At 50.8% G+C, this 137,587-nt stretch overlaps 3 protein-coding genes across 4 annotated transcripts in view; 2 read left to right on the top strand and 1 right to left on the bottom strand.

Moving 5' to 3' along the window:
* LOC119957120 (UV excision repair protein RAD23 homolog A-like) overlaps positions 1 to 2,482 on the top strand; it is a 22,925-nt gene extending 20,443 nt beyond the window's left edge. For both annotated transcript variants that reach the window (XM_038784837.1, XM_038784836.1), the window contains exon 9: positions 1,513 to 2,482. In XM_038784837.1, coding sequence (XP_038640765.1) covers positions 1,513 to 1,626 — 114 coding nt within the window. In that variant the 3' untranslated portion in view covers positions 1,627 to 2,482. The remainder of the gene's footprint in view (positions 1 to 1,512) is intronic.
* Positions 2,483 to 24,190: 21,708 nt separating this feature from the next.
* On the top strand, positions 24,191 to 113,478 carry zgc:158403 (tetratricopeptide repeat protein 39A). Its single transcript, XM_038784703.1, has 18 exons — positions 24,191 to 24,430; positions 57,167 to 57,271; positions 69,405 to 69,536; positions 72,842 to 72,918; positions 76,621 to 76,688; positions 81,426 to 81,490; positions 88,726 to 88,825; positions 89,938 to 90,003; positions 92,830 to 92,938; positions 94,043 to 94,110; positions 97,828 to 97,887; positions 100,061 to 100,222; positions 103,511 to 103,602; positions 104,754 to 104,874; positions 106,575 to 106,686; positions 109,583 to 109,697; positions 109,786 to 109,902; positions 113,010 to 113,478. The coding sequence occupies exons 1-18, from the start codon at positions 24,399 to 24,401 to the stop codon at positions 113,122 to 113,124; spliced, it is 1,716 nt and encodes a 571-aa protein (XP_038640631.1). The 5' UTR covers positions 24,191 to 24,398; the 3' UTR covers positions 113,125 to 113,478.
* A 2,224-nt stretch (positions 113,479 to 115,702) lies between these two features.
* On the bottom strand, positions 115,703 to 121,116 carry gadd45gip1 (growth arrest and DNA-damage-inducible, gamma interacting protein 1). The gene is made up of 2 exons (XM_038784704.1): positions 120,737 to 121,116; positions 115,703 to 116,283 (listed from the first exon to the last, which is right to left on the bottom strand). Exons 1-2 carry the CDS (start codon positions 121,099 to 121,101, stop codon positions 115,986 to 115,988), a joined length of 663 nt encoding a protein of 220 aa, XP_038640632.1. The 5' UTR covers positions 121,102 to 121,116; the 3' UTR covers positions 115,703 to 115,985.
* Between the last annotated feature and the right edge of the window lie 16,471 nt (positions 121,117 to 137,587).

Raw genomic sequence — 137,587 nt, forward strand, 5'->3', positions numbered from 1 at the left:
ATTTTTATCTCTTTATAATTATTAAAAATGATTGGGGGGAAGGGGAAAGATGATTGAAAGGAAACACAAACTAATATTTAAATCCAGCTTTGGGAAAATAAGGTCTTTGTTATACTTCAGCATCTAACAAGCCCTTAATTTCAAATTAAATCCCTAACTCATTAGTGTCTACTCTAAGCTTGCCTGTATGACCTGTTTTGGGGTTGCTATTCCAAGCTTTGCTGCATTTGCAATTTGCTATTTCCTTTCATTTGTATCTCGCCCTCGTTTGCGAATCCCACAATGGCTCGCACCCTTCCTAGCTCTGTAACCACCTGCAACCCTTCGATGTACCTGTGTCCCTCCAGTTCTGGTCGCCTAAGCATCCCTGGGTTCTCTCTGCCCTCTTTCTTTCTGTCTCTCTCTTTCTTTCTGTCTCTCGCTCTTTCTGTCTGGCTCGCTCTCTCTGCCTCTCTGGCTCGCTCTCTCTGCCTCTCTGGCTCGCCCTCCCTGCCTGTCTGGCTCGCTCTCCCTGCCTGTCTGGCTCGCTCTCTCTGCCTGTCTGGCTCGCTCTCTCTGCCTGTCTGGCTCGCTCTCTCTGCCTGTCTGGCTCGCTCTCTCTGCCTGTCTGGCTCGCTCTCTCTGCCTGTCTGGCTCGCTCTCTCTGCCTGTCTGGCTCGCGCTCTCTGCCTGTCTGGCTCGCGCTCTCTGCCTGTCTGGCTCGCGCTCTCTGCCTGTCTGGCTCGCGCTCTCTGCCTGTCTGGCTCGCGCTCTCTGCCTGTCTGGCTCGCTCTCTCTGCCTGTCTGGCTCGCTCTCTCTGTCTGTCTGACTCGCTCTCTCTGTCTGTCTGGCTCGCTCTCTCTGTCTGGCTCGCTCTCTCTGTCTGTCTGGCTCGCTCTCTCTGTCTGTCTGGCTCGCTCTCTCTGTCTGGCTCGCTCTCTCTGTCTGTCTCTCTCGCTCTCTCTGTCTGTCTGGCTCGCTCTCTCTGCCTGTCTGGCTCGCTCTCTCTGCCTGTCTGGCTCGCTCTCTCTGCCTGTCTGGCTCGCTCTCTCTGCCTGTCTGGCTCGCTCTCTCTGCCTGTCTGGCTCGCTCTCTCTGCCTCGCTCTCTCTGCCTCGCTCTCTCTGCCTCGCTCTCTCTGCCTCGCTCTCTCCGCCTCGCTCTCTCCGCCTCGCTCTCTCCGCCTCGCTCTCTCCGCCTCGCCCGCTCTGCGCCTCGCCCGCTCTGCGCCTCGCCCGCTCTGCGCCTCGCCCGCTCTGCGCCTCGCCCGCTCTGCGCCTCGCCCGCTCTGCGCCTCGCCCGCTCTGCGCCTCGCCCGCTCTGCGCCTCGCCCGCTCTGCGCCTCGCCCGCTCTCTCTGCCTGTCTCTCGCTCGCGCTCTCTTCAGTACCTGTCCTAATTTTCCCCTGTGTGCCTCAGTTTAAAACAAGTATCTGATGCAGTGTTGCGACTATGGTGTAACTATGTTAAAGTCTCCATATGAACGGGCATTCAGGTACTCGCTTGTCATTTGCCTTTTCCCTTTCATGCACAGCTAAAAGCCCTGGGTTTCCCGGAAGGCCTGGTCATTCAGGCCTATTTTGCTTGTGAGAAGAACGAGAATCTGGCTGCAAACTTCCTGCTGCAGCAGAACTTTGACGATGAATGAAGAACGGGGAAGGAACTGGCGACAGACCTTGGATGTCCAAAACAATCTGCTCTCCAGCACCTGAACGAACTTCAGCCGAAAAGCGCTGTCCTTCAGCTCTGTATTGGAATAACCATTAGAGACTGCACATTACGGTTCAGGGTGGGGTGGGAGGGGTGGGGCGGGGGAGCTACGAACACGACTCGTTTTAACCTGGGAGGCTACAATTGAAAGGGGGGGGGGGGGAGAGTGAGGGTTCTTCAATATTAAAGCAAGAGAACATTGCAAATATAACTTGTTTACTGGGTTTAAAGATTTGTTTTCACCGTATATAATTCGAGGTTGAACCCCCCCCACCCCCAAAAATGGGGCGCCTGGGGGGGGGGGTGAGGAGATAATGTATTCGACGGCCCGGATAGTAAAGGTGTTTCCCATTAGGTTCCCCATTAGTTTGTGAATCTGGAGCAGCACTGCACTAACAGCCTGCTTTAACAGCAGATGCTTCTCGACAGATGTGTGCAGGACCTATGGGCATTTGACTGCACCTTGTTACTAGTTTATCTTCCACGTCATTGTTTCCATGTTCACCCTTTCTTTGTGCGTCTGTGTTTAGTGGAATATCTTGCACCTGGAGCATCACGTGACACCAAGTCATTGCAACTGCGCCGTGAAGTGATTCATTTCTTGCGCAGCCACTGTGGGTCTGCGGGCCTGTGGGGTAATGTTATTTTTTTTCCCCTGTTCTCCCACTTAAGAAGAAAAGATCACGACAATGGGATAGAGCTTTTGTTTTCTTCACGGCGTCGTTATAGCTTTGTCACAATGACGAAACCTGCCGTCAAGAGTTTCCGTGTAATTAAAAGTTATTTTTAATTAATTTGAGGTTGACGTGTGTCGGTTTGTTGCCCAGATTGTGGTACGACTGTCGGGCGGTCAGGCTGCAGAGACCCAAGTTCGCTCCCTATCCTGAGAAGAGTTGGGTGATCTCCAGTGGGGTGGTTGTTAGGATGGTGCAGCTAGCCTCGGTCCCTGCCAGGCTAAGACATGGCACTCCCTTACGTCTCCGGTTACTTACAGGTGTTATTTAAACACAACACTCCTGGGCAGCCCCGGTGGCCCAGTGGTTAGCACTGCTGCCTCACGCCGCCGTAGCCCAGGCTCGATCCCGGCTCTGGGTCACTGTCCGTGTGGAGTTTGCACATTCTCCCCGTGTTTGTGTGGGTTTCGCCCCCACAACCCAAAGATGAACAGCTGGATTGGCCACGCTAAATTGCCCCTTAATTGGAAAAAATTTAAACAGAGCATTCTGAAAATGCACAGCAGCTCTGGCAGTATCTGAGAAGAGGGAACCCACGTTACCGTCTCGGGTCAGATAATGAAAAGATCTCTGACCGGAAAAGTTAACTCTACTTCTCTCCCCACACATGCTGAATATCTTCCAAATCCGCAGTGATCTTCCTCTTGTATACAGATGTCCGCTGTGCCAGACAACGGTAGTGCTGTTGCCTCTGAGTTAGAAGGTTACGGATTCAAGTCGTAGAATCCCTACAGTGCAGAAGCAGGCCATTTGGCCCATTGGGTCTGCACAGACCCCCCAAAAGAGCACCCCACAACCATGCATCCCCCCCCCCCTGCCGCCGCCCTATCCCCGCGATCCCATGTAACCTGTACATCTTTGTGGGAGGAAACCAGAGCACCCGGAGGAAACGCACGCAGACACTGGGAGAATGCGCAGACTCCGCACAGGCAGTGATCCAAGGCTGGAATCGAACCCGGGTCCCTGGAGCTGTGAGGCCGCCGTGTTCACCACTGTGCCGCTCTTGCCCCGGAAACGTAAGTACAAAATCCAAGTTGACATTCCAGATATTAAAACCAAGGCACTGTCTGCCCTCTCGGAAGATCCCACGGCACGGCTTCAAGCAGTGCACGGGAATTCCCCCATTATCTGGTCATTGTCACATTGTGGGATTATGGTGTGCATGAATTTGTTGCCACGTTGCAATAGTTTTTTTGTATAAATTTAGAGTACTAAATTCATTTTTTTTTCCAATTAAGGGGCAATTTAGCTTGTTCAATCCACCTACCTTGAACATCTTTGGGTTGTGGGGGCGAAACCCACGCAAACACGGGGCGAATGTGCAAACTCCACACTGACAGTGACCCAGAGCCGGGATTGAACCTGGGACCTCTGCACCGTGAGGCAGCAACGCTACCACTGTGCCACCGTGCTGCCCTGCCGCATTACAATAGTGCCTACACTTCAGAAGCCCAGCGCTATTAAATGTTCTAAGCCACCTTACTCAGATGCAAGTCTTTAAATTTCAAGCACGGTGGTGTAGTGGTCAGCACTGCTGCCTCACGGCGCTGAGGTCCCAGGTTCGATCCCGGCTCTGTGTCACTGTCCGTGTGGAGTTTGCACATTCTCCCCGTGTTTGCATGGATTTTGCCCCCACACAACCCAAAGATGTGCAGTGTAGGTGGATTGGCCACGCTAAATTGTCCCTTAATTGGAAAAAATGAATTCAGTACTCTAAATGTATAAAAGAAAATAGGGAAAAGTTAAATAAATAAATTTCTTTTTGCTCCATATACTTGAGAAAGATCGGCTGAATGAATACCTCGTGTATTTGATTCCAAGACTGTTTGAATCCATATTCACTGAGCACCTCTAGTGTATTCGGGATTCTTTTCCTAGTCTGCAAAACCACGAGCAAAGGGAACGAGCGGCTAGCCAAGCAAATAAAGTACTTAAACGAATTCTCTAGTTCTTTAGTAATACAGAACTGGAGTACTGCTTAAAGAAAAATACATTTTTAGAAGAAACTTTGAGTGGCACTCATCAGCAAAGTTGTGGTTTGGCCGCAATGGCAGTGTGGCGTACGGTTCTGCTCCACACATTACAGGAAGGATGTGATTGCACTGGGGAGGATGCAGTGGAGATTCACCGGGATGCTGCCTGGGCTTGGGGGTCTGAACCCCTGAGGAGAGGTTAGATAGGCTTGGGGATGTTTAGCTTGGAGCAGCAAAGGTTAGGAGGGGACCTGATGGAGGTGTATAAGATTATGAGGGGCATACAGAGGGTGAATAGGAAGGTGCTTCTCCATGAGTGGAGAGGTCAGTGACCGGGCGGGGGGTGGGGTATAAGGTAAGAGGTGAGTTGAGGAGAAACCTTTTGACCCAGAGGGTGGTGGGCATCTGGAACCCACCACCTGAGGATGGTTGATTCAGAAGCTCTACTAACATTTAAGAAGTATTTTAATATTTACATAAGTTGTCATAACCTCCAGGACTATGGGTCAAGCATTGGAAAATGGGATTAGTGTAGTCAGATCTTTGCTAAACCGGTCTGGATCCAATGGGCTGAATGGCCTCCTTCTGTGCTGTAAACGGCCGTATTGGCTGAGGTTATTCATGAAGACCCTCCTCAGCTTTATCCCTCATCTGAGGTGCGGTGTCCCTCGGGTTAAATCACCACCAGTCAGTTCTCCCCCTCACAGAAGAAAGCATCCTGTGGTCATCTGGGAGTATGGTGATCTTACATTTGCATTTAAACGTGTATCCGATTTAAAGTGAACAACAATTTATGCAATATGGGGAGAGAGTGCTCTCTTCTCGTCTAGTGTAAATTCCCTTTACAACTGGTGTTCTTGCAGTGAGTGCAGAATGAAAAGCTTTTACAAAAAAATCTAATCCATCAATCGCCAAAAATGGGATTTTAGGACAGCACGGTGGCGCAGTGGTTAGCACTGCTGCCTCACGGCGCAGAGGTCCCAGGTTCAATCCTGGCTCTGGGTCACTGTCCGTGTGGAGTTCGCACATTCTCCCCGTGTCTGCGTGGGTTTCGCCCCCACAACCCAAAGATGTGCAGGTTAGGTGGGTTGGCCACACTAAATTGCCCCTTAATTGGAAAAAATTTATTGGGCACTCTAAATTTAAAAAAAAAAGAGATTTTAAACAGAAGAATAAGCAAAGTGCACATTTCAAAATAACATGGTTAAATTCGCAATTATGAACCACAATAAATGATGAACAAATATAAAATATACTCACTATGAGGAGAGATTGAGGAGACTGGGACTGTATTCTCCGGCGTTTATTCATAGAATTTACAGTGCAGAAGGAGGCCATTCGGGCCATTGAGTCTGCACCGGATCTTGGAAACGGCACCTTACCCAAGCCTACAGTCCCACCTTGTCCCCGTAACCCAGTAACCCCACCCAACACTAAGGGCAATTTTGGACACTAAGGGCAATTTAGCATGGCCAATCCACCTAACCTGCACATCTTTGGACTGGGAGAAAACCGGAGGAAACCCATGCACACACGGGGAGGATGTGCAGACTCCGCACAGACAGTGACCCAGACGGGAATCGAACCTGGGACCCTGGAGCTGTGAAGCAATTGTGCTATCCACAATGCTACCGTGCTGCTGTTTAGAAGGATGAGAGGTGATCCCATTGATCTTGCCGATCAACCCTGACCAGCCCTATCACCCAGAGGAGCAAGGGCAGCAGATGCATGGGAACACCATCTTCCCCTGCCAAGTCTCTCACCATCCCGAATCGGAACTATATCGCCGTTCCTTCGTCGTCACTGGGCCAAAATTCTTAAACTCTGTACCTAACAGCACGGCGGGTGTACCTACAGGCCTCGGATTGCAGCGGTTTTCAAGAAGGATATGACAGCATTACAACAGCATTTAGGCAACGATACTGAGGACAGCACGGCGGAGCAGTAGTTAGCACTGCAGCCTCACGAAGCTGAGGACCCGGGTTCGATCCCGGCCCCGGGTCACTGCCCGAGTGGAATTTGCATATTCTCCCCGTGTCCGTGTGGGTCTCAACCCCCACAACCCAAAGATGTGCGAGTTAGGTGGATTGGCCACATTAAATTGCCCTTTAATTAGAAAAAAAAAATTGGGTACTCTAAATTAATTTTTCAAAAATGATATCCATACTGTGACAGAGTTTCCAAACATTAAAAAACAGGAACAAATCGCTTAAGAGGAAAAATAGTAACTGGGCAAAGTTAAAGCTCTTTACGTAAATACATGTGGCATTTAGCACAAAACAAATGAATTAACGGCACAAATTGGCATTAATGGGTCTGATCTAATAGCTATTAGAGATGTGGTTAGGAGGAGATCAAAATTGAGAGATAAATTTTCCGGTATGCGTGACTTTTCATAAGGAAGGAAAAGGTGGGGTAGCGTTGTTAATATGAGATGGAATTCATGCAAGAGCAAGAAATCATCTTGGAACAGACAGTGTAGAATCCATATGGGTGGAGGTGAGGAATAACAAGGAGAAGAAGACACTGGTGGAAGTAGTCTCCAGGCCCCCAAACAGCAGCTATGATGTAGGACTGAGGATAAATCAGGCGATAATATCGGCATGTACAAAAGGCTGTACTTTAATCATGGGTGACTTTAATCTTCATGTAGACTGGGGCAAGTCAGATTGGCAGAGGTAACCACGAGGAAGAATTCATAGTGTATTTGGGACAGTTTCCTGGAACAAAACGCAAACGGGGAAACAGTGATCCGGTATAAATCTATAGATAGCGTATGTACAGGATTGAGGTGGGTTAACATTAGACCCCCAGTAATTGGTTATCACGGCTGTACTGTGTTCTCCTTTTGGTGCCTGTGCCCTGCTTCCCCTGTGTTCTGAGTGGTGTCTTTCACCCCCACCTGCTCTGGTCTTCATCTTCTCCTCCTCCCCCCCGCCCCAACCCCGTAAAGAGCTCTAACTGTTCGATACCCCAAAGGCCGTCACTTGTGGGCACAGCTCCATCCACCCTGACCCCCACAACCTTGGACATGGCCTAGAACAAGGCAGTCCAGTGCCTGACATGCCTGCCACATGACCAGAACATGTGGGCATGGTTGGCTGGGCCTCCCTGGCACCCCTCACATTTGTCCCCCACCTCTGGGATGAACCCGCTCATGCGTGCTCTGGTCAAAGTGCGCCCTGTGCATTACCTTCAGCTGCGTTAGGCTCAGCCCTGCGCACGAGGAGGTGGAGTTCGCCCTGTGCAGTGCTTCGATCCGGAGCCCTCCCCCTATCTCCGTGCCCCATTTCCTCCTCCCACTTTTCCCTTTGCCGCCCTTTCGAGTTTAATACTACCGCAGCTCACTCTGCATCCACTGCCCGAATCTTCGAAAACCCCCTCACACACTCAGAAATCTCCGACAGCGAGCGAGAGGTGCCTCAGGACACGGCGGAGTCTCCTCTAGTTTAAGGGATGCTCAACACGCCATGGGAACGAGGATCGCCAACCATCTTGGATTGACCTGGTGTCTGCACGAATTGAAGATCCATCTCCAGGTTGCTAACCGCTGTGTGCAACCCTAGCAGAAGATCATCGGGACATTAAAATAAGTTTCTTTTTGTCATTTTCTTTGAACATTTATTCTTAACAGATTTTAAAATGGGGGGGGGGGGGGGGGGTGGAGAAAGAAGGGAGTTTGGCTTAGGTTAAGCATCATTCAATAAGTTTTTTTGCTTTCCAATTGCTGCAGGAAGGCCCAGATATTTGGCATCCAAAAAAGTTTGGATCGGACTTTGCTGTAATTTTGTCTCGTTTTCCCCCATCACGCTGACTCCCCATCCAGACTCTTGCAGAAAGAATAGTCCCTTGTCTGAGGAATTTACTGCAGCATCGCTTGGGGCCGTAAGCTCCATGCATTGTGAGGGGTGGTCCGGGGAAAGAGAGAGTACAACTTGTCTCGTGCATCATTTCTTGCTGAAGGGGTGCTCGGCCTCGGATGTCGGGTGGTGCTTGATCCCCCTCTTGTGGCCACTCTCAGAATGCAACCTCCATCATTCCTGTATCTGACTTAGTGGGCTGGGGGAAATCAGCAGCTTAAAAACAGGGGCAGGCTTGCATCCATGACCATCGGATGTCTCTCGCTTTTTTTTTTCTTTATTCTTTCATTCGGCCCATCATGTCTGCACCAGCCCTTGGAAAGAGCAGCCTACTTAAGTCCACAACTCCACCCCATCCCCATAATCCCTCCCAACTTTTTGGACACTCCAGAGGGGGGGGGAATTTTAGCATAGCCAACCCACCTAACCTGCAGTTCTTTGGACTCCACCCAAGGCCGGAATTGGAACCCGGGTCCCTGGAGCTGTGAGGCAGCAGTGCTAGCCACTGTGCCGCCATCGGCAATGCAGCACTCCCTCGGAACCACGCTCGGAAGTGTCAGCGCAGATAATCAGTGCTCAAGTCCTGGAGATGGGACTTGAACCAGAGACTGAGAGGAGGGGGTACTGAGTCAGTTGATTTGAGGGCTGGGGAGATCAGCAAATATTTGGTTGCGGCGAGGGGCAGGGAGAGGGGAGCGGGCAGAGGAGATGCCGGTTGGTGGTGCTACGGAGTGAAAGTATCAGGAAAGAAAAGGTTCATCCAGCAGCCATCCTAGCGGCCCTTTTTTTTTTGCCGAAGGGGGGGGTTATAAACCCGGAGCCTAGTCCGGTCTTAGCGCCACGGGTCCCGACCTAGTACGGTCAGGGCTGGAGACTGCCCAAGCTTAAGAAATACGTTCGCTGCCTCTGTTTGAGAGAAGTAAATGAGTTATTGAGCACTACCAACCTTACCTAGCAGCTGAAGTTAAAACTGGAACAGAATAAAACCTCGACCGGTTTAATTTTCAAATTAATCTTAAATCAGGCGACGAGGTCTTGGTTCAAAGCCTTGCGTGCTGTCCATAATGAAGAAGACCCTACCAGAAATCCACGCAATCAATTATTTGATAAATGGTTATTACCTGCCCATTGATTGAAAAAGGGCTGAAGCAATTGAGCAAATGAAATTCAAATCACTTATTGTCACAAGTAGGCTTCAATGAAGTTACTGTGACAAGCCCCTAGTCGCCACATTCCGGCGCCTGTCCGGGGAGGCTGGTACGGGAATTGAACCATGCTGCTGGCCTGCCTTGGTCTGGTTTCAAAGCCAGCAATTTAGCCCAGTGAGCTAAACCAGCCCCTGTGCCAGGGAGTGAGGCGCTACCACACAAGAGTGCGGTCAATTAATAAAGGCACATTTTTCCCCTCGCTGGTTTTAAAAAAAATAAATTCAAGCTTTACTGTGTCTCTGCCCACGCTGCTTCTCGCTGTCTGTTGCTGGGTTTTCTCAGGTCCTCTGCAAGCCCTTTCCAGCTGCCAACGCCTTTGTCTATGAGTCATGGGATAAATGTGGTCAAATGTCACTTCAGGAATTGAGAACACCATTTGAACTGGCACCGTGGTGTGTGACTGAGGGACTGTTCATGCCACCAGCTTTAATGCCTCAATCAATCCCATTTTGCAGGATGAAAAACACATTAACTGGTCTTAGTCTCGTTACTATTCGTGGCTCCTCGAGGGCACATTAGCTGCTGCACTTGTCGTGAAGCAAGCAATGCGACAGCACCGAATGACACTGACGTGGCACAGATAACGCAGTTTTAAAAGTCTCTAAACGTTTGGCAAAAGTGGTGACGGTAAACAGGTTTTTGACACAGCCACAGGAGACAGATGACCAAAGGTTTGATTGATGCATATCTTAAAAGTCGAGGAGAAGGCACAGCTTTCCTGGCCAATATTTGAAGTGAAAAGCTCGCCAAAGTCCCATGGCAGCAGACGCTGTTTCTCCCCCTTTGAGAGCTGACTGGTGGCGGCTTAACCTGAGGGTCACCACTCGGGCGAGCAGCAAGGGTGAGATGACGGGAGGGGCCTTCATGAATGACCTCAGCCAGTACGGGAATTGAACCTGTGCTGTTGGCGCCGCTCCGCATCACGAACCAGCCGTCTGGCCAATATTTATCCCTCAATCAACAGATTGCCCGGGCGTTATCACATTGCTGCTTGTGGGAGCTTGCTGTGCGCAAATTGGCTGTCGCGTTTCCTGCACTATAACAGTGACTGCCGTTCAGAGCGGTCCTGAAGTTGTAAAAGGCGCTACATGAATGCAGGCTTTACTTCCTTTAAGATTTACGAGACAAATGCGCAGAACGCTTATAATTACCTGATTCCTCATAATATCACGGGCCAATATCGACAGTTGTGGGTCATTGTGGCTATAGGACCATGAGACGTAGACACAGAAGGAAGCCATTCGGCCCATTGAGTCTGCTCCACCATTCAACGAGATCATGACTGCTCTGATATAATCCTCAACTTCACTTTCCTGCCTTATTCCCATAATCTTAATTCCCTTAATGATTAAAAATCCCAGTCTTGAACATATATTTTTTTAAATTTAGAGTACCCACTTCATTTTTTCCAATTAAGGGGCAATTTAGCGGGGCCAATCCACCCATCTTTTGGGTTGTGGGGGCGAAACCCACGCAGACACGGGGAGAATATGCAAACTCCACACAGACAGTGACCCACAGCCGGGATCGAACCTGGGACCTCGGTGCCGTGAGGCTGCAGGGCTAACCCACTGTGCCACCGTGCTGCCCCAGCCTTGAACATACTTAAAGACCCGGCCTCTACAGCTCTCTGCGGCACAGAGTTCCACAGATTCACTCCCCTCTGAGAGAAGAAATTCCTCCTCATCTCTGTCTGAAATGGGCGACCCCCTTACTCTGAGATTCTGCCCTCTGGTCCTAGACTCTCCCACAAGGGGAAACAACCTCTCAGCATCGACCTAGTCAAACCCCCCTGACAATCCGATATGTCTTAATATGGTCGCCTCCCATTCTTCTAAACTCCCAATAAGTACAGGCCCAACCTACTCAACCTCTCCTCATAATGACTGAAGGACACTATAGCTGCATTTTGCAACCGTACCAATAATGAGAAGCGAATACTGGATTTCTTGGTGTCTAAATCCTGTCTGACACATAATTTACAGGCGAGAAAGATTCCGGGTTCAAACTTTGCTCTGTAGCTGAACCTATTTGGGACATTACAACTGACCTAAGTGTCCTGCACAAGGATGGGGCAGAGTCAGTGGTCATTTAATGATGTCAGGTGTAAGTTCAATTATTTAACATTGTGTCCCACCCCATCGAACCTTCCTCTATCTGGTGTCCTCATTATCGAAGGCTCATGAATCATGGCTATCACATCATTACAGGGCAAGGCAAGGGGGCAGGCCCCAAGAGCTATCTCGGCTGGTTATAGGGTTTGAACCCCCCCACCCCCCCAACGGTTGGTCATAATCTGCACCGCACTCTTGCCATCTCAGTTAACCGCGTTTCCCATCAACCCCGACAGTCTGCCAAAATTCATTGCCTCGTGCCACAAGAAGTTCAACGACCTTACCATAGTGGACAAGGTAACAAACCGGATACTTTTTAATCCCTGCCCTCTCTGGGCATCAGTGCCTTCTCGGCCTTTTGGCGAAGATTGAGCGTCTGATCGAGCCCAGGATGAGGTGCAATGCCTCTCATTGTCAGCCTGGGTCTTGTATCTCTCTCTTGCAGAGACCGTGAATTGCCTTCAGTTTGAATTCGAATTGGTTTTAGGAGCAAGCGATCAGTTAGCTTTCCCTTCCCACTCTGCGCATTGGCTTCTTAACTTTAAAGATGGGATAAAAAAAAGAAGCTCGGAATGGTTCACTGGGTAATCGTTTCGCCTCCCGACAGATCGGAAGGTGGCCGATGGGAATGAGAGGAATGAAGCGTGGGCAATGTGGGGTTACAGCAGCTTAACGCTGGCTCAGAAGGAAGCACTCCTCTTTGTAGCTGGAGAAACAGAAGCTCCTATATGGGTGTGGCATGGTCAATAACCAAAGCACACCCTGTCGTACCGAGTTACGATTGATCCCTCTGTTTGCCTTTGCTCAGCCACTGTTGGTCACTGTGCAAACACGGGAAGCACCTGAGCATTTTGAGAGAAGGTGCAAACATGGAAGTGTAAGACTTTTACCATTGGATAGGAGGAAGACCACAGTGTGAATCTTGATTAGCACTGCAGCCAGGGTAAAGGAGCCAGATTATTTTATTATTTTCCCTCTTTTTTAAAAAAATGGGCAGCACAGTGGTTAGCACTGTTGCTTCACAGCACCAGGGTCCCAGGTTCGACTCCCAACTTGGGCCACTGTCTGTGCGGAGTCTGCACATTCTCCCCGTGCCTGCGTGGGTTTCCTCCGGGTGCTCCGGTTTCCTCCCACAAGTCCCGAAAGACGTGCTTGTCAGGTGAATTGGCCATTCTGAATTCTCCCTCTGTGTACCCGAACAGGCGCCGGAATGTGGCGACTAGGGGCTTTTCACACTAACATCATGGCAGTGTTAAAGTAAGCCTACTTGTGACACTAATAAAGATTATTATTATTATAAATTGAGAGTACCCGATTATTATTTTCCCAATTGAGGGGCAATTTAGCATGGCCAATCCACCTAACCTGCACATCTTTTGGGTTGTGGGGGGTGAGACCCACGCAGACACGGGGAGAATGTGCAAACTCCACACGGGCAGTGACCCGGGGCAGGGATCGAATCGGGTCCTCGGCGCTGTGAGGCAGCAGTGCTAACCACTGCGCCGCCGTGCCGCCCCTGGGAGCCAGATTCTACATAGAATTTACAGCACAAAGGCACATCAATTGGCCAAACTAGTTCAGGCCGGTATTTGTGCTCGGTACAATTTTCCTCCCATCCACTTGATCTCACCTTTAGCAATTAGCCTCTTACCTCTCCTGTGTTCATCTAGCTTCCCCACTCGTCGCTTCAACGCCTCCTTGTGGGGGCGAGTTTCGCATTCTCATCACCCTCTGAGTAAAGAATGGTCTCCTCCCGGGTCTCCCCATTGGATTTGTTCATCACCACGGTAGCATGGTGGTTAGCACAATTGCTTCACAGCTCCAGGGTCCCAGGTTCAATTCCCAGCTTGGGTCACTGTCTGTGCGGAGGCTGCACGTTCTCCCCGTGTCTGCGTGGGTTTCCTCCGGGCGCTCCGGTTTCCTCCCACAGTCCAAAGATGTGCAGGTTAGGTGGATTGGCCATGCTAAATTTCCCTTCGGTCCAAAATTGCCCTTAATGTTGGGTGGGGTTACTGGGTTATGGGGATAGGGTGGCAGTGTGGGCTTGGGTAGGGTGCTCTTTCAAAAGAGCCGGTGCAGACTCGATGTGCTGAATGGCCTCCTTCTGCACTGTAAATTCTATGAAAAATCTTACATATCGACGGTCCCACGATTGGGTCTGGAGCCTGCGGGAATTGAAGATCGATCCCCAGGACACTGCGACCCTGGAGAAAAACCATCAGGACATGATAAAAATATATTTCTTATCAACAACATTCCCTTTAAACAATTTACTTTACCGGATATACAAATCTTGAAAATGTGGGCGGAGGGCTGTTTGGTTGGCAGTCGAGCGTCAAGCAATTGGGTAATGAGTCTTCTTACTTTCCAATTGGTGATGGACATGTTGGCGGACTACTGGCTGGAGGGTTGGGGGAGTCGTCTGATGAAACCTCCAGGAATACATTTAAGCACAGTTGGCAACATTGATGGCTGCCACTTTCTGGTTGCAGCTACATCCAAACAGTTGAAAGTCTTCAGGTCACCCCTTTTTAGATGTGGCCGACCAGCTCATGAGATAGCATGAGTGTAGCTACGGAGACCAGGAGATACATGCCATTGAACAAAAATCACTGCAGGAGACCACCATGCCCATCATAGCTGTGCCAACATTTTGAAAGAGCCGTCCAATTAATCCCATGCGTCTGCGCTTCTCCATAAGCCCATACCCCTCTCTGCTGACAGGAGAACAGCCGAGGCTTCTCTTGTCCCTCCAACAAACTGAGATATTCCATAAAATCTCCTCTGTACCCTTAACAAGACCTTGATGTTGTTACTACATTTTGGTGTTAAGAATTCAACCAGCTGCGATTTATCAATGATTTATGAAGATTTAGCATTGCTTCTGTACTCATGCTCCCTCCGTCAGTAGGCTTTTAAAAAAGACTTATCAACTTGTCCTGCCATCATCAAATGTTTCATAGAATTTACAGTACAGAAGGAGGCCATTCGGCCCATCGAGTCTGCACCGGCTCCTGGAAAGAGCACCCTACCCAAGGTCAACACCTCCACCGTATCCCCATAACCCAGTAACCCCACCCAACACTAAGGGCAATTTTGGACAATAAGGGCAATTTATCATGTCCAATCCACCTAACCTGCACATCTTTGGACTGTGGGAGGAAACCGGAGCACCCGGAGGAAACCCACGCACACACGGGGAGGATGTGCAGACTCCACACAGACAGTGACCCAAGCCGGAATCGAACCTGGGACCCTGGAGCTGTGAAGCGATTGTGCTATCCACAATGCTACCGTGCTGCCCGTTTCCTGTCTGTAAACCCCAGGTCTCTCCTTGAAATGCACCTCTTTTAACAAATATCTGAAAAATGCCCCTTTGAAGAATGTCTGAATTTAAACAAGATGGAACCAAGTGACAGAGGAATGCAGAGCTCTCCATAGAACCATAGAATTGCTCCAATGCAGCAGGAGGCCATTCAGCCCATTGAGGCTGCACAGACCCTCTGAAAGAGCACTCTACTTAGACCCACTCCCCTGCCCTATCCTGGTAACGCCACTTAACCTTTGGTCACTGAGGGACAATTTAGCATGGCCAATCCACCTAACCTGCACATCTTTGGGCTGTGGGAGGAAACCCGCACAGACACGAGGAGGAAACGCAAACTCCACAAGACAGTGACCCGAGGCCGGAATCGAACCAGGGTCCCTGGAGCTGTGAGGCAGCAAGGCCTCCCAATGATTCCCTCTCTCTCCTTCTCTCATTCTGAAAATCAAACTTTTCTTTTCTCTGCCATTACCTCCTCATGTGGCTTGGTGTTTGTGAAATGCCTTAAATGTTGCACAATGTTTGAGGTGCTATATAAATGTACCAGACCTCAGAAGCGGGGCCTTAGCCAGTATGGGGATTGAACCCACACAGTTGGCATCTTTGCATCAGAAACCAGCTGCCCAGCCAACTGAGCCCAACGAGGTTATTCATGAATCAACCTTCCATCTAGCCTGAGATGTGGTGATCCTCAGGTCAAATCACCACCAGTCAGCTCTCCCTCTCAAAGGGGAAAGCAGCCTATGGTCATCTGGGACTACTTTTTACTCTATGAAGTAACAGCTGCTTCTTTCGACATAGCTGTCTGAGGCAGCAGGTGTAAGGGACAGGTAAGTGAAAAAGCAGTGATTTTTCATTGCTTCTGCCTGGACTGCTCTTTAGCTTTCAGGCAGGGGTGATAGATGGGGGAGGGATCTCTGATATGGGGGCCTCTGATGGGGAGTTTCTGATATGGGAGTCTGGTGGGGGGGTTCTAGGGGGTCTCTGATATGAGGGGGTCTCTGATGGGGGTGTCTTTGATGGGGGTTTGATGAGGGGTCTGACGGGGGTCTCTGATAGGGGTTTGATGAGGGGTCTGATGGGGGTCTCTGATGGGGGGTCTAATGAGGGTCTGATGGGAGTCTTTTATGGGGTCTCATGGGAGTCTCTGATGGGGGGGTTCTGATGAGGGTAAAATGGGGTGTGTGATGGGGATTGATGGGGGCATCTGGTGGGGGGGGCTCTAATGGGGGTGTCTGATGGGGGGTGCAGAGGTGCGGTGGGCAGGATTTGTTTTATTTGGTGGGAGGGGTGCCCTCCGATTGACTTTGGGGCACCTAACTCAAATACCTACCCGCCGTGAGGTCCACCGCATCAGGGCCAAGCTGGTTGACACTGGCACCAAACCATGCCCGCGTGAGAGAGCTGGAGGACGCTGGAGGTGTGGAGAATCCATTTGCATCCTCCCGCCAGTGGGAGGCACAAACTTTGATGCTGCTGCTAGCGGAGGGTGGGGGGGGGGGGGGGGGGGGGGGGGGGTGGATCAGAGCATTGCAACAGGATCGTCGCCGATTATGTCTTTTGGGGGAAGAATCGGGAATAAGGTGTTGAGATCGGGGGTCAGGAATGGTCATGAGTCGGCAGCACGGCCGCGCAGTGGTTAGCACTGCCGCCTCACGGCGCCGAGGTCCCAGGTTCGATCCCGGCTCTGGGTCACTGTCTGTGTGGAGTTTGCACATTCTCCCCGTGTCGGCGTGGGTTTCACCCCCACAACCCAAAAGATGTGCAGGGTAGGTGGATTGGCCACGCTAAATTGCCCCTTAATTTGAAAAGGTGAATTAGCTACTCTAAAATTTAAAAGAAAAGGAATGATCATGACGAATGGCAGAGCAGGCTAGAAGGGCCGAATGGCCTCCTCCTGCTCCTAGTTTCTATACGGTGTCCCTATCTGAGACACTTCAACGGCACTTGGCCTCATGACGAGAGTTATTTGGATAATGATTTTCCACTTTACTCCGTGGATGGAGCTGATCACCCAACCATTGGCGAACTTGCTCATTTTCATTCTCTTCAGCGCAATAGCTCGGTCGAGGCTGGTTTTCCCCTCCACTGGGTTACCCCTCAGGGCGGGGTGGGCTGAAAATAATCCCGGCTATTCTTTGAAATGTTACTGAAAGGTGACAAGTTGCCCTAAAGTCATATACCCATTTTTATTCATGCCGCACATTGTTCTGACGATGTTGGCCCACAACGGCCTGGGAGGCCTCCAGTTCTGCCTCCTGTCTGGGGCTGGCACCGGGGGGGCGGTTGGTCTCCGGCACAGGAAGGTCACCCCCACCCCCCCACTCTGAATGCTATCCCAGCTGGAAATCGTGTGGGCCTGGCGGTCCAGGAGGCGCCGAGCTCAGCTGTGATGGCCCGGGCGGTCGAATAGCCTGCCAACATTTGCCCACCGGGAAGGCCAACTTGGGGGGCGAGGGTGGTTTGAGCTCATGAATTGGAGGCACTAGCGGGCTCGGCACGAACTACTGGGGAGATAAATTGGAATCGGAGAACGAAATGATAAAAAAAAATAGGCCGTGCCTACTGATGGAGTAAGTTTCCGATTGAACTGACATAACCTGGTTCTGAAGGTACAGTCAGTTCAAGACAAACAAGCTCCTGTGTAGTCCCTGGAGCGTTTCATCACTGCGTTCATCAGTGAAGCAGTGATGTTTCCCGAGAGCCATTAAGGTAGATTTGTCGGTTACTCATTATGCAGTTTATTCAGTCAGCTGTCAGCCCTGTGCTCACTAACCTTTTCCAGCAAAGCCTCAATTGTAAAATTCTCACTCTTGTGTTCGAATCTCTGCACGGCCCCTGTGATCTCTCCCAGCTCAATTGCCTCCAGCCCAGCATTGGTTCGATGGGCCGAAGGGCCTTTTCTGGGCTGTATGGCTCTAGCGCTGGCAGTCTTGTCTCCAGTGCCCCCCCCCCCCACCCCATTCCCTTCAGGTACCATGCCCTCCGAGTGCGATGGCACCTTCCCTCGGCCTACGATTATGCTTGGCAAGGGTTGCATGGGTTCGCCGTTGCCTTCGGCAGACTGGCTGACCCGGAAATCTCTCCTGCTCTTGCCGCCCGCCTGCCATCGGGCACGTTGGAAGGAACGGCGGGCTGGAAACCAACCTGTTTCAGCTGCGTTGTGAACGCACCTTCCTTGGCCGTCGTGTCCTGGGGTGGGACTCCAATCCGGAGCTCCTGGCTTCGAGACAGGGGACGCTAAGCCACTGCGCCACAAGGCCCCTCCCTGGGCCCTAACATCTGGATTCCCTAAACTTCTCCACCTCTCCCTCCCTTCCTGAAAGAGACTCTAGTTTAGAATGTATCTCCTTATCAGAATTTGTAAGTCAACGCCACTGTGAAGCGCGTCGGGACATTCGATTGCATTTACGGTGCCAAATAAATGCGAGTTGTTGTTAGTTTAAAATCCACTGTTTGGGGCTACACATTGGCGACTCCCCGTCAATTTTGGATCGGCTGTTCAAATACTTTTTAATTTGTATAAAATCGAAAGAATTTTATACATTTCAATTAGGCCGCGACTCGTTCTCCTCAACTCCAGGGAATAGGAAAGTGGCAGAGAATGGGAGCGACACGGTGACTCAGAGGTTAGCACCGCTGCCTCACAGCACCAGGGACCCGGGTTCAACTCCAGCCGCGGGTGACTGTGCGGAGTCTGCACGTCCTCCCCCGTGCCTGCATGGGTTTCCTCCGGGTGCTTCGGTTTCCTCCCACAGTCCAAAGATATGCAGGTTAGGTGGATTGGCCAGGCTAAATTGCCCCTTAGTGTCCAAAAGTTTAGGTGGGGTTGCGGTGATAGGGTGGAGGCGTGGGCTTAAGCGGGGTGCTCTTTCCAAAGGCCGGTGTAGACTCGATGGGCCGAATGGCCTCCTTCTGCTCTGTAAGTTCTATGCGATTTGATTCAATCCCACCTCTTAGGTCAATCGTCTTGTGCCAGGAACCACACTGGCCATCATTGATGTCTACCCCCCCCCCCCCCCCCCCACCCAATCGCTGGTGTTGAATGATGGGATAGGCTCGTGAGGCCGAATGGCCTCTTTGTGGCCTTGTGTTCCTTCCATGAATTACATCCAGAATTCCTCTTAGGAATGAGGGAACCCGTTGTAAAAGCCGGTCTGCAGAGCCACGGGGGTGGGGGGGGGGGGGGGGGGGGGGGGTGGAGAATGGGTTCCACAACGCAGGCTGAGTGGGCTACTGCCCCAGGGTATTCGGAACCGAGTCCCTCTTTGCGAAATAAAGCCTAGTTGGTTTACGATATTTCTTCACGAGGCTGCTCTCTCTCTCTCTCACTCATGGGATCCGGTTTTTCTGGTCTGGTAACTTTATCTCCATTCCGACAGAGGAATTGCATCAGTCAGTGCTGTCATATTGCCCGCCTGACTAACAAGATTTAGACACAGGTCATCCTGACATTGACGCAATGCAAAAATGCTCCACATTGTGCAGTCCGTCAGTTTAAAAACTTTAATTTAAAAAAAAATTTGTCTGCCCAATTCTGGTTGCTAGGCTACTGTTTCGCAACCGGGTGCAATTCGAATGGTAGAAAGTTTACAGCCTGGAAAGAGGCCCAGAATCGAGCGGCCCAGCCAAATCCCCCTTTCCAGCATTGTGTCCCTTGCCTGCAGGTTACCCCACTCTGAGGCGCCCACCTGCACTTTTTGAACGATTCGGAGCTTTCTACCTCGGCTACCCCCTCCGGGCTGTGAGTTTCAGACCCCCCCTCTCCCCCACCACACAATCTTGTGGGTGAAGAATGTTTTCCTCACCCCCCCCCCCTCTAATTATATTAATAATCTTTAATAGTGTCACAAGTAGGCTTACATTAACACTGCAATGAAGTTACTGTGAAAATCCCCTAGTGGCCACATTCCGGCGCCTGTTCGGGTACACGGAGGGGGAATTCAGAATGTCCAATTCGCCTAACAACGTCTTTCGGGACTTGTGGGAGGAAAGCGGAGCACCCGGAGGAAACCCAACGCAGACACGGGGAGAACGTGCAGACTCCGCACAGACAGTGACTCAGCAGGGAATCGAACCCGGGACCCTGGAGCTGTGAAGAAACAGTGCCGATCACTGTGCTACCGTAATCCCCCTTGTAATCGCTTTAAATCTACGACCCCCAGCCACTGACCGCTTTGCCGGTAAGCAGGCCCTTCCCACCCACCCGATCCGGGCTGCCCACACTGTTCCGAAAATCAGCCTGGACCCCCACCCTGTTCCAAGGGGGTAATGCCTACCCATCCGCCCATCCAATCTTTCCTCAAAGCAGCAATTGCCCGGCCCTGACAACATCCTTATAAATCTCCTCTGTAAATCTCCTCCGACCCCCACCACCCCCACCGACCCCCCCCCCCCCCCCCCACCCCCCCACGCGATGACATCCTTTCTCTAATGAGGTGATCAGGACCGCGCACAGTCCTCACGTTATGGCCTAACTAATGATTGATCCAGTACCAGAAGCACCTTCCCTGCGCTTACAATTCTGCACCTGGGCTAACCGGGTAAGGACTCCATGCGCCTTCCTAACCACCCCCCCCCCCCCCCCTCCTACCACCGTGGCGGACCTGTGGGCCATGTGTGTGAGCTTGACAGCCGGCTACTGAACTGCAGGGGGCATCACGGGAAACCTTGATTCTCACCTGGCACCTGCGATTCTACTGGGGTGAGGAGGGGGTTGGGGGGAGCGGCGGGGAGGGGGAGGGGGGGAGTGGCCGGGGGGGGGGGGGGGGGGGGGGGGGGGGGGGGGAGTGGCGGGGGGGGGGGGGGAGTGACAGTCATCTTCCCATTCCTAACACTTAAAATAAATTTTAAATTTAGAGTACCCAATTAATGTTTTCCAATTAAGGAGTAATTTAGCGTGGCCATTCCACCTAGCCTGCACATCTTTGGGTTGTGGGGGCGAAACCCACGCAGACACGGGGAGAATTTCCCATTCCGAACTCAGGACCACCAAGACCCAATCTTAGTCCCACTGCCGCGACCTGGGGCCGGCGAACTCAGCACCCAACTTGGGATCTTCCTGCTCTTTTATGGTTCGCCAGTAACTTGCGTTTTGCGCCGCCTCTAATGCAGTAACATGACCCGAGACTGGACAGGGTGGCAAATCGCAGAGAAACCAACACTGCTCCAAACAATGAGGCATTAGGGTAGGCCATCTGTTTTTAGAGGCCCTGCCTTCCCGTACCAGCCTCCCCGGACAGGCGCCGGAATGTGGCGACTAGGGGCTTTTCACAGTAACTTCATTGAAGCCTACTCGTGACAATAAGCGATTTTCATTTCATTTCATTTCAGGGAGGTGAGAGAAGGAGAGAGAGAAAGAGAGAGGCAGTGAGTGTTCTGAGGTCTCTTTAATGGGTGTGGTTACGAGTTCAACGTACCAAATTCACATATATTAAACAACTTCCCTCACATGAGTCTACATGGGAAATGCAGGCACGCCTCTTAAAGGTGTACCTTAAACAGAGAGGGAATTACAGAGCACAGCCTCCAGATGGTGATCGCCAGTGTGGGAGATGCTCGAGGAACCAGAATTGGAGGGGTGCACAGATGCTATGGAGCAGGGAGGGGTGCGGGTGGGGTTTTGTAGATCTGGGGAGGTCGCGGAGATAGGGAGGGACAACGGCCACATCGGTTTGAACGTGAGGCTGAAACTCCCCGAGATATGGCGGGAAAGCAAGTGGTTTATTTCTTTATGTTGCCAAGCAGCTTTTGTTGTTGTTGTTGCAGGTTTCCACCCCCCCCCCCCCCCACAACCGCTCTCCTGACATTTCCTGGGTGCGATGGGTCAGGGGGAACTTTGCCCTCGGCCCTGTTGCCCACTTCACAATCTGTGAGCCCGGTCGGCGACAACAACTTGCATTCACATAGCGCCTCTTGCATTCACATAGCGCCTCTCAGGCAGCGAAACCACCCCGGGGTGCGACGGGGGGGAGCGTTGTCAGACACGGCTCGACGAGGGGACGTGAAAGTTAGGGGTGTAATTCTGCGGCCGTTGGGAATCTCTGTTCCCATCGGCAGTGCGCCCCCCGCCCACGGGTTTCCCGGCGGCGTTGGGGGGGGGGGGGGCGGAGGGCTTCAATAGGACAAGCGGAGGGAAGACAGAATCTCTCCACCAGCGAACGCCGCGCCGGCGAGAAACATGCGGCTGGGGGGGGGGGGGGGGGGGGCGGATAACCCGGCCCGAGATATTAGAACAATGTCCAAAAGATTGAGCAAAGTTCAGGAGCATTGTAAGGAAGGGGAGAGAGGTAGAGAGTCAGTCGGATTTGTGGTGGGAATTTCGGAGAATCGCGGTGAATCTTTACGGTGCAGGAGAACCCAAACATTTTACAAATTGAGGGCAAAATAAAATTCCTCGTTCGTTTTCCTCCACCAAGTGTGATAATTTCCCTTCAAGCCCCAGACTGACTGGCAGCGAGTAGCCACATTGTTACTGGCCCAGTAATCCAGAGGCCCAGGCTAACGCTCCGGGGTCAAGGGTTCAAACCCCACCACGGCAGCTGGTGGGATTTTAACTCCATTAATAAAAGTCTGGCATTTTAAAGTTATTCTCAGTAATGGTGACCATGACAACTCTCCTCAATTGTCTTACAAGCCCACCTGGCCCTTTACGGAAGGAAATCTGCCGTCCTTACCCTGTCTGGCCTACATGTGACTCCCGACCCACAGCGATGTGATTGATTCTCAACTGTCCCTCTGAAATGGCCCAGCCAGGCACTCAGTTCAAGGGCAATTAGGGATGGACCACAAGTCATCGAGCTTTAAAAATACAGAAACTGACCCATCGGCACATCTTGTCAGTGCTGGCCATCAAGCACCTGTAGCACAGTGGTTAGCACTGTTGCTTCGCAGCGGCAGGGTCCCAGGTTCGATTCCCAGCTTGGGTCACTGTCTGTGCGGAGTCTGCACATTCTTTCATAGAATTTACAGTGCAGAAGGAGGCTATTCGGCCCATCGTGTCTGCACCGGCTCTTGGAAAGAGCACCCTACCCAAGGTCAACACCTCCACCCTATCCCCATAACCCAGTAACCCCACCCAACACTAAGGGCAATTTTGGACACTAAGGGCAATTTAGCACATCCAATCCCCTAACCTGCACATCTTTGGACTGTGGGAGGAAACCGGAGCACCCGGAGGAAACCCACACACACACCGGGAGGATGTGCAGACTCCGCACAGACAATGACCCAAGCCGGAATCGAACCTGGGACCCTGGAGCTGTGAAGCAATTGTGCTATCCACAATGCTACCGTGCTGCCCATCCTGTGTCTGCGTGCGTTTCCGCCGGTTTCCTCCCACAAGTCCCGAAAGACGTGCTTGTTAGGTGAATTGGACATTCTGAATTCTCCCTCAGTGTACCCGAACAGGCGTCGGAATGTGGCGACTAGGGGTTTTTTACAGTAACTTCATTGCAGTGTTAATGTAAGCCTTCTTGTGACAATAAAGATTATTGTTGTTGTTCTGATCCCACAAATTCTGGCCTTAGCATCCCTAGTGCAGAAGGAGGCCATTCGGCCCATCGACTCTGCACCGGCCCTCCGAAAGAGCACCGTACCTAGGCCTGTAAACCCCCCCCCCCCCCCCCAATCTGGCACATCCCTGGACACCAAGGGGCAATTTATCACGGCCAATCCACCTAACCTGCGCATCTTAGGGACTGGGAGGAAACCGGAGCACCCGGAGGAAACCCACGCAGACACGGGGAGAAGGTGCAGACTCCACACACAGACAGTCAGCTGAGGCCAGAATCGAACCCGGATCCTGGGTGCTGTGAAGTAGCTGTGCAAACCACTGTACCACCGTGCGGGGGTGGGGTGGGGGGGGGAGCAATAAAATTAGGGAACTTACTGGCCTGAACTGGAGTTCCATTCTAAGGGGTAAATAAACCAGTTCAGACCAGCACAAATCAGTTCCCAATCTTTAATAGCTTTTCCTTCTCATTCAATGAAAGAATAAAAATGAGAGAGTGGGGGGGGTAGAAACTGGAGCATTATTAGATGCCCAGGAGTCATTTCAATGGGACAGAATACTGGGCCAACCTGTCTCAATGGGGATTTTAGTTTTAAATCAGGGTGGTGGGATGAGAGGGGGCAGATGTGGGTCCAGATGTGTTTCTGGCGTACAGGTGTGGTAGCCAAAGCGCAGCGACGGCCGCTAGTCGGTGCCCCCTCCCTGTCGGCAGGCAGCCCGGGCAGGGGAGGGAGCTGCAATCACTCCTCCTCCTCCTCCTGGTGCTGCTGCTGGGTTGATGGTAATCCCAGTGCTGGCGAGCCGGTGGGAGGGGAGCTGACAGCACGGAAAGTGTCCCAGAGCGGTGGGGGAGTCTCTCCCTGTAGCCCTTTCCCCGTCTAAGGTGTGGGGAAGGAGCTGGAGGAGGCGGAGGGGGGGGGGGGGGGAATTGACACGGATCAGTATCAGGACCTGGATACATTCTGGATCTGAACAGCTGTAGCAATGGCAAACTCCAGCGATTCACCGCCCAGAAGGCAAGTATATTGATGGGTGGGGTGGGGGAGGAGGGGGATACTAAGTTGCAATACTTGAGCAAGTTGCAATTGCCATTGTCAGAACTGGCTTGTTTACAAATGCCTGTTCAGACTCCAAAGCAGTTTTCAGATCATGTTAAATCTCTCTCGGGAGATGTGAACGTGGCAGTGTTAATCAGCTGGTGTCACCCACCAGCACCAGGCCTTGTACTAACCCTGACTAAACCGGCTGCCAATAAGTAAACATTGTCCTCTCCTGCCCTGATGCCCGGGTTAAAGGTTTCGAGGTACATGGCCACTTTGTGTGTGTGTGTGTGTCTGCACTGTGACACACAAGTGTATAAAGCCCTGAGGCTCGTATTAGCAAACGGCTATTTGGGAGTAACATGGACCTCCCCCCCCACCCCCCCCCCCCCCCCCCCTTCTCCCACATTCCCTGGGAGGGTAATTTCACCTGTCCCTGTTTTAAAAGAACGATAGGAAGTGACATTGGCAATTTGCATTTATAAAGCACCTCCAACATCCAAAGGCACTTCGCAAGGTAAGCCAGGGGAGATTGGGGGAGGCTGTGTTGCAAATCTCTCAGGGAGCCTGCATTGCTGTCAGACATGTGTGCTGTAGTTCGGAGCTATAATAATAATAATCTTTATTAGTGTCACAAGTAGGCTTACATTAACACTGCAATTAAGTTACTGTGAAAATCCCCTAGTCGCCACATTCCGGCGCCTCTCCGGGTACACGGAGGGAGAATTCAGAATGTCCAATTCACCCAACAAACACGTCTTTCGGGACTTGTGGGAGGAAACCGGAGCACCTGGAGGAAACCCACGCAGACACGGGGAGAACGTGCAGACTCCGCACAGACAGTGACCCGAGCCGGGAATTGAACCTGGGTCCTTGGCCCTGTGGAGCAAAAGTGCTAACCACTGTGCTACCGTGCCGCCCATGGATAGTGATGGGAGAGTCCCCAACGTTCTTCCCATCGGCTGCCTCTCACCGCCTGCCATTCGTGTGCGTTGGAAGGATTTGCAGTTCCTCGTCCTGTGTTTGGCCGGGTTACGAACGCACCTTCCTCGGCCTTCAAGCCCTGGCATGGGGTCTGAACCCGGAACTTTAGGCTCAGAGGCTGGGTCGCGAACCCACTGCGCTGCAAGACCTCCCTCTAGACCCTGGCACGGGCCACCCAAAGAAGACCCTTAAAAAAAAAGCAGCAAGCGGTCCGAGCGATTTAGGGAGAGAGTTCCAGAGAATTCCCAGGCAACTAAAAGCTGGTGGAGCAAGGAAAATCCCAAGGTTAGAGAAAACAGTGTGCGGCTAGCGTATTGTGCTATCTGAAGAATACATCCTGATTACATTCAGTCATTTCATCCACAACACAACTGGGCGTTCTCGAGATTTTGAGAGAGTATAAAACCTCTCCCAGCATCATTTATAGGAAAGACACTCTAGCTTTTATGCAGCATTCTGTCATAATTCTCTTGAAACATCTCGAGCACTAAACACAGCTAATTACTTCGAAGTGTATTGATTGTTACGTGGGAAGATGACAAGGAGGGTTTATTTTCAAGCAAAATCTCCATGGTAAGGCAGGCGTTTATTACTCATCCATTGAGTCGCCCTTGAGAATGTGAGGGCGGGAATTCATCTTGACCTGTTGCGGCCCGTGTGGTGTTAGCGGGCAGGGGAGTATCAGGGCAGGGGAGTATCAGGGCAAGGGGAGTATCAGGGCAAGTGAGTGTCAGGGCGGTCTTCCCGTGCGCCTGCTGCGCTCGCTCTTCCGGCTGGCCGAAGTCGAGGCTTTGGAAGGTGCTGTCGAAGGAGCCTTGGCGAGTCGCTGCGGTGCATCCCGTAGACGGTACACGCGGCTGTCACTGTGCGTCGGCGGTGGAGGGAGTGGACGTTCTAGGTGGTGGGTGGGGTGCTGCTTTCGATTCGGAATGCACTGAATGTCCTCAGTGACGGAACGAGTGCAGGGTATTCAGTCACGCGCCTGACGTACGTCATTGTAGGTGTTAGGGCAGCTTTGGAGACTCAGGGGAGCAATTGAACAATGGGGATAGCATTAAGGACAGCACAGTGGTTAGCACAGTTGGTTCACAACGCCAGGGTCCCAGGTTCAATTCCCGGCTTGGGTCACTGTCTGTGCGGAGTCTGCACGTTCTCCCCGTGTCTGTGTGGGTTTCCTCCGGGTGCTCCGGTTTCCTCCCACAGTCCAAAGATGTGCAGGTTAGGTGGATTGGCCACGTTAAATTGCCCTTAGTGTCCAAAAAAAGGTTAGGTGGTGTTACTGGGTCACGGGTATAAGGTGGAGACGTGGGTTTAAGTAGGGTGCTTTTTCCAAGGGTGCAGACCCGATGGGCCGAATGGCCTCCTTCCGCACTGTAAATTCTATGACTATAAAGGGAGCTGATTAGACTTTTTGGCACAGTGTTAGTCCAGACTTTCTTTTTTAAATATAAATTTTAGAGTACCCAATTTATAGATTTTTTAATAGAATTTACAGTGCAGAAGGAGGCCATTCGGCCCATCGAGTCTGCACCGGCTCTTGGAAAGAGCACCCGACCCAAGGTTAACACCTCCACTCTATCCCCATAACTCAGTAACCCCACCCAACACTAAGAGCAATTTTGGACACTAAGGGCAATTTATCACGGCCAATCCACCTAACCTGCACATCTTTGGACTGTGGGAGGAAACCGGAGCACCCGGAGGAAACCCATGCACACACACGAAAAAATTTTTTTTTTCCCCAGTTAAGGGGCAATTTAGCGTGGCCAATCCACCTACCTTGCGCACCTTTGGGTTGTGAGGGTGAGACCCACGCAGACATGGGGAGAATGTGCAAACTCCACACGGGCAGTGACCCGGGGCTGGGATCGAACCCGGGTCCTGGGCCGCCGTGAGGCAGCAGTGCTAACCACTGGGCCACCCTGCCGCCCTCTTGCTAATACAGGCTCAGCAGGTAGCCCAGGCGCCTTTGAGCTTGTGCCGTCAACTTTGGAGAGAACAAGCACAAAGCTCTGGTCTGACGTGCCGGCAACAGTACTGACGGAATGCTGTCGGCGTTGCCATCTCTCAGGTTAAAGGCACTCAGGTGAACGTAATAGCTCCCAGCTGGGCATTTTAAAGAAGATTCACCTCAGAGCTGTAATGAATGTTTGTTCTTCAGGGCAACACCCAAAAAGAGCAGAAGAGCTGCGCACTATCTGATTGCTGTTTATGAAAGTTCGTTGTGCACACAGTGGCTGCCACGTTTGCTCTGCCACAGCAGTGACAACACTTCAAAAGTATTTCCTTAGTTGCAAGGGATGTGTGGGGCACTACATCAATGAAATTTGGACTATCATCCTGCTGGGGATTGCCTTCTGGCGCAAGTCTTGCTTGTCTCTTATGAGCCTGTATGTTTTGCGCATTGGAGCGCACATTGCATTGCCTTTACACAATTGTAATGTAGAAAGTGCCTAAAATTGATGTTAATAAAAAACAAAGACTGGACCAGTTCCCTGCAAAGAAAGGTACCCAGAAGCAAGGAAATGAATCACCAGGGTATCTGTGTTTCGGTAACCTTTGTTCAAGAGGAGTTAGACTCCCTGATTGTCTAATTGGGGCTGTGCGATTGTCTGTATCAACTTGAGGTGGCAGAGGGGCAGAGGGAGGCCTTAATGCAAGGCATCCCTCCATATCCATAGGTTAGGTGGATTGGCCGTGATAAATTGCCCTTAGTGTCCAAAATTGCCCTTAGTGTTGGGTGGGGTTACTGGGTTATGGGGATAGGGTGGATGGAGGTGTTGACCTTGGGTAGGGTGCTCTTTCTAAGAGCCGATGCAGACTTGATGGGCCGAATGGCCTCCTTCTGCACTGTAAATTCTATGATGATATCCATGTTGAATTGTGGGCCAGGTTCAAAGGGTCAAATGGGCCTCTCCTGTGCCTATTCCCCATGATTCTACAGCAGCAGACGGGAGTGAATCATTTTGTTCTACCTGCAGTACACTGGACAGGGCCAGAAGCTGACACTCAGACATACAACAACAACTTGCATTGAAATAGCACCTTGAACAGCAGCGTCCCAAGGTGCTGCGCAGGAGACAAATTGTGAACAAAATTGAACCGGGGGGGGGGGGGGGGGGGGGGGGGGATAGATATAGCAAAGGACCTGGGAGAACGTTATGACTGCGTTCTTTTAACGAGGCTACCAAATCCTGAAATCTGAATTGCTGGTTGAATTGCTAAATCCAAGCTCCTTCTCCCTCTGTTCGATTTAATGTTGAACCTCCCACGGTACGTTTTGAAGAATGCAAGGCACCCCTCCAGGTCCTTGGTCAACATTCCTCCCTCCAGCATCACCCATTCCAGTCAGACTCACTGGCCTGACGTCTGCTTACAGGATGTCACCGATTCTCTCACTTGCCGTTAGGCAGGTGGAGGAAGAGTTAGAGGGCCTGGCGGAAGGGGTTTAACGAGGATGGAGTTTATTTGTTTATCTGTTCTAGGGACGTGAGCGTCGCGGGCTGTGCCAACATTTATTGCCCATCCCTTGAGGGGGTAGTTAAGAGTCAACCACATTGCTGTGGGTCTGGAGTCACATGTAGGCCAGACCGGGTAAGGATGGCAGATTTCCTGCCCTAAAGGACATTAGTGAGCCAGATGGGTTTTTATGACAATCGACAATGGTTTCATGGTCATCGTTAGACTTTTAATTCCAGATATTTTATTGAGTTTAAATTCCACCACCTGCCGCGTTGGGGTTCGAACCCGTTCCCCAGAGCTTTATCCTGGCTCTCTCTGGATTGCAACGACAGTGCCGCTGGCTCTGCCTCCCCACCTGCTCCATGTGTGTTAGGGTTACCAACTGTGCTGAAATGTATTCCTGGAGGTTTCATCACATGACCCCCCCCCCCTTCCCCCTCCCCCCACAGCGCTCCAGCCAGTAGGCAGCCATCCTCGTGACGCACGCATGACCTTGGAAAGCAAATGAGAGTCATTAACCCAATTGGATGATGCTTCACTCTCAGCCAACAAACCCATTTCCAATGTTTTGATATCTGGCAGAGAAATGCTCAAACAACACGGCAAAAAAGCAACCTTTCTGAACGTCCCGATGGTTTGTCTCCAGGGTCGCACACGCAGCGGTGTCCTGGAGATTGATTGATCCTCAATTCCTGGAGACGCCAGGCCTAATCTTGACGGCAGTGGGGCGGGATTGACTTTCCCCCTTCTGCCTTTCTGTCAGCGGGGGCCCACTTGGCGGCGCACACCCGCGTCTCAAATTTACTGTCCTGACCGCGACGATTCCCGTGGCGGGCGGGCCCGCTAAGTGCCGCCTTGAGACGCGGGGTTCCATATTAGGGGAGTTCCATTCCTGTTTGCTCGCCCACAAAGCAACTCAGACACTGCCAGTGCAGTACTGAGGGGGTGCCACACCGTTGGAGGTGCCGTCTTTTGGGTGAGACGCTATCTGCCTGCCTGGATGTAAGAGACCCCATAACACTATTTGAAGAAGAGCAAGGGAGCTTTCCCCTGGCATCCGGGCAGCTATTTATCCCTCAATCAATATCGCACATTATCTGCTGTGAGTGGGATTTGCTGCGCAGAAATCAGTTGCTGCAGTCCCTACGTTTAAAAAAAATAAATTTAGCATAAATAAATAAAGCATTTTTTCCAATTAAGGGGCAATTTAGCGTGGCCCCGCACATCTTTGGGTTGTGGGGGCGAAACCCAGGCAGACACGGGGAGAATGTGCAAACTCCACACGGACAGCGACCCAGAGCCGGGATCGAACCTGGGACCTCGGCGCTGTGAGGCTGCAGTGCTAACCCACTGCCCCACCGTGCCCCCTGCGTTCTCTGCATTACACAATCAGAGATGCCATCCCGTGAGGGAGGACGTGCATTTAGGCCCTCCGTGACCACCTGGACATCCCAGAGACCTTAACAACCGATGAAGCACTTTTTGACATGTAGTCACCATCGTGAAGTCGGACAGCCCATTAGAGCACAGAAAGCTCCCACAAACAGCCGTGTGATAACGTGGCTGAGGGATAATTATTGGCTGGGACCGGGGCGGATATTGAACCCACGCCCTTCTGACTCAGAGGTGAGGAGTCACAGCTGACAGATTAAGTTCCATTCCAGCAATGTTAAGAGGAGTAGAGAGTTCTCTTGGCATTTTGAGCAATGTTCACTCCATAAAGAGATACATTAACTGTGACTTATGGAGCAAAAGTCTTGGTATATAATATTATGTATTATATTATACATATATAAATATATATATATATATATATATATATATATAAATATATATTTATGGTTTAGCACAGGGGGGTAAACAGCTGGCTTGTAATACAGAACAAGGCCAGCAGCGCAGGTTCTGGCTTTAAGGAGTCCTCCAGCTGCTGGGGTTCCCGGGTATCTGCTGGAAGGTGGTGTCTAAGGAACATCTTGTGGATCAGGCTTGTCCAACCTTCTTGCTTGGGGGGGGGGGGGGGGGGGAGTGAGGACTCATTTGCATCATTTTCCCACTCAAAGGGCCAATAAGCAAATTTCAGAAAGATAAGGTTTGGCACAACAATAAACTGAATTTTTTAAAAGTAGCGATTTTAAGGAAGGTAACAATTGCTGAGGAAATGTAAAGCAATGTCAGGCCATTAAATTGTTGAGTTAAGAGGGAGTGAGCAATAAAAATGATCAGAATGTTGAGGAGTCAGTGTGTGTTGTGTTGGTGCGAGTGTGTGTGTGTTGGTGTGAGTGTGTGTGTGTTGGTGTGAGTGTGTGTGTTGGTGTGAGTGTGCATGTGGTGGTGTGAGTGCGCATGTGTGTGTATATGTGTTGGTGTGAGTGTGCATGTGTGTGTTGGTCTGTGGGTGTGAGTACGCATGTGTGTGTATATGTGTGAGTGTGCATGTGTGTGCGTTGGTCTGTGGGTGTGAGTACGCATGTGTGTGTATATGTGTGAGTGTGCATGTGTGTGCGTTGGTCTGTGGGTGTGAGTACGCATGTGTGTGTTGTGTGGTTGTGTGTATGTGTTGGTTTGAGTGTGTGTGGGTGTGTGTATGTGTTGGTTTGAGTGTGTGTATGCATGTGTGTGTGTGTTGGTGTGCCTGAGTGTATGTTTGTGTGAGTGTGCATCTCTGTGTGGGTGTGTGTATGTGTTGGTGTGAGTGTGCATGTGTGGTGGTGAGAGTGAGTGAGAAAACTGAGACTCAGAGTCATGGAGATTCACACACACCCCCACCCACTCACCCCGTCATTCACTCCCACACACTTCCACACACACCCCACTCACCCTGTCACTCACTCCCACACACTTTCACACACACCCACACACACACCCTCATCTACTCACCCCATCACTCACACACACACACACTCACCCTGTCACTCACTCCCACACACACCCTTCCCACCCACTCACCCTGTCACTCACTCCCACACACACCCACACACACCCCCACCCACTCACCCTGTCACTCACTCCCACACACTCCCACACACAACCCCCCACCCAATCACCCTGTTCCTCCCACACACAATCACTTGCTAGCACACACAGACACACACAACACTCATCACACAATCACTCACTACCACCCCCCCACACACACCTCATCACACAGTCACTTGCCACCCCCCCCCCACACACCCATCACAACACACACACACTCACCTCATCACACACTCATCCCCCCCACCTCCACACATACACACCTCGTCACTGAGTCGTCACTCACTCCCACACTACCAAACCCACACACACCTCATCACTCAGTCACTCATTTCCCCGCTCTCACATCCACACACTCAGTAATAATAACCTTTATTATTGTCGCAAGTAGGCTTACATTAACACGGCAATGAAGTTACTGATTGTTAAACCTCGGAGCTCAAAGTCATTTGACCAATTACTCCCTTATTGACCGCCCCTTCATTTCCTAATCATCTTAATCGAGCTAATGCCCTGAAATACAGTTTTTCACCTTGGGTCGTTGCCTTAAGGCAGGGGTGGGCAAACTTTTCCGTGCAGGGGCCGCATTCAGAAATTCACAATTTTAAAGGGCCGCATAGTATATTAATTAATAGTCCCGGTTGTAACCAATTAGCGTGCGGCATATATCTCAGAACTTCCCCCGGCGGCATCCTGCCTTTAGCCCTCTTTTTCTCTACTTTTCAAAAATGGCGCTTCACCCGGTTATGATTCTGGGCGCCTCATATAGAACATAGAACATAGAACAGTACAGCACAGAACAGGCCTTCGGCCCTCGATGTGCCGAGCAATGATCACCCTACTCAAGTCAACGTATCCACCCTATACCCGCAACCCAACAGCCCCCCCCCCCATTAACCTTATAAAAAAAAAATTTTTTTTTTTTGGATGACTTGATCTTGGTGGGCCGCATAAAGACCTTTGGTGGGCTGCATGCGGCCCGCGGGCCATAGTTTGCCCACCTCTGCCTTAAGGTCTTGTGTATGATCACTCGCGAGGTTTTTTGGGTTCGGACTGATGGATCTTTCATCAACATTTAGGAAATTAAATTCCCCGATTTACATCTGCCGTTCCTGAAAAGCGAAAAATATAGCGATTCCTTTCTGATTCGTGGCTCAGTGAGTAGCAGCCAGGGTTCTGTATTAAAGTTCCGTTCCAGTTTCTAAGGCCACAGGTCAAAATGTGACCGTGCGGCCCAGCACTGCGGGGGTTCTGCACTGTCGGAGGTGCCGTCTTTCGGATGAGGCTAGCAAGCAAGGACACACCTGCCTGATCGAGTAGATCTACGTGGCGCTGCCCGCAAAGACGAGCAGGAGTGTTATGCCCCACTGTCCTGGCCAATAATTACCCCTGAATCGATGTCAGCAATCTGGCCGTTATTGCATTGCTGCTTGTGGGATCCTGCTGTGCGCCGGCAATTGGCTGCCGTCTTTCCTAGGTTACAGCACACTTCAGAAGTACTTCATTGGCTGTGCAATAGCTGGAGGTGCCAGGTACTCGTGAAAAGTGGTCGTTCTTTCTTTCAGGCAGTGAGCAACAATCTAGGGTAGAGATAGATAAAGTGAATACCCTGAATCCTCAGCAGGCAAGGACCCTCAGAGGGGAGTGAATCTGTGGAATTCTTTACCGCAGAGAAGCTGCAGAGGCCGGGTCGTTAAGTATGTTCAAGGCTGAGAGAGACGGGTTTTTAATCAGTGGGAGAATCGAGGGCTATGGGGATAAAGCGGGAAAGTGGTGTTGAGGATTGTCATATCAGATCATTCCCGAACTCATTGAATAGCGGAGCAGACCCGATGGGCTGAATGGCCTACTTAGGCACATACGTCTTCTGGAGAGAGGGTCACATTTCGCTTTATGAGCCGCCCTTTCCTCAGAACTGGACGCGGCTAGAGGTCTGACAGGCCAGGAAACGGGAGGAACGATCAAAAGGGAATGTTTGTGTGTGTGTGAAAGATAGGAAGGGTTAAGTGGCAGAAAGGGATGATGGTACAAGTCAAAATACTGCAGCTGTTAGGAAACTGATGAAACCCCTCCCCCCACAAACGTGGGAAATACTCAGCAGGCCGTTAGATCATAAGAAATGGGAGCCATTCGGCCCATCGAGACTGCTCCGCCAGTCAATTAGATCGCGGCTGATCTGATAAACTCCACGGGAGGGATTCTCCGACCCCCCCCCCCCCCGGCGGGCCAGAGAATCGCCGGGGGGGGGGGGGGGGGGGGGGGTGGCGTGAATCCCGCCCCGTCGCCGGCTGCCAAATTCTCCGGCGCCAGGGTTTCGGCTGGGGCGGGAATTGAGCAGCGCCGGTTGGGGGCCGTTGGCAGTGCCCCCCCCCCCCCCCCCCCCCCCCCCGGGGCGATTCTCCGCCCCGCGATGGGCCGAGCAGCCGTCCGTTTTCGGCCAGTCCCACCAGTGTAAATCAAACCAGGTCCGTACCGGAGGGACCTGGTTCAGCGAGTGGCCTGCAGAGTCCTCGGGGGGGGTGGGGGGGGGGGGATCTGCGCTAACTCACATCAGCCAGCGGAGGCCCTTTGGCCCTTTGGGCCAGTTGGCGTGGCCTAACCCCTGAAGGTGCGGAGGATTCCGCGGCCCAACGCCGGAGTGGTCCACGCCACTCCTTGGCGCCGGTACAGCCCGCTCCGCCGGGTCGAGGAGAATCCCGCCCCACTTTCCTGCCTGTCTCCTCATAACCCTCGACTCCCTTTTCAGTCAAAAATCTGTCCCACTCAGCCTTGTATGTATTCAACGATCCACAGCCCCCACTGCCCTCTGCGCATGAGAATTCCAAAGGTCAGTAACCCCCACCCCCCAGAGAAGAAATTCCTCCTCACCTCCCAACTTAAATGGGAGATTCCTGAGAGTAAACATTCTCTCAGCCTCCACCATGTCCAGCCCCCTCAGAATCTCAATGGACATCCCAGGAATGGGCCTAGTCAATCTTCCCTGAACTGCCTGCAATGCCTCCCCTTAAAGTAAGGAGAGCAAATTTTTGTTGAGGTCTGGCAGAGAGAGAAACAGGGTTAACGTTTCGAGTCCAGAACCCGGCTGGGATCGATGGCATGTTTTACCTCACCATCCTCCTCCGAGGCCCCCCCTCCCTCGAGTGGGAGCGCCCTCGCCTGCTTATCCAGACGGGGAATCTCCGTCAATCTCTCTCTCTCGGCACTGTGACCTCGGGAATCCCTCAACCCTTAAATCCCTGGGATCCTCCCATTTCTTACCCTCACGCTGTCCCCTTGGCAACACCCTTTGACCTGGCGGGTGAAGCTAGAACTAGGGGGCATGGCCTCAAAATAAGGGGGAGCAGATTTAGGACTGAGTTGAGGAGGAACTTCTTCACCCAATCTGTGGAATTTCCTGCCCGGTGAAGCAGTTGAGGCGACGCCGTTGGATGTTTTTAAGGCAAGGATTAGATTTTTGAACAGTAAAGAAATTAAGGGTTATGGTGAGGGGGCAGGAGTCCACAAAAAAGATCAGCCATGATCTTATTGAATGGCGGAGCAGGCTCGAGGGGCCAGATGGCCGACTCCTGCTCCTAGTCCCTGGGCAGGATTCTCCGCATGCTTACATTGATTTTGTAATGGGCGATCGGGCGGAGAATCCCTTTTTTCGACCGGAATGGGGGCGGTGCCTGTTTTCGGATGCTCCGCCCCCCTCCAAAATTTAATCATGGAGGGCAGCACGGTGGTGCAGTGGGTTAGCATTGCAGCCTCAAGTCGCCGAGGTCCCGGGTTCGAATCCCGGCTCTGGGTCACTGTCCGTGTGGAGTTTGCACATTCTCCCCGTGTCTACGTGGGTTTCACCCCCACAACCCAAAAATATGTGCAGAATAGGTGGATTGGCCGTGCTAAATTGCCCCTTAATTGGAAAAATAAATTGGGTAATCTAAATTTATAAAAACAAAAATAAAATATGGTGATTGAGATGTACGCTGCACGCTGCTGGGACGGCCTCAGGACGTTACCTGAAGACCCTCCCGCGATGCTGCGCCCCCGATGGGCCGGGTTCCCGAACGCGCGGGGGACGTGCGGTCTCAGCGGTCGGGAACCCAGCGTGGCGGCTGCAGACTGTGTCCAGCGCCACCAACAGTCGGGAGGGGGGGGAACCGTGCTGCTGGCCGGGGGGGGGGGGCTTCGGCCAGGGCTGGGGGGAGTGATGGGGGGTATCCTGGAGGTGGTGAGGGGGTGTCCAGAGGGGCACTATCTGGCAGGTCCAGTCCGTGAATAGCCGGCGCCATATTGTACGGCCAGACCGCTGCAGGTCGCCGCCGTGTGCATGCGCGGCCAAACTCCCGGCAATTCTCCAGGCGTTTATATATCGGGAAGGCCGTGCGTTTTACGTGGCGCGGCTGCTGGCCCCTCACCAATTGGAGGATCGGTGCTGGGGCCGCGCCGGTTTTTCCCACGTAAAACGCCACGGATTCTCCGGACATAGCCTGGAAATCGGAGAATCCAGTGTTCCTGTGAAGACAGGAGAGCAGGCAACGGATGTCCGCTGAAGACCACAGGGCTGCCTCTGTGCTGTCAGACTGCTTGCCTGCCATCATCCCTTGGTGTTTGATGGCGCCGGTGCCGAGATTCCTCCAGGTCCCACTCGAATGACATGCCAATGGCAGAGTGTCAGATGGTTGGGAGATGGTTAACTGCGGCGGAAATCTGGGTATTATCTGGTCTGCTTGACTCGGCTCCGCACTGTCCTTGCCAAATGGTCCATTAGGAGATCAGTGCGGCGAGATAGATTACAACGGAGGAGATGCCCAATCTGTCATTTTTAATCAGGACGAATGATTTGAGACTTTCCATTTTCCTGGGATAATGGAGGGATGGAATATGACCTGTATAAAAACAAAACCCTCGTTTCCGTTCCCGGAAATCCATAGTAATGAAATGGTACTCAATTTATTCCGTCCCTTTTTTAACTAAATGTGTAGCCCACACAAGTGGAACGGATAGCCCTGTTTACATGAGGTGGAGTGCCATTATATCCTGAAAGAAAAGCCATTGTGTAATATTTACTCTTGGAACGTTACTGAAACATTTATGACACACACACCTCAGCTTGTTTTTCTCATCGTCCTTTCCTGAACAGGTCATTCTCAAATTGGAGATTTTATTAGCACTTCGTCGGGTGGGATTTTCCAGCACAGGCCCCCCCCCCCTCCCTCCCCCCGCCGTAACCCCAAGATGCCGCCTAACCTATATATCTCTGGACACTAAGGGGCAATTTAGCATGGCCAATCCAGCCAACCCGCACATCTTTAGCGAAGGAAATCTGCCATCCTTACCTGGCCTGGCCTGTATATCGGAATTCAGAGCCCCTGTGTTTGCTTTTTTAAGAATATTTTTCCTCCGGAGTTCCCTGCTGGTCAACTTGTCACCTCGAAGTGTGCGAGAGGAGTCCTTGAGGCCCCAGCGCTATCCCTGGCTTAGTGGGCAACTCCATCAATGTAGTATGACATTGAGCTACATTGGCTAGGAACGTCCCTAAAGCACATTCCGAGATAGCTGAACTCTCTCAAGACAATTTTTTATTTTTTATTTTTTTAAAATTTAGATTACCCAATTATTTTTTCCAATTAAGGGGCTATTTAGTGTGGCCAATCCACCTAACCTGTGCATCTTTGGGTTATGGGGGTGCGATACGGGGAGAATGTGCAAACTCCACACGGACCGTGACCCGGGGCCGGGATCGAACCCGGGTCCTCAGCCCCAAAGACACACTTCGTTAACCATATGCACAATACTTTATCACGTTCAAGCCTGTAACTAACTCTCGGTTTTCTGTTTATTTTATATCTAAACCATTTAAACTAGGTTTTTAAAAATAAATTTAGAGTACCCAATTCATTTTTTTCCAATTAAGGGGCAATTTAGCGTGGCCAATCCACCTACCCTGCACATCTTTGGGTTGTGGAGGCGAAACCCACGCAAACACGGGGAGAATGTGCAAACTCCACACGGACAGTGACCCAGAGCCGGGATCGAACCTGGGACCTCGGCGCCGCGAGGCAGCTGTGCTAACCACTGTGCCACCCTGCTGTCCTGTCTCTCAAGACAATTGTGGACAAAGGATGGGAGTCCTGTTCCTGATCATTTTATGGTTTTTAATTTGATTTATTATTGTCACATCCTGAATGCAGTGAAAAGTATTGTTTCTTGCATGCTGCACAAACAATGCATACCGTACATAGGGAAGGAAGGAGAGGCTGCAGAATATAATGTTACAGTTATAGCAAGGTGTCGAGAAAAGGTCAACTTAATGCGAGGTAGGTCCATTCAAAAATCTGATGGCAGTAGGGAAGAAGCTGTTCTTGAGTCGGTTGGTACGTGACCTCAAACTTTGGTATCTTTTTCCTGATGGAAGAAGATGGAAGAGAGTATGTCCGGGGTGCGAGGGGTCCTTAATTATGCTGGCTGCCTTTCTGAGGCAGCGGGAATTATAGACAGAGTCAATGGATGGGAGGCTGCTTTGTGTGATGGACTGGGCTACATTCATGACGTTTTGTAGTTTCCTGCGGTCCTGGGCAGAGCAGGCTCCATACCAAGCTGTGATACAACCAGAAAGAATGCTTTCTATGGTGCATCTGTAGAAGTTGTTGAGAGTTGCAGCTGACATGCCAAATTTCCTTAGTCTTCTGAGAAAGTAGAGTCGTTGGTGGGCTTTCTTAACTATAGTGTCTGCATGGGGGGACCAGGACAGGCTGTTGGTGATCTGGACACCTAACAACTTGATGCTCTCGACCCTTTCTACTTCGTTCCCATTGATGTAGACAGGGACATGTTCTCCACTGCGCTTCCTGAAGTCGATGACAATCTCCTTTGTTTTGTTGACATTGAGGGAGAGATTATTGTCATCGCACCTGTTCACCAGATTCTCTCTCTCATTCCTGTACTCTGTCTCGTCATTGTTTGAAATCTGACCTACTACGGTGGTGTCATCAGCAAATTTGAAAATCGAGTTGGTGGGGAATTTGGCCACACAGAATTTGGCCACAGGGGAATATGGTCACTCAGCTTTGTGCCAACAAACGGTGAGACTAGTATCATGGAGTGCCTACAGTGCAGAAGGAGGCCAGTCGGCCCATCACATCTGTACTGGCCCTCCGAAAGAGCACCTACCTAGGCCCACGCTCCCTGCCCTAACCTGACCTAAGCTTTGGACATCAAGGAGCAATTTATCATGGCCAATCCACCTAACCTGCACATCTTTGGACACCAAGTGGCCAATCCACCTAACCTGCACATCTTTAGACTGTGGGAGGAAACCGGAGCACCCGGAGGAAACCCACGCAGACACAGGGAGAACGTGCAGTCTCCGCACAGTCACCTGAGGGTGGAATCGAACCTGGGTCCCTGGTGCTGTGAGGCAGCAGTGCTAACCACTGTGCCACCGTGTCAGGTGAAACAGTGTGTCTATCTGTTATGACCTATGATTTGTTTTTTTAATTTAGAGTACCCAATTCATTTTTTTCCAATTAAGGGACAATTTAGTGCGGTCAATCCACCTACCCTGCACATCTTTGGGTTGTGGGGGGCGAAACCCACACAGACACGGGGAGAATGTGCAAACTCCAAACAGAGCCAGGATCGAACCTGGGACCCCGGCGCCGTGAGGCAGCAAGGCTAACCCACTGCGCCACCATGCTGCCCTCGTTATGACCTATGATGGAACCAAAGAGAAAGATAAGATTAGGTTACAGGTCAGCCTTTATTAAACTGAATAGTGGGATATGCTGACGATTGGATTGGATTTGTTTGTTGTCACGTGTACCGAGGTACAGTGAAAAGTATTTTTCTGCGAGCAGCTCAAACAGATCATTTAGTACATGAAAGGAAAAAACATAATAGGGCAATCCAAGGTAGACAATGTAAATAGATAGACACCGGCATCGGGTGAAGCATACAGGAGTGTCGTATTAATCAGGTCAGAGGGGCCTCCTCCTGTTCCTACAACTTCCTAAAACTCTCGAGGAATAATGACTTGATTAAGTGCAGGCTGGTCTCACAACTGCAGTCCTGCATTAGTCGCCACCAAGTGGGCAGAAGTGGGGGCAAATTGGGAGGGAGGAAATGGGAACACTGGCTGGGTTTCCATGACGGTTGAATATTTCTCCTGTCGAGAAGGTGCTGCTTTTTCTTATCGGGGTACCTATCCACGAACATAGAACAGTACAGCACAGAACAGGCCCTTCGGCCCTCGATGTTGTGCCGAGCAATGATCACCCTACTTAAACCCACGTAACCCGTATACCCGTAATCCAACAATCCCCCCATTAACCTTACACTACGGGCAATTTAGCATGGCCAATCCACCTGACCCGCACATCTTTTGGACTGTGGGAGGAAACCGGAGCACCCGGAGGAAACCCACGCACACACAGGGAGGACGTGCAGACTCCACACAGACAGTGACCCAGTCGGGAATCGAACCTGGGACCCTGGAGCTGTGAAGCATTGATGCTAACCACCATGCTACCGTGAGGCTCCACGAAAACCATCAAATTCCCAGCTCGGGAGACCCACCCACCCACCGCCTCCACACACACTGTGAGTTGCGCCAAGTTGGGTTATACTACAGGGCTAACAATCCAAAGACGCGAGTTCAAATCCCGCCACGACAGACGGGGAAATTTAAATTTAAATGAATTACGTTTAAATTAAATTAATTAAACTACCCGCAGTGGGGCAGTGTCCCTGCCCCAAGTCCCACCCCGGGACCTGATGGGCGAGGAAGCTGTGTTCATTATGCGGCCTAACAGGTGGATTCTCAACCTGCAAATCCCTTTATTGTCTTGTCCAATTCAGATATTTTCAACAGTTTACTTACTCAAAGAGGTTTTACCTCGGTGTCTTTTAACAGCAAGGGGGACAAAGCGCAAACACAAGTATAAATTCAACAATGTTTATTGAACACGCAATTAACCCAAAATATATAATACTGGAAACAGCCAAGTTGGGTGATGCCACCCACATAGCTGGCCTTGATTGAACTGTGTGTCCGATTCTTGAGGCCCTCTGGTCTGTTGTCGCGAAGGTGAGTCTCGCTGACAGCTTCTTCCTTCATTCCTTCCTTCTCCGATGTCTCGGTTGCCTCTGCCTGGAGTCTTCGCTGCTGATGTGCCTCGGGTGCTTGTTTTTACCCCCACCCCCCCTCTCCTCCCTTCGCATCCTTTTTGCCATTTCCTCTGGCTTTCTGCCAATGAGGCTTCAGGAAAGGGCCTCAGCACCCAATGGTCCGGTTGATGACCGTTTGACAGGACACCTGAGCCTGCCTCAGGTGTCCCATCTCTGGTGGTGTGGTCTACACATCACCTGTTCCCATATAAGGCTAACAGCAGAAAATCTTGCTGCCTGAGGCCTCAATCTGGGCTCCTGACAATAGACCCAATAGACCCGGGTGTGACGATCTCCTGATGGCTGATTGACGGGTGTCGTCCAGGCATGTTTCTGGCCGTTTGTCCGTGGGTTGCCATCTTAACTTTGGCCACAGTCTGAATTCCCCACAGCCTGCCTGAGGTTTGACTGCAGTTTGATTTTAAGTACCCAATTCTTTCATTTCAAATATCCAATTTAATCGGGCTCAAAGCTAGGCCCTGTCCGCTACCACACCTCCATCGTGCCAATGGCTGCCGGTAAAAGCGGGCGAGTTTCCTGGTCAGCCAGAACCGTGTGCCATGTGTGGAGCAGCAGCCTCCCAGTGTTACGAGTCAGCGCACGAGCTCTTGCAATGGGGCTAAGAGGCAATCATCCTCCTTTGCCTTGTGGCCCTGCCAGAGGGAGAGAGAGAAATAAATCTGTGTTGTAAAGCTATCAAGTAATTAAACTAGCGGCTTGTCATAAACACCCACGAGTGGCCCTTAGGGAAGGAAATCTGTCATCGTGACCCAGTCTGGCCTTTCTGAAAGATACCAGACCCCCGGCAGTGCGAGACCTTCTACTGCTCCCCTGAAAGGGTCGAGAAAGACTCCAGGGCGTATTCAAGAAGGTAACACATCTTCACAAGGGCAACTAGCACTGGGCAATGAATGCTAAGTTTGCCAGTGATATGCCCACAATCCCCATGCTTGAAGCCGTTCCAAGAAGAATAGATATAGACAGGAGCTGACTGTCTTGTTTATGTGTAGACCACGCCACCAGAGATGGACAGCTGTAGCGGGCTCAGGTGTCTTGTCAAACGGTCAGCAACCGTTTGTGGCGACTAGGGGCTTTTCACAGTAACTTCATTGAAGCCTACTCGTGACAATAAGCGATTTTCATTTTTCATTGGCAGAAAGCCAGGGGAAATGACAAAAAGGATGTGCCATTTTGGCTGGTGGTTTGCTCGAGAGGAGGGAGTAAGCAGGGAAAATAATCCAGACATCGGAGCATCTTCTTCCCCACAGCTACAAGACTCCTCAACGACTCCCCCTCGGACTAAATAATTTGACAGATTACCAGAATGTTTTTGATTGATTTGATTTATTGTCACATGTACCGAAGTACAGTGAAAAGTATTTTTCTGCGGTTGAGGGAATGTACACAGTACGTACATAGTAGACACAAGAATAATCAACAGAGAACAAATGGTACATCGACAAACAGTGATTGATTACAGTGCGGAACAAGGGGCCAAACAAAGCAAATACATGAGCAAGAGCAACATAGGGCTTTGTGAATAGTGTTCTTACAGGGAACAGATCAGTCCGAGGGGGAGTCGTTGAGGAGTCTTGTAGCTGTGGGGAAGAAGATGCTCCGATGTCTGGATGTGCGAGTCTTCAGACGTCTGTACCTTCTGCCTGATGGAAGGGTCTGGAAGAAGGCAATGCCTGGGTGGGAGGGGTCTCTGACAATGCTGTCTGCCTTCCTGAGGCAGCGGGAGGTGTAGACAGAATCAATCTGGGGGTGGCAAGCTTGTGAGATGCATTGGGCTGAGTTCACCGCTCTTTGCAGCTTCTTGCGATCTTGGGCTGAGCAGTTGCCGTACCCAGGCTGTGATGCAGCCGGATAGGATGCTCTCTATCGCACATCTGTAGAAGTTTGTGACTCGACGCAGACATGCTAAATTTCTTCAGCATTGAGAAAGGACGGAAGGCCAACGTTGATGGGAGAGGCATTAGGGAGACAGGATGGTGTGGTGGATTACACATCGCCTGTTCCCGCTCGGGGTTATGGGATGATGGTCTGGCCTTCCTATTTGCTATAAGGGACCCAACACAAACTGGCATTGGAGGCTCTCTGCTCAGTTCCCACTCAAGAAGGTTCCATGATATAAAAGCAACCTAACTTTCTTTTTATTTATACTTTGGGTGTGGACGTCGTTGGCTAGGCCAGCATTTTCTGCCCATCCCTAATTGCCCCTGAGAAGGTGGCGGTGAGTCGTGCTCTTGAACCGCCGCACTCCTTGAGGTGTAGGTAGACCCACGCTGCTGTTAGGGAGGGAGTTCCAGGATTTTGACCCAGCGACAGTGAGGGTGGTGAGTGGGGTTTGGAGGGGAACTTGCAGGCGGTGGTGTTCCCCGTGCGTCTGCTGCCCTTGCCCTTCCGAATGGTAGAGGTTTTGAAGGTGCTGTCGAAGGAGCCTCGGCGAGATACTGCAGCATTACTTGTAGACAGTACACACGGCTGTGATCTGTGCACCGGTGGTGGAGGGAGTGAAGGTGGTGGGCGGGGCGCCGATCAAGCGGGGCTGCTTTGACCCCTATGGCATCGAGCTTCTTGAGTGTTGTCGAGGCTGCACTCATCCAGGCAAGGGGAGAGAATTCTGACTTGGTTTGGGAAATTGGGAATGATCACATTAATGTGGGGATTCTCTGGTTGTGTTAGAGCCCCAATAGGAGTGAAGGTATGTAGCTGAGGCAGAATAAAGTGAGCATTATCCTCCATTGTTGCCTTCCCCAACATTCATTATGTGTGTGCGTGCGTGCATGTTAACATAGAACATAGAACAGCGGCTGGTCTAGCTAGGGGCTGGTTTAGCTCAGCGGGCTAAATCGCTGGCTTTGAAAGCAGACCAAGGCAGGCCAGCAGCACGGTTCTGTTCCCGTACCAGCCTCCCCGAACAGGCGCCGGAATGTGGTGACTAGGGGCTTTTCACAGTAACTTCATTGAAGCCTACTCGTGACAACAAGCGATTTTCATTTCATTTCAGTACAGGTTTGTTTCAAACACTAGCTTTCGGAGCACAGCTCCTTCCTCAGGCGAGTGAATGAGCTGCGTTCCGAAAGCTAGTGATTCGAAGCAAACCTGTTGGACTTTAACCTGGTGTTGTAAGGCTTCTTACAATGTACTTTTGACCATAGCTCAGTCACCTCTCCGACTTCCTGTTTGCTATCTCAGGCTGACCCCGGAAAAGCAACTTTTATTTTTTTGTTACAATTGAGAAAACTGCTGTAAATATTTGCACTGACGGGCTCTAAATTCGCAAAGCAAGTGGAGGAATTAGACCACTCCGACCACTTTCAAAGTCCTGACTTCAGAAAGCACCTAACCTATGAAGGTACATGCAACTTGCTGGAGGGCACTAGGACCTTGGAGGAGTCCTTGCAACATTGTTTTCTCATTTTTAGCCACGTACTACAGGTGAGGCAGTGGGTGACGTGGTGTGATAGTTGGGCAATGTTGCAAACAGGCAAACCACAGGCAAATTGGATGGAGATTTCTGCTGTCTGTAGTTAAGCAACATATCTCGGAAGAGGGCGATTTAGCAACAAGCCAAATGGTCCATGTTCTGTTTCGGAAATCTGGGCTGATGACCTTGTCCTGTTTTGTGTGTGTGAGTGCGTGCATGTTAACATAGAACATAGAACAGTACAGCACAGTACAGGCCCTTCAGCCCATGATGTTGTGCCGACCATTTATCCCCATCTAAGATCAACCTAACCTACACCCCTTCAATTTAGTGCCGTCCATGTGCCTGTCTAAGGGTCGCTTAAATGTCCCCAATTACTCTGACTGGTGTGTGTGTTTTGTGTGTGCGTGCATATTGGTGTGTGTTTTGTGTGTGTGTGCGTGCATGTTGGTGTGTATGTTTTGTGTGCGTGCATGTTGGTGTGTGCTTTGTGTGTGTGTGTGTGTTTTGTGTGTGTGTGCATGTTGGTGTGTGTGTTTTGTGTGTGCTTGCATGTTGGTGTGTGTTTGGTGTGTGTGTGCGTGCATGTTGGTAAGTGTGTTTTGTGCGCGTGTGCATGTTGGTGTGTGTTTTGTGTGTGTGTGTGCATGCATGTTGGTGTGTGTGTTTTGTTTGTGCGTGCATGTTGGTGTGTGTTTTGTGTGTGTGTGTGCATGTGTTTTGTGTGTGTGTGCATGTGTTTTGTATGTGTGTGCATGCATGTTGGTGTGTGTTTTGTGTGTGTGTACCTGCATGTTGGTGTGTGTTTTGTGTGTGTGTGTCTGCATGTTGGTGTGTTTTGTGTGTGTGTGCATGTTGGTGTGTGTTTTGTGTGTGCGCGGGCATGTTGGTGTGTGTTTTATGTGTGCGGGCGTGCATGTTGGTGTGTGTTTTGTTTGTGCGTGCATGTTGGTGTATGTTTTGTGTGTGTGTGTGCATGCATGTTGGTGTGTGTTTTATGTGTGTGTGCGTTCATGTTGGTGTGTGTGTTTTGTGAGTGCGTGCATGTTGGTGTGTGTTTTGTGTGTGTGTGTGTGTGCATGTATGTTGGTGTGTGTGTTTTGTTTGTGCGTGCATGTTGGTGTGTGTGTTTTGTGTGTGCGTGCATGTTGGTGTGTGTTTGTGTGTGTGTGTGCATGCATGTTGGTGTGTGTTTTGTGTGTTCATGCATGTTGGTGTGTGTTTTATGTGTGCGTGCATGTTGGTGTATGTGTGTGCATGCATGTTGGTGTGTGTTTTGTGTCTGTGTGCATGCATGTTAGTGTGTGTTTTGTGTGTGTGTGTGTGCATGTTGGTGTGTGTGTTTTGTGTGTGCGTGCATGTTGGTGTGTGTTTTGTATGTGTGTGCATGCATGTTGGTGTGTGTTTTGTGTGTGTGTGCATGCATGTCGGTGTGTGTTTTGTGTATGTGTGTGTATGCATGTTGGTGTGTGTGTTTTGTGTGCGCGTGCATGTTGGTGTGTGTTTTGTATGTGCGTGTGCATGCATGTTGGTGTGTGTTTTGTGTGTGTGCATGCATGTTGGTGTGTGTTTTGTGTGTGTGTGCATGCATGTTGGTGTGTGTTTTGTGTGTGTGTGAGTGCATGTTTTGTGTGTTTGTGTGCATGCATGTTGGTGTGTGTTTTGTGTGTGTGTCTGCATGTTGGTGTGTGTTTTGTGTGTGTGCGCATGCATGTTGGTGTGTGTTTTGTGTGTGTGTGTGCGTGCATGTTGGTGTGTGTTTTGTGTGTGTGCGTGCATGTTGGTGTGTATTTTGTGTGTGCGTGCATGCATGTTGGTGTGTGTTTTGTGTGTGTGTGCATGCATGTTGGTGTGTGTTTTGTGTGTGTGTGTGCATGCACGTTGGTGTGTGTTTTGTGTGTGTGTGTCTGCATGTTGGTGTGTGTTTTGTGTGTGTGTGTGTGCATGTTGGTGTGTGTTTTGTGTGTGTGTGCGTGCATGTTGGTGTGTGTTTTGTGTGTGTGTGTGCGTGCATGTTGGTGTGTGTTTTGTGTGTGTGTGTGCGTGCATGTTGGTGTGTGTGTGTGCATGCATGCTGGTGTGTGTTTTGTGTGTGTGCGTGCATGTTGGTGTGTGTTTTGTGTGTGTGTGTGCATGCATGTTGGTGTGTGTGTTTTGTGTGTGCGTGCATGTTGGTGTGTGCATGTGTTTTGTGTGTGTGCATGTGTTTTGTGTGTGTGCATGTGTTTTGTGTGTGTGTGCATGCATGTTGGTGTGTGTTTTGTGTGTGTGTGCATGCATGTTGGTGTGTGTTTTATGTGTGTGTGCTTGCATGTTGGTGTGTGTGTTTTGTGAGTGCGTGCATGTTGGTGTGTGTTTGTGTGTGTGTGCATGTATGTTGGTGTGTGTGTTTTGTTTGTGCGTGCATGTTGGTGTGTGTGTTTTGTGCGTGCGTGCATGTTGGTGTGTGTTTTGTGCGTGTGTGTGCATGCATGTTGGTGTGTATTTTGTGTGTGCGTGCATGCATGTTGGCGTGTGTTTTGTGTGTGTGTGCATGCATGTTGGTGTGTGTTTTGTGTGTGTGTGCATGCATGCTGGTGTGTGTTTTGTGTGTGTGTGCATGCATGTTGGTGTGTGTTTTGTGTGTGTGTGCATGCATGTTGGTGTGTGTTTTGTGTGTGTGTGTGCATGCATGTTGGTGTGTGTTTTGTGTGTGTGTGTCTGCATGTTGGTGTGTGTTTTGTGTGTGTGTGTGCATGTTGGTGTGTGTTTTGTGTGTGTGTGCGTGCATGTTGGTGTGTGTTTTGTGTGTGTGTGTGCGTGCATGTTGGTGTGTGTTTTGTGTGTGTGTGTGCGTGCATGTTGGTGTGTGTGTGTGCATGCATGTTGGTGTGTGTTTTGTGTGTGTGCGTGCATGTTGGTGTGTGTTTTGTGTGTGTGTGTGCATGCATGTTGGTGTGTGTGTTTTGTTTGTGCGTGCATGTTGGTGTGTGTTTTGTGTGTGTGTGTGCATGTGTTTTGTGTGTGTGTGCATGTGTTTTGTGTGTGTGTGCATGCATGTTGGTGTGTGTTTTGTGTGTGTGTGTGCATGCATGTTGGTGTGTGTTTTATGTGTGTGTGCTTGCATGTTGGTGTGTGTGTTTTGTGAGTGCGTGCATGTTGGTGTGTGTTTTGTGTGTGTGTGTGCATGTATGTTGGTGTGTGTGTTTTGTTCGTGCGTGCATGTTGGTGTGTGTGTTTTGTGCGTGCGTGCATGTTGGTGTGTGTTTTGTGTGTGTGTGTGTGCATGCATGTTGGTGTGTGTTTTGTGTGTATGCATGCATGTTGGTGTGTGTTTTGTGTGTGTGTGCATGCATGTTGGTGTGTGTTTTGTGTGTGTGTGAGTGCATGTTTTGTGTGTGTGTGTGCATGCATGTTGGTGTGTGTTTTGTGTGTGTGTCTGCATGTTGGTGTGTGTTTTGTGTGTGTGCGCATGCATGTTGGTGTGTGTTTTGTGTGTGTGCATGTTGGAGTGTGTTTTATGTGTGTGCGTGCATGTTGGTGTGTATTTTGTGTGTGTGTGCATGCATGTTGGTGTGTGTTTTGTGTGTGTGTGCATGCATGTTGGTGTGTATTTTGTGTATGTGTGCATGCATGTTGGTGTGTGTTTGTGTGTGTGCGTGCATGTTGGTGTGTGTTTTGTGTGTGTGTGTGCGTGCATGTTGGTGTGTGTTTTGTGTGTGTGTGTGCGTGCATGTTGGTGTGTGTTTTGTGTGTGTGTGTCTGCATGTTGGTGTGTGTTTTGTGTGTGTGTGTGTGCATGCATGTTGGTGTGTGTTTTGTGTGTGTGTGTCTGCATGTTGGTGTGTGTTTTGTGTGTGTGTGTGCATGCATGTTGGTGTGTGTTTTGTGTGTGTGTGCATGCATGTTGGTGTGTGTTTTGTGTGTGTGTGCGTGCATGTTGGTGTGAGGTTATTTTAAGAACCCCTCTCAGGGATATGTCCCTCGGCGAACTAATAATAATAATCTTTATTGTCACAAGTAGGCTTACATTAACACTGCAATTAAATTACTGTGAAAGGCCCCTAGTCGCCACACTCCGGCGCCTGATCAGGTACACGGAGGGAGAATTTAGAATGTCTAATTCACCTAACAAGCACGTCTTTCGGGACTTCATGGGAGGAAACCGGAGCATCCGGAGGAAACCCACGCTGACACGGGGAGGACGTGCAGACTCCGCACAGGCAGTGACCCAGCCGGGAATCGAACCTGGGACCCTGGCGCTGGGAAGCAACTGTGCTAACCACTGTGCTACTGTGCAGCCCACTCAGTCCAGGGGCTGTCCTCATCCTATGATTCAGCTGAAGGAAGAGTTGGGGCTAGATTCTCGGTTGGAGGTCCACCCACTTCTGCTGCTGGCAGAGTGGAGAATTTGGCCGCAATGCCACTCCAGCAAAATCCGCCGCCGGGCAATCAGAGAGGCGAAGGCCAAGACATCGGCCTTCCTCCTCTCCATGAGCTCCGGCTTCTCTGAGACCCCAAATATCGCCACCAAGGGGTCCGGTCCACCTCCTCCTCCACTATCCTGGCTAAGACCCGCCCAGAATCTTCCCAATTTTTCACAGCCCCAGAACATGTGCGCGTGATTCGCTGGCCCCCGCCCACACCTCTCACACTCATCTGCTACCCCCTGAAAGAACCCACTCATTCTCGCCCGAATCACATGCACCCCGTGCAACACCTTAAACTGTATCAGGCTCAGCTTTCACGAGAGGAGATCCCATTTACCCTACGCAGTGCCTCACTCCATACTCCTCAATTTATCTCCCCTCCTAACTCCCCTTCCCATTTCTCCTTGATCTTCACCACCAGCTCGCCTCCACTTTTTTTGAATAACTTGAGTCTCTGGCTTGGAACTTGAACCTGTTACATAGAATTATCGAGTCCCTATAGTGCAGAAGGAGGCTATTCAACCCATCAAGTCTGCACTGACCCTCCGAAAGCGCATCCTACCTAGGCCCACTCCCTCGCCCTATCCCTGTGACCCCATAAGCCCACCTAACTTGCCCACTAAGGCAATTTAGCATGACCACTCCACCTCACCTACATATTTTTGGACACTAAAGGGCAATTTAGTGTGGCCAATCCACCTAACCTGCCTGGGCGAACTAAGGGATGAGGACGTGCGAGCTGAGTACAGGAAGTTAGGAGATAAACTAAAATGCAGGACCTCCAATGAAGTAATCTCAGGACTATGCCCAGTTCCATGCGCTAGAGAGAGCAGGAATAAGAGGATAGATCAGATGAATGTGTGGCTGGAGACATGGTGTAGCTGGGAGGGATTCGGATCCTTCGGGCACTGGAACCGGTTCTGGGGAAGGTGGGACCTGTATAAATTGGACGGGTTACACCCAGGCACAGCTGGGACCAATGTCCTTGTGGGACCTTTGCTAGTTCTCTTGGGGAGTATTTAAACTAGTGTGGCAGGGGGATGGGATCCCAAGAGTACGATCAGATAGGTCAAAATCAGATCAGGAAAATGGAGGTAGAACATTAGATAATGGTGCAGAAGAGGTGAGGATGTACTTGGAATTACAGGGGAAGCAAAGTTAAAAAAGTTAGAAAATAGTGGGGTTAAACTGTTTGTACTTCAATGCAAGGAGTGTTACAAACAAGGTAGATGAGCTAAAGGTGCAGGTTGACACGTGGCAACAGGATGTTGTTGTTATAATGGAAACCTGGCTAAAGGAGGGGCAAAATTGACAGCTCAGTATCCCTGGTTATAGAGTCTTCGGGCATGAAAAAGTGGGAGGTTAAAAAAAAGGAGGGGAGTGGCACTAATGGTGAAAGAATCAATTCCAATTGTGAGAAGGGACGATATTCTAAACGGGTCAACAAACTGGTTGAGCTTAGAAATAGAAACGGGGCAGTCACACTACTGGGAGTATACTACAAACCCCCAAATAGTGAAAGAGAGATAGAAGGTCACATATGTCAGCAAGTCTCTGCCTGTAAGAACAAGAGGGAAATAATAGGAGACTTTCACTATCCCAATATCAACTGGGATTCAAACAATTTAAGGGGAAATGAGGGAGAAAGATTCATGCAGTGTGTCCAGGAAAGGTTTTTCAACCAATTAGTGACAAACCCAACAAGAGGAGATGCAATTCTAGACCTAGTCTTGGGGAACGAAGAAGGGCAAGTGGGTGAATTGACAGTTGGCGACCATATCGGGGATAGCGATCACAATTCATTTAGATTCAGCGTTACCATGGGAAAGGACAGCGATAAAGCAGGAATAAAGTGCGGAATTCCCCCCCCCCCCCCACGCCGGGTGGGAGAATCGCCGGGGCGCCGAGCGAGTCCTGCCACGCCACCCCGGCACCCGCATGCGATTCTCTCCCCCCCCCCCCCCCAAACCGGTGCTGCGAGATTCACGGCTGGCCGCTTGGAGAATCGCTGCTCGCCGTTTGTAACGGGCGAGCGGCGACTCTCCGGCCCGGATGGGCAAAGCGGCCTGCCCAACACGACAGGTTCCCGCCGGCGCCGTCCACACCTGGTCGGTGCCGGCGGGAACAGCGTGGGAACGCTGGGGGGGGGGGGGGGGTGCGGCCTGTGTGAGGGGGAGGTGGTTCTTGCACCGGGAAGGGCCTCAAAAAGGGTCTGGCCCACGATCGGCGCATGCGCGGGTGACGTCATTTATGCGGCGCCAAGGCCCGGCGCGCGTAAATGACGCGGCGACGCTATTAGCCCCCCGGAGGTGGGAGAATAGGGGGCTGGGGGCGGCCTCCGACACTGGAGTGAAACACTCTGGTTTTCACTCCGGCGTCGGGACTCGATGGGAGAATTGCGCCCAAAGATTTTGAACTGGGGAAAGCAAATCTTGCAGAAATGAGAGGGGACTTGACTGGTGGACTGGATGGCATTGCTAGAGGATAATGGGAAGCACTAAAAAGTCAGATCCTAAATGTGCAAAGAAGATATGTCCCCTCCAAGAATAAGAGTGGTTCTGCCGAATCTAGACGCCCCCCCCCCCCACTGTTGTCTCGAGGATTACGGGGAAAAATCAAGCAGAAAAAGAAAGTGTAAAATTGGCACAAAGAAGTAAGCACTGCAGATCGCCTCGACGAGTATAGGAAGCGCAGGGACAAAGTCGAAACGGAAATGAGGAAATTAAAAAGAGGCCATGAAAATAAATTAGCAAGAAAAGTTAAGACAATCCAAAGATGTTTTCATGGTAAAAGGTTAGTTGAGGAAAAAGTGGGACCTATCAGAGATGAAGAAGGGACCGCGTGTGGAGATACAGAGGCTGTGGGAAGGGTTTTAAATGAGTAGTTTGTCTCTGAGTTTGCAAAGGTAATGGGCGATGTAGATATCGTAGTCCAGGAGGAATCCTGAGGTACTGGACGGGATAATCATTAAATAGCAAATGCGCTGAGGATGATTTTTCAATCCTCACTAGACACGGGAGGGACCAGAGGTCTGGAGAAATGCAAATGTAGTTCCATGGTTTAAAAAGGGATCGAAGGGAATGCCGAAGAATGATAGGCCATTTAGTCTTAACGTCGGTGGTGGGCAAATTAGTAGAATCAATCCTGAGAGATAGGATTAATTGTCACATAGAAAGACATGGAATAGTGAGGGATAGTCAACATGGACTTGTTAAAGAAAGGGCGTGCCTTGAATGCTTTGAGGAAGTGACAAGAAGGGTTGATGATGGTGTTGGTGCTCGAAGGATATTGAGACGCAGCGTGCGCGAGTGATCAGTCTTCATTGCCTTTTTATCAATAAGGAGAACTAGAGAATCCCTAAGGCTCTGCCCAATTGTGAACTGTCAGCCTTTTTATAAGGAATTTCTTATAACTTCCAGTAAAGATAATTGTTTCTAGTTACGCACACCGGTAAATTATTTACATATGATACAAAGAGGTAGGCCCAAGGCAATATCTGTTTAATTGCGCCCCATCGCAATGTCGTAATCCTTAGGAGTAGCTGGATGGAATGTCCATTCAGACAATGATCACTTAATCATTTTTTTTTTTTTTTTTTATAAATTTAGATTACCCAATTATTTTTTCCAATTAAGGGGCAATTTAGCGTGGCCAATCCACCTACTCTGCACATTTTTGGGTTGTGGGGGCGAAACCCACGCAGACACGGGGAGAATGTGCAAACTCCACACAGACAGTGACCCAGAGCCGGGATCGAACCTGGGTCCTCGGTGCCGTGAGGCGGTTATGCTAACCACTTGGCCACCGTGCTGCCCCATGATCACTTAATCATGTCTTTATTACAGCTTTGGTGTTGTTAGCAAGGACATTCAGCTGTGTGCTGCTGATATAGTGAAACATTCCCCTTTGTGCTGTTGATCTCACGCACATGCAGAGACAGCCAGTCTACAGTGAGGGTGCGCTAGATGCGGGGGAGGACCAGCAAACCACGTTCACATGTTCTGGGCATGTCCTAAGTTTAGGGGATACGGGGAGGGATTTGCGGGGATCATGTCCCGGGTGCTAAAAACAAGGGTGGTGATGAGTCCAGGGGTGGCAATCTTTGGGGTTTCGGAAGACCCGGGAGTCCAGGGCGAGAAAGAGGCCGATGTTCTGGCCTTTGCTTCCCTGATAGCCCGGCGACGAATACTGCTGGCATGGAGGGACTCAAAACCCCCGAAGACCGAGTTGTGGCTTTCGGACATGTCAAGTTTTCTGTGTATGGAAAAAATTAAGTTCGCCTTGAGGGGATCTGTATTCGGGTTTGCCTGAAGGTGGCAACCATTCATCGACTTCTTCGCGGGAGAGTGAACGTCAGCAGGGGGGGGGGGTAATTAGAGTAGAGTGGGAGGGATAAATAGGCGGGTAGTGTCTATGGGAGAGGAGCGGGTTGTGCAGTATGGTTTGATTGAAGTATTGATTTTACGTTGATGTTTGTACATTTTTGCCTTTTTTTGTTGTTATCTGTAACTGTTTGCAATGCTGAAAAATACCTCAATAAAATTGTTTGGTGTAAAAAAAAGTTGATTCACTAACAGGAAACAAAGGGTAATAGTCAATGGATGCCCTTGCAATTGGAAAGTTGTGTCAAGTGGTGTTCCACAGGGCTCGGTGTTGGGACCCTGACTGTTATATATTAACGATTTGGATGTGAACGTGGGGGGCACGGTTGGGAAATTTGCAGACGACACAAAGATTGGCCAAGTGGTGGACAGTGTAGAGGATAGCTACAATCTCCAGAATGTTATAGATGGATTGGTGGAGTGGGCGATAAAGTGGCAGATGGAATTTAACATAGAGAGGTGCGAGGTCATGCATTTAGGGAGGTTAAACAGTAATAGGGAGCACACAGGAAATGGGAATACACTAAGAGGGGTAGATGAAGTGAAAGATCTTGGTGTACAGGTACACAGGGCCCTAAAGGCAGCAGTTCAAGTCGACAAGGTTGCAAAGAAATCATATGGAAGCTCTCCTTCACTGGTAGAGATATGTGGCTGGGTTCCCCACAGCCCGCACCGAAATCGTGTTTGGCGCGGGGGAGGAGAATCAACTTTCCCGATGGAATGGGGGCTGGCGCCCCTCCAGCAATTCTCCGGGCCCCGAATATCTGCGCGTTTGCGATTTACTCTGCGCGGGGGGGGGGGGGGGGGGGACTAGTGCCAGAGGCCCGCCCAGCGATACTCCGCTCCCGACCGGCCGAGTTCCCGACGGCGTGGAGCTCACATGGACTCAGTCCGCAGCCACCCTGGTGGGGGGATCGGGCGCCGTGGGGGGGGGGGGGGGGCCTTATGGGCGGCCGGGGCACAGATCGGGCCGGTCCGATACAGGAGCGCGGGAGGGGGGGGGGGGGGCATACGTTACGGTCCGAATCCGCCACGGTGCTCAGCGCGGCCGCTAGAGGCTGCCGCCGTGCGCATGTGCGGACTCGAAACCGGAAGTGCGGGGGCCGAATCTGCAGCCAAAGCTGTGTGAATTACTCCAGGTCCCTGCTAGTCCCCTGAAGGTAAGTGAAGCGGTCTATCTTATTTTTGAGGAAACTCGGGAGTGCAACCCCAACGTTTTTACGCCGGCGTGGGGAACATAGCGCCACTTTGGGAATGTCCCGCCCTCAGTATATATAAGTAAGGATATAATGTTGGGATTGAGGGCAGCACGGTGGCCTAGTGGTTAGCACAACCGCCTCACGGCGCTGAGGTCCCAGGTTCGATCCCGGCTCTGGGTCACTGTCCGTGTGGAGTTTGCACATTCTCCCCGTGTCTGCGTGGGTTTCGCCCCCACAGCCCAAAGATGTGCAGAGTAGGTGGATTGGCCACGCTAAATTGCCCCTTAATTGGAAAAAATAATTGGGCAATCTAAATTTAAAAAAAAAAAATTATGTTGGGATTGTACAAAACACTGGTGAGGCCACAGCTGGAGTAGTGTGGGCCGTTCTGGCCACCACATTACAGGAAGGAGGTTATTGCTCTGGAGAGAGGGCAGAGGAGGTTTACAAGAACGTTGCCTGGACTGGGAAAGTGTAGCTACGAGGGGAGATTGGAGAGGTTGGGGTTGTTTTCCTTGGAGGAAGGCTGAGGGGTGACTTAATTGAGGTGTACAAAATTATGAGGGGAAGAGATAGGGTGGACAGGATAACATTGTTTCCCGTGGTGGAGAATTCTAGAACCGGGGCAGATTCAAGGCAGAAGGTATGGAAGGTTTTTACGCAGAGACCCTAAACTCTTTTAAAATTTAGAGTACTCGATTCTTTTTTTCCAATTAAGGGGCAATTTTAGCGTGGCCAATTCACCTACCCTGCGCATATTTTGGGCTGTGGGGTGAGACCCACAAAGACACGGGGAAAATGGACTCTTTTTAAAGAAAAGTACCTGGATCTGCACCTTTGTGCTCTAAGCTACAGGGCTATGGGCCGGGTGCATGGAGGTGGGATTAGAAAGGGCACCTGGGTCTCCTTGGTCTGGCATGGAGAAGATGGGCTGAATGGCCTCCTTATGTGCTGTAACTTTTCTACGGTTCTACCTTTGGACTGTGGGAGGAAACCGCAGCACCCGGAGGAAACCCACGGCGACACGGTGGGGAACGTGCAGACTCCGCACAGTCACCCGAGGCCGGAATCGAACCAGGGACCCTGGCGCTGTGAGGCAGCAGTGCTAACCACTGTGCCGCCCTTAACCTTCGACACAGTGACACCCACTGACCCGCAGCTTACACTGGACTAATTAATAATTCAGGAGTAACTCATTTTGCGAAGTTTGAAAAAAAAAAAGGATATCTAGGTGAAAACAGGGAGCCTAAAGTTTGAACAGGAGAACAAATATGATAGTCGCTAGGTAACGCCAAATATAACTCGTCGAGGGAAGGCGATCGATAGGCTAGTGGGTCAGAGTCCAGCAATTGGAGATAGTATCAGAGCCGAGAGTGGTTAGAATGTGGGACACTGCACCACACAAACCAGCTGAGGTGACTAGCCATGATATCTTCAAAGGGAAGCGTGAAATGTTCGCAAAGGGGAAAGGAATGTGCCAGTAGGGTGAGATAAGTTAATGTGGACGGCGGCTGATTTGGAGCCCAAATGCCGGAATAGCCTTGTTGGGCTGAATGGCCTGTTTCTGCCCTGCTGCATTGTGGGTATTGACCGCCAGGTTGCCGGTCACTCACCTCCCGGAGGCAATGATCTTTTGCAAAACGAGGGGCAATGGTTGGGCCACGTGGTGTGGGACTGGATTCACCTGGAGGCCTGAGCTACATTGAACTGACCGACTTAGGAAAGTGAGGGATGGGGTAAGACCAGCAGGCCCTATGAGGCAGCCGTTGCCGTGCCGATGGTCAACCTATGAGCACTGTTGACGAGAGCTCCCCTCAGCCACGCAATGTCCTGTAAGGCAATGAAATATTTTTGAAGCGTAGTCACTGTAACATCGGAAATGTGGCGGCCAATTTGCCCAATCAGGATCTCACAATAAAAGAGCAATGCAATAATGACTGGAGCATCTGTCGGTAAAGGGATAAATACTGGCCAGGACACCGGGGCAAACTCCCCTTCTCGTCCTCAAATTCTTCTTTGCGTCCACACGGGCGGGCAGATGGGGCCCCGGTTTGACATCTCTTCCCAGAGATGGCGCCGCTGACAGGGCTGGGCTCCCTCAGTGCTGCCCTGGGACTGTTGGCCTAGACTCTGGGCTCAAGTCTCTGGAGTGGGTCTCGAACCCTCAGTCTGCCGACTCAGGTGAGGGAATGCTACAACTGAGCCGTGGCTGACAGCTAATGGCTGGAGGGGCAAGCTTCACCCATCATCACGCGCCCCAGGAACCCCCTAGAAGGCTGAGCTCCAAATAACGTTTCTGTTTCCTCGATTGTCCTGGCTATTGGTTCTTTTTATTCTTATGTCACATTCGCAGCCTCTCTCGTGAAGACATTTAGTGTCGATTTCTCCTTCAGACGAAGGGTTGAGGGTTGGAGCAATCGCAATATTCACGGTGTTGGGAAACGGGAGGGAGCCATTTTCTGAAAGTGTGGTTTTGATAGGGGACTTTCACTGCTGCTATGAATGCTGGGATAGCTGCACCTCCATAGTTTGCTTCTTTTTCTTCACTCGTTGCCCCCCAGATTCCGCCCTGAAATATTAGTGCCGCTGACATTATGAGCGAGAGGACCCAGATGGTTCAGGGATTGCATCCCAGTGAGGGATCGGGGGCAGGGAGAAGAATAATAATGAAATATATTCTGATTCTTTTCTTTCCCCCCCCAATTTATTTTGTGCAGTTCCTCGAGTGTGGACCTGAAGGTGTCTCTGGACGAGTGTATGTCAGCCATGGACATGTTTCTCAACAACCGATTCAGTGAGAGCCTGGAGGTGCTGAAGCCAAGGTAAACCTTCCAAACTTGGAGCATCAAGTGAAGGGCCTTTGCGCACGGCCTGTTATCCCAAATTTATGCTCTTAATCTGGAGGAGTGCTGGCAGAGTCAGAGGAGCTGTTCTCGAGTCTTATCAGCCTGTTTAGGTGGTTCTATTTGATGAAATGAAAATCGCTTATTGTCACAAGTAGGCTTCAAATGAAGTTACTGTGAAAAGCCCCTAGTCGCCACATTCCGGCGCCTGTTCGGGGAGGCTGCTACGGGAAGGATATGAAGGACCCACATAGCTCTGACAGAAGGACAGATGTGCCTCGGCCCGAAGCTCTGGAACTCTCTCCCTGCACCTCTCTGCCCCTTTCCTCCATGAAGACGCTCTTTAACACCCTTTGACCAAGATTTTGGCCATTTGTCCTCAGATCTCCCCATGTCTCGGTGTCATGCTTTGTTCTATAATGCTCCTACAAAGCTCCTCTGAAATTTTATCAGGCTTGAGGTAATAAATAAATATAAAATGTTGTTGTTAAACATCAATTTTTTAAAGTTAAAAATTAATTTTTCCAGTCACTTCTGGCTCCTTACACTGGATGATCGATTACCTCGATGTTTAAACCAATTTTGCTAATTTTATCGTCGGGAACAGCTGCTGGAAGCTTCTAGATGTTAGATTCTGGACAGTAATTAGCTTAATGTCTTTACACCAGAAAAGAAAAATGGTTCCGACTTCATATTGTGCGTGCACGCATGGGTGTGCATGTGCATGTGTGTGCGTGTGTGGGAGAGGGAGAACATGTGTATGTGAGTTAGGGAGAGTGTGTGTGAGAGAGAGAGAGAGAGAGAGTGTGTGTGTGTGAAAGAGTGTGTGTGTGTGAAAGAGTGTGTGTGTGACAGTGTGTGTGTAAGAGATAGTGTGTGTGTGAGAGAGAGTGTGTGTATGTGTGTGTGAAAGAGTGTGTGTGTGTGACAGAGTGTGTGTGAGAGAGTGTGTGTGTGTGAGAGAGAGTGTGTGTGAGTGTGTGTGTGAGTGTTTGCGCGTGTGAGAGAGAGTGTGCGTGTGTGAGAGAGTGTGTGTGAGTGTGTGTGTGAGAGTGTTTGCGCGTGTGAGAGAGAGTGTGCGTGTGTGATAACAATAATAATCCTTATTGTCACAAGTAGGCTTACATTAACACTGCAATGAAGTAACTGAAAAGCCCCTAGTCGCCACATTCCGGCGCCTGTTCGGATACACAGAGAGAGAATTCAGAATGTCCAATTCACCTAACAAGCACGTCTTTTGGGACTTTTGGGAGGAAATGGGAGCACCTGGAGGAAACCCACACAGACACGGGGAGAACGTACAGACTCCGCAGACAGTAACCCATCCGGGATTCGAATCTGGGACCTTGATGCTGTGCAGACACAGTGCTAACCACTGTGCTACCATGCTGCCCTAGTGTGTGTGTGTGAGAGAGACTGTGTGCGTGAGAGAGACTGTGTGCGTGAGAGAGACTGTGTGCGTGAGAGAGACTGTGTGCGTGAGAGAGACTGTGTGCTTGAGAGAGACTGTGTGTGCGTGAGAGACTGTGCGTGAGAGAGACTGTGTGCATGGGAGACTGTGTGCGTGAGAGAGACTGTGTGCTTGAGAGAGACTGTGTGCTTGAGAGAGACTGTGTGCGTGAGAGACTGTGTGCGTGAGAGAGACTGTGTGTTTGAGAGAGACTGTGTGCTTGAGAGAGACTGTGCTTGAGAGAGACTGTGTGCGTGAGAGAGACTGTGTGCTTGAGAGAGACTGTGTGCGTGAGAGAGACTGTGTGCTTGAGAGAGACTGTGTGCTTGAGAGAGACTGTGTGCGTGAGAGAGACTGTGTGCTTGAGAGAGACTGTGTGCGTGAGAGAGACTGTGTGCGTGAGAGAGACTGTGTGCGTGAGAGAGACTGTGTGCTTGAGAGAGACTGTGTGCGTGAGAGAGACTGTGTGCTTGAGAGAGCCTGTGTGTGCGTGAGAGACTGTGTGCATGGGAGACTGTGTGCGCGAGAGACTCTGTGTGTGAGAGTGTGTGTGTGTAAGAGAGTGTATGTTGTGTGAGAGAGAGAGAGAGTGTGTGTGAGAGAGAGAGTGCGAGTATGAAAGAGTTGGAATGTGTGTGTGTGCGTGTGTGTTGTAGTGGGGGGAGGGGTTGGAATAGGTGTGCGTGTGCAAATCCAGGGAAGTTTGATTTTGCCTGGAATTTCTTTCTGAAATTCTTCCAGAATATAGGAACATAAGGAGCTGGAGCTGGCCATTCGGCCCCTCGAGCCCGCTCCACATTCAGTAAGACCAAAAGGTTCGGTGAGCTGTGATGCTCACAAAGGAAGCCTGGGCCTTGCACGAGTGTCTTCCAGCAGGATTCAGGATTTTCCGGGAAAGACAGCGGGTTGGAAAAAACAAAGACAAGAAGGCAAATAAATCTGAAAGCTAGTCGGTGCCTTGATAGAGCCGTCTTGGGTGATGGTACATAGTGTGCTGACGTGGACACGAGTTTACTCACAAGCTGGTTCCCTGACCTTGAGTAAACCATCCCTTGCCTGCCTCCTGCCTCCTGTGTCAACAGCAGTTTAATTGTCGCTTCTCCTGTCGATTCAGATCCTATCAGCGGCAAGCGAGGTCGGAGATTAACTGTTTCGATCAAAGCAGGAGCTCGCAACTGTCACTGGTGTTTATCATCACAGGGGTTTTAAATGGTTTATGGGGATTAAATTACGATAGCGGGTTGTGTGAAGCTGGCTTGATCGTATTCTCTCGAATAAAGACGGCTGAGAGGCGATCTGATTGAGGTTTTCGGAATGTGAAAATGGTTCGATGGGGCGAATATAGAGAGAGGGCTTCCTCTGATGGGCAGGTAGCAGTGAGAAGGCCCAGCAGCAGGTTTTACAACCAGGCAGCACTCCCAGAACCGAACAAAATGGAATGTAGCGAACGAGGCAGCCCATTGTGGCACAGCAAGATCCCGAGACAAGCCAATCATTTCTGAACGTTTAAAAAAATGTTCATTGAGAGAACGTGGGCATCGCTGGCATTTGTTGCCCGTCCCTAATTGCCCCTTGAGAAGGGGGGCGTTGACCCGCCTTCTTGAACCGCTGCTGTCCACATGGTGTAGGTACACCCACAGCGCGGTTAGGGAGGGAGTTCCAGGATTGTGACCCAGCCGCGGTGAAGGAACGGCCGATTTGTTTCCAGGTCGGGGTGGCGAGTGGCTCAGGGAGGGGAACCTCCAGGCGGCGTTTGTTGACTGAAGGGTAAATATTGGGCAGTCACCCAGGAGCACCACCCCCGCTCTCCTTTGCAATAGTGCCGTGGGATAACCTCCCCCCCCACCCCCCCACCTGAGCGGGCAGCTGGAGGCTTTTCACTGTCACCCATTCTGCCGCTGTCTGAGATCACAGCTTCTGTGCTCAAAAAACAACCCCCAATTATTTGCTATTTAACAAAAACAATATTTGCCGGAGACGTGTCACATCGACTGCCAGTTGGGGGCGGGGTGTAAATTCTCTGCAGCAACTTGCATTTAGCTAGCGCCTTTAGAATAAAAAAACGACGGGCAGCACGGTGGCCTAGTGGTTAGCACAACCGCCTCACGGCGCTGAGGTCCCAGGTTCGATCCCGGCTCTAGGTCACTGTCCGTGTGGAGTTTGCATATTCTCCCCATGTCTGCGTGGGTTTCACCTCCACAACCCAAAAAATGTGCAGAGTAGGTGGATTGGCCACGCTAAATTGCCCCTTAATTGGAAAAAATAATTGGCTAATCTAAATTTATAAAAAAAAGAATAAAAAAACGCAGCGTAGTTGGACAAAAAAATGGATGCGGCCTCGTAGAGGGCTGATGACCACCAGCTCAGCCAAAGAGATTAAACAAAATTTTTCTCCAAGGAACAGAGATGGTTTGGGGGCAGCGGAGGGAATTCTGCAGAATGCGGTCTGGATTACTGAAGGCACGGCCAGTAATGGCGCAGCCAACAAGGGTCAACTTCCCAAGTGCTTCAAAATTCTACCCGGACAAACGTGCTAACACATTTATCAGTGCAGTGTATATTAATGACAATAGCCCGTGACTGGTGTGTGTGTGTTTTGTTCGTCTGTTCGGCATGTGTGTGTGTTTTGTGCATGTGTGTGCGGCACATGTTTGTGTGTCTTGTGTGTGAAATGTTTGCGTGTGTGTGTGTTGTGCATATGTGTGGCATGTGTGTGCTGTGCATGTGTGTGTGTATGCTGCATGTGTTGTACATGTGTTGCACATGTGTGTTGTACATGTGTGCGGCACATGTGTGTGTTTTACATGTGTGTGGCATGTGTGCATGGTGTACATGTGTGCAGCACATGTGTGTGTTGTACATGTATGTGGCCTGTGTATGTGTTGTACATGTGTGCAGCACATGTGTGTGTTGTACATGTGTGCAGCACATGTGTGTGTTATACATGTGTGCGGCACATGTGTGTGTTATACATGTGTGTGGCATGTGTGTGTTGTGCGTGTGTGTCCAGCACATGTGTGTCATGTGTGTGTGCATGCAGCATGTGTGTGCGCCGTGTATGTGTGTTGTGCATTCACTGTTATTACGATTCCCTGGGCTAGGGCACAATCAATTCCAGCCCCACTTGACCTCGGGTCACAGCACAATTGAATTAACCAATAATTCTTCTAAAAATACCCGATATTTTTGGCCCTTGGCCGCCCAATAATTGCAGTCACCAGGTTTGTAAATTTAAACACAATTACTTTTTATTAATAACAAGAAACATAATGAAATATGCAGCAAATACAACTGGTTAAGAATTATTTAATCCCAAATTACCCATTTTAACTTATCCCCCCCCCCCCCCCCCACCCTCTAAACACACCCACACATAAGACAGACAAACAGAGAGGGGAGGAAAGAGACAAAAATCATAAGTAAAAGTTTCAGATTTGTTTTTCCAGCACCGTACTCCTCTTCAAACTTTGCTCTCAGTTCGAGGTTTGACTCTAGCTCCCTTCAATTGTTTGTAGTTTCAGAAATACGGCAATCATGGTCTTTCTGGAAAGAGGGAGCAGGTCCTGGCCTTTGTCTGCAGCCTCTAATAGTTTCCCTGGAGACTCAATCATTCGGCTTCTCTTCAGCTTCAGAAATACATCAAAACACAGCCTTCCCGGAGGAAACACTGAGGAGGACGGAGAGAAAGTCCTTGTCCCCGTGGTTCCAGGAGTCAAACTGAGCTCCTTTGGGACATTGAACATCATTCCACTAGGATAGGATCCAATCACCGCATGTTACTGGGGAGAGTACAACCTTTTTGGCCAATTCATTGGCAACCGGCCAATCAATCACACCGAGTCCCACCCGAGCTCTCTCTCTCTCTCTCTGGGGTTGAAAAGTCAGAGGTCTCCCGTTGAAACTAATAGGGACTCACAGAGTATTCTCTCCTGTAACTTCTGAATTCCTCATCCCTCTTTGCTGCTTGACCTGAAGACACATGTCCATGAATCATCCATGGATCAAAAATGATAACTGCAAAATAAAAGAAAGGGGAAATAAGGGAATAAATGGGCAGGACCCTGACACCGTGTACCATTATTAGAGCTAACAGTGTGAACTCATTTGCCTCTGACCGGTTGGTAAGGTGCTAACCGCTAAGCTAACATTGGTAATCCTGCGATGTTGGGGGTGTTGCGACCTCTGGCATGGACGGAAACATGGTCCTCAGGACAGCTTCTAAACTCAGAAGTGGGTAATGTGAATTGAAGTGGAGTTTTAGGTGCAGGAGGTCTTCGACCCATTGTGGCCATTCAGCCCATTGGGTTCATACCTGTTGCAAATTGCCAACCCTCCTGATATTGTTTCCTCCATTGCTTTGAGCCTTCGCGTGGCAGCCATTGTGGTACAGAGACAGAGAGAAAAGTAAAATGCCACGTTCGCTACCCCCCTTTTCCCCATATGAAATGAAAATGAAATGAAAGTCGCTTATTGCCACGAGTAGGCTTCAATGAAGTTACTGTGAAAAGCCCCTAGTCGCCACATTCCGGCGCCTGTCCGGGGAGGCTGGTACGGGAATCGAACCGTGCTGCTGGCCTGCTTGGTCTGCTTTGAAAAGCATTTAGCTCAGTGAGCTAAACCAACCCCTCTATGCTATGCTGGGTCAAAATAAGACCCGGGGAGGCGGCTCTATAGTTGCTAGGTTTGGCCTAAACGATCCTAATCCCATTGGGGAAAAGACAATAAAGGGGTGTAGGCACAGTGGTTAGCACTACCGCCTCAAAGCGCCAGGAACCGGGTTCAATTCCGGCCTGGGATGACTGTCTGTGTGGAGTTTGCACTTTCTCCCCATGTCTGCGTGGGTTTCCTCTGGGTGCTCCGGTTTCCTCCCACAGTCCAAAGATGTCCAGGTAAAATTTCCCCTTCGTATCCAAAGAAAGATGTGTAATTTAGGTTACGGGATAGGGCAGGAGAGTGGGCCAAGGCAAAGTGCTCTTTCGGAGGGTCGGTGCAGACCCAATGGGCCGAATGGCCTCCTTCTGCACTGTTGGGGTTCTGTGATTCTATGACCTGCATTTCTTTAGTGTATGTAGAGTGGGGCTTTGTACATTAGCCCGTTCTCCGGGTACAGGCTCCAGTCTGGCGATTGGTGTTGGCATCTCGGCATTGGCTGAGGAAGTGGTTTGTCTTAAGCTGTGGTCAGCATGGGCCATGGTGGAATAATCCAACCCAGAAACCACTCTCCCCTCCATCCAGCCAGTCCTAAGCAGGGGCCATCACAACCTGATGGAGCGGGGTACTTTCTAAATGGATTGAGGCTAGGTACAGTGAATGTCCCAAGAAAATTGGGGGTTAAGGCACAGAGGTCCTTAAAATGCCAGGAACCAGGAATAAAAAATCAAAAAGCCTAATGGAATGCTAGCATTGATAGCTGGAGAATTGGAATATAAAGACACAGGGGGCTGTGCTACAGCTTTACAAAACCCTGGTTAGACCCCATTTGGAGTCACTGTGAGCTGTTCTGGGCACCACACCTTAGGAAGGATATTTTGGCCTTTAGTAGGTTTACTAAAATGATAGCTGGTCTCCTGGGGTTAGGTTACGAGGAGCGATTACTCAAATTATACCTGTTTTCGCTAGAATCTGTAAAATTAAAGGGTGATCTGATCGAAGTATTCAAGATATTAACAGGGGGAGACAGGGTTTCCACTGGTTGGAGACTAGGGGACACAGTCTAAACATTAGGGCCAGCCCGTTCAGGAGAGATGTTAGGAAACACGTCTTCAGTCAAAGGTAGAGGTTTGGAACTCTCTCCCACAAGCAGCAGTTGAAGCTGGAACAGTTGTTAATTTTTAATCTGAGATAGATAGACTTTTGTTGAGCAAAGATATTAAGGGGCACAATCAGCCATGATATCATTGAATGGCAGGGCAGGGCATTCTGTTTGTCTGTCTTATGTGTGGGTGTGTTTAGAGGGTGGGGGGGGGGGGGGGGCAAGTTAAAGCTATAGAACATAGAACTGTACAGCACAGTACAGGCCCTTCGGCCCACAATGTTGTGCCGAACTAGTCTGAAACTAAGATCAAATCAACCTACTCCCAATCATTCTAGTGCACTCCATATGCCTATCCAATAACCGCTTGAAAGTTCCCAAAGTGTCCGACTCCACTACCATAGCTGGGAGTGCGTTCCACGCCCCAACTACTCTCTGAGTAAAGAACCTACCTCCGACATCCCTCCTATATCTTCCACCATGAACCTTACAGTTATGCCCCCTTGTAACAGCTACATCCACCCGAGGAAAAAGTCGCTGAACGTCCGCTCTATCTATCCCTCTCAGCATCTTATACACCTCAATTAAGTCACCCCTCATCCTCCTCCGCTCCAATGTGAAAAACCCTAGCTCCCTCAGCCTTTCCTCATGAGACCTACCCACCAATCCAGGTGTTCCTGTTTACCCTCCACCTTATGTCCTGGGAGAGGGAGGGACCATTTAGGGTGGGAATAGGGGTCAATACAAAATGGGTGCAGCCCACATAGCCAGTCCAACCTGCTCCAGCATTTACTCTGATCACCGCTGAACTTGGGGTTCAACTCCACTTTCCCACCCGCTCCCCATATCCTTTGAAAGACCAGAACTGTCTGTCCCAGCCTTAAATATGTTCAGCGTTGGCACTTAAACATCTGTCTGGGAGGGCAGCACGGTGGCACAGTGGTTAGCATTGTTGCCTGTGGCGCTGAGGACCCGGGTTCGAATCCCGGCCCTGGGTCACTGTCCGTGTGGAGTTTGCACATTCTCCCCGTGTCTGCGTGGGTTTCGCCCCCACAACCCAAAAGATGTGCAGGGTAGGTGGATTGGCCACGCTAAATTGCCCCTTAATTGGAAAAAATAATTGGGTAATCTAAATTTATTTTAAAAATAAAAATTTAGTGTGGCCAATCCACCTACCCGGCACATCTTTTGGGTTGTGGGGGGTGAGACCCATGCAGACATGGGGGAGATTGTGCAAACTCCACACCCACAGTAACCCAGGGCCGGATCGAACTCGGGTCCCTGGCGCTGTGAGGAAGCAGTGCTAACCACTGTGCCAATGTTCCTGGAGGGTTGGTGATCTTTGATGTATTAATAGTTTGTTAGATGACTGTGCCTTTCTACATTCATTGCTCGCTGTGGACAATCCAAGCGGATTGGATTGGAGATCAATCCAATAGCGACTTTTCCTTCTTTGTTTCCATGGCTTGTGATTAGGTCGGGTATTTCTGTGTCTGAAACCCGGCAGGTCAGCTTGTAAATCAATCGGAACCTGTCCTTGGAATGGGGTCCTCCGAATCAGCTCCTTCCTTTTTTTGACCAAGTTACCTATCTTTGAGCCAGGAAGTCCAGAAAAGGCTGCCATCGTTTATAGAACCCTTGTATTGATCCTCTCAGGGCAAATTTGACCTTTTCCAATTTTCCAATTTTATAAATCCCGCCATGTCACTGATCCAGGTCTCCACGCTTGGGGACCTTGCATCCTTCCATTGTAGCAGAATCCTTCGACGGGCTACTAGGGACGCAAAGACCAGGACACCGGCCTCTTTCGCCTCCTGCACTCCCGGCTGTACCGCAACTCCAAAAATCGCGAGTCCCCACCCTGGTTTGACCCTGGATCCAACCATCCTCGACACCGTCCCCGCCACCCCCTTCCAGAATTCTTCCAGTGCTGGGCATGCCCAGAACATATGGGCGTGGTTCGCTGGACTCCCCGAACATCTGGTGCACCTGTCCTCACCCCCGAAGAACTTACTCATCCTAGTCCCGGACATGTGGGCCCGGTGCAGCACCTTAAATTGGATGAGACTAAGCCTCGCACATGAGGAGGAAGAGTTGACTCTCTCCAAGGCCTCCGCCCAAGTCCCGTCCTCTATCTGCTCAGCTCCTTCCTTTTTAAAAAAAAATACTTTTATCAACAAATTTTACATCCATATGCATACAACTACCCCACTCCCCCCACCCCCCACAAGCATCTGACAACGACCAACTTCCTGAAATAGGAAATCAACCGCAGGCAGAGGTGGGGGGGGGGGGGGGGGGGGGGTGGGGGGGGGGGGGCAAAGGGAAGGTAGCGACCTCCTTGCATACAATGTTTCGCTTGTACTTCTCCAGCCATTCCTCAAAACTAGCCAACTTCCCATCTACAACCAAGTCACCAAACCGCCCTAACCCCTATTACCCTCCCCAGCCCCAAAGGACGAGATCGCAATCGCCGGCACAAACCCTCGGCTTTCACAAATTGGGGCCAACACTGACATGTCACCCAGTTTAAAATTCCGCCTGAACTGTCCCCATATTCTCAAGGTGGCCAACACCACCGGGGCTGCTGGTCCATTTCATTGGGGAAAGCAGAAGGGGAGCAGTGACCAAAACTCTCAAACCGGTGCCTTTACAGTCATTCCTCTCCATCGGCCCCCTCCTGGAATCTGTCCCTCAATACCACCCCCAATGCCGTTTCAGTATTCACCGCCCAATAGTGGTATAACAGGTTGGGCAATGCTGATTGTCTATCCCTTTGTAAAAAAAACCCTCCAAACCCGTGGGATCCTGTGGAAAACTGGAAGGCACTGAAACAAAAATAGAAATCTTTGGGGGGGGGCGGCGGAGATATTAATTTTGACCGACTGAACCCTCACTGCTAAAGTCAGCAGGAGGTTATCCCACTTCTTTAGATCAGCCTTCACCGCCTTAACCAGGTCCCCGAAATGTAATTTCTTTTTTTTAATTTCTTTTTTAAAATTTATTTCTTTTTTTTATTTTTATTTTTTTTTAAATTTAGATTAGCCAATTATTTTTTCTAATTAAGGGGCAATTTAGCGTGGCCAATCCACCTACTCTGCACATTTTCGGGTTGTGGGGGCGAAACCCACGCAGACACGGGGAGAATGTGCAAACTCCACACGGACAGTGACCCAGAGCCGGGATCGAACCTGGGACCTCAGCGCCATGAGGCGGTTGTGCTAACCACTAGGCCACCGTGCTGCCCTCCGAAATGTAATTTCTACGGCGAGGCCCATTCATGGCCACCTGGACTCCCAGATAACAGGGCAGCACGGTAGCATTGTGATTAGCACAATTGCTTCACAGCTCCAGGGTCCCAGGTTCGATTCCCGGCTTGGGTCACTGTCTGTGTGGAGTCTGCACATCCTCCCCGTGTGTGCGTGGGTTTCCTCCGGGTGCTCCGGTTTCCTCCCACAGTCCAAAGATGTGCAGGTTAGGTGGATTGGCCATGCTAAATTGCCCTTAGTGTCCAAAATTGCCATTAGTGTTGGGTGGGGTTACTGGATTATGAAGATAGGGTGGAGGTGTTGACCTTGGGTAGGGTGCTCTTTCCAAGAGCTGGTGCAGACTCGATGGGCCGAATGGCCTCCTTCTGCACTGTAAATTCTATGATAATCTATGATAACGAAAATTGGACCTGGCCAAGCGAAATGGCAACTTCCCCCAGTCAACTCCCCTCCCTGGGAGAGTCACCGGAAAACATGCGCTTTCCCCCCCCAAGTTTAATCTATACCCCGAGAAGGAGCCAAACCTCTCCAGCAGCTTCATTATCGCGAGAGAGGGTCCGTCACATACAACAACACATCGTCCGCATACAATGGCACCCTCTGCTCCCTCCCCCTCCCCCGGGGGGCAATGGGCCCCCTTCTGAAGGGCAATCACAGTTAGTACGCAGACTGAAACAGAAGCCGGCTTGGGCAGGGAAAGATTCCACAGGCAAAGGAATGATCCGGCAGATTTCCCAATGGGATTGGTGGAGGCGATTGCTGCCCAGGGCATCGGTGCTTTGAATGATGATGTGCCAGATGGTCACTTTGCATTTATATAGTGCCTTCAACATAGCAAAACACCCCAAGGTGTTTCAAACAAAGCGTGGGTCCGAGGCATGAGTGTTTTTAAAATCTATTCTTTTACATGATGCGGGTGACATGGGCCAGGCCGACATCTGTTGCCCTAATTTCCCTTGGGAAGGCGTTGGGTGTCGCCTAGGCAGGTCAGCTCGGTAGATTTTTAAGGAAGGCCTTAAGGAAATTGGAGAGGTAGGGATGTTGAGGGGTTCAGACAGGGAATTCCAGAAACTGGGGCCTATGTAACTGTGTGGCTGGGGCAGGTTACAGAAATAGGGAGGGGCTGACGAGGCGTGGAAGCGATTTGAAAAACCGGGATGAGGATTTTGAAGTCAATGCAGGATTGGCCGGGGAGTCAATATATCTCAGCGAATACAGGGATGATGATGATGATGATGATGGTTGGTAGGACGACTCGCACCTCTGACAGGGTGAACCGGACTTGGTGAGAGTCAGGAGGTGGGCTGTGGAATCTTTGGATGGGCGCAGGTTCATGGAGGGCGAGGGGCGTGACAGGAGAGCATCGAAGGGGAATCGGAATAGCCAGGCCCGAAAGCAGAGGTGGAAACTGAGGTGAGCAAACAGATTGCGCCTTAATTTAATGAATATTTGAAAGATAACGGGGGGGGGGGGGGATCCTCCCGCCGACGGAGAATTCCGCTGAACCCTTCTCACCTTATTTGGCGCTGCGTTTGGAATGTCGGCTCAGGTGGTGAGCACAAGTCTTCCAATTCGGAGGCGTGAGCCCCACTAGCTCGGACATCGGGGTTCAGTAAATTGTCTCTCTTGTTTGTTTGATAGAGTAAAGGACAGCATGTACCACGCTCTGATATACGCCACCATTTTGGAAATGCAGGCCATGATGACCTTTGAACACGATGACATCATCAGTGCCGGTCACACGATGAAAGAAGCACAGGAGATTTGCCAAAGGTACAACCCTGGTGGTGGTGGGGGAGGGGTGGGGGTGGCAAAGTGTTGGGGGGGAGGGGAGGGGGGGGGCAGCAGAGTGAGTTAAGGGTCTTGGGTCCATTGGAGGTTATTTATTTTCGTTACGGCAGTCAAAATGGCTTCTGCGGGGGGGGGTCAAAGGTGAAGAGATGTGCTGGTGAAAGAGCGCGATGATATGCTTGTTTGTTGAGGGAGGGAAACCCTGAATGTTGTCAGAGCCTCTCTTCCCCCTTCAGGCCACTTCCCCAACGAGATTGGGCGTCAAGGCTGCTAATTGCTAATGGCACCGGGGAACCAGGCCTCAGATGGAGGCCCAGTGGGGTCACGGCTGAGGCCAGGCGGTTTGAGGATCTCAGTGAGAGCCAAGGGGTCCCTGGGAATTAACGGTATTAAGATGTTGAGGGTGTGGAATGTTACCAGGCTGGGGGTGGGGGGGGTGGGGAGTGTGGGGTGGGGGTGGGGGTGGGGGGGGGGGGTGGGGGGGGGGGGGGGGGGGGGGGGGGGGGGTGATTGCTGGCACTGAGGAGCTAGGTAGCGCTCTTTTGTTTTGTATCACAGGTTGCTCCACAAATGGGTGGGGCGGACAAGCATTCGGCTCCGGGAATGCTGTCACCAGCCACAGCAGTGAGACTGCGCGTCATAAATCCAGCAGGGAATTCAGGAGATTCCTCCTTCACCAAAAGAGTGGTGAGAATGTGGAACTCGCGACCACAGGGAGTGGTTGAATGAATAGCATTGACATTTAATGACATTACCATCGCTGAATCCCCCACAATCAACATCCTGGGGGTTACCATTGATCAGAAACTGAACTGGACCCAGCCATATTAATACTGTGGCTACCAGGGCAGGTCAAAGGTTAGGAATCCTACGGCGAGTAACTCACCTCCTGACCCTCAAAGCCTGTCAACCATCTAAAAGGCACAAGTCAGGAGTGTGATGAAATACTCTCCACTTGCCTGGATGAGTGCAGCTCCAACAACACTCAAGAAACTCGACACCATCCAGGACAAAGCAGCCACGTTTGATTGTTCCCCCTCCACAAACATTCAAACCTCCACCACTGACGGACAGTGGCAGCCCTGTGTACCATCTACAAGATGCACTGCAGGAACTCACCAAGTTTCCTTAGGCAACACCTTCCAAACCCACGACCACGACCATCTAGAAGGACAAGAGCAGCAGATACCTGGGAACCCCACCATCTGGAGGTTCTCCTCCAAGTCACTCACCACCCTGACTTGGAAATATATCGGGCGTTCCTTCACTGTCGCTGGGACAAAATCCAGGAACTCCCTCCCTAACAGCGCAGTGGGTGTACCTTCTCCTGAAGGATTGCGGCGGTTCAAGAAGGCGCGCTCACCACCACTTTCTGAAGAGCAACTAGGGATGGGCGATAAACGCTGGCCTAACCAGCGACGTCCACATCCTGCTAATTAATTTTTTTTAACAATTGATGCATGTAAAGGGGAAGCTGGAGAAACAAGGGAGGAAGAAATGGGTAGAAGGAGGTGCTGACGGAGTGAGCTGGAATAGAATGGAGCAAGGCTGAGGTGGAGCATAAATACCAGCATGGAGTATTTGGGCTAGATGGCCTCTTTCTGTGCACCTCTGGAACATAGGTGGAATAAGCTCAAAGGCCTTTTATATCTTAACCTCTGTAGTATTTTGAGCACGGCAATCTTGCCAGGACCTGGGGTGTAACACCTTAGCTGAGAGACCACACCATCAACCGTGTGGCCTCTGAATACAGCGCTGTCAAGTGTCGGCCTAGATTAGATGCTCCAGTCTTAGAATAAAAGATTGTTTTATTTTGTTTTCAGCCGTTTTGTTCGAATCCGCTCGCCCTCGCTCCAGATCGCCCTCTCTTTTTTTAAGGGGAATTCCACACGTAACATTAAATTGGACAATAAGGACAGTCAGAATTTGAATGTTATTTGCCGGCTGACATTAAAGATGTTAAACGCGTCTCATTAACGCCACTGGCTCCTGTATTTGCCTGCAATTATTTACATACCGATAAGAATAGACTTGTTCGCCGGCCGCAATCATTTTGACAGAATGTGACTATTGTGGGGGGCGTGTCACAGTTCAGTCAGGGAGTGTGAGTAACCGTGGCAACGTACATTTTCACATACATGTCGTGGTCCGGACCTACAGACGGTGTGGCAGAGGCTCCTGTGTCCCTTCCTCCACATTCACCTCTGCCGCTCTCACTGTCTGCCAGGGGATTGGGAGGAGTCCTGGGGCGGGACTCGAACCAGCAGCTCGTGGCTCGGAGGCAGGGACACTAACCCACTGCGCCAAATGACCTCCTCACAACTCGACTGTCGATAGCTGTTGCTTTTGGCACGAGTGGGGAGGGGGGGGGGGGGAGAGATAAACGGACTAACTTTTACTTCAAGGGACCGTGGGGTTGCAATGCCCTTTGTCCCCAGCACAGGCCTTCGAGCCCCCCGTCTTTTTCCGGGACGTGGTGATGCTGTGGACCCCAACTACCCCGTAGATGAGACCCCGGGTGTTCTCCGTTGCCTTCTGGAGGGTGGGGGGGGGGGGGGGGGGGGGGGGGGGGGGGGGGGGAATACCCTCCTGCTCCTATTTCTTTTTTTTTTAGAAAAATATTTTATTGAGGCATTTATCATTTTAAACAAAGAGATCCAACACACACAGGAACCCACAATAACATACCCCCCGCCTCCCCGGGCATAGACCCTAACTACCCATACATTAGATTCCCTACGCCACTTCCATGCCATCCCCTCCCCCCCCCCCCCCCCCCGCCGTAATTTCCTTGAAGAAGTCGAGGAACGGCTGCCACCTCCGTGCAAACCCCTGTAACGAACCCCTTAAGGCGAACTTGATTTTCTCTAGCCTAAGAAACCCTGCCACGTCACTGACCCAAACCCCCGACTTTGGAGACTCCGAGTCCCTCCATCCCAGCAAAATCCACCTCCAGGCCACCAGGGAGGCAAAGGCCAAACCGCCGGCCTCCCTCCCCCCCCCCCCCCCCCCCCCCCCCCCCGCCCCCACTGGGCTCCCGGATATTACCACCTTCCCTTCCAGGTCCTCTGACATGACATCTTCCAACTTCTTATGGTCTTGGCGTTGAGGTAATATCCCCGCCCGGGATCTACGGGTCGGGATCTACCAGACCGCGACTATATCGGATTGGAATTAAAACTAAGTTCTTTACAGGGCACAGACACCCTGTGTCCTTGTGAAATTGATGCTTTCAGGAATTCCCGGCCGGACAGTTTGTCCTCATCGGATGCTTGTTTCCCCAACAGGTTTCGGAAGAAATCGACTGTGGTTGGTTCGCTGTCGAGTCTTGTCAACAAGCCAGCTGGTGACCACTTCACAGAAGGTTTGTGTTTGCGCCATCTGCAAAGGGAAATGAAACCTTTGAGGTGACACCATTCTTTCAATCGATTTCCCCCACTCATCACTAATCAAAAGCTCACAGCCCGGTGTTTGTAGAGCACCGTTAAACATCTGAAAGCTTTCCAAAGGTGCTTTACTGGAGCTTTTGTGGGACAATAGTTGATACTGAGTCACATAAGCGGACGTCCAAAAACACCAAAGCTAAACCATCAAAGATGTGGGCTTTAAAGGAGTGAGCGAGAACGGCGGAGGGGTTTAGTAAAGGAATTCCAGAATTCAGGGCCCAGGGAGCTGAAGGCACGGCCGCCCATGGTGAACCGATGACAGCTAGGGACACGCCAGAGGCAAGAATTGGAAAAAGCGCTAAATAAGGCAGTACGGCCCATCAGGTCTGTGCTAGCTCCCCGCATCTCCCTTTAACCACTCTGAATATTCTTTAGTGCGTTTGTTTGAGCACTCGGAGAGGCCCTGTAAGCCACTGGAAACCTATTTGGGGCCCAGTAAGGCTTCCAGGGATGAGAGAAGGCCATTCAGCCCCTCAAGCCTGTTCTTCGCCTCGCATTATCACGGTGGCGGTTCAACTCCATTTTCCAGACTTGGCTCTGTAACCCTCAATACTCCAGACGTACTTGTGGGGAAGTTTTGCTAAAAACATCAGGTAGGAAGGAACAAGAGGATATATTGAGAGGGTTAGGGTTAGTAGAGTAGAACATAGATCAGATGGGCCAAATGACTCGTTTCTGATCTGTAAATGTTTGGTAGCACCCTTGCTGAATACAAATCATATAAATATTCCAATTCAATTGTTCAATTAATTCCACGGGTTCAACACCTATATCGGGGGGAGGGTGGGGGGAGGGGATGGGGGGAGTTCTGTGCTTATTGACATCACCCTTGAACAGTCTAACTTCTAATTTTTAACGTTAGGCCCCTTATGAACCCCCCCCCCCCCCCAATCAGATAAAATAGTTTCTCCCTATCTATCCTTTAATTATCTTTTTTTAAAAATTTAGAGTACCCAATTATTCTTTCCAATTAAGGGGCAATTTAGCCTGGCCAATCCACCTACCCTGCACATCTTTGGGTTGTGGGGGTGAAACCCACGCAGACATGGGGAGAATGTGCAAACTCCACACGGACAGTGACCCAGGGTCAGGATTCGAACCCGGGTCCTCAGCGCCGTAGGCAGCAATGCTAACCACTGTGCCACCGTGCTGCCCCTCCTTTAATTATCTTAACCGTCTTAATTGGATCACCCCTTAATCCTCTTCACTGAAGGGAATAGATGATGAGCGTGTACAATCCTGGCTAATGTGCTCTACACCCCTCTCCGAGGCTCGACACCTTCCCTGTGGTCTGGTGCCAGAATTAAGCAGCTACCTCTTCGGTGCTTGATGCAACTGAGGGCATAATCTCCACCCCAGTTTCCCGGATTGTATCCCACATCCGGAGGCTCCCCTCGGACCGAGTGTAAAACTGGGTTGGTGAAGATCAGGTACAGACTCAAGTCTTGTATTCTTTCCTGATTTCCAATCTTCTTTGCGATGGCGACTTGGGGACCCCCCCCCCCCCTCCAGCTATGGCGGGTTTTCCCATCCTGCCGTGGTGGTGGTGGGGTGGTTGGGAGCGGGGCAGGGGGGGGAATGGCGAGGAGAGTTGCCTTTGGCAGGAGATGTAGGTCCCACTGGTGGGAAGGCCCACCTTTGGTCTTTTGGGATGTGGGTGCCGATGGCGAGGCTGCCGTTTATCGCCCATCCCTAACTGCCCCCGGCGGAGGTGGGGGTGGCGAGCCGCCATCTTGAACCGCTGCAGCCCCACCTGGGGTAGGTCCACCCATGGTGCTGTTAGAGCTCTGTTGGCAGCTTCTCCCTATTTTGCCAACGGGCCGTTTACCTGTTCACAAAATGTGCGTTCTCAAAGGACTGCATTGCGATTTTAAATGTCCACCCCCCCTTCAGGGAGTTCATGTCAAGCTTTTATTCTGGGGGGGTAGGGGGGGGGGGGGGGGGCGTTGTTTCCAACAGTGCATCGCAACGATCAAAGGTGGTTTGAAATGCGTCATTGGTCAATTCTCCTCGAATGGGGTTACTCTTAAAAACTGTTTGTATTTATTTCCAGAGCGCCTGTTGACATAGCAAAACCTCCCACGGCGCCGTATCTGACAAAAATAACTTTCTGTAATGAAGGTGTCTTTTCTTTGTTTGTTTTTTTTTGTTAAGGATTGATTTGGGTTCATCAGAGCCCATTTGAAACAAAGTTTGATCCGTTGTCTGTACCACGGGTCGCAGCAGTAGGATTGGTATAAGTAGTCTCCGGGCTATCTCTCATCCTGGTCACGATCAGTCAGGCTTCCTGCTCTGCATCGCTCGCCAGCGACACCTGCTGGCAGTGTGTAGGGACTAGACGAGGCTAAGATCAGGCTTGGCTGTGATGCCCTCTGCCCAGGTAATCTAACCACTCGGGCAACGTACTGGAGGGTAACGGGAGCCAATTTCCCAGTCGGAATACAGCTCAGTTGGCTGGACGGCTGGTTGGCGACGCGGAGCGAGACCAACAGCGCGGGTTCAATTCCCGTACCAGCTGAGGTTATTCACGCCCCGCCTTCTCAACCTTGCCCCTCGCCTGAGGTGTGGTGATCATGGGCTGCTTTCCCCTTTGAAGGGGGAGAGCTGACTGGTATACACCACCTTGGGTCGGTTTAGCTCAGTTGGCCTGACAGCTGGTTTGCGATGCGGAGCGAGACCAACAGCGCGGGTTCAATTCCCGTACCGGCTGAAGGCCTCGCCCCTCACCTGAGGTGTGGTGACCCTCAGGTTAAATCACCACCAGTCAGCTCTCACCCCTCAGAAGGGAAAGCAGCCTATGGTCATCTTTTTATTTCTTCGTCCATGGGATGCAGGCATCGGTGCCTGGGCCAGCATTTATTGCCCATCCCTGAGGGGCAATGCTGTGGATCTGGAGTCACATGTAGGCCAGACCGGGTAAGGATGGCAGATTTCCTTCCCTGAAGGACGTCAGTGAACCAGATGGGTTTTTATAATAATAATTACAATAATCTTTATTGTCACAAGTAGTACATTAACACTGCAATGAAGTTACTGTAAACATTTTATGAAAATTGACAACGGGTTTCATGGTCATCATTAGACTTCTAATTCCAGATTTTTATTGAATTCAAATTCCACCATCTGCCCTGGGTCTCTGGATTATTACTCCAGTGAAAATACCACTAGGCCATTGCCTCCCCTGGGACTATGGACTATGGCAACTTTACTTACTTTTTACAGACCTTACACTGTGAGCCCTTGCCTTGACCAATCAGAGTCAAGCTGGTTTAAATTTTAAACATTGCTCGGCAGTTAACTGTCAGTCACCATCAACTGGTGCAACCTCCCTGGCAACGTTTCTACCAATCACTTGCCAAACAATCAGCACCCTCATCTCATACAGTATAAAGTTGTTCATTCCCGTGACGCTGGTATTCTTGTCATTTCCCTGATGAGTGCAAGGTCGAAAGCTTCGACAAAATGCCTTTTTTCGGCAATGAACAATTCTGCAACTTGCCTTAACCACGGCACTACTGTATTCACGGCGCGGATGTATTTAGAATGTAAACGCAGGCCTGCAAAGGTTAATCGTACCAGCCTGCCTCTGTGCTGATTGGATGAACTCATTTGTTTTACAGCGGAGGTCCATGCAGAGGTCTGCTATGCAGAGTGCTTACTACAGAGAGCAGCCCTCACCTTCTTACAGGTAAATGCGGAGAAATCCTGATCAACACAAGGCAGCTTGGTCCGAACACACTGAAAATGCTAACCTCGGACCTTCCTTTTTGACATTACGTGCCTAAATATTTTCGTAAAGTAGGTAAATCTTCCGTTTGCTCGCTCACGTGGGACTCCCAAGATCCCGCAGTGTTATTCAACGAGGAGCTAAGGCATTCTCCCCAGGGTCCTGGCCAATATCTGTCCCGAAAGCGAAAGAAAACCCAAGATTATCTGGTCTTTATCACATAACCGTTTGTGGGAGCTTCCTGTGCTCAAATTGGTTGCTGCATTTCCCTACATTGCAACACTTCCAAAACACTCCCTTGAGTACTCTGGGCATCCTGAGGTTGTACAAGTTCTTTTCCTCAAGGATAACAGGTCTAATGCAGAATTGGTTTTCTCACACTTCGCTGTAGTGTCATCTGAGAGTACCTTTAAGAAATGCATGTTTATAAATGGGTGTGTATATAAATATCTGTAATGAGAGTACCTTTAAGAAATGGTGTTTACCGCTGCAGTGATGTCAGAGAGTGGGTGGAGCTGGACTGTCTGTCAGCTTTTTACTTTTGTTTTAGGCTGTTTGCTGTAGGGTGTGTTTTAGTTTTGTTTTCAGTGTTGGAGCTGAAGCCAGACAGAGCAGGTGTGCTGTTCATCTCTCTGCCATCAAAAGACTATCTCTTGATCATTTAGTGAATTCAGAATTATAAATGTTCTCAGTAGTGAATGTAAACCTGACGTTCTTCTGTCAAAAGGTGTTTCTTTTGTCTTCTGGATGTTGTTTGGGAAGTTATTAAGGATTACTTAGTGTTGTAGTCTTTGGGGGCTGTATTTGAATTAATGGTTGCTAAGATGCTCACTGTATGATTTAAAAGGTTAACTTGAGTTCATAGAATAAACATTGTTTTAATTTAAAAGTACAGTAAAGTTATGTTTGCACCACACCTGTAGAGTGGACCGTGTGCTCCCCATAACCACAATCTATTAAAAGTTGTGGGTCAGGTAAACTCCATGATACACTTTGGGGTTCACTAAACCCTGGCCCATAACAGTAGATTGAAGATTTAAGCCCATGGTCAGCATGGACAAGTTGGGCCGAAGGGCCTGTTTTTATACTGAACAGCGACGTGGTTGACTCTCAGCCACATTGGAAATGGCCCATGAGCCGCTCAGTTCAAGGGCGGTTAGGGATTGGCAACTAATTCTGCCTCTGCCAGCGACTCCCACATCCCATGACAGAATAAAGAAGAATTAAATACGTATTTGTGAATGTGTCATTTGGAAGGGCCATTTTGTTCCGATTTCCTTCTATTTGTTTCTCTTGGGGGTTTTTACCGTTGCGCTCATTGGGTGTGGGTTATCGGTGCCAGATATTTTGGACACTCCCCGGTTAACCTCTTCTTCTGAGGTAATCGCTCGGAGTCGAGGACGACTTGCTTCCAACACTATAAATGGGTTGTCAGCTGACTGAGGAGTCGAACGCACGATCTAAAGTCTCAGTCACAGGTGGGGCAGGCGGTGGTTTTGGAGGAGCGGTGTGGGTGAGGGTGCCTTTATCTGTCGACCTTTGTCTTCGGGTTGCTGTCGGCGATGAAACGCGGGGTTCTCGGCTCCTTCCCGGATGCCTTTCCTTCACTTTGCGCGATCTTGGGCCCGAGATTCCCGGGGGTGTTGCACTTTCTCGAGGAGGATTGGAGGGTGACCTTGATGTCTTTCCTCTGCCCTCCTGGGGCCCGTTTGCAATGTTGACGTTCCGAGTTGAGCGTTTGTTTCTGGAGTTTCGAGTCGGGCATGCGGACGTCGTGGCCCGTCCAGCGGAGCTGACCGAGTGTGGTCAATGCTCCGAAGCTGGGGGTGTTGGCCTGAGAGAGAATATTGACATTGGTGCGCCTGTCCTGTCAATGGATTTGCAGGATCTTCCAGAGGCAGCGCTGGTGGGACTTCTCCAGGGTTGTGAGGTACCTGCTGTACATAATCCACATCTCTGAGCCACGTAGGAAGGTGGGTATCACTACTGCTCCGTAGACCATGGGCTGGATTCTCCGCACCCCGAAGCCCAAATCGCGGCTGGCGTGGGGGCGGAAAATCCATTTTCCCGCACGGAATCGGGACCGGTGCCTCTTCCCCAATTCTGCGCCCCCCCCCCCCCCCCCCCCCCCCCCCGAGTACGCCGCGCTGCCTAGGACCTGCCCGGGGCCATTGCCCGAGACCCGCTCCGCCATTCTGCAGCCCCGACCGGCTAAAGTCCCGACGGCGTGGATCTAATGTGTTGCAGCCGGCCGGGGTATTCGCGAGGCGCTGCGGACTCCGATCGGAGGGCCTGGGGTGCCTTGTAGGCGGCGGGGAAATGTTTGTGCGGGTGGACAGGGTCGGTCTAGCTCCGCGGTCCGAGCCCGCCATGGAGCGCGGCGCGGCGGCCGCCATGCGCAAGCACGGCGTCAGACCCGGAAGTGCGGGGGGCCCGTATCTGCAGCAAAAGCTGATAGAAACACGGCGGGTCCCTACTCGCCCCACTGCAGGGCTATGAATAAGGGGCCTTTTCACCCGATTTCCTTTGGCGTGAAACTCTACCGTTTCTACGACAAAAACAGAGAATTCAGCCCCATGAGCTTGGTGCCGGATCTGAGAACCTGGTCTTCAAACAGTCTCTTTCTCAGGTTACCGAAGGCTGTGCAGGCACACTGAACACAGTGTTCCCAAGTAATGGAACATGGTCCACATTGTCCAAGGCCTCGTTGGGGATTTTGATAACTTGGGGGCAGTGCTGTGTGCCAGGAGCAGGTTGGTAGGATGTTTAGTGTCAGGCCCGTGCTCTTGTATGCCTTTGGTGAAGCTGATGACGATGGCTTGGAGCTCGGCCTCCGAACGTGCACGGACGCAAGCATCGTCTGCATACTGCGGTTCAGTGGCAGAGGATGGGGCGACCTTAGATCTGGCCTGGAGGCAGCGGACGGTTGAACAGATTCCCGTTTGTTCTGCTCCAGCGGGGAGCTTGCTAAGGGTGCAATGACGCAGCCTTGCTTGACCCAAGTCAGAAAGGCAATTGGGACTGTAATGGATCTATTGGTCAGGATCATGGCTTGCAAGCCAGCAGCAAGTTTGGCACCATCCTCCTCCGCCTCCTCCCTGAGTGTGCTGAGGTGTCAACGGTGGTTTTTCTATTTCTTTCACTATGTCCATTAGAAACTTGATTGAAAATACCAAATCCATTTGACATATTAACCGTTAGGCAGCACGGTAGCATGGTGGTTAGCATAAATGCTTCACAGCTCCAGGGTCCCAGGTTCGATTCCCGGCTGGGTCACTGTCTGTGTGGAGTCTGCACGTCCTCCCCGTGTGTGCGTGGGTTTCCTCCGGGTGCTCCGGTTTCCTCCCACAGTCCAAAGATGTGTGGGCAAGGTGGATTGGCCATGCTAAATTGCCCGTAGTGTCCTAAAAAGTAAGGTTCAGGGGGGGTTGTTGGGTTACGAGTATAGGGTGATACGTGGGTTTAAGTAGGGTGATCATTGCTCGGCACAACATCGAGGGCCGAAGGGCCTGTTCTGTGCTGTACTGTTCTATGTTCTATATAACCCCTGTGTGGGTTTCCTCCGGGTGCTCCGGTTTCCTCCCACAGTCCAAAGACGTGCGGGTTAGGTGGATTGGCCATGTTAAATTACCCCTTCATGTCCAAAAAGGTTAGGAGGGGTTATTGGGTTACGGGGATATGGTGGAAGTGAGGGCTTAAGTGGGTCGGTGCAGACTCGATGGGCCGAACGGCCTCCTTCTGCACTGTATGTCCTATGTTCTAACAATAACTGATGGAGTGAATTTTAACCCAAATGCAAGAATCTACAACCATGTAGCAAAGTCTTTGTCCCACCCAGTTCCTAATTAATATATATTTTTTAATCCTTCATGAGATGTGGGCAGCGCTGGCAATGGCAGTATGTGCGTTGCCCCAATTGCCCTTGAATTGAGTGGCTTTTTAGCCTATTTCAAAGGGCAATTGAGAGTCAACCACATTGCTATGGGGAGGGAGGCTTGTGTTGATTGAGTCAGCGTCTCTACCTCCATGCTAGCATCTCTGGGATCCAGTCCCACCCCAGGACCTGCCGGCCAAGGAAGGTGCGTTCCCAACGCGGCCAAACACGTTGAGTGTCAACGTGCAAATCCTTCCAAACGCACCAACGGCTGACGATAAGAAGGGGAGAGAGACTCCTTGATGTAGAGTGGCTCCACGCCCCCATCAGGTATACGAGTCTCTGGCGACGGACTAGCGACCTATTCCGGGAATTAGTTGCAACTAATTAGGAACAAGTAGGAAAAGTCAGCAGCCATTTTGCTCACAGCAAGCTCCCACAAGCAGCAGTGTGATAAAGGCCAGGTAATCTCGAGGTTTTTTTAATAGCTGATGTAGGCCAGACGAGGTAGGAATGGCGGCTCTCCTTCGCTAATGAATATTCGTGAACCAAATGGGTTTTTAATGACAATCGAGGATAGTTGTCACGCTCACCATGGCTGAGACGTGCTTTATAGTTCCAGATTTTAAGCATTGAATTTAAAAGTCCACCAGCTGCTGTGGTGGAATTTGAACCCACGCCCCCCCCCCCCCCCAGGCCTCCGATGCTACATAATTCCATTTTATAAATTACGATGTACTTTGTTCTTTTATGCATATTGACACTGAAACAGCGCAGTTGGAGTTCAATTGCGGACTTTTCCCATCCTATCTTTGTGTTTTCAGGATGAGAACATGGTCAGCTTTATCAAGGGCGGAATTAAAGTCAGGAACAGCTTCATGATTTACAAGTGAGTTCAGCTTTTCATTCCCACCTTTCGTTTGCGATTTTCTCCCTTCCCCTCCAACTCTTGAATTGATTTGATTTATTATTGTCACACGTATTAGTATACAGTGAAAAGTATTGTTTCTTGCAAGCTGTACAAACAACGCATACCGTACATAAGGAAGGAAGGAGAGACTGTAGAATATAATGTTACAGTTATAGCAAGGTGTAGAGAAACTATCAACTTAATACGAGGTAGGTCCATTCAAAAGTCTGATGGCAGTAGGGAAGAAACTGTTCTTGAGTCGGTTGGTACGTGACCTCAAACTTTTGTATCTTTTTCCTGACGGAAGGAGGTGGAAGAGATTATGTCCGGGGTGGGGTCCTTAATTATGCTGGCTGCCTTTCTGAGGCAGCGGGAATTGTAGATAGAGTCAATGGATGGGAGGCTGCTTTGCGTGATGGACTGGGCTACATTCACGACCTTTTGTAGTTTCCTGCAGTCTTGGACAGAGCAGGATCCATACCAAGCTGTGATACAACAGAAAGAATGCTTTCTATGGTGCATCTGTAGAAGTTGGTGAGGGTCATAGCTGACATGCAAAATTTCCTTAGTCTTCTGAGAAAATAGAGTCGTTGGTGGGCTTTCTTAACTATAGTGTCGGCATGGGGGGACCAGGACAGGTTGTTGGTGATCTAGACACCTAAAAACCTGAAGCTTTCGACCCTTTCTACTTCATTCCCATTGATGTAGACAGGGGCATGTTCTCCACTACGCTTCCTGAAGTCGATGACAATCTCCTTTGTATTGTTGACATTGAGGGAGAGATTATTGTCATCGCACCAGTTCACCAGATTCTCTATCGCATTCCTATACTCTGTCCCGTCATTGTTTGAAATCCTTGAAATCTTGAAGGCCATCCTTGCTTTTTGAGGTTTCCTTCTTGGGCTTCATGGCTAATAATTCTTCCTGAGCCGGGGGGAGTCGGAGTGTGGCAGGAGCAGCCGGGTCAGCGTGAACCAGCTGACTTACGGGAGTACGATGGAGGGTACATCGCGGCTAGGAGGGGTCCTAGCCTGGGGGGGGGGGGGGGGGGGGGGGGGGGGAGGGGGGTTAGGGAGGGACACCGGGTTGCTGCTGAAAAGACCAGAAACGGGAAGTGGAGGACGGGAGAGGTGGGGGGAGGGGGACATCGCCATGGGGAGCGGGTCAGAAGGGGAGGGTCGACCCGGGGCGAGCAGGGAACAGGACATGGCTAATCGGCAGGGGAAGGGGGCGGGTCGTCCCGCGACCCGGCTGATCACTTGGAACGTGAGGGGGTTGAATGGGTCCGGTCAAGAGATCAAGGGTATTCTCACACCTGAAGGGACTGAAGGCTGATGTAGCAATGTTACAGGAGACCCATTTGAAGGTAGTGGACCAGGTTCGCCTGAGAAGGGGGTGGGTGGGACAGGTGTTCCACTCTGGATTGGACGCAAAGAACCGGGGGGTGGCGATTCTGGTGGGAAAGAGGGTGTCGTTCGTGGCGGAGGAGGTGGTGGCGGATAAGGAGGGTAGGTATGTGATGGTGAAGGGTAAGCTGCAGGGGGAGAAAGTGGTGATGGTCAACGTATATGCCCCGAACTGGGATGACGCGGGTTTTATGAGGCGCCTATTGGGCCTCATTCCGGGACTGGAGGCAGGGGGCTTGATCATGGGGGGGGACTTTAACACAGTGCTGGACCCCGGGCTAGACAGATCGAGCTCAAGGACCAATAGGAGGCCGGCAGCGGCAGAAGTGCTGAGGGGGTACATGGAGCAGATGGGAGGAGTAGACCCATGGAGGTTTGGTAGGCCGAGGGCGAGGGAGTATTCCTTTTTCTCCCACGTCCATAGAGTGTACTCCAGAATCGATTTCTTCGTGTTAAGCAGGGGGCTGATCCCGAGGGTACGGGAAGCTGAGTACTCGGCCATTGCGATCTCTGATCATGCACCGCATTGGGTGGATGTGGAAATGGGGGAGGCGCGGGACCAGCGCCCGCTGTGGCGGCTGGATGTGGGGCTGTTAGCGGACGACGATGGTGTGTAAAAGGGTCCGGAAGAGCATTGAGAGCTATCTGGACTTGAATGACACGGGTGAGGTGCAGGTGGGGATGGTCTGGGAGGCCCTGAAGGCAGTGATCAGGGGAGAGCTGATCTCCATAAGGGCGCACAGAGAAAGAAAGGAGAGGCAGGAGAGGGAGAGGCTGGTGGGGGAGCTATTGGAAGTGGATAGGAGATATGCGGAGGCACCAGAGGAGGGGCTGCTGGGAGAACGGCGCAGCCTGCAGGTCAAGTTCGACCTGCTGACCACCAGGAAGGCAGAGACGCAGTGGAGAAGGGCACAGGGCGCGGTCTATGAGTATGGGGAAAAGGCGAGCAGGATGCTGGCACACCAGCTTCGCAAACGAGATGCGGCTAGGGAGATTGGGGGAGTGAAGGAGAGGGGCGGGAAGGTAGTGCAGAAGGGGCAAGAAGTGAACGGGGTCTTCAGGGATTTTTACAAGGAGTTGTATCGGTCTGAGCCGCCGACGAGGAGAGGGGAATGGAGGACTTCCTAAACAAATTGAGGTTCCCAAGGGTCCAGGAGGGGCTGGTAGAAGGGCTGGGGGCGCCAATAGGGCTAGAGGAGCTAGTCAAGGGAATAGGTCAGATGCAAGCGGGGAAGGCGCCGGGGCCAGATGGGTTCCCGGTGGAATTCTATAAGAAAAATGTGGACTTGGTGGGACCGGTACTGGTACGAGCCTTTAATGAGGCGCGAGAGGGGGGGGTTCTGCCCCCGACAATGTCGCAGGCTCTGATCTCCCTGATATTGAAGCGGGATAAAGACCCCGTGCAGTGCGGGTCCTACAGGCCTATCTCGCTTCTGAACGTGGATGCCAAGTTGCTGGCAAAGATCCTGGCAGCTAGAATAGAGGATTGTGTGCCAGGGGTAATCCATGAGGACCAGACGGGGTTCGTGAAGGGGCGGCAGCTCAACACGAACGTGCGGAGATTGCTGAATGTCATTATGATGCCGGCAGTGGAGGGGGAGGCTGAGATAGTGGTAGCGCTGGACGCGGAGAAGGCATTCGATAGGGTGGAGTGGGAGTACCTGTGGGAGACGTTGGAACGGTTTGGGTTTGGGGAAGGGTTTATTAAGTGGGTGAAGTTGCTCTACTCGGCCCCGACGGCGAGTGTAGTGACAAACGGGAGGAGGTCGGAGTATTTCGGGCTCCACCGAGGGACCAGGCAGGGATGTCCCCTATCCCCCCTACTTTTCGCACTGGCGATTGAACCGTTGGCGATGGCACTGAGGGGTTCAGGGGGGTGGAGAGGACTGACTAGGGGAGGGGAGGAACATCGAGTATCGCTGTATGCGGATGATCTACTGCTGTACGTGGCAGACCCAGAAGGGGGAATGCCGGAGATAATGGAACTATTAGCAGAGTTTGGGGACTTTTCGGGGTACAAACTAAATTTGGGCAAAAGCGAGGTTTTTGTGATACACCCGGGGGACCAGGGAGAGGGTATTGGGAGACTCCCCTTCAAGCGAGCAGGAAAGAGCTTTAGGTACTTAGGGGTGCAGGTGGCAAGGAACTGGGGGACCCTCCACAAGTTGAACTTTTCCAGGCTGGTGGAACAGATGGAGGAGGAATTTAAGAGGTGGGACATGGTACCGTTGTCGCTGGCGGGGAGGGTGCAGTCAATCAAAATGACGGTCCTCCCAAGGTTCTTGTTTTTATTTCAGTGCTTGCCCATCTTCCTCCCTAGGGCCTTCTTCAAAAAGGTGACGAGTAGCATCATGAGCTACGTGTGGGCGCATGGCACCCCAAGGGTGAGGAGGGTCTTTTTGGAGCGGAGCAGGGACAGTGGAGGGCTGGCACTGCCCAATCTCTCGGGGTACTACTGGGCGGCAAATGTGTCAATGGTGCGCAAGTGGGTGATGGAAGGGGAGGGGGCAGCTTGGAAACGAATGGAGAGGGCGTCCTGTGGCAACACAAGCCTGGGGGCCCTAGTAACGGCACCATGGCCGCTCCCCCCCACGAGGTACACCACGAGCCCGGTGGTGGCGGCCACCCTCAAGATATGGGGGCAGTGGAGGCGACATAGGGGGGAAATGGGAGGTCTGTTGGCGGCGCCAATAAGAGGGAACCATAGATTCATCCCGGGGAACATCGACGGGGGATTTCAGAGCTGGTACAGGGTGGGCATACGGCAGCTGAAGGACCTGTTTATAGAGGGGAGGTTTGCGAGCCTGGGAGGGCTGGAGGAGAAGTTTGAGCTCCCCCCGGGAAACATGTTCAGATATTTACAAGTGAAGGCATTTGCTAGGCGGCAGGTGGAGGGGTTTCCCCTGCTCCCCAGTAAGGGGGCGAGTGATAGGGTGCTCTCGGGGGTCTGGGTCGGAGGGGGGAAGATATCAGACATCTACAAGATAATGCAGGAGGCGGAAGCAGCATCAGGGGAGGAGCTGAAAGCCAAGTGGGAAGGGGAGCTGGGAGAGCAGATAGAAGACGGGACGTGGGCGGATGCACTGGAGAAGGTCAACTCTTCCTCCTCGTGTGCGAGACTGAGCCTCATTCAATTTAAGGTGCTGCATAGAGCTCACATGACGGGGACAAGGATGAGCCGGTTCTTTGGGGGTGAGGACAGGTGTGTCAGATGTCTGGGAAGCCCAGCGAACCATGTGCATATGTTCTGGGCATGTCCGGTGCTGGAAGGGTTCTGGAAGGGGGTGGCAAGGACGGTGTCGAAGGTGGTGGGGTCCAGGGTCAAACCAGGATGGGGCCTTGCGATCTTTGGGTCGGGGTAGACCGGGGGTACAGGAGGCTAGGGAGGCCGGAATACTGGCCTTTGCGTCCCTAGTGGCTCGACGAAGGATATTAATTCAATGGAAGGACGCGAGGCCTCCAAGCGTTGAAACTTGGATTAATGGTATGGCTAGCTACATTCAGCTAGAAAGGATCAAATTTGCCCTGAGAGGGTCGGTACAGGGATTTGCCAGGCGGTGGCAACCTTTCCTTGACTTTTTAGATCAGAGATAGACGTTCGGGGTCGTGGCAGCAGCAACCCGGGGGGGGGGGGGGGGGGGGGTGGGGGGGGGGGGGGAGGGGGGGGGGAGGGGGGGGGAGGGAGGGGGGGAGGGAGGGGGGGGGAGGGGAGGGGGGGGGCAGCAAGGGTCGTGGGGGGACATGCACGACTGTAACGCGGGCAAGTCTGCTCGCTGCTCATGTCTGAAACTGTAGGCTGCCTTGTTTGTTAAGGTTGCCTGGGGGGGGGGGGGGGGGAGGACTGGTGCGCGCGAGAGGGCGGGCGAGGGAGGGACATTTGCCTAGAGGGATGGTGTTGTAAATAATTTAAAAATTAGTAGGGGTAAATGTCTGGATGGAAAAACTCTTTCAATAAAAATTATTTAAAAAAAAAAAAAAAAAATTCTTCCTGTGGAGTGGCGCCGGGGGACGTTACCACGTTAACAGCGCGAAACGTCTTTCCGTTTGCGGGGCGAAGCCTGAATCAGGTGCCGTGCATAGGTTAATATAAAACCATTGGGAAATTCGGGAGAACTTTTGTCACCCAGATAGTGGTGGGAATGTGGAACTCACTACCGTCGGGAGTGGTTGAGGCAGATGGTGTCGGCGTGTTCAAGGGTGTGGTCGCGTGCCCCTTTAAGGGGCGGGTTCTCGGAGGGTCATGTGACCCGTTCGGCCCAATTGGGCTGGAGCACGTGAATCCTGGGGCTGAGCGTGGGTTTTGTTGCCAATTAGGATTCTGGAGTTACTCTCTGTAAATAGCTTACCTCAATAAACCTTTTATCTGTTGATCTACTTAGCTGTCGGCAGTCTTTCAAAACACTACAGTAGTCCCCCGTTATACCGCGCTCCGCAATACCGCGGTTCACGATATACGGCGCGGGGGCTTATGGACCCCAACTGTCAGCTTCCCTCTCCGGATCAAAATGAGCCAGCCGCTGACATTGACACTGCCGGCTGGTTGGAGGGAGAGAGCAGCCGGCAGTGTCAATTTCAGCGGCCGGCTCACTTTGATCCGGAGAGGGAAGCTGCTCTCTCACTGAAACAATCAGCCGGCCACTGAAATTGACACTGCCGGCTGCTCTCGCCCTCCAATCCAACTTTTAAGTTTTAATGTTTCTGATTGGAGGGAGAGAGCAGCCGGCAGTGTCAACTTCAGCGGCCGGCTGATTGTTTCAGTGAGAGAGCAGCTTCCCTCTCCGGATCAAAGTGAGCCGGCCGCTGAAATTGACACTGCCGGCTGATTGGAGGGAGAGAGCAGAGAACACAGAAGGAGGTCATACGGGCCTCTGCAAGACCAGCATGGTCTCACATCACCCCTCCCCTCTGTAGCCCTGTATTCTAAAATTAACCCCCATTGTGGATATCCGCGGCTCGGATGCAACGCGGGTGGCTGTCTTGGACCCCAACACCCGCGTTATAAAGGGGGACTACTGTACGAAGGGGGAAACTGAATAAACATACATTGGAGGGAATGGGAGAATATCTCTGATGGGTTTAGAAGGAAGATGATGGGAGGAGACTTTAAAAAAAAATCTTTATTCTCAATTTTTTAATTTTTTTAAAATAAATTTAGATTACCCAATTATTTTTTCCAATTAAGGGGCAATTTAGCATGGCCAATCCACCTACCCTGCACATCTTTGGGTTGTGGGGGCGAAACCCATGCAGACACGGGGAGAATGTGCAAACTCCACACGGACAGTGACCCAGAGCCGGGATCGAACCTGGGACCTCAGCGCCGTGAGGCGGTTGTGCTAACCACTAGGCCACCGTGCTGCCCTCTTTATTCTCAATTTTAACATTTTTACACAACAGTACCTGACCACTGCCCGCCTCCCCTCCTTGGCAGCAACCAGGTCTCCAAAGTGCAAAACGATCATCCCCCATCTCTGGTGGAACCCATCATCTACCCTCTCAGAGAACGTTTTACCTTCTCTAAGGCCCAAAACTCCAACCCCAGCCACACCGTGGCACATTGGGGAGGAGCTGACCTGTACCCCAACAGGACCCGCTTGCAAGCGATCAACGAGGCGAAGCCTAAGATACTTTTCCGACTCCTTTTTTTCCCCCCCAGATAATGCATCACCTCAGCTGTTTTCCGTTGGGAGTCTGTCCCAAATCCACAGCTGGATACAGGACGGACGTTTCTGCTAATCTCCCGTCTCTCTTGAGGCCCTAACTTACTGAGACTGACCAACTTTCTTCTCCTTTCGCTGTTGTTGACAGGGAGCTCCACAATTTCCTGCAGTCGAGCCTCTTCAGTAAAGGACCGAATCGCGCGCATTTGGAAGGAGGCGTTTCTTTAGGAATCGGAGCGTTTAACCTGGTAAGATCACAGCTGGGCGTGACTTGCTCACAAAGGGAGAGGCTGGAGGCGGAGGGGAGAACGTTGGGGCTCCTCACGGCACAACCGAGGCTGGAGCAGGGGAGCGTGTCCGTGGTCCGAATGGGAAGGTTGAGCCTTTCCTGGAAGCGATTCGATTCCACTACACGTGAGCTGCCTGCTGCGCGCAGCTCCAGGGGAAGCACCCCCGCCTCTGAGTCAGGAGGTCATGGGGCTCATGTCCCAGTCCAGAGGTGCAAAGACTCTTCGGTGTAACACCGAAGCTTCTTTCAGATGAGAAACCAAACCGAGATTTGGGTCTGCTGTCTCGGAGGAGGACTGAAAAGGGTCCCACGGCTCTATTTCTAAGAAGAGCAGGTGGTTCTTTCCATTGTGCAGGAATTCCTAAGTCTCCAATTGCCCAAATTCCCAAGTGCAGTGGTCGTATAACACAAAACAGTATCCCGAAGTGAGGGGGGGGAAGAAAATCTACAATCTCAAGTCGCAGAATTTGGATGTTTTGGAAACATCCAAACTGGAGTCTCGATAGTGATGATCATAGAATCCCTATAGGGCAGGAGGCCATTCATCCCATCGAGTCTGTACCGACCCTCTGAAAGAGCACCTTACCTAGGTCCACTCCCCTGTCCTATCCCCGTAACCTTCGGACACGAAGGGGCAATTGAGCTACCTTTGGACGATTGAGACTTTGACATTCATGGCATTGCGTGGATTACCAGGAATTTCTCTCACTCTCACCGCTGATCTTGGAAGAATTTGACGCGTTGATACTTCAACCTGTTTGACCGCGTTACGAACGCACCTTCTGCGGCCGTCAAGCCGTGAAGTGGCTCAGGGGCAGGGTCTCTAAGCCACTGCACCACAAGGCCAAAGGGAGGTTTAGTTTGCATTCAACCCAGGCAGTCCCTTACCGGGGAACTCTTGCTGCTGTCAGAAGTTGGATGATCTTCCATTTCCCACCCCTCACTTGGAAAAAAGAGACAGTAAACAGCCTGGCAACCAGACGTCCGTGAAAGGTTCCACGACACCCTGTAGCCTGGTCTTTTGTGAAGGAAGAGCTTCCTTTTTTGACTTGTCCTTTGATTTGTCCTCAGGCACTCTCACTCTTCCCCACACGGATCCTGAAGTTGTTGGAGTTTGCTGGCTTCTCTGGCGATAAGGTAGGGACCGGATCTTCAGCCACTTCCACCTTGACCGGAAATGGGGCCTTTTTGCAGGCCCACACAGGGGAGTCAATGGGGAGTCGAGTTACTCGAGGATATGCCAGGACACATAAAGGATGAACGTAAGCTGCAACTGTTGAAAGGAAAGTTTAGGACGGACACGAGGAGCGACGACTTGGTGTCTGTTTTGTGGAGGCGAGATCCAGCGACTTGCCAAAGAGATGGGCGCGGTGATGGAGGAAATGTAGCTTTTTCTCCTTGATGGATGAATAACCTTTTAAGCGATTGTCACAAAGGGGGAGGCAGGAGACGAAGCAAAATGCTTTTCTCACACCCCAGTGGTCTGGAACGCACTGACTGTAAGGGTAGTGACAGCAAGATCAGGACAGTCAAATGGGTCGTGGATAAACCCTTGGACAGGGGAACGTTTCCAGGGTTAGCGGGGGAGAGCAGGGCGAGAGGGACAAATTGAGTAGCTCTTTCAAAGAGCCGGCACCACTCGAGTGGGATGAATGGCCTCCTGTAGTGTATCATTTTAACAGCTAAGACTCCGATTGTACTTTGTGTTAATTAGAGAGGTGACTGTACCCGTGTGAAACAGACTGTGTTTCCTTCTTGTCAATTAGTCTGAATCATAATTGCCTTGGTTAATTAAGGTATATTCAATAATGCATTAATGAATGCATCTGGCATTCTTCCCCAGCACATCTTTGCTGAAGAGATACAAAATGAGTACATGTTCTGCGCTCTGATCTATTATGAAAAGGTTTGAGAGGTTAAATGGTAAAAGATAATATTCATTTGCCAGCAAAATGGTAACAAGGAAGGGTGGGCACGATTACAGTCAGAAGCTTAAGTGGGAAGTTCAAGAGGAATTTTTTGTTTCCCCTCTGTTAAAGGGTTATCAAGAAATGGAAAGCAGGGCGGCACGCTGGCGCGGTGGTTAGCACTGCTGCCTCACGGCGCTGAGGTCCAGGGTTCGATCCCCGTGTCTGCATGGGTTTCACCCCCACAACCCAAAGATGTGCAAAGTAGTTGGATTGGCCATGCTAAACAGCCAACAAAAAATATATATTTTTAAGAAAGTAAAGTTTTACCACAGGTGGTGAGTTGAGGTTTGGGTAGCTCCTGTGATGTGACACACTGGGAAACCCAGTGCCTTGTCTGACCCTGAGGGGCGGGAGTTTCCAGCCATTCCCGCTGGCGGGCACTTCGACAGTAAACCCCCACCGAGGGATTCCCGGCGGTAAGGGGTGCATTCAGCAGGAAACCCCTTTGATAATGGCTGGGCCAGGGCAGCACGGTGGCACAGTGGGTTAGCACTGCTGCCTCACAGCGCCGAGGACCCGGGTTCGATCCCGACCCTGAGTCACTGTCCATGTGGAGTTTGCACATTCTCCCCGTGTCTGCGTGGGTTGCGTCCCCACACCCCAAAGATGTGCAGGGTAGGTGGATTGGCCACACTAAATTGCCCCTTAATTGGAAAAAATTAATTGGGTACTCTTTAAAAAAAAAAATTTAAATGACAATGGCGGAAGGGCAGCAGGGTGGCGCAGTGGTTAGCACTGGGACTGTGGCGCTGAGGACCCGGGTGATTCCCGGCCCTGGGTCACTGTCTGTGTGGAGTTTGCACATTCTCCTCATGTTTGCATGGGTTTAGGGCAGCACGGTGGCCTAGTGGTTAGCATAACCGCCTCACGGCGCTGAGGTCCCAGGTTCGATCCCGGCTCTGGGTCACTGTCGGTGTGGAGTTTGCACATTCTCCCCGTGTCTGCGTGGGTTTCGCCCCCACAACCCAAAAATGTGCAGAGTAGGTGGATTGGCCACGCTAAATTGCCCCTTAATATAAAAAAAATAATTGGGTAATCTAAATTTATAAAAAAAAAAAAAAAAATGTTTGCATGGGTTTCACCCCCACAACCCAAAGATTTATTTTTTTAATTATAAATTTAGAGTACCCAATTATTTTTTCCAAATAAGGGGCAATTTAGCGTGACCAATCTACCTACCCCGCACATCTCTGGGTTGTGGGGGCGAAACCCACGCAGACACGGGGAGAATGTGCAAGCTCCACACGGACAGTGACCCAGAGCTGGGATTGAACCTGGGACCTCAGCGCCGTGAGGCAGCAGTGCTAACCACTGTGCCACCATGCTGCCCCCCCACAATCCAAAGATGTGCAGGGTAGGTGGATTGGCCACGCTAAATTGCCCCTTAATTGGAAAATAAAATAATTGGGTACTCTAAATTAAAATAAAAGACAATGGCAGTGCCAGGAGGTCCCACCGCCGGCCATCTCCCATCGCCCCGACGCTCGGTAAATCCCGCTCGGGATCTCCAGTTTTGGCCACTTGTGTGTTTTTGGTGGTCTTCAGCTGCCCAGGATCTCCGCTGTGGAATCTCAACCTCTCTTCTTAAAGACCTACACCCTTGACCAGAGTTTTATCATCTCTCCTAATACTGCCCGGTGTCAAATCTTATTTAGTATGTTCCCGTGAAGTGACGCGGGACATCTTCCTGCATTAACAGTGCTGGATAAATGCAAGTTGTTAATATTTTTAAAGCACCCTTTCTACCCCCCCCCCCCCACTCTGGGGAAGGGTTCCCAGGTTGACTATCGGCCTATTGAACCGAGACATGACCATTCCTTCCATGATTCGCAGGTCCCTTAGCAGGATTTGAACCTGCAGCATTGGGCGCTGACATAGGGACACTTCCCATTGAGCCACAAGCCCCCCCCCCCTCCCCTACTGCTAGAGACGAAGCTGAACGGCTCAAACCGGTTGTCCCTCGGACTGATGTTGCTGATATGTTTTCCAACAGGAATACGGTCTGTCCCAGTTACATGATGGAGTGTTGGTACCCAATCTTCGAGCGATTCTCTGTGTCATGTTGCTGTTGTGCTATTACACCTTCATCACGTTCATACTAGGTAAGAGGGGGTGGATTGCCTCATTTCCGTCAGTCGCCCGTCACACCCCCCCCTTCCCATAACGCTTCTGTGAGAGGGGAGGAACCTTCTCCCCCTGTCCCTGTGCCTTCGTTCTCCTGCACTGCGGACTGAGAGCGTGCTAACAGGCCATTCGGCCCCTCGAGCCTGTTCTGCTATTCAACAAGCACGCGGCTGCTCTGCATCATAAGTCCCTCCAGTTGTCGGGCCCCACACCCTCGCCGAGCACCAATCTATCAATTTTAAAATGTTTAACCAAGCTGGTGTCCTTTTTATTTTGAGGACGGGGAGGGGGTGAGAATTGTACACTTTCCATGTGAAAGTGTCTCTCACCTTCTCCCCCAAAAAAGGTCTGGCTATTATTTTTCTGAGGAGGTGGTGGTGAGCCGCTGCCTTGAACCGCTGCGGGCCCGATGGTGTGGGTACGCCCGCCGTGATGTTAGGGAGGGAGTTCCAGGGTTTTAACCCAGCGACTGTGAAGGAATGGCCGATATATTTCCAAGTCAGGAGGGTTTAGCACAGGGCTACATCGCTGGCTTTGAAAGCAGGCCAAGGCAGGCCAGCAGCGCGGGTTCAATTCCCGTACCAGCCTCCCCGAACAGGCGCCGGAATGTGGCGACTAGGGGCTTTTCACAGTAACTTCATTTGAAGCCTACTCGTGACAATAAGCGATTTTCATTTCATTTTTCATTTTCAAGTGGCTTGGGGGAGAAGCTGGAGGCGATGAGGAAGCGACGATCGTCCTATTTGCCCTCCTGTTCTCAGTCTTGGGAGGGGATGGGGGGAGGTAGTTTTGGAGGTGCTGTTCATAGTGTTAATATCCGATTAACAGCTTTGATCCGTGATTGTTGATATTTCCCAACTTGTCAGCCATTCCTGTACTGCTGTCTCTCTCTCTCTATGGAGATTTCCCTCGCCATGTGGCCTGTCAGTTGGTGACTGTGGGCTTCTTGGGAGACATTTCTGCGGGGCTCTCTGAAACCCCCCCCCCCCTTTGGGAGAGCGACTTGGGGGTTTGATCACACAGCGTGTAGCCGGAATGTGAAATGCTGTTTTCATGCTTTTCCTCCTCCCTCTTGACTTTAGGAACTGGAGAGGAGGAGATCACCGACGCAGTGGATCTTCTTCAGCCGTACCTCACTCGCTATCCCAAGGTAGGAGCCGCTGCTTCATTCAGTTACTTATCACTTCGAACCAATGGTTATCCATTGATATAGTCTGGGGTAGGGCCTGTCCCTTTTCAGGCCACTGCCTCCTGTGATTGACCCAGGGGTAGGACTTTGAGCTTTGGGTTGGGAACTCGATGGCAGGGTCGAATGGGGGTCGTGACCCCGCACTCTGATCTTGCCCAAATTGGTGATTTAGCGGACAGAGGACGCCCCTGTTGCCCAATCAAGGGTGGCGGGCAGGCCCTTGAAGCAGGGCTGGCTAATGAGGCCATCTTCCTGTCAAAGCTTTGGGAGTGATCTTTTTTAAAATACATTTAGAGTGCCTAATTCATTTTTTCCAATTATGGGGCAATTTAGTGTGGCCAATCCACCTACCCTGCACATCTTTGGGTTGTGGGGGCGAAACCCACGCAAACACGGGCAGAATGTGCAAACTCCACACGGACAGTGACCCAGGGCCGGGATCGAACCTGGGACCTCGGCGCCGTGAGGCAGCTGTGCTAACCCACTGCGCCACCGTGCTGTCCTGCTTTGGGAGTGATCTGACGACTCGAACGCAGCCGGCGCCTCCAGCTCATCGCAATAATTGGTTCTGTCGCTTACCGCCACCCGTTCATAGACTAATTCCACGGCCGACTGGGAAGAGCTTCAACACTTTCAGTTATTTTTGTTTCCCAACTGTTGATCTTGCCAGGACGTTGTGAGGGGAAATAATCTGGGCCTGAAAAGTTGGGTCCTGTAGTATCTTCGAATTATGAAGTTTTGTTCAATTTACGGTTCCCGGTTGTTGTTGAGACATTGTTGAAACTCAGTAGAAATTCAACTTTAAAACTTGTCAGGAGCAAATAAGAATTGTTTTATTTGAAGTTCATTGGTTACAACTTGAATTTCATTTAAAAGGTAGTTTGTAGACAATTTGATTTTCTTCAAAGAATCACAGGAATTATCTTCTGAGACAATAGCCTGAACACAACTTTAAAAGTCAGAGGCTGAAGTCAAAGTATGAAAATGAAATAGGAATACAGAACTCTTTTCTAATTCTCTTCCTTTACTTTCTCTCTCTCTCTTTCTGTCTTTCTTCTCTTTGTCTCTTTCCTGTCTCTTTCTTCCTCTTTCTGCCTGTCTCTTTCTGTCTCTTTCTGTCTTTTTCTGTCTGTCTCTTTCTGTCTAAAATGGTGGCCAAATCATCCATGGATATACTATTTCATATCTGTCTTAAGCGATCCGATCACACCCCAATATAATCCTAATTGGTTTAAGCTATATTCAAAACACATTTGATTTGATAACAAGCCGTCCGTCCTCACGATGCAACGCCACTTCCAATTGTTGCTTATCTGCAACAATTGAGACGTTATGTCATCTCATCATGCTATAATTTCGAAAATATAATTGAAACTGTTTTTTGACACAGTCTAAAATGTTTCGGCTTGCATTCGTTATGGAATGTGGTTCAGGCTGTGATCACAAGTGGCCAGAAATCAGAACAATGGAGCCTTTAATGCTTCCACCTTAAATTCAGCCATGCCCTTGGAAAAATGTGATGTTTTTATCAGTGGTTCTGTGTTTCCCAAACTCATGTCTGAGTTTGGAAATTGTATGTTTCTTTCATTTTAAAACTGAGATTTAATATTTATGCTTTAAACAGCTTTCTTACCTATATTTAAAAAAAATTTTTTTTTTTAAATTTAGATTAGCCAATTATTTTTTCCAATTAAGGGGCAATTTAGCGTGGCCAATCCACCTACTCTGCACATTTTTTGGGTTGTGGGGGCGAAACCCACGCAGACACGGGGAGAACGTGCAAACTCCACACGGACAGTGACCCAGAGCCGGGAACGAACCTGGGACCTCAGCGCCGTGAGGCGGTTGTGCTAACCACTAGGCCACCGTGCTGCCCTTTTCTTACCTATATTAAGTGTATTTAAAATACCTGACTTCTACAGGTCCCCGCTCCTTTCTCACATGGATTGAATGCGGTTCACAAACCCATTGCCTTTTACTGACTCTCCTGGGTTATTGTTTTGTGCGCTGACTTTCAAAACTGACCTTTCAGTCCCCATTTGGATGAGCCAGTGAGGGAGGATTGCGAGAAAATTAGCCGTGGTCTAATCCCCCTCTGCCTGCCAAAGGAGTAGCCGGGTGGTGAAATCAGTGCTCAGAGGTGACCTGCTCTCCTCCTGCGAGCCATGGCCAATTCCATTGACCTTATCTTGGGCCTCATTGATGCAGATATTCTCTTCAACGTCACAGACGGCCGCTTCACTGGGTCCTTACCTCCCCTCCCCTCCCCTCTCCCCGTCATTAGCATCTCACCAGCTACAGAGTCTTTCCCAGGTGGGTCACCCCCTGCTTGCGTGTCTCGCGTGCGGGAAATTCCAAGAACCAGGAGGAGCAGGAAAGAGGCGGGACATAGGAACGGGCAGAGGCCTGTTTTCAAGGATCAGTTAGGTAGAGCACTTGGGGTGAAGGGGATCAAAGGATATGGGGGGGGGAGGCAGGATTAGATTATTGAGTTGGATGATCGGCCATGATCATAATGAATGGGAGAGCAGGCTCGAAGGGCCGAATGGCCTCCTCCTGCTCCTATTTTGCAAAGTCGGCCATTTAGTCCCTTGAGTTTGTTCCTCCATCTGATGCTGATTGTGATCTTTGGTCAACAACATTTACCAATGCTTTAACGTAAGCATGCCAACATTCTGTACTTCCTTACTTGTCGTAGTCAGCTCCACAACCAGAGGAAGCAGGTTTTCCCAACCTATCCTACCTGTTCCCCTTAATATCCTGAAAACTTCTAACAAATCGTCCCATGACCTTACATTCCGGAGAATACAATCCCGAGCTGTATTGGAGGAACGATTCGGAGAAGGGAAGCTGGGGGATGGAGCCAGAATTGATAACTGCATTGATAACTAATATCAATTAGTAGTAATCCAGTCGCCCGTTGATGGCTTCACAGCGCCAGGGTCCCAGGTTCGATTCCCGGCTCGGGGTCACTGTCTGTGCGAGAGTCAGCACGTTCTCCCCGTGTCTGCGTGGGGTTTCCTCCGGGTGCTCCGGTTTCCTCCCACAGTCCAAAGACGTGCGGGTTGGGTGCTAAATTGCCCCTTAGTGTTCAAAAAGGTTAGGTGGGGTAACTGGGTTGCGGGGATAGGGTGGAGGTGTGGGGCTTGGGTGGGGTGCTCTTCCAAGGGCCGGTGCAGACTTGATGGGCCGAATGGCCTCCTTCTGCACTGTAAATTCTATGGCACTGCCCGAGAAGCTGCTCTTCAGGAGGAGCGAGTCCAGGTGATGAACATTTGGCGGCATTTTCCGAGGATGAAAGGCCTCACGGCTGAACCTTCTCCTGCCTCCACCCGCGCGCCAATCCCTACTTTTGTTTTGGAAGCCTGTCGTGATTTTCCCAGCTCCTCTCCAGGATTGTCCTCGAGTTACCTCCTGGACAGAGCTGCGGGGTGGGGTGGGGGTGGGGTTGGGGGGTTGGGGGGTTGGAGGGGGGGGGGGGGGACCCCAGGGCAGGTTCAAACGGGCATTCAAAAAGAAGTGTTTTCTTTCGCATTTGTATTTGACCGATGGCAGAGGGAGGTTGTTTGACTGGGTGGGGCGGGCTGGAGGCTGATGCCCCCGTCCAGGCGCGCGGGCCAATCAGAGTCGGCAACTCTGTGATTTGCTAATGAGATCACGTTGCTTCTGTTTCCGTAGGGCGCAATATTCCTCTTCTTTTCAGGGAGAATTGAAGAAATCAAAGGAAACCTTGATGAGGTAAGAACCCTCCCTGTGAGGTTGTCTGATGCTGAGGTGAGCACCCTTTCTGTGCCTCTTGTCAGCTCTGGCTCAGTGCGTTAGAATGCTTGCCTCCAGGTCCATAGAATCCCAACAGTGCAGAAGGAGGTCCACCAGCCCGTCGAACCTGCATTGACCCTCGGCCCCTCCCCCACCCTATCCCTGTAACCCCGTCAGCCCACCTAACCTACATATCTTTGACCACTAAGAAGCCATTTTAACGCGGCCAATCCACCTAACCTGCACATCTTTGGACTGTGGGAGGAAACCGGAGCACCCGGAGGAAACCCACGCAGACATGGGGAGAACGTGCAGACTCCGGACAGACAGTCACCCGAGGCCGGAATTGAACCCGGGTCCCTGGCGCTATGAGGCAGCAGTGCTAACCTCTGTGCCACCCAGTCAGGGGTTTGTGGGTTCACGTTCCACTCCAGCGACCCGCAATGGGAAATGATCCACACTGATGCTCCTGTGCTGTATCGGAGGTGTTATGGGCCAGGGTTTAGAGAACCCCAAAGAGCATCATGGAGTTCAACTGACCCACAACTTTTAATAGATTGTGGTATGGGGAGCACACGGCCCACTCTACAGGTGTGGTACAGCAGAAAATGGACCAGTGGTTTTCAAAGCAAAACAATATTTATTCTATGAACTCAAGTTAACCTTTTTAAAACAAACAGTGAACATCTTAGCAACCAATAAATCAAATACACCCCCAAAGAATACAACACTAAGTAACCTGTATGCTGTCCTTTTACACCCAAAAGACTTAACAAACCTTCAAGCAGGAGCACATTAGGGTTTACGTTTAATACTGAGACCTTTTTACAATTCTGAGTTCGCCAAATGATCCATAGAGATAGTCTTTGGATGGCAGAGATCAACAGCAGTGCAGCTCACTGAAAAACACAGACACACCCCAAGCTTTCTCAAACTGAAACTAAAAAGCAGGAGTAGAGCTCAGCTCCACCCACACTCTGACATCACTCCAGTAACATGAGCCGCTCCATTTCTTAAAGGTACATTTCTTAAACACCCATTTCTTAAAGGGTACTCTCACATGACAGACGGAATGTTGCACTGCTGGAGGCACCGTTGGTTGGATGCGGTTTTAAAAGATCCCACAGCACTTTGCGAATAAGAGCAGGGGAGTTATCCCTGGTGTCCTGTCCAGTTTTATCCAGTATTCAACATTGCAAAAATAGATGCTCTGGTCGTTGACCCTTTGGGAACTTGCTGTGTACAAATTGACTTTCTGGTGATGTGACTTGGTGTCAAACTTTGTATACTAACAGCCTTGTGAAGCTCCTTCAGATTTAATACAACAATAAGTTGTGCTACATCAATGCAAACTGTTGTTTGTTGTCATGTTCCTTTTCTGAAACAGAGTGCCCTCAAACTCATCCTGCGCAACTGGACAGGGGAATCTACGCTAAATGGGTTGGGGACATTTATTAAAATGGAGTATCTTCAGAAATGTTTGGTACTAATATGACACAGCACGATTTTACCCTATCTTTTCTTTTTTTTAATATATATTTAGTGTACCCACCCAATTCATTTTTTCCAATTAAGGGGCAATTTAGTGTGGCCAATCCACCTACTCTGCACATCTTTGGGTTGTGGGGGTGAAACCCACGCAGACACGGGGAGAATGTGCAAACTCCACACGGACAGTGACCCAGGGCCGGGATCGAACCTGGGACCTCGGCGCCGTGAGGCAGCAGGGCTAACCCACCGTGCTGCCCCGTATCGTTTCTTAATCACCCACGGGACGCGGGCGTTTGTTGCCCACCTCTAATTGTCCTTGAACAGAGGGCGTTTCAGAGTCAACCACATTGCTGTGGATCTAGAGTCACATGTAGGCCAGACCGGGTAAGGACGGCAGAGTTCCTTCCCTGAGACAACCAGGTGGGTTTTTTTAACAATGGTTTTGAAGTTTAACGTTGAGAATTTTAATTTCAGATTTAAAAAAAGATTGAAATCAGATTTCACCACGTCGGGGTGGGATTTGAACCCTCGTTCCCCAGTGCGTTACCCCGGGCAGCTGGTTTCTAGTGCTGTGATAATACCACTACGCCACACGCAAAGCCAGGCTGCATCTGAAGCCAGGCTGTATGGTACGGTAACTTTCACTGTGTATTTGATGCAGGCCATTCGAAGGTTCGAGGAAGGGTGCGCAGCACAGCAAGCTTGGAAGCAGTTCCACCACATGTGTTACTGGGAGCTGATGTGGTGTTTTACCTACAAGCAGATGTGGAAAGTGGCCTACTTCTACGCTGATCTGCTCAGCAAAGAGAATCGCTGGTCTAAGGTAAGGGCCTTGCTGGGGGGGGGGGGGGGGGGGGGGGGGGGGTCTAAGGTAAGGGCCTTGCTGGGGGGGGTTTGGTGGTGACTGTATTAAGGCTGACCCCAGGAACACCCCTACACCCACAGAACGATAGAACCTAGATTCCCCACATCATCAGCTCCTGACTTTGATGCGGAGACGCGACCCTTTTAAGAGGGCCTTAAAGCTATGACTGGGAGTGAACAAGAATGGAAGCCAATCAACCTTAATCCTGAGGGACTGCCTAATAGGGAGATAAATCCTCATGTCCCACTTTGTTTTCTCTACGCTCCCATGAAGCGCCTCTGGGTGTTTTATCACGCGAAAGGTGCTATATAAATATTGTTGTTGTTGGGAATTCAGGAGAAATGATCCAGACAGTGGCGAGAATGTGGATCTCGCTCCCACGAGGAGTGGGTGACGCGAATACTACGGATTGTAGAGCAATCTAGATAATTACACGAGGGAGAAAGGAATAGAAGGCTTGGCCGATAGGGTGAGATTAAGTAGTTTTGGAGGAAGCTCATGCGGAACAGAAATGCCAACATGGCCCGGTGGGCCGAATGGCCTTTGACTGGACAGCAAATCCATTGTAATTCCCTGCAGTGTGGGCTGTTCTGAAGGAGCGAGCCATGGGGAAAGGAAGAGGAAGTTGTGAGCACAGCACTGTGAAGATGGGATTTCTCTTTTCCCCCCAAGCTATCCAGCACACTTCCTGAAGCTTCAACAGCAAGAGTGTGGGGGGGGGGGGGGGGGGGGGGGGGGTGGGGGGACACAGTCCGAGCACAGAATTCGGCCACATTCAACACCCGACAATGGGCCAAGTTACGGGTGGAGGCTTAGAGTTCCCAGAGAGCAGCGTGACAGGGGAAGGGCTGCTCCGATACACGTTGTTGTTGCCAACTCCGACTGGGTGTACTCCTGGAGGATTCGTCACGTAAACTCCTGCCTCCAAGCACTCTGCCCCAAAATTCCTCCATTCCCCGGGCACGCGGCCTTCCACCGGCCAATTAGAAATGGAGCAATCTTTGTTCCTCAATCTTTGTTCGTGGAACGAGTGGCGCAGTGGGAGCAGCCCTTACTCTCGGCCAGAAGCTCTGGGTGAGAGTCCCACCTCAGGACTCAATGGCCACAGAAGGTGCGGTCGTAGCTGGGCCAAACGGGTTGACTATCAGCCTGTCAATCCTTCCGATACTGCCTGATGGCAGACGGTAAGAGTGGGAGAGTTTCCTGGTCAGCCAGACTGAGGAATGCAGCGGCAAACCACAGCGGCACTTTGCCAAGTGCAATCACGTACCAACCCAATGGAAGCACACGATCGCCAACACCCTCCGAGGGAACAGTAACTGGAGGAGGTTCATGAAACAGCTCTTCCCTCCATCTTCAATCTCTGTACAACTAATGAACATTTTAAAAAGTTTTAGATGCTGAATTGTATCCCCAGGATTTTCTCCCAATATTATTTGGGGATCAAACTTCAATACCTGGAGACACCAAGGTAGTCAGCAAATCTCTACATGGAATTCCTACACGGCAGAAGGAGGCCATTCGGCCCATCGAGTCTGCACCCACCCTCTGAAAGACCACCCTACCTAGGCCCACTCCCCCGCCCCTTCAGCGTAACCCCACCTAACCTACACATCTTTGGACACTATAAGGGGAAATTTTATCATGGCTAATCCACCTAACCTGCACATCTTTGGACTGTGGGAGGAAACTGGAGCACCCGGAGGAAACCCACGCAGACACGGGGAGAACGTGCAAGGTTACACAAGGTCCGAATTAAGATTCTGGTGCAGTGAGGCAGCAGTGCTAACTGATGTGTGGGGTATGCTGGGTCTGCGAGGACTGCATTTACCATAGCAGTGAGAGAGACAGGCTACCAACACATGTAGAAGTACAACTCTATTTTATTTAACTATGAGCTGTTAAACATACTTGCACTGTGGGTTGACATTATGCTGAGTTGACTGGAGACCTGAGGCTAACCTGACCAGACTATCTTGCTACCACATGGTAGATGTCCGTGTTGCTGATCACGGGCTCTGACTGTCTCAGAGGCTGCATCCCAAGAGAGCGGGAAAACTAGCGCCCTCTGACCTTACAGTGGCCGTGTCCTGTCTGGTGATTGGTTGCTGTGTTCTGTGTGTTGATTGGTCATTCAGTGTGTCAGCCAGTGTCTATCTGTGCACCATCAGATACTCGTGTATATATTATGACACTAACCACTTGTGCCTCCTGGGCATTATTATATTTTTATCGTACCGTAAGTCAATCTCTTCAGTCTGCCTCTTTCTGTAAAAGTTTGGTACAACTCAGTGTCTCGCTGGACCATTTCCGAGGGGGGCAGTTAAGAGCCAACCACATTGCTGTGGGGTCTGGAGTCACGTGTAGGCCAGGCCGGGTAAGGACGGCAGATTTCCTTCCCCAAAGGACATTCGTGAACCAGATGGGGTTTTTAATGACAACTCGATAGTTGGTCACCATTACCGGGACTAGCTTTTATTTTTTATTTCACTTTTATTTTTTAAAATAAATTTAGAGCACCCAATTCATTTTTCCAATTAAGGGCCAATTTAGCGTGGCCAATCCGCCTGCCCAGCACATCTTTGGGTTGTGGGGGTGAAACCCACGCAGACACGGGGCGAATGTGCAAACTCCACACGGACAGTGACTCAGAGCCGGGATCGAACCCGGGTCCTCGGCGGCGTGAGGCAGCAGGGCTAACCCACTGTGCCACCTTGCCGCCCGTATTCCAACTTTTATTAACTCATTGAATTTAAGTTCCGCCAGCTGTGCTACATGCTTTTAAAATGACCTCCTTCATGTTTCGCTCCTGTTTGCTTCAACAACCTTGGCAAATTCATGATCCAATCGGAAATATCTACACCTGGTCAAATTTAGTTTGAGGCTCTTAATTATGATGAGGTCTCATGAGCGGAAGGGACACAACAAAAAGGTTGTGGGGTGGGGGGAGGAATTTTCTATCCTTTCCCCATGTTTCAAGGCGGTGGGAGACGGCACGCCGTTGGCCGGTGTCCGGATCCTCCGGCCCTGTCGCTGTCAGTGGGGTTTCCCATCGGATCTGCGGCGGGGTTCTGCCGCGGGGGTCCACCGTCGGCGGGGCCGGAAGACTCCGCTGGCGGGAACAGCTGGAAAATACCCCCCACCCTGTGTGTTTATCAAGCTTTTCACGAAAAAAATCTGGAAAGTCTTGACCGACAATGAATTGCGGTCAACCAACTTCACCTGGTTCCTTCTCTTACCCCCCAGGCTATGTACGTCTATATGAAAGCAGCGTATCTGAGTATGCTGCCTGCACACGAGTCAAAACCCTTCGGAGACAATGAAGTCGAACTATTCAGGTGGGTCAACATCCTGGCGAATATTCCTTCCCGATTCTGAGTAATTTTCCCCTCGACAGTTTTTCACGTCCCCATGTGTAACCCTCCTGCTTTAGCTGTGGGCATCAGGGACTAATATCCATATTCCGCCAACGTTTATATGTGATAAACCAGGCATGTCCGGCTCAGATGGTCATCCTGAGAATGAAAATCAAACGGGGGCTGCTTTGTCCTGGATGGTGTCGAGCTTCTTGAGTGTTGTTGGAGCTGCGCTCATCCAGGCAAGTGGGGAGTATTCCATCACACTCCTGACTTGGTGCCTTGTAGATGGCGGACAGGCTTTGGGGGTGGGGGGTTGGTCAGGAGGTTAGTTGCTCGCCGCAGGATTCCTAGCCTCTGACCTGCTTTTGTAGCCACAGTATGGCTGGGTCCAATTCAGTTTCTGGTCAATGGTAACCCCCAGGATGTTGATAGTGAGGGATTCAGCAATGATAATGCCATTGAAGGTCAAGGGGCGATAGTTAGATCCTCTCTTGCTGGAGACGGCCTGGCACTTGTGTGGCACAAATGTTATTTGCCACTTGTCAGTCCGAACCTGGATATAGCTGCCAATGGACAGGGGCTGCTTTAGTATCTGAGGAGTTACTGAACATTGTGCAGTCATCAGCGAACATCCCCACATCTGAGTACACTCATAGCTACACGAACAACCAATTTAAGAGACTCAATTGAGTTTGTAATGCAACTTATTTTCACTTGCCAGAAGTGACGTACATTCATACGGGAGTCGTTCCATACAAACAAAAGGAATATGTTTAAGCCTGGTGTATTTCTCGAATTACCTGGGAGCTTGGGGAGCCTATAGTTCCTTGCTGCTTTCACCATGGCAACATCTTGGCCAATTAGAGTTGACCTGCCAACCTCTTCTTCTGTAATAGAAATTGTGACTGTTTGAAATTTGGTATTCTTGTGTTTGTCATGTTGAGTTCAAGATGAAAAGCTTCGACGACATGTCTCTTGAGCGATATTTGTGTTATTATAACCTGGTGTAAAACCGAATGCCGCACAGACAGAAAATCCAATTTTGTGATTAATCTGCCTCTCTCGTATCTATATGTTGTTTTATTTTTTTACCGAGAACCTCTGGATCTGTTTTTCTCGCTGTCTTTCAGACAAGTCCCGCTGCTGAAGCAGAAGATTGCCGGGAAGTCTCCTCCCACTGAGAAGTTTGCGATAAGAAAAGCCAGGAGGTACAAATCCAACGATGCTGTGAGGCTGCCTGTTCCAGCTCTGGTGAGTTCCACATCGAATCCTCCACAGTGCAAACGCCCTAAATCAGGAGGTTTGCGTAGAAACAGGCCACCTTTTTAACACGAAAGCCTACATCATATAATAGAATCCTTGCAGTGCAGAAGGAGGCCATTTGGCCCATCGAGTCAGCACCGACCCTTTGAAAGAGCACTCTACCAAAGCCCACTCCCTCCGCCCCATCTCTGTAACCCCACCAACCTGCACATCCCTGGACACTAAGGGGCAATTTATCACGGCCAATCCACATCACTTGCACATTTTTGGACTGTTGGAGGAAACAAGAGCACCCGGAGAAAACCCACGCAGACACGGGAGAGAACGTGCAAAACTCCGCACAGACGGTCACCCAGGCTGCTAACCGTTGAGTCTTATGTAGATTGGTGAAGACTATTTTTATTTTGTCTTGGCAGACAGGAGGAACATGTCCACGCATTGCGTCTTTTTTCAACCAATCAAAAGCTGAGGGGGGGCAGCCATTCCCTGGCGCATTCCCCAGGGAAATGTTTTGACCAATCAGAGCCGACCTGCCCGTTTTGAATTTGAACAAAGCTGGGCGGTTAACTGTTCCGCGCTGCATTCTCCGCGGCACCGTCTCCACCAATCAGAGTCCACTTGCCAACCAGTCAGCACTCTCTCTTCACATGCAGTACAAATTGTCGTTCCCCCTGTTACTTTTTTTTTTTTAGATTAGCCAATTATTTTTTTCCAATTAAGGGGCAATTTAGCGTGGCCAATCCACCTACTTTGCACATTTTTGGGTTGTGGGGGCGAAACCCACGCAGACACGGGGAGAACGTGCAAACTCCACACGGACAGTGATCCAGAGCCGGGATCGAACCTGGGACCTCAGCGCCGTGAGGCGGTTGTGCTAACCACTAGGCCACCGTGCTGCCCTATTCCCCCTGTTACTGTCGGAATGTGCGCAAGATGAGAGGATTTGATTGCCCGTCTCTCCTTCCCCCCAGCATTTCTCCCGTTCTGTGCCACTGAATAACTATTAATCTATGGCTCCTTGGGATGTATCTACAGCTACATGGGGACAGTTGTGTATGTCATACATCTCCAAGCAATGCAGAGTTGACACTAGTTTCTAAGCGTGCAAAAGGTTTACAAAGGTTTTAACATATCTTTGCAATTACAAAATGTCCACGCCCACGCTTACAACTCAGTTTCTAGTCACTTCTGTGGTGTCTGCTTGCTTTGCTCTGAGTCCACACCCAGGCTTAACCAATCGAGCACGGTGAGCATAGATCAGTTACAGAGTGAGCATTGATCAAATGGGCAGCACAGTAGCACAAGTGGATAGCACTCTGGCTTCACAGCGCCAGGGTCCCAGGTTCAATTCCCCGCTGGGTCAATGTCTGTGCGGAGTCTGCACCTTGTCTGCATGGGTTTCCTCCGGGTGCTCCGGTTTCCTCCCACTGTCCAAAGACGTGCAGGTTAGGTGGATTGGCCGTGATAAATTGCCCTTAGTGACCAAAAAGGTTAGATGGGGTTATTGGGTTACGGGGATAAGGTGGAAGTGAGGGCTTAAGTGGGTCAGTGCAGACTCGATGGGCCGAATGGCCACTTTCTGCTCTGTATGTTCCATGTTACCAGACACACTTTAATCGAACCATCGCAGGGACAAGAAGCCTCTGAGAAACTGAGTCCCCCTCTGCCTCTCTCTCTTGCATCAATAGGAGATCATGTACATGTGGAACGGCTTTGCAGTCATTGGCAAACAACGGGAGCTGACGGAGGAGATGCTGGGAACGATCAGCGAAGCCGAGGCAGTGCTGGAACAGGCAGCACGTATGTACTGAACACCCTACAGTTCACACCTTGCTTTGTCTCTTTTAGATGCTGGAAAATGCTTTACATTCAGTGAACTGTCCGAAGTGCCCTTTGTCTTATTTTGGCAAGCAGCCAATTGACGCACGGCAAGATCCCACCCAATAGAATATGGGATAAAGGCCCAGCCAATGTGGCATTGGTGGACTATCCAACTGTGTCGCACTCATAAGATTATAGGAGATGGGAGCAGGGGAGGCCATTCAGCCCCTTTGAGCTTGTTCTGCCAGTCAATAAGATCATGGCAGGTCTGACTGTGTCTTTACTCCACCTTCCTGCCTGTCACCCTTGGTGTCCCGTGTAGATCAAAAGTCCGCCTTGAATATATTTAATGACCCACAGCTCCCCCTGACTTTCGAAGGCTGACTCAAAATGCCTCCTCAACTCCGTTTTAAATGGGAGGCCCCTTATTCTCCTTCTGGACTCCTCCTTTGAGGGGAAACAGCCTCTCAAAATCTTCCCGTGCCGATTTACCAGTGCTCTGGACCAAGAACAGTGCTTGAACGTCCAACCATGGATTGTCGAAGGAGGCCATTCGGCCCATTGAGTCTGTGCCGGCAGTTTCAAAGAGCAATCCGGAGAGTCCCACTCTCCTGTTCTTTCCGCACTATCCCCGTAATCCAGTAACCCCACCTAACCTTTTTGGGCACTAGGGGATAAAGTAAATAAAATCACTGATTGTCCTGGTAACACATCTCGCTCTTGATCATCGAAGGAAATCTGTCGCCCGTACCCAGTCTGGCCTACATTTGACTCCAGGCCCACAGCCCCTCTGAAATGGCCCAACGAGCCATTCAGCTCAAGGCTAATTAGGGAAGTGCAGTAAATGCTGGCCTGGAAAGCGATGCTCACAACCCATGACAGAATAAAGATTTAGATTCAGATTTGTCATGTATATCGAGGTGCAATAAAAAATATTGTTCTGCGTACGGTCCAGATAGTTCCGTACATGACAAATTAACACAGGATATACATAAATACACAATGTAAACACATAGACACAGACATCGGGTGAAGCATACCGAGCGTAGTGCTAGAACAGTAGAGTAGATGAGTAGAGATCAGTTCAGTCCAATCAGGAGTCTGGTAACAGCAGCTGTTTTTGAATCTGTTCGTGCGTGTTCTCAGACTTTTGTATCTCCTGCCCGATGGAAGAGTGAGTAAGCCGGGTGGGAGGGGTCTTTGATTATGCTGCCCGCTTTCCCCAGGCAGTGAGAGGTGTAGACAGAGTCAATGGATGGGAGGCGGATTTGCGTGATGGACTGGGCTGTGTTCACGACTCTCTGAAGTTTCTTGCGGTCCTGGGCCGAGCAGTTGCCATACCAGGCTGTGATGCAGCCCGATAGGATGCTTTCTATGGTGCATCTGTGAACGTTGGTAAGAGTCAATGTGGACATGATGAATTTCCTCAGTTTCCTGAGGGAGTATTGGCGCTGTTGTGCTTTCTTGGTCGTAGCGTCAATGTGGGTGGACCAGGACAGATTGTTGGTGATGTTTACACTTAGGAATTTGAAGCTGTCAACCATCTCCACCTTGGTACCATTGATGCAGACAGGGGTGTGTATGACACTTCACTTCCTGAAGTTGATGACCAGCTCCTTCGTTTTGCTGACATTGAGAGGGAGATTATTGTCGTTGAACCATGTTACTAGGTTCTCTATCTCGCTCCTGTGCTCTGACTCATTGTTGTTCGAGATCTGACACACTACGATCATATCATCAGCAAACATGTAGTTGGAGCCGAATTTTCCTGCACGGTCTTGTGTGTATAGGGAGTATAATAGGGGGCTAAGTACGCAGTCTTGTGGGGCCCTGGTGTTGAGGACTATCGTGGAGGAGATGTTGTTTATCTTTACTGATTGTGGTCTATGGGTCAGGAAGCCGAGGATCCAGTTGCAGAGGGAAGAGCCAAGTCCTAGGTGTTGGAGTTTGGATATGAGCTTGGCTGGGATTATGATGTTGAAGGCGGAGCTGTAGGCAATGAACAGACGTCTGACGGAGGAGTTCTTGTTGTCGAGATGCTCCAGGGATGAGTGTAGGGCCAGGGAGAGAGCATCTGCTGTGGACCGATTGTGACGGTATGCGAACTGCAGTGGATCAGGACATTCTGGAAGTGTGGAATTGATGTGCCTTGAAGCACTTCATAATGATAGGTGTCAGGGCCTCCAGATGGTAGTCGTTGAGGCACGTTGCCTGGTTCTTCTTTGGCACCGGTATGACAGTGGTCTATCTAGAGGGTGGAAATTGAAAGCAGGCAGCACGTCTCAGTTTAGAGCTAAGCCAATGAAAAGCAAACGTCTTCACACACGAGATTCTTTGAACGCTGCCTCAGCAATCTAAACCCAACTGGGGGGCCGAGAAGGGTGTCAGATGTGGACTTCAGAAATCAGGTTAACAACAACGTTCTAGTTAGATTAAAAGTACAGTTCCCTCTGCTCTAAATAGAACCATGGGATCTTTCGAGCCCGCCTGAGATGGCCCATGCCTCACCTGCAAAGTGGTACCTCAGACAATGCAGCACTCCCTCCCCTCAGCGCTGCGCTGGGAGTGTCCGCCTAGATTTTGTGCTCAAGCTTCCAATTGAGCCCATGATCCTTGAGGCAAGAGGACGGCCAATTGAGCGGCTGGAAGCCAAAGGGATGGATGGGCTGAATCGTTCTTTCCCGTAAAAGAACGGCCTTTCCAACCCTGCCCGGTCGCACGTTCCCCAAATAAAAGTGGGAAGCCTGTAAAATCTGTGCCTCAGCGAGAGTCGGGAGCGAGCACAGTCCGCCGAGCAGAAGCCCGGTTCAGATCCCGCGAGCCTTCGCTTCGAGTCATGCTCTATCAGACTAATGGCCTGCTCTTAACCCCCTAGCTAACGAATACCTGACTGACGACAAATGCGTGGTCAAACTCTTGAAGGGCTTGTGCTTGAGGCATTTGGGAAAGGTCTTGGAAGCCGAGCAGTGCTTTGTCTACATATACCACAAGTGAGTGCAAGTGTGTTGGGAAAGAGGGCGTGTGTGTGGTCGCCGCTGTAGAACGATGGGGCTAATCTTCCCCACCCTTTGTCGACAGTGAGAAGAACATTAAATATGACCACTACTTGATTCCAAACGCACTTCTGGAACTCAGTCTTCTCTTTATACAACAGGCAAGAAAAGACGAAGCCATTAAGTGGCTGAGGCGAGCAAAGTGAGTACTTTCGCCTTAATTCCTTTTGTGGGTGTTATTCGGCTGGGCCGGCATCTGTTGCCCAACCCTAATTGAACTGAGTGGCGTGCGAGGGACAGTTAAGAGCCAACTGCGTTGCTGCGGGTCTGGAGTCACATGTAGGCAAAGATTGCGGCCTCGTCCAAAGTCTAGGGACCTCTGGTCCTCTTTTGTAGACCACTAGAGACAGGTATCCATAGACCAACACCCCAACAAGAGGGTCAGAAAACAGGCGAACGGATAAAATGGGGGCAATTATTGCACTTTAGCTGGTTTTACACTAGGTGGCGCTGTCTGCTCATCTATTCAAACCCACTACCTTCTGCCCCGAATTTAGGGCCAATCGAAGCTGATTCGGGAATAGCAAGTCGAGGCCCCGATACTGAAAACTCAGGCGGACATTAAACAGTTGCAAGTCAGTGATTAGCATTGCTGCCTCAGGGCGCTGAGGTCCCAGGTTCGAATCCCGGCTCTGGGTCACTGTCCGTGTGGAGTTTGCACATTCCCCCCGTGTTTGCCTGGGTTTCGCCCCCACAACCCAAAGATGTGCAGGGTGGGTGGATTGGCCACGCTAAATTGCCCTTTAATTAGAAAAAATGAATTGGCTAATTTATTTGAAAAGAAGTTGCAAATCGGTCTCCCCACGAACTGATGCGGCCCCACCCCACCCACTCAGCAAGTCAGGCAGCATCTCTGGAGAGAAAGAGTTACCGCTTTGAGTTAAACGTGACTTCTCCTTGCTGTGATCAGCATCGTATTCTATGTTCCGTAGAGATTGCATCGCCTGACAGGCCTGTACAGGATATTTTAAAGTGCAGTTGCTCTTATAATGTAGTAAGCTTGACAGCAAAATTGAACACAGAAAGATCACAGGAACATTCGGCCTATCGAGTCGGCACCGACCCTCCGAACGAGCACCCTACCCTATCCTCGTAGCACCTCCTAACAATTGGGCACTAAGGGCCAATTTAGCCAATGGTTAAAGACGGCCAACCCACCTAACCTGCAGATCTTTGGACTGTGGGAGGAAACCAGAGCACCCGGAGGAAACCCACGCAGACATGGGGAGAACATGCAGTCTCCGCACAGTCACCTGAGGTCAGAATTGAACCCAGGTGCCTGGTGCTATAGATAGAGTCATAGAATTTACAGTGCAGAAGGATGCCATTCGGCCCATCGAGTCTGCACCAGCTCTTGGAAAGAGCACCCTATCCAAGTCCACAACCCCACCCTATCCCCATAACCCAGTAACCCCACCCAACACGAAGGGCAATTTTGGACACTAAGGACAATTTAGCATGGCCAATCCATCTAACCTGCACATCTTTGGACTGTGGGAGGAAACCGGAGCACCCGGAGGAAACCCACGCACACACGGGGAGAACGTGCAGACTCCGCACAGACAGTGACCCAAGCCGGGAATCGAACCTGGGACCCTGGAGCTGTGAAGCAATTGTGCTATCCACAATGCTACCGTGCTGCCCCAGTGCTAACCACTGTGTGTTCTGATGTTAGTAGATGGATAAATATCGACCGGGGAAAACCTACCTGCGCCATTGAAATAGTTGCTGGGAATCTTCAACATCCATCGGGCACATGCGAAAGGCACCTCAGACAGTGCAGCACTCCCACAGCACTACACTGGAGTGTCAGTCTGGCACTTTATCATTTGTAACAGCACAAATGATAACTATTAAAAACTGGGAGACTCCTTCTTGAAGATTTTCACCTCTTCGCATGCCTGCACTTCAGAACTTGTGCTAACCAAACCTTTGGACTGTGGGAGGAAACCAGATTGTAGCTCGTTAATCTGCCGAGACATTTTATTTTGTGAAAAGTGTGTGCTGGTGAACCCCGACTCTCTGGTGATATCTGGCACCTAGCGGGGTCTCCAGCTCAGGGTTTTCGAAGGGTTGTAAATGGTTCTCCGGTTACGCCAAGCCATTGACAGTAAAGCGCCTCGGGGGGCGTCCCGAGGTAGAGGCAGGTGCTATACAAATGCATGTTTGTTCTTTCCTTCATTCGGGGGGGGGTGTCGGGCCGAGGTACTGAATGACGAATGGCAAAGCGGGCCGCAAGGCCTCCTATTGTCCAATGTATCGACTATTCTGTGAGCAAAAAGAGTTGCCATGGATTCTCCGAACTGTTCCATTAGAAAGTGGGATTAAAATGACTGGCGGGTTTCTTTTGTCTCTTCGCTTTTTTGGGCTGGCACAGACAGGACAGGCTGAATGGCCTCGCTCTGCACCGTAACTTTTCTCTGGTTCTAAAACAGCCCAAATGACAGGATAAAAGACAGGCTTGCATTTGTATAGCGACTTACCCGACTGCAGGACATCGCCAAGGTGTTTTGCAACCAGTGGAGTGGTCTCGCAATGTGGTCAATGGTGGAAGCCAATTTTGCGCACAGCAGGATCCCACGGACAGGAAAGGGATAATAACCAGATGAATCTGTTTCTAATGACGTTGGTACTGGGGGAAGAACTCACCTTTGAGGTTGATGCCCTTGGATCTTTCATAAGTCCCCGAGAGAGCAGATGAGGCCTAGATTCAACATCTCACCCAAAAGACAATCCCTCCGACAGTGTAGCACTCCCTCCACCCGGGAGCGTTTCGATTTTGGCCCTTAAGCCAGTGGGGTGAGGTTTGAACCTACAACCTTCTTATGCAAAGGCAGGAGTCCTGAGCCCCTAACATGTTGGGGCAGCACAGTGGTTAGCACTGCTGACTCACAGCGCCAGGGACCTGGGTTCAATTCTGGCCTTGGGCGATTCCATGTGGAGGTTGCATGTTCTCCCCGTGTCTGAGTGGGTTTCCTCCGGGTGCTCCGGTTTCCTCCCACAGTCCAAAGATGTGCAGGTTCGGTGGGGTTGCGGCGATAGGGCAAAAGAGTGGGCCTACGTCGGTTCAGAAGGTCGGTGCAGACCCCAATGGCCTCCTTCTGTGCCCATGGGGATTCTACGGACATGGATTGGGACTCTGAATCCAGAGAGGACTTATTGGCCTATTTCTGGGAGTGGTTTGGTTGGAGGGCCTTTTCCATTTTCCCCATAACTCTGCTCTCTCCCCCCCTCTCTCTCTCTCCCCAGGCAAAACTACAAGGACTATTCCATGGAGTCCAGGACGCTTTTCCGAATACATGCTGCTCTCTCCAAACTCAAGGCGGAAAAAGACGAGAATGGGTTTGAAGTGACCGCTCTATAGAGGGGAAGCGGTGAACCCCCGACACAGTGTAAAAGAACAATGGAGGACTCGAGTGGGTTGGGGGTTTGATGGGGAAGGAGTTAAAAATGAACGGAAATGCTTACACCCCGGGAATATCTGTGGGTGCGGGATGGGACGGGGGGGATTGAAATTTTACGTAGTGGAGCATTTGAGCCTGGGGGAAGCTGTTCTGCCCAGGCTAAGACTCGTAAAAACAAAAATTGTCCCTCTGCTCTTTTGGATTCTGGGATGGGAGGGTGGGGAAGAGGTTGGAAAGTGTTGCTGTGGCGACGAAGCAAGCTGCCACATTTAATTCGAACCACAGGGCCTATTTTCCTTGCGATTATGTTTCTCGGGGGGGGGTGGGTGGGAGGAGGAGGGGGCCTAGAAAATGTCACAGGTCGTAACTGTCAAAGGTCGTAACTGTCAAATGGAAAGCGAGATGCCTTCTCACTGCAAGGCATCAAATCGAGATGACGGAATGGCTGCCGGAAGACGTACCCAAAAGAGCTTGGTGATTTTTCAGTTTGTTGTCGGTCGATGCGGTCTGTCACAAGCGTTTTCCGAGCGTTGGGAGGCCTTTCAGCGTCAACCGCAGGGGTTAGAGGTCAACCTTGCTAGTGTAACTTTGTTCGTTTAATGTTTACTTTGATGTAATTTAGAATGAGTACTTTTTTTAAGAGGCGTGTGATCCCCGAGATGGGCTGTTCCTTGAAGTGGACGGAGATTGAGATAATTAATAAACCTTCCCTCGCAAGTTACTTTACATTCAACATTCTCAATGCGCTTTACATTGAAATGTGAATGCTGTACTGTCTTGATTCACTCATTTCCCCCCCCCCCCTCTCTCCAAACTGTGGAACAGCTAACTCCTCTTGAGTTTTATAGAGATGAATGATTTGGTTCTGGCTGGTGAATGGGTTTAAATAGTTTGGGCAGAGGATTTGCTGTTTAATCTTGGAAAATGAAACCGGTTTCTAGAATTAATTGCTACGCTGCGCCATTCATTCACTCCCCATTCCAGTTGAGGCACAGCATCCCTTTGGGAAAAGGGAGGCAGCAGATTCTCCACTTGTCCGGATGAGCGCAGCTCCAGCAATACTCCCGAGTTCGACACCATCCAGGACAAAGCATCCCTGCTAGATTGGCACCCCCGTCCCCCACCTTCAGCATTCCACCACCACTGAAGCAGAGTGGCAGCCGTGTGTACCCTCTACAAGGTGCACTGCAGGAACTTCGACCGCACCTTCCATACCTGCGCCCTCTACCATTTAGAAGGGCAAGGGGCAGCAGAGGAACGGGAATACCTCCACCTGCAAATTCCCCTCCGAGCCACTCCCAACTTGGGGAATTTACCGCCTGCTCCTTCGCTGGCGCTGGGTTGAAATCTTGGAACTCCCTCCCTAACAGCACTGTGGGTGTACCTACATCATGGGGGGCCTGAGCGGGTTTAAGGCGGCTCACCACCACCTTCTCGAGGGCAATTCGGGATGGGGAATAAATGCTGACAGCCAGTGACGTCCACATGCTGTGAAAGAATATAAAGCACTCCCTCACCATGGGCTCCACTCCCAGGTCGTAAACTGGAAATCAGAAGTATTATTCATTTGAAAAGTCCGTTTTTCCACCTCTCTGATTGGGGATGCTTGAGATTAATAAATCTATTTCCATTTGCAATTCAAGCTGTGGTATTCCGAGTCTCGGTCCTTACTGGGCTTGGCCAGGGTACCAACTCTGGCAGCTCTAGATTCAGGGAGGCTGCCCTCTCTGACTGTGCTCCAAAGCGTTTAATGGCATTCACTCTTTTAATGCAAGTCCGTCAAACCTCGCGTTTAAACTGGGAAGGCTATTGTGCTCAATTTTATCCCGAGTATCTTGTTGGATCTTAATTGCAAACAACGCCAGTAGATTTTTAGATTTTAATGGCATCAAGGGGTGTGGGAAAGATAGCGGGAATACGGCGTTGGGATGGAGAATCAGCCATGATCATACTGAATGGCGGAGCAGGCTCAAAGTTGCTGAATGACCTAATTCCGCTCCTAGTTTCTATGTCTCTACGTTCCCCCCCCCACCGAGCAGTCAGCCCAAGACCATTACTGAACCTGCTCTGGGCACTGCACCGGTTTTTTAAAAAAACCCTTCATCTTACCTGAACTGCAACAGTGCAAATTTACAGGTGATTTAGCAGAGTGTTGCGTGTACCAAGTACAAGAATTTTATACAGCATTATTTCAAAATGGATTAAAATCAAATCATTTTAATTTATGTCAATTAACTTTCAGAATAAAATGGATATTTGGTTAATGATCTCTTTGAGTGTTGTCACTGAAGACCATTTGAACATCCGCCCTACCCTTGAGTGGTTTTAGCAAACGGATGAGAAGTGAGGGGGGGGGGGGGGATCCCCATTGTGGAATTCAATTCCAGAAATAAACCTGGGAAATGTGGGAGCCCCGGTGTCACAGCCGGTGTCCGAGAAAGATGGAGCGTGGGCAGTAAGAGTCCAACTGGTTTCACGGATGACTCCGAGGGGAGGGGAATCTGCCAGCCCAGACCATTACGACAGAACACTCCAGTCTAACGTTGGACGGTCGATTCTTTAATAGCCTCCCGAGGCCACTGAACAAAACAAAATCCACACAGAGACAGCCCCCGAAGCCAGGGTGACCAGACAGTGAACGTGACCTCGCCAGTGTCAATGACAAATATTTAAAGTCAGAATATCCGAGTTACTAGGATTGACACACTTCACACTCACGTTACACACTCCTCACATTTCATTCAAGCCCTTTCAATCAGATGACGAACACCGGCTGCAGAGCCCCCCCCCCCCGATGCCTGGCAATGTAAACACAATCAGCCTAGGAGGTGTCTGCTGCTGACGCTGCCCTCGCCTCGCCCCCCGCACCCTCTTCCCTCCGCCGCCTCTTCATCAGCTTGCGTTTCTTCTTCTCCTCTTTCTCCAGCTCCTTCACCATCTCCTGAAACTTGGCGCTCCGCGGGTCGATGCTGTAGCCGAAACGCTCCCTGGCCTCCGACAGCAGGCGCTCACGGCGCAGCTTCTCCTCCCTCTGCTTGGCCTTCAGCTCCCGCTTCTCCCGCCTCCAGTCTTCAACCATCTTGGGCATCTTGGCCATGTTCGCTGCAATCAGCTTTTGCCTGTGGATATTGGGGGGGGGGGGGGGGGGGGGAAAGAGAGAAAGGAGGAAGATATTACATCGTGATCACACATGTCAGAGAGAGATTCACAGTCTCCTCTATCTGATTCCCTTCCCTCCACCATTGACGGCCGTGCCATCAGCTGCCTAGGGTCTCGAGCTCTGAAATTCCCTCCCCAAACCTCTCAGTCTCTCTCTAAAAACCTACTACCTATCCCAACACAAGTATTTTCTTTCATAGATCAATTGATAATGTAATGTGAAGGGTCTCAGAATCTCATTCTGCCGCCTTGAAGAATCTCTATGAACTCAAGTTTTTAATGAATGTGTGTTAAACACCCAGGACAATGAAAGCAGCTTGGTTGGCCGCGTGATCCCGTTCACGGCTGACAGTGATGATAATAATAATCTCTGCTAATATGATACCTCCTGCACCACGGGCTTTTATTTTGTGTAGTAACCTTTGATGTGGCACCTTTTGGGAATCCAAGTACATATAATAATTATCTTTATTAGTGCCACAAGTCGGCTTACACTAACACTGCAATGGAGTTACTGTGAAAAGCCCCAAGTTGCCACATTCCGGCACCTGTTCGGGTACACAGAGGGAGAATTCAGAATGTCCTATTCACCTAACCAGCACGTCTTTCGGGACTTGTGGGAGGAAATCGGAGCCCCCGGAGGAAACCCGCGCAGACACGGGGGGGGGGGGGGGCGACCCAAGCCGGAAATTGAACCCGGGTCCCTGGCGTTGTGAAGCAACGGTGCTAACCACTGTGCTACCGTGCCACCAAAAAAGTGTTTTCATTCATCTTTACACCCAGTAACAAAGCCAAAATGAACATAGCGAGACCGCCGTCTCCGGAACCCGCAGATCCCAGCCGGAATATGGGGCGAGGTGGGAAGGTCCGGATAAGACTCCTGCAACACTGGTGACGCTCACTCGACTTTCATACTTGCGTTGCTCCTTTGAAAGAGCTATCCAATTAAACCCACCTCGCTGCTGTCCCCCCGATCCCCTACAATTTGTTTCCCCTTTTCAAGTACATAGGACTCATGACGCAGTCTCGGGCGGGGCGGAGGGGGCATTTAGGGCTGAGAGAAGAGGAATTTCTTCACTCGGGAGGATGGTGAATCCTTGGATGTTTCTACCCCAGAGGGCCATGGAGGCCCAGTCACTGATTATTCTGGAAGCAAAGAGGTCTATAGATTTCTAGATACTAATGACAGTGTGGAATACGGGGATGGTGCAGGTGGGCGGTGTTGCAGAAGATCAGCCATGATCAAGTTGAATGGGTTGATGGGCAGAATGGTCTAACGCCTGCTCCTAGCTCGAAGGGAAGAATGGTCTACTGCTCCTAGCCCGAGGGGCAGAATGGTCCACTCCAGCACACCAGGATTCCAGATGGTAGCAAACCCAGTGAGTAAAACAAAACTGTCTTTGGGTTCTTTTGCCTGTCACAAACTGTGACAAAAGTGCTGGAAAAATATGAAAAGTTTAGAGGTTTTTTTGCAGCTTTACCATTTAGCGAGACGCAGCACAGACTGTGGAAATAACCTAAAGTTTAGCAGGAGAGTTCAGCTAATGCGAACCTTAAAGAAGCAAACCTTTGAACAGAGGTCACCGAGGCGGAGACCTGAATCATCACTGCGACAATAAACCACACAGCACTTTCTCGCCTTTGATTTAATGGATTGCTGCTGATCTACATTTTCACACCTGCTGCTAAGACCGGCGTTAGCACCTCATTGAGGCAGCTGGTGGGGACGGACATTGTCACGATTCACATTGTGCACTTGCCAGCTCCCAATGTGGATTACACCAAGGTTCAGATCGCATGTGTGTGGGCTTTGCCTGCAGTGCCTCACTGGGTGTCTCCCCTATAGCGGCACTCCCGCCGCTGTGCTTCCCAACGCCCATCGCTCACCTGCCAGCAGTAATACTGAAGGAGGCAATTTGGGCCGTTGTGTGGGCACTGGCTGACTGAAGTGATTCGCAAGTAAAGCGAGGGCGAGAGAAGTGAGGAGCGAGCTGATCGCTCACAACAGTGAGTGTGAGAGCCGTGCGCACCCTCTGTGTCCAAAGTGTAAATATTTATTTTGCTTTTACCAGTTGAAGTTGATGACAGTCCTATTAATATATAAATGATTTAAGGATTTTCTGTAACTATGAAATATTCGGCGTGTATTAAACGTATTTAATCTTATTCATGGGGTCAAGGTTAGTGAATAATCCCAATTTCAATCAAAGCGGCATGGTAGCACAGTGGTTAGCACTACTTCTTCACTGCACCAGGATCCCATGTTTAAATCCCGGCGTAGGTCACTGTCTGTGCAGAGTCTGCACGTTCTCCCGGTGTCTGCATGGGTTTCCTCCGGGTGCTCCGGTTTCCTCCCACAAGTCTCGATAGATGTGCTGTTAGATGAATTGGACATCCTGAATTCTCCCTCCCCCTGAACATGCGCCGGAGTGTGGCGACCAGGAGCTTTTCACAGTAACTTCATTGCAGTGTTAATGTAAGCCTACTTGTGACACTAATAAAGATTATTATTATATGTACTTCAATTCCCAAAAGGTGCCACATCAAAGGTTGCCATGATGTTAGAGATGCCGGCGTTGGACTGGGGTGAGCACAGTAAGAAGTCTTACAACATCACCTGAGGAAGGAGCAGTGCTCCAAAGGCTAGTGTTTGAAACAAACCTGTTGGACTTTAACCTGGTGTTGTAAGACTTCTTACTGACATCAAAGGTTGTTACTACACAAAATAAGAGCTTGTGGTGTTGGAAGTAACGTATTAGCACAGTTAGAGAATTGGTTAGCTAATAGGATGCAGAGAGTACAGGATAAACAGGTCATTTTTTGGATGGCCAAGCTGTAGCCAGTGGAGTGCTGTAACCAACGATCAGTACTGGGGCCTCAACTATTTACAGTCGAGGTCAATGATTTGGATGAAATGTATATTCGCTAAATTTGCGAATGACACAAAGATAGGTAGGGGAGTAGGTTGGGAGGAGGACGTAAGGTGTCTGCAAAGGGATATAGATAGGTTGAGTGAGTAGGCAAAAATTTGGCAGATGGAAAAATGTGACAAAAATGTGAACTTATCCACTTTGGCAAGAATAGAATAGCAGAATAATTATTTCAATGGAGTGAGATTGCAGGGACAACACTGCAGTAGGTAGCAGTCACAACGTCCTGATTATAATGAAAATTTACCCTCCGAAAGCCCCTGTGTGGCTGGTGACACTGTACAAAAGCTGGAGTGACGAAGTTTGGGTGCAAGCATTTGAAATTAAAATGACTCAGACGGATATGACATATATTAGGGACGGTCAGTGGACACATGAGCGAGTGCTCAAGAAAATGAGTTAAGAGGAACGTTTTTGAAGCAGTGACATCAAGGAAACTCGCTTATTTTGGATAGATGATGCGAACAGGGGGGGGGGGGGGGAGTATTTAGAAAAGAAAGAGGCGGGCGAGGCAAAACAGCTTGAAAACGTGCACAGGGGAGTACCCAAGATGGATGGATAATATCAGAACGTGGACTGGCCCTCTATGGGGCGGGCAGCGAAGAACAGTGGAAAACGATTGTTGGTCGTGCAGACAACCCTCGGAAAGACAAGACAGCAGAGGCTGTAAAAGTAATTTGTGCGCAGTGTAGGTGGATCAGCTATGCTAAATTGCCCCTTGGTGTCCCAAGATGTTGCCCCCCCCCTCCCCGCGAGGAGGGTTGCTCTTTCGGAGGGTCAGCACAGACTCAATGGGCCAAACAGCCTCCTCTGGCACTGTAGGGATTTCACAGCACTATGGACTGCCAACCGTCCTGGAGATTTCGGAGTACAACTTGACCCCCCCACCCCCAAACCTCCCGGCTAACCCGCCATCAGTCGGCCAACACACCCGTCTCCGTGACACGGACGGAGGAAAGAAAAGTGATTCATCCCACACTTGGGGGGGCTTTTCACAGTATCTTCATTGCGGTGTCAATGTAAAATGAAATGAAATGAAAATCGCTTGTCACGAGTAGGCTTCAAATGAAGTTACTGTGAAAAGCCCCTAGTCGCCACATTCCGGCGCCTGTTCGGGGAGGCTGTTACGGGAATTGAACCGTGCTGCTGGCCTGCCTTGGTCTGCTTTCAAAGCCAGCGATTTAGCCCTGTGCTAAACAACCTACTTGTGACAATAAAGATTATAAAAACCTGGGATGATGCCCAACTATCGACCAGGCGGCAAATCGCTCCCCTTCCCCCATTCTCAATAGCTTTATAACCAGTAAAACAGACCTTTTAACAGATTAAAATCAAACAATATTCCTGAAATCGCCTGGGTGATTTCTCTCCTGGGGCTTGGTCACTGGGGAGGGGGGGGGGGGGGCTCCAGGCCAACCCGGGAGGAGTTGGTAACTGTCCCGCGGACGGGGTAGGCGCCACACAAATGTAACTGCCCCCATACCTCTCCCGCCGCTGCTTCTGCTCCTCCAGCTCGCGGGCCCGGAAGTCGCTCTGCATCCGCTGCAGGCTGGGCTCCCACTCGGCCTGGTGCAGCCGCAGCTGGAGCAGCTCGCCGGGCCCGGGCCACAGGGCGTCGGCCTGCAGGCCCGAGGCGCTGCCCCAGCGGCCGTACAGCTTGCGGCGGGCCCGCGGGCCTCGCTGCCACTCGGGGCCGCCGGCCTGCGGCAGGTAGAAGCCGCTCAGGTCCAGGCCCAGGCGCCGGGCGTTGTAGGCGGCCTGGACCGTCCGCTGGGGCCCCGCCGGCCGCAGGCCGCTACTGGCCGCCCGAACCCAGCGTCCGAGGCCGCGCAGCGCGGCCGCCGCCATCTTGGAAGCGGGGGTCCTCGGCCCGCGCGGGGTGGCGCCCGCAAACGCCTGATCAAAAGTTTTCCACAACTTTTTTAAAAAGTGGCTCCAGGAGGCCAGAAATGGACAACAAATAGTCAGTCTGCGCCAGTGACCGAATTAGTCACATCTCCTCAACCCTTCACAGTCCAAAGCTAAAATTGCCCTTTCGTGTCCAAAGATGTGCAGGTTAGGTGGATTCACAGAATCACTACAGTGCAGAAGGCCATTCAGCCCATTAAGTTGACACCGACCCTCTGAATGAGCACTGTACCAAGGCCCACTCCCCCACCCTATCCCCATAACCCCACCTAACCTTTTGGACACTAAGGCCGTGCTAAATTTGGCCTTACTGTCCCAAGACGTGCAGGTTAGGTTTGGCCATGGTAAAATTGCCCTTTAGTAGGCAGGGATGTGCAGGTTAGGTGAATTGGCCATGCTAGAATTGCCCCTATTGTCCAAAGATGTGTATGTCAGGTGTGGTTGTAGGGACAGGGTGGGGGAGTGGGCCTAAGTCTAGTGGGCCACGTGCCACCACGGTAGCACAGTGGTTGGCACCGCTGCCTGACAGCGCCAGGGACCCGGCTCCAATTCTGGTCACGGGTGACTGTCTTGTATGGAGTTTGCACGTTCTGCCAGTGTCTGTGTGGATTTCCTCTGGGTGCTCCAGTTTCCTCCCACGGTCCAAAGGATGTGCAGGTTCGGTGGATTGGCTACGCTAATATTGTCCCTTAGCGTACCAAGATGTGCAGGTTAGATGGGGTTACGGGGATGGGGCAGGGTAGTGGGCCTAGGTAGGGTGCTCTTTCAGAGGATCGGAGAAGACTCAATGGGCCGAATGGCTTCCTTCCGCACTACAGGGATTCTAAGGTAGAGTACAGACTCGAGATGCTGAATGGCCTTCTTCTGTACTGCAGGGGTTCTATGATTACAACACCTAGGCTTCTTAACATTATTTTGGAAAATAGGATTAGAATCGATCGGCGCTTGATGGCTGGTGCAGAAACGATGGGCCGAAGGGCCTCTTTTTGTGCTGTAAAACTCTATGACTCTAAAGAACTTGCACTCCTACAGTGCCTTCCACAACCTCAGGATGACCAAAACTAGGGTTGCCAGGATTGGCCTGGAGTCTCCAGGAATTGAAGATCTATAATCTGGACACTGTTGTGTGTAGCCCTAGAGGGGAAAAAAATCACCGGGACATTAAAAATGATTGTTTTTGTTTGTCATTTTCTTTGAACATTTCTCTTTACCAGTTAGAATTAAAAATTGGTTGGGGAGGCGGGTTGGGGAAGCTGTTTGGCTGGCAGTGCAGCATCTCCCAATCGGGTAATGAGTTTTCTTGCTTTTCACTTGGCATAGCAAGGCCATATGCCACAAGGATGGATGTGTTGGTTAACTTTGGATTTGGATTGGTTATGGATTTGTTTTCTTGTCACGTGTACCGAGGTGCAGTGAAAAGTGTTGTTCTGCATATAGTCCAGTCAGATCATTCCATACATTAAAAAAAAAATGGGTGAAACATACGGAGTGTAGTACTACTCCGTAGAGAAGATGTGTGAAGAGATCAGATCAGTCCATAAGAGGGTCATTCAGGAGTCTGGTAACAGCGGGGAAGAAACAGTTTTTGAATCTGTCTGTGCGGGTTCTCCTGCCCGATGGAAGAGGTTGGAGGAGAGAATAACCTGGGTGGGAGGGGTCTTTGATTATGCTGCCCGCTTTCCCCAGGCAGCGGGAGGTGTAGATGGAGTCAATGGATGGGAGGCGGGTTTGTATGATAGACAGGGCTGTGTTCACGACTCTCTGAAGTTTCTTACGGTCTTTGGCCGAGCAGTTGCCATACCAGGCTGTGATGCAGCCCGATAGGATGTTTTCTATGGTGCATCAGTAAAAGTTGGTAAGAGACAGTGTGGGCATGCCGAATTTCCTTAGTTTCCTGAGGAAGTATAGGCGCGGTTGTGCTTTCTTGGTCTGGAGTGCGGAGGCATGGCATGTGAGGGAATCTCCAGGAATACGTTTAATCATTGTTAGCAACCTTAATTACAGCCAATTTAGTACTTTCTGAAGTGTAGTCACTGTTGAAGGGCTTTCCATGCCCAGTGGGCACCACAGGGTTTGAGATGCTTTATTGAACCACTTAGTCATTTTTTAAAGTAAATTTGGAGTTCCCAATTCTTTTTATCCAATTAAGGGGCAATTTAGTGTGGCCGCTCCACCTACCCTGCACATCTTTGGGTTGTGGGGGTGAGACCCACGCAGACACGGGGAGAATGTGCAAACTCCACATGGACAGTGACCCAGGGCCGGGATCGAACGCGGGTCCTCAGTGCCGTGAGGCAGGAGTGCTAACTACTGCGCCACCGTGCTGCCTCTTAATCATGTTTTGGTTTGATGTTTTAAGTTTCATTTGTGATGGGGCAACACGGTGGCGCAGTGGGTTAGCCCTGCAGCCCCACGGCGCCGAGGTCCCAGGTTCGATCCTGGCTCTGGGTCACTATCTGTGTGGAGTTTATACATTCTCCCCGTGTTTGCATGGGTTTCGCCCCCACAACCCAAAGATGTGCAGGGTAGGTGGATTGGCCATGCTAAATTGCCCCTTAATTGGAAAAAATGAATTGGGTACTCTAAATTTTTTTTTTTTTAAGTTTCATTTGTGATTAGTTCTTGTCTAAGACCTTTAAGGGCCTGTCCCTTTTACTTTGTCCCTCAGTTTCTCTAATTTACTTTAATTTGTTATTTGCTTTGCCTAAAATAGTCGTCAATGTTGGAGAAAACAAGGTGGTTAATTTGTGTCACACAAACATCAACGTGATAATGACGCAATCATCTTTATTTTCTTAAGTGATCTTAATTGAGGCCTAAATATTGGCCAGGACACTGGGGACAACTCCCCTGCTTTCCTTCAAAGTGGTGCTACGGGATCTTCCTACCTCCATCGGAGAGGGTAGATGGGGCCCCATTGTTCAGTGTCTCATTTGAAACACAGCACCTCCAACAGTGCAGTGTCCTTTCAGTACTGCGCTGGACTGTTAGCCTAGATTCTTATGCATAAGCTTCCCGAGTGGGGGTGCCAACACACCAGCTTTTGACTCTGGAGGTGAGAGTGCTACCGTGTGAGCCACTGACCACACACACACACACACACACAGCGCTGGCTGCCGCAAAGTCGAGGTTTCGAATCTGTTGTAATAAAACGCATAAACACAGCCAGATCCAACAAACACTAATATAATAATCATCGAATTCCCACAGTGCAGAAGGAGACCGGGTAGCACAGTGGTTAGCACTGTGGCTTCACAGCTCCAGGGTCCCCAGGTTTGATTCCCCGCTGGGTCACTGTCTGTGCGGAGTCTGCACGTTCTCCCCATGTCTGCGTGGGTTTCCTCCGGGTGCTCTGGTTTCCTCCCGCAGTCCAAAGATGTGCAGGTGAGGTGGATTGGACGTGCTAAATTGCCCTTAGTGTCCAAAAAGGTTAGGTGGGGGTTACTGGGGTTCAGGGACAGGGTGGGGTTGTGGGCTTAAGTGGGGTGCTCTTTCCAAGGGCCGCTGCAGACCCGATGGGCCGAATGGCCTCCTTCTGCACTGTAAAATTTATGATCCAGCCCATCGAGTTTGCACTGATCTTCTGAAAAAGCACCCTGCCTAGGCGCAGTCCCCACAACCCCATCTAATCGGCACATCCTTGGCCGGTAAGAGGCAATTTAGTACGGTCAATCCACCTAACCTGCACGTCTTTGGACTGTGGGAGGAAACCGGAGCACCCGGAAGAAACACACGGGGAGAACATAGAACATACAGTGCAGAAGGAGGCCATTCGGCCCATCGAATCTGCACCGACCCACTTAAACCCTCACTTCCACCCTATGCCTGTAACCCAGTAACCCCACCTAACCTCTTTTGGGACACTAAGGGGCAATTTAGCACAGCCAATCCACCTAACCTGCACGTCTTTGGACTGTGGGAGGAAACCGGAGCACCCGGAGGAAACCCACGCACACACGGGGAGAACGCGCAATTCTCCAGGCAGACAGTCACCCGAGGCTGGAATCAAACCCGGGTCCCTGGCGTCGTGAGGCAGCAGTGCCAACCACTGTGTTGCCCTGAAGACTGAATAAAGTGTGTTTCAGCTGTTCGCTGAGAGATTAATATTGACGCGGACACCTGGTAGAGTTGCCCTGCCCTACTTCAGACATGACGCATTGGAGTGTTTTACAGGCGCCCAGGAGGATATATAGGGCCTCAGTTTAAGAGCCCACCTGAAAAGGTGCATCTTCCTCGGTACCAAAGCTTAAATTTGTTCCCTCAAGCCTCTGGAGTAGGAATTAGGGCTCAGAGCCGTTATGATACCAAGACAAGAGTGTTACTGCTGATAACCCTAATGTGCGGAATGAAAAGGCTTTAATATGCAGAATCTCATTGCCTTCAGCAGAAGTGTTTACTGAAGGAACGCCTGGGTCAAATGGAAGCTTTGCAATAAATCAGGCTTTTAAACCTCGTCAGGACGTCACACGTTCCGCTGTCGGGGGATTCTAAACCACTCAACAAGGAATGACCCTTTTCTGCAGTTAGCACCTTCCTCCGAATCTGACCTTGAATGGTTTGAGTTATTGATCTGATTTTCCGCTTGGCGGGAACCCCATTCGGATTCAATCGCCCTTTCTCTCACACAGCAACTCCCAACTTCTCGATCTCCGCTCTGGATTTAACATCTGAAAGCCGAGGAGGCTGACAGGTGCTTCCCAATCCACAGCCGAATCCTCACTGTGGGACCACCTCAGTGGAGGAATGGCTTGGTCCCTGGGTTCCGGTGGTTCCTGTGAGGCCCCCTCCACGCAGCAGAGCATTCTGGGACATCGGGTTGCGACGTATAAGGCCAGGTTAATGTTGCAGGGTACCAAGGCACAGGGTCGCCACATTCCGCTTATTTCCGCCCGTGTAGTTTTTTTTCCCTACCGGTCTGACTGAAGTTATTCCCACGTAAAGCGAGGGCGAGTGGAGTGAGGAGCGAGCGGATTGCTCACAACATCGACTGTGAGAGCCGTGCGCTCCCTCAGCGTCCAAAGTGTAAATAAAGGGGTGGCATGGTGCGTACAAAGAACGAAGAACAAAGAAAAGTACAGCACAGGAACAGGCCCTTCGGCCCTCCAAGCCTGTGCCAACCATGCTGCCCGTCAAAACTAATATCTTCTACACTTCCGGGGTCCGTATCCCTCTATTCCCATCCTATTCATGTATTTGTCAAGATGCCCCTTAAACGTCACTATCGTCCCTGCTTCCACCACCTCCTCTGGCAGCGAGTTCCAGGCACCCACTACCCTCTGTGTAAAAAACGCCTCGTACATCTCCTCTAAACCTTGCCCCTCGCACCTTAAACCTATGCCCCTGAGTAATTGACCCCTCTACCCTGGGGAAATGTCTCTGACTATCCACTCTGTCTATGACCCTCATAATTTTGTAGACCTCTATCAGGTCGCCCCTCAACCTCCTTCGTTCCAGTGAAAACAAACCAAGTTTATTCAACCTCTCCTCATAGCTAATGCACTGCGGGTAGCACTGCTGCCTCACAGCTCCAGGGTCCCGGGTTCAATTCCGGCCTCGGGTGACTGTGTGGAGTCTGCACGTTCCTCCCGTGTCTGCGTGGGTTTCCTCCGGGTGCTCCCGTTTCCTCCCACAGTCCAAAGATGTGCAGGGTAGGTCGATTGGCCATGGCTAAATTGCCCCTTAATTGTCCAAAAGGTTAGTTTGGGTTACGGGGATAGGCATGGGCTTAAGTAGGGTGCTCTTTCGAAGGGCTAGTGCAGACTCGATGGGCTCAATGGCCTCCTTCACTGTAAATTCTATGATTCTATGATTTCTTTTGTTTCAACCATTTGAAGTTGACGACAGTTCTATTAATATATAAATGATTAAACATTTTCTTTAACTCATTGTGAAATATTTGTTTGGCCTGTATTAAATGTATTTAATCTTTTATATAAGGCTGGTTTAGCTCACCAGGCTAAATCACTGACTTTTACAGCAGGCCAGCAGCACGGTTCGATTCCCGTACCAGCCTCCCCGGACAGGCGCCGGAATTTGGCGACTAGGGGCTTTTCACAGTAACTTCATTGAAGCCTACTCGTGACAATAAGCGATTTTCATTCATTTTTCATAAGGTCACGGTTAGTGAACAAGCCCAGATTTCAACCTTTTTAAAAAATAAATTTAGAGTACCCAATTAATTTTTTTCCAATTAAGGGGCAATTTAGTGTGGCCAATCCACCCACCCGGCACATCTTTGGGTTGTGGGGGTGAAACCCACACAAACACGGCGAGAATGTGCAAACTCCACACGGACAGTGACCCAGAGCCGGGATCGAACCCGGGACCTCGGCGCCATGAGGCAGCAGTGCTAACCACCGTGCTGCCCCCGCCCCCCCGATTTCAATCTTGCGACCCACTGAGATGAAGGAGGGTTACTCATGCGGCCCACTCACTGGCCCAGGTTGCCCACTCATTGGCCCACGTTGCCCACTCACTGGCCCAGGTTGCCCACTCATTGGCCCACGTTGCACACTCACTGGCCCAGGTTGCCCACTCACTGGCCCAGGTTGCCCACTCACTGGCCCAGGTTGCCCACTCACCGGCCCAGGTTGCCCACTCACTGGCCCAGGTTGCCCACTCACTGGCCTAGGTTGCACACTCACTGGCCCAGGTTGCCCACTCACTGGCCCAGGTTGCACACTCACTGGCCCAGGTTGCCCACTCACTGGCCCAGGTTGCCCACTCACTGGCCCAGGTTGCACACTCACTGGCCCAGGTTGGCCACTCACTGGCCCAGGTTGCACACTCACTGGCCCAGGTTGCCCACTCACTGGCCCAGGTTGCACACTCACTGGCCCAGGTTGCCCATCACCTTTTCAGCACGCAGACTAGTGCGCGCAAACACTACCTCTGAGGTGGAGAAACGACTGAAATCTGTACCATCAGAGGCAGGAGCACACTGCTGTTGATCAAAATATCTCCTGCCTGCATTTCCATCTCTATGGTTACTTGTCTGTCGCTTTGAAGGTCAGGGGCAGTGGGTTACAAGCAGGAACAGGAGTAGGCCATTCGACCCCTCGAGCCTGCTCCGCCATTCAATAAGATCATCGTCGATCTGTTTGTGTTTCGAATCGCACATCCCCACCTCCCCCCGATAACCTTTGATTCTCTTACCTCACAACAATCTATGTCTTGAAAATATTCAGTGATCCCCGACCTCCGCCCTCTGAGGCAGAGTTCCAAAATCTCACAATCCTCTGACAGAGAAAAAAAATTCCCCTCGACTCTGTTCGAGAAGGGCGGCCTCCTAATTTTAAAACACTGCCCCGTAGCTCTGGACTCACCCACAGGAGGAAACATCCATCCCGCGTCCGCCTTGTCAAGGTTGTCTAGGATCTTATTTACTTCGATCAAGTCACCCCCTCACACTTCTAAACTTCAGTGGAAACAAGCCCAGTCTGTCCAACCTCTCCTCAAAAGACAGCCCTCTCAGTCCAGGTATTGAACTCGTGAACTTCCTCTGAACCTCCTCCAATGCATTTACATCCTTCCCTTAAATCAGGGGGCCAAAACTGCAACACAATATTCCAGATGGGCGGCAGGGTAGCATAGTGGTTAGCACTGTTGCTTCACAGCACCAGGGTCCCAGGTTCGATTCCCGGCTTGGGTCACTGTCTGCGCAAAGTCTGCATGTTCGCCCTGTATCTGCGTGGGTTTCCTCCGGGTGCTCCGGTTTCCTCCCACAAGTCCTAAAAGACGTGGTGTTAGGTGAATTGGACATTCTGAATTCTCCCTCTGTGCACCCGAACAGGGGCCGGAATGTGGCGACTAGGGGCTTTTCACAATAACTTCATTACAGTTGTTAATGTAAGCCTACTTGTGACAATAATAAACATTATAGGGCAGCACGGTGGTGCAGTGGGTTAGCCCTGTTGCCTCACGGCGCCGAGGTCCCAGGTTCGATCCCGGCTCTGGGTCACTGTCCGTGAGGAGTTTGCACATTCTCCCCGTGTTTGCGTGGGTTTCGCCTCCACAACCCAAAGGTCAGCAGGCTGGGTGGATTGGCCGCGCTAAATTGCCCCTTAATTGGAAAAAATGAATTGGGTACTCTAAATTTATTTTAAAAAATAATAAACATTATGATGTGGTCTCACCAATGTCCCGTATAACTGAACGGAACATCCTTACTTTTATATTCAATTCCTCTTGTAATAAAGGATAGCGTTCCAATTGATAGCAGCCATCAGGCATCGAAGCCAGACTGACCTTACGTCTGAACAGGGCCTTGGAAATGCAACAACAAATTGCATTTATATAGCACCTTTGGTGTGGTAACGTGCCCCGAGGATTGTCAAACACCAAGCTACGTGAGGGGACATTAGGATGAGCGGTTTGAAACTTGGTCAAAGGGGCAGCTTTTTAAGGAACATCGTAAAGGAGGAGGTAGAGAAAGGTAGGTAGAGAGCTTTAGGCCGGGAATCGCAAAGCTTTGGGGTCAGGCAGCTGAGGGCATGGCCCCCAATGGCGAAGCGATTAAAATTGGTGATGCTCAAGAGGCCCGAATTAGAGTCATAAGATCACAGAATTTTTAACAGCATGGAAATAGGCCGTTCGGCCCATCATCTCTGCCCAGCCATCAAACCCTATCCACCCTAATCCTATTTTCCATCACTTGGCCAGTGGGCCTTGTACGCTTTGACGTTTCAAACGCTCATCTAAATGCTTCTTAAACGTGAGGGTTCCTGCCTCCACCACCCTTTCGGGCAGCGAGTTCCAGACTCCCACCACTCTCTGGGGGGAAAGGCTTTTCCTCAAATCCCCTCCAAACCCCTCACCTTAAATTTATGGCCCCTGGTTATTGACCCCTCCACTCAGGGGAAAAGTTCCTTCCTGTCCACCTTATCTTTTTTTTTAAATTAAAATTTTTATTCTCTTCCTTTTTCACATTTTCTCCCAAATTTACACCCACCAACAGTAAGCAGTAACGAATGTCAATCCCCATATCAACAACAATCCCATCCTCCTACCAAACCCCCAAACATTAGCCCGCATGTTAACATCAACAAATGACAAAAAGGAATCAGGAGTCACCCATGGTCACCATCAACACACCCCCCCCCTCCCCCCAGCCCTCCCAGCCCCCAACCCCACTAATGTTCGATGTCACCCAGTTCTTGAAAGTGCATGACGAATAATGCCCATGAATTGCAGAACCCCTCCATCCTTCCCCTCAGTTCAAACTTAACCTTCTCAAGAGTCAAGAGTTCCAGCAGGTCCCCACCCACCCCGCCAGGGCACAGGGTGGAGAGGTTGATCTCCATCCCAACAGGATCCGCCTTCAGGCGATCAACGAGGCGAAGGCTACAACATCCGCCTCCGCGCCCGTTTCCAACCCCGGCTGGTCCGACACCCCGAATATGGCCTCCCGAGGGCCCGGGTCCAGTTTCAGATGCACCACTTTAGAGATTACCCTGAAAACCTCCTTCCAGTAATTGTCCACCTTATCGATGTCCCTCATAATTTCATACACCTCAATCAGGACCGCCCTCAGCCTCCTCTATGCCAAGGAAAACAACCCCAGCCTATCCAGTCTCTCTCGATAGCTGAAACGCTCCAGCCCAGGCAACATGCTGGTGGATCTCCTCTGCACCCTCCCTCGTACACTTGCATCCTTCCTGCAGTGTGATGACCAGAACTGTACACAGTACTCCAGCTGCAGTTTTACACAGCTCCATCATAACCTCCCTGCTCTTATATTCTATATAGACTGATGAAGGCAAGGAATTGAAGCAGTGCAGATATTTTGAGGGGGGGGGGGGGGGGGGGGGTGGGATCGGATGTGGGGCTGGAGGAGGGTACAAAGACAGGGAGACGGGCGAGGCTATGAAGGGATTTGAAACCAAGGATGAGGCCTTCAAAATCAACGCATGGCAGTTCTGGTCGCCACATTATAGGAAGGATGTGGAAGCATTGGAAAGGGTATAGAGGAGATTTACAAGAATGTTGCCTGGTATGGAGGGAAGATCACATGAGGAAAGGCTGAAGGACTTGAGGCTGTTTTTGTTAGAGAGAATAAGGTTAAGAGGCATACAAGATGATCAGAGGATTAGATAGGGTGGACATCGAGAGCCTTTTTCCTCGGATGGTGATGTCCAGCACGAGGGGACATAGCTTTAAATTGAGGGGAGATAGATATAGGACAGATGTCAGAGGTAGGTTCTTTACTCAGAGAGTAGTAAGGGCGTGGAATGCCCTGCCTGCAACAGTAGTGGACTCGCCAACACTAAACGCATTCAAATGGTCATTGGATAGGCATACGGACGATAAGGGAATAGTGTAGAGGGTCTTTAGAGGGGTTTCACAGGTCGGCGCAACATCGTGGGCCGAAGGGCCTGTACTGTGCTGTAATGTTCTATGTTCTATGAGAGTCTGTGTAAGTCAGCAGCGACAGAGAGGCGATGGACGAACAAGACAGCGGTGCCAGTGGGGATGATACGGGGCAGCGGAGTTTTGCGCGATCTGAAGTTTACGGAGGGCGGTCGGTCGGCAGACTCCAAGACGAGGATCCTGAGGTCGAGGCCCCCCTTGGTGGAGTTCAGGTATTTTAAAACAAAAATCAGTGCCGGATCACGAGCCAATGGTTTATATTTAGTTGTTATTAATTTCTGAAAATAGATTTTGCTTTCTGCTGTCGCTAATACACAAATCTGTTCGCCTTGCCGATTATAGATGCGAATGTCTTCAGCATTAACACCAACAACTTCAAACAACAGGTGTTAGCGCCGAATTGTTAAAAAGGTGGGGAGTTTTTCCTCCCCCTTCCTCTCCTTCTACCCAGTGATTTATTGAATCAATAAAACTAAAGGTTTCAATGACACTTGAGGATGTGAGATGGCAGCTTCCTGTGGTAACCTCTGCAGCAATGAAAAATCAGCGAGATATAAAGAGCCAGCACGAAAGGAAAATCCAAAATTGACTGCAAGGTCGTGTTGCCACAGCCTTGAACTGGGATTTAGATAGAAAGTTACAAGCACAGAAGTCCTGTGAAATGTTAGTCTTTTGGACAGAGCTGGCTCTCAGTCTCTTACTCACTGTGTCAAGCCTCCCCAGGCAAGCGCAGTACGACCCCGACGACAACGAAGAAACCTTCTCTTCAGCGGACTCTTCGCTGGACCAAGGGCGAGTCTCCAACCTGGTGGTGACCCCGCCCGAACTGCTTGCCGCCCGGTTTCCCTTCGGGCACAGTCCCCGCCGCCCCTCGCCCCCGCCCCTCCCGGAGATGGCCAGCCGCCAGTGGTCCACCTTCCTGGGGCTGCAGAGGAGGAGCGGGGGCGCCCCTGCCAAAGGGGCGGATCTCCCCTGGCGGGGTCTGGGTTATACGGGTTCGGACCGCCCCTCAGCCGTAGCCGGAGGCTTCCCCGGCCGACGCAGGCCCGTCGACTGGGCGCGGGTTCCGGCTTTTCTGGGCTCCCGCCTGTGGGGAAATCGGAGGAAAGCAGGTGGCCTTCAGATCCGCAAGACGACGGCGTTGGGTGTCTGGGACCCGGCGCCGAATCTAATCAAAAGGGGCCATTTTCAGACCAACCAGGGGACGCTAGACCTCCGCCCCAAGAAGATGAGCCACCAACGGCCATTTCGACAGAACGCTGGCGATCTCCTAACCGGGCGGGCAACAGGCGATGAGGATTGGGGTTCCGGCGCAGGTCAGACCGACAACTTTCAGCCAAAGCCACAGGGCAAAGCCAGGACTTGGCATCCATCCGCACTCCCTTCCAGACTTGACGTAGAAACCAGGCAGAGAACAGCTGAAGAGGCGTGGAGGAGATTGACTGAGAAAGGGAGGGGGGTGACTGAGGAGATTGTCCTCCCTCTGACAGAGCACGAAGCCACCAGGTCAAACTGCAGAACGGTACCTTTTACGCAGGTAGGTGAACAAATCTGCGTTTAAAGAAAAACACAGGTGTCTGATTTATCTTGCACAATACACTAGTTCAGCCTGAGCTGGAGTACTGTGCACAGTTCTGGGCGATGTGCTGCGGGAGCGACCGTTAGGCATTGGAGAGGGTGCAGAAAAGATTCATGAGAACGGGTCAGTTACGAAGCTAGATTGGAGAAGCTGGGACTGTTTTTGTTGTAGAAGAGAAGGCTGAGAGGAGATTTGATCGAGGTGTTCAAAATCGTGAGGGATCTGGACAGGAGTGAGAGGGAGAAACTGTGCCCTCTCTCTCTCTCTCTCTCTCGCGCAAGGATCCAGAACGAGAGGGCCACAGATTGAAAGAAAGTGGCTAATTAAGCGATGGCGACACATGGGATATTTCCCGAAGCAGCGAGTGGTTAGGGTCTGGGAGAGGGATGCCTGAGAGTCTCGGGCAGGGAGGTTCCATCGAAGCCTTTGAAAGGGAAATTAGACGGCTATCTGAAAAGGAGGAAGGTAAAGGGTTACGGGGAGGAGGCTGGGGCGGGGGGTGGGGGGGGGGGGGGGGGGGGGGGGGGGGGGGAATGGCACCAGGTGAGCTGTTTAGCATGAAGCAAAGTGAAGCTGATTAACAGTCGCACGGTGATGGTAACCAAAGGCAGATTAACACACTTTTTGGGAAGCCTGGTGCCTTTGCTCTTTAAGAATCCTTTTTTAAAAATAAATTTAGAGTATCCCATTACAATTTTTTTCCAATTAACGGACAATTTAGCGTGGCCAATCCACCCAGCCTGGATATCTTTGGGTTGTAGGGGGGAGACCCACGCAGACACGGGAAGAACGTGCAAACTCCACACGGACAGTTCTATTTAAGAATCCTAATTATGTTATGGATTTACAAATTGTTTAAAGCTCAAAACAGGCCTTTCCGTAGAATCCTTACAGTAAAGAAGGAGGCCATTCGGCCCATTGAGTCCGCACCGACCCTCTGAAAGAGAACTGTACGTGGGCCCACTCTCCCGCTCTATCCCCATAACCTTTGGACACTCAGGGGCAACGTAGCGCAGCCAATCCACCTAACCTGCACATCTTTGGACTGTGGGAGGAAACCGGAGCACCCGGAGGAAACCCACGCAGACACGGGGAGAAAGTGAAAACTCCGCACGGACAGTCACCCGAGCAGGGAATCGAACCTGGGTCCCTGGTGCTGTGAGGCAGCAGTGCTAACCACTGTGCCACCTTGCCGTCCAGCCCAGATGGTCCAGGCTGGTATTTATGCTCCACATGAGCCTCCTGTTACCCTCCTTCATCGATCAATCTCTCCTCCCGTTCCTTTCTCCATCACGTACGTATCCAGACTCCCGTGAAATCCATCTATTCTATTTCCCTCCACCACTGTAACAACACACTCATTGTTTTCACCATACCCTGGGTACGGTAAAGGACTTCCCCCTGAAATCCTATGGGATGTATTTGGGGCTATCTAACATCGGCGGGGTGGTGGTCTTCATTGAATCATAGAATCATATAATCCCTATGGTACAGAAGGAGTCCATTCGGCCCATCGAGTCATCACCGACCCTCTGAAAGAGCACTCCACCAAAGCTATCTCTCCCTGCCCTATCCCAATAACACCTTAACCTAACCTACACATCCCTGGACAGCACGGTAGCATTGTGGATAGCACAAATGCTTCACAGCTCCAGGGTCCCAGGTTCGATTCCGGCTTGGGTCACTGTCTGTGTGGAGTCTGCACATCCTCCTTGTGTGTGCGTGGGTTTCCTCCGGGTGCTCCGGTTTCCTCCCGCAGTCCAAAGATGTGCAGGGTAGGTGGATTGGTCAAGATAAATTGCCCATAGTGTCCAAAATTGCCCTTAGTGTTGGGTGGGGTTACTGGGTTATGGGATAGGGTGGAGGTGTTGACCTTGGGTAGGGTGCTCTTTCCAAGAGCCAGTGCAGACTCGATGGGCCGAATGGCCTCCTTCTGCACTGTAAATTCTATGAATTAAGGGGCAACTTGGCATAGCCAATCCACCTGACCTGTACATCTTTGGACTGTGGGAGGAAACCGGAGCACCCGGAGGAAACCCACGTAGACACGGGGAGAATGTGCAGACTCCGCACAGACAGTGACCCAAGGCTGGAATTAAACCCTGGCCCCTGGCGCTGTGAGGCAGCAATGTTATAAATTTAGAGTACCCAATTATTTTTTTCCAATTAATGGGCAATTTAGCGTGGCCAATCCACCTACCCTGCACATCTTTGGGTTGTGGGGACAAAACCCACGGAAACACGGGGAGAATGTGCAAACTCCACACGGACAGTGACCCAGGGCCGGGATCGAACCTGGGACCTCGGCGCCGTGAGGCAGCAATGCTAACCCACTGCGTCACCGTGCCGCCCGAGGCAGCAGTGTTAACCACTATGCCACCCCGTCTTGTGGAGCAGTGGGTTACCATCCCTGCCTCCGAGCCAGAAGCTCTGGACTAAAGAAAGTGCGCTCGTAACGCGGACGGACTGTTTGACCGCGTCAATCTTTCCAACACGCCAATGGCTGGCGGTAAGAGTGGGAGACACTCCTGGTCAGCCACACTTGGTGTAGAGTAGCGCCCATCAACCTGTAAGCCTCTGGCGACAGACTAGCGACCTGTTCCGCAAATTGCTGGCTATGGAAACAGGCAAAGGCCTGGCCCAGTGTACCTCCGGGGTGTTGGAAGAGAATTGGATTGGAACGGAATACCGGCGGCCTCTAATTTTTATCTTCTCCACGAGTGGAAGTATCTTCTCCATGTCTACCCTAATCCTTCATCACATTAGCAATTTCGAAAAGGCCTCCCCTCAATCTTCTCCTCTCTACAGCAAGGAGCCCCAGCCAGATCTACCCTTCATTGGCGTCATTGGCCAGGTCTGTATTTTCTGCCCACCCACCACTGCCCTTGAACTGAGTGGCTTCCATTTCAGAGGCAGCCACATTGCTGTGTGGCTCTGGAGTCACATGTAGGCCAGACCGGGTAAGGACGGCAGATTTCCGTCCCTAAAGGACATTAGTGAACCAGATGGATTTTTAACAACGTTGGATGATTGCTTCACCATTAATTCCAGATTTTATTAATTGAATTTGACCTTTCCCAGCTGCCATTGTGGTATTTGAACCCTTGGCAACCCAGGACAGTAGCCTGGGCCTCAATAGTCAGTGTCCTTACCACTACCCCACCAACCTCCCCGATAGTTCACTGTCAGGCATGTGTGGCTTCAGTGCAGTCCGCAACTGAAGGCAGAGTGAGAACCCCTACTCTCAGGAGCCTCACTACGCTGCATTTCGAGCTGTGTTTCCGCTGGAACCGCCTTTGCCTCCGAATCGCGAAGCTGCCCCCCCGGGCATCAGGCACAAAAATCCATGCCCACACACCTGTACCGGGGGGAGTGCTGCACTGTCGGAGGTGCCGTCTCTGGGAAGAGTCATAAGACCGAATTTCCATCCGCCTGCAGGTCCCGTGGCGTCATTCCGAAGAGCGAGCAGGAGCATTAACCCCGGAGTCCTGACCAGGACGTATCCCTAAATCAACGTCGCCAAAAAAAAAATTGGTCATTACCACGTTGCTGTTTGTGGGATCTTGCTGTGCACAAATTGGTCATCACGTTTCCTATATTACAAAACCGCCATTTCATTGGCTGCGTGGCTCTTTGCAACCTATGGGGGTCATGTGTACAAATACAAGTCTCTCTCTCTCTCTCGCTCTTTTCTTATCAGGACCAGTTCAGAGTTTAGCTTCATCACTGGCATACAGTGAGTCACAAGGAGAGATTCAGGCAATGGGGACAGTGGAGAGAGAAACTAGAAGGCTGGGCCCTGGGATCCGGGTCTGAGTTATGAGGAGAGAAATGAGAGAATTGGGCTATTCCTCTGGGTAATGAGGCGTCTGAGACGTACAGCAGGTGGTTGAGGGAGTTGAGGAGGCCTTGCTGTCGCCGTGGGGTAGCGTCTCTGCCCCGGAGCCAGGTGCTCCGGCCTCAAGGTTCAGTGCAAGACCTGATGGCCGCAGAAGGTCTGCCCCTGTGGTAGCCAGATAGGTTGATTGTGAATCCTTCTGATCCTTCAGGCTTTAAGAGTCTCCTCACCAGCCAGGCCGTGGGGTAGCTCCTGCATAGCGGCCTCTCCCTCTGCTAATAGTCTACAGGTGCAAGATCTTGACATGGGGTGAGGCAAGGATCTCCCTCGCTTGTGGGAAATGCTGGAGAGTTGAGGGAGTGCCAGACGTTATTGCAGGATATCAACTTGCGAATTCTTCCAAACACGGCAACCAATGGCTGGCGGTGAGAGCGGGAGAGACTCCTGATCGGCCATGTTTGATGTGGAGTGGCGGGCGCCCCTCAAGCAGCGAGCCCCTGACGACAGACTAGCCACCTGTTTCCGGGATCACTCGCTATGGAAACAGACGGAAGTCTGCCTTAGTGACCACTAGGTGAGGGAAGAGAACTGGAATCGGAAAGGATGTGGCGGGGAGGGGGGGGGGGGGGGGGGGGGGGGGA

This window comes from Scyliorhinus canicula, chromosome 25 (assembly GCF_902713615.1).
Source record: "Scyliorhinus canicula chromosome 25, sScyCan1.1, whole genome shotgun sequence".
In the NCBI taxonomy this organism is placed as follows: Eukaryota; Metazoa; Chordata; class Chondrichthyes; order Carcharhiniformes; family Scyliorhinidae; genus Scyliorhinus; species Scyliorhinus canicula.

Coding starts and splice junctions, on each gene's coding strand:
- zgc:158403 (XM_038784703.1), top strand. CDS start 24,399: ATGGCAAACTCCAGCGATTCACCGCCCAGAAG. Junction 97,888..100,060: donor TCAAAGGAAACCTTGATGAG/GTAAGAACCCTC, acceptor TATTTGATGCAG/GCCATTCGAAGGTTCGAGGA. Junction 106,687..109,582: donor AGTGCTGGAACAGGCAGCAC/GTATGTACTGAA, acceptor TTAACCCCCTAG/CTAACGAATACCTGACTGAC.
- gadd45gip1 (XM_038784704.1), bottom strand. CDS start 121,101: ATGGCGGCGGCCGCGCTGCGCGGCCTCGGACGCTGGGTTCGGGCGGCC. Junction 116,284..120,736: donor CAGAAGCAGCGGCGGGAGAG/GTATGGGGGCAG, acceptor CAATATCCACAG/GCAAAAGCTGATTGCAGCGA.